This window comes from Ochotona curzoniae, unplaced genomic scaffold (assembly GCF_017591425.1).
Source record: "Ochotona curzoniae isolate NIBS_2020 unplaced genomic scaffold, NIBS_Ocur_1.0 contig_4501, whole genome shotgun sequence".
NCBI classification, from domain to species: Eukaryota; Metazoa; Chordata; class Mammalia; order Lagomorpha; family Ochotonidae; genus Ochotona; species Ochotona curzoniae.
In genome coordinates this window covers 14,121,298-14,265,476 of record NW_024466307.1, presented here as the reverse complement: position 1 = coordinate 14,265,476, position 144,179 = coordinate 14,121,298, and the positions used below count along the sequence as shown (strand labels likewise).

At 41.5% G+C, this 144,179-nt stretch overlaps 2 protein-coding genes across 4 annotated transcripts; both read left to right on the top strand.

The window, feature by feature from the left end:
- The first annotated feature begins 26,162 nt into the window (after positions 1–26,162).
- NUDT12 (nudix hydrolase 12) lies at positions 26,163–40,308 on the top strand. 3 transcript variants are annotated; one of them, XM_040986128.1, is made up of 6 exons: positions 26,163–26,384; positions 27,337–27,926; positions 29,861–30,028; positions 35,290–35,403; positions 37,511–37,710; positions 38,365–40,308. In XM_040986128.1, the coding sequence occupies exons 1-6, from the start codon at positions 26,233–26,235 to the stop codon at positions 38,473–38,475; spliced, it is 1,335 nt and encodes a 444-aa protein (XP_040842062.1). In that variant the 5' UTR covers positions 26,163–26,232; the 3' UTR covers positions 38,476–40,308. The 3 variants fall into 3 exon arrangements, with proteins under 3 accessions (XP_040842062.1, XP_040842063.1, XP_040842061.1); XM_040986129.1 differs by having other exon boundaries at positions 26,163–26,438; positions 27,337–27,437; XM_040986127.1 differs by having other exon boundaries at positions 26,163–26,438.
- A 15,490-nt stretch (positions 40,309–55,798) lies between these two features.
- On the top strand, positions 55,799–141,327 carry LOC121160217. The gene is made up of 12 exons (XM_040985865.1): positions 55,799–55,853; positions 58,993–61,245; positions 64,422–64,607; positions 70,980–71,147; positions 75,971–76,072; positions 84,760–84,870; positions 94,100–94,278; positions 129,718–129,875; positions 131,244–131,286; positions 133,471–133,657; positions 139,065–139,200; positions 140,921–141,327. The coding sequence occupies exons 1-12, from the start codon at positions 55,799–55,801 to the stop codon at positions 141,018–141,020; spliced, it is 3,678 nt and encodes a 1,225-aa protein (XP_040841799.1). The 3' UTR covers positions 141,021–141,327.
- Positions 141,328–144,179: the final 2,852 nt, after the last annotated feature.

The window sequence follows — 144,179 nt, the reverse complement described above, 5'->3', positions numbered from 1 at the left end:
CAATTTCACAGATGGGCAATGGTCCAAGTCCCAGCCCCTTCGCTTCCAATCCAGCTTCCTGCCAATGAAGCTGGGGAAACAGTGGAAGTCTTAGCAGGCTTGGATGAAACTCCTGGCTTCTGCAATCATTTGCAGAGTGAGCCAACAGATGGAAGACAGCTCTATGTCTTTCTAAATTTGCCTTTCAAATAAATCTGTTTTTAAAATCAAAGGTGTAAATATAAAGCACAAAGCTATAAAACAAGATTGCATATATGTCTAGGTGAACTTGGGTTTGAGTTAACTCAAACAAACAAAAACACCTTTGTCATGCTCCATCTATCAAATAATTTAACCTCTAAAACAAATAAATGCACTTTCAATTAAAGTTCAAGCAGAGTAGGTACTACTTATGTCTTAAATGTTGCCTCCTGCCCCCCAAAAAATGAGAAAAAAAGACAAGAAAAATCCCTACTCAAATATGCAAGCATCTAAAACAAAGTTTCATTCTCCAATTTTCCTCAATGTAATTTTAAAACTAGCAGCCAAACTGTCCCAGTTATCTAAATGTATAACATGTCACATTAGAAAAGAATAAAGCAGCCAAAACTCAAATAATTGTGGGCTTAATAATCAACATTTTTAATTTCTTCAGGAATCAGATCACAGAATGAATTTTTTATGTAAAATTGGAATTGTCTTCATTCTTTTTTTGTTTAAAAGGACAAGGGGTGTTCCACACTTAATTGGGTCACCAAGATGATTTGGTGATTTCCAGGCTTTCTTTCCCTCGACACTTTCAAGATCAATTGAATATGACTTTGAAGGTTGCCATGGAGTCCTTAGGACAGGCTAAGGACTGAATAAAATGACCTTGGGATGTCCCTACCACTCTATGAACTGGGGAAAACAAGGTCTCCTCACAATCTAACTCTTTTTTAAATAATAACTCTTCATTTTCAAGGAGGCAATTTTTCTCCTTTAAATGCCACCCTGGCATCAGTTATGCAAACAGCACAAGGTCTGGGAAGTTGAGGGACAGAAGTTAATTGACTACTTGGGAGAATTCCAGTGTAAATGACGAGGTACAGAAGGCCCATCTTAGCTGTGAGTTACAAAGTACAACTGCTTTTCATACCTCATTGTGACCTGACTCCATAGTGCCCAGAACTGTTGGCAGTGACTGCACTGTTTATGGCCAAAGTTATGATGGCTGGTATCTTCTTAGTAGACACAGAATTTAAGGAAAAAATAGTCATCTGCTTCAGACTCCAAATACTGACCAGTGTTTGATCTTCAAACAGGATCAGGTTGACCATCAATTAGCATGTAGTGCCAGTGTTGAATAACAGGAAAAGAGTGAAGATCATTTTTTTCTGGTTGTTTTCAGATTACTAGTTCTGTCTTAACTTGCCTAATATAACCAGAGTTCTCTTTCTTCATTACAGAATTAGATTAATACACTTTTGCTTTGTTTTTGTGATTAAAAAAAATCTATAAAAGAATTTATTTTTTGGAAAGGCAGACAGTGAGATCTCCAGATCTTGCATCTACTAGCTCACTCCCCAAATGCCCCCAACAGCGGGGGCTGACTGGACCAACTGTTGCCAGGCAACTGGAATCTAATCTATCTAGTTTATCAGTAGGATTTACCAAGTCTATCCCATGTAAGGGGCAGAGATCCAACTATACTTTGTTTATTAATTTCAAAATAGAATTATCTATGTCTAGAATCCCAATGACTCATTTTGTGCAACCAAGGTTAACATCTCTTTTCAAAAAATCATGCATTTATTTGTATCACAAAGCAGACAGAGAGAAGTAGAGACAGAGAGATCTTCCACCTGCTAGTTCCTTCTCTCAGACAGCTGCAATAAGTAAAACGGAGCCAGAAGAAAACCAGGAACCAAGAGCTTTTCTCAGGTCTCCTAGAGCGGTACAGGGTCCCAAGAACTTGGGCCAGCCTCCACTGCTTTTCCAGGCCACTAGCAGGGAGCTGGATCAGAAGTGGAGCCCCTAGAAGTTGAACCAGAGCCCGAATGGGATGCCGGCACATCAGGCTGCTACACTGCCACACCAGCCCCACATTATCTTTTGCTTTTAAATATAGAGACGGATATCCATTTAAGTAACTCTTTCCAATCACGGTCAATACAGTCTTTTAAGAGTTGAGGAGGGCCATTAATTTTCTTTAGTAATTTGGCCTACTTTCTCCATCTCAGGTGGAAACGAGGAAGCCAGAATATGAGCGTGGTGAGGCCCAGAATACACTGAGGATGTCTGATTTTCCTGTATTAGCCAATAGCCTATTTGTCATCCCCCTAATTCCTTATAGAAAATTGCCTGTAAAAAAAGTTTTCAGTAATAAACAGAGATGCTGAGCTATTATCTGCTTCCTTTGGGGAGGAGCACTTTTTTCTTTTTCTTTTTCTTTTTTTACACCAAGGTTAAAAACAAACTACCAGATATGCCCTTAATTAGGCTGTCAAGGAGAATGGCCACCAAAAGGGAAGGCAAATGCTGAGTTTTTAGGAGCTGCCTGTGATTCTAAGATCCTAATACTAAAACAAAATGTAGACCATTGTGAGTTGGGGGCACACCACTATTTCTTAGTAGTCAATAGCCAACAACAAAAATTCTACTGATTTATCTCCTGTGAGATAACTCCAAATATTCATTTTATTTTAAAAAGTCAACAAGATCACCAGAGATGTCTAAAAAAAATTTTCCAGCTATGCTCTGAAAACTCCATGCACAACACTTGTACCTCCCCTAACTTACAATGACGAAGGGTTAACAGTCCCTCTCTGTGACACAAAGCCAACTTTTTGAAACAGTGATACGTGATTTAAAGCAATCCTAGATCCCATTGTTTCCGCAGTAACATCTGCAATGGCTTCATTATGACTTGACCCTGTTTTCATTTATCAAAAACCAACAGAGTGACAACTTGGGCCTTAGGAGAAATCAAGTAAGAAACGTCAGATTATACTCAGATGCGAATACACTCAGCTCCTGCTCACCAAAATGCTCTGAAAGCCTTAACTGTTCTGAAATGTTCAGCGTTTGATACAGAACGGTTTCCGTTGTGTCTCACGCTAGGTCGCTTTCTTCCTTTCTGCAATGCTGCTGCACCCCCTAATGGTCATTGTAGGATTTGTTTCGTTGGAAGCAATTGATTCAAGGCTATTCAAAGGTTTCATCTTGCAAACTTGAATTTTTCATTATAGTAATGACATTTACACACTTTAACACCTTTAAATCTGTGACTCCATAATCCCAAATATTAATTGAAGCTCACACCTCCACACACTGTTGAGAAAGCAGAAGTGCACGGAGTTGAAATTACAAGGAAAATAATTAGGAAACACTTCATATTTTCCAATTATGTCTGACATATTAACAGGGTAATAAGAATTTAAGATTCTGCCTCCTAGGCACAAAACAAACCCACAGTATGGTCATCGCTCAGCATCACACTTCTTCTTTTCTGATGCTGAAACAATAACATCAGGTCAGAACGATTTGAGCCTTTTTCAATGAAGCATAGACGACTTCCAGCCTAACACAATCTCCTTTTTAAAAACGTTAGAAACTAGGCTCCCGTGCATTAATAGCTTAGATACAGCAAGATCAAAGACTAGCATATGAATGCATCCACACACATACACGCAAACTCTCACTGCATCTTTTCAAGACCCCTGGGTTAAAGCAGTGTACATGTAATGGTTGATGTTAACACTCTACTCTGTCCTCTTTTCACACCCATAATAAAAATGCGTATTCCCTTCCTGACGCAAAATCTTCAGGTGAAGCGCCATGTTGAGAAAACAGGTGAGATGTGTAAAATGTTAATGCAAGCCTTGTTTGAGACCATGTTCCTGAAAGTGGCGATGACACCTGCGTGGCAGTGAATAGAAACCTCGGATGACACTGTACAGATGTCAGAGGAACTACCGTTAAAAGCGTTCATGAGGAGAAATGCTGCAATGTTCAATGTTTTTTTTTCCGTCTATGGTGATATGACACATTTCAAAGTATTTTAAATTGAACTCTGTAGAATTTTGAATTTCTGACTTACATCACATCAGTATTCTTGTTGACACAATACTTCAGACCTATACGTATCTATAATTCAGGTAAGTTCAGTGTCAAAATATAACTATCATGAAGGGTACAAAGAGTGCTGACCATCAGCTCACGAAATCCCACAGAGCTTAACAGCACCTTAAGAGAGAAAATACAGCATCTCTAAGTTGGAAAATATTGAGATTAACATTCAAAGTATTTAAAGTTTGTGTCAATTGTCAAGTTACAAATAAGTTTTAAAAATGAAATTCTGGAGCCCAATGCGGTACCTAGCAGCTAAAGTCCTTACCTTACACACACCGGTATCATTTCGGCTGCTGGTTTTAATCCCGGAGGCCCACTGCCCATCCAGCAAGCTGCTTGTGGCCTGGGAAAGCAGTAGAGGTCGGCCCAGAGTCTGAGACCCTGCATCCACACGGAAGATGCGGAGGAGGCTTCTGGCTTCCGGATTTGGATCAACACAGCTCCAGCGTTTCCGGCCGCTTGGAGAGTGAACCAGAAGATAGAATTCTTCCTCTCTGTCTCTCCTTCTCTCTGTATATCTAAATTTCCAATAAGAAACAAATAAATCTTTTTTTAAAAAATGAAATAGAATTATGTCTCCCACTTCCCCCAAAAGGTAGTTAACTCTAGCAGCAGATAATAAAAAAGCTACAAAGCTGCAAAGATGATCGGTTCATGCAAGGTGGCCCACGTAAAATACATCAGTATATCAGATGTGATGAAAACAAAGACATAGTTAAGATTAAGTCTGTTGTCAGCTGCAAAAAATATTTTTTAAACTGTAATCAAGACTTCAAGAAATCTAAAATCCTAAGTCATCTACCTTATAATGCAATCATGTATACATCTGTTTGGATCCCAGGTTCAATAACCTAACTCTTTAGTTTCCTTCTATCTGTATTAGGAATAAAACATCCTACCATGTTACTGTGAAATAAAAATATATTTATATGAGCCCAGCGTGATCGCTCATTGGCTAAGTCATCATCCTACAAGAGCTGGGATGCCATGTGGGCACCGTTTCATAGCTCGGCGGTTCCACTTTCCATCCAGCTCCCTGCTTGCTTCCTGAGAAAGCACTAGAGAATGGCCCAAAGCCTTAGGACCTTGCACCCACATGAGAGAGCTGAAAGATGCTCCTGGCCCCTGGCTTTGGATCAGCTCAGCTCTAGTTGTTGCAGTCACATGGGGAATGAACCAACAAACTGATTTTTCTCTTCATCTCTCCTTCTCCCTGTAAATCTGCCTTTCCAAGAAAAATAATTTTTTTTAAAAAAAGAGATACTTATAAAGTAACCAATTCATTACCTAGCATATAAAATATACTTTTACACGCAGGTTAGTTTAACTAGTTTTCAGTATTGTTCCTTATATTCACCTCTTAGTTCAAAATATTTTGATAATTCTAAAAATTCCAACTATTATTTTGTTTTTAGTTCTCTCTTATATATCATAACAAACATGACCAACACAAAAGAACAATGTTATGTATATCCTACCAATTTAAGTATTTAAAGGTGGTAAGCTCAACTTTTTTCTAGAACCTAATATACATATATATTTTTTTCAAAAAGAGGCACAAAAATTCAGAGTATTCAGTTATATTTTCCCTATTTCTCAGCAAAATGAAGAAAATACTTTCATGTTCGTAACACTAAGAACAATAGACACGCATGATTTGCCTTCACATACATTATAACCTTTTAAACCTGGTTTACATTTACACCAGTGAAAGGCCAAGAACATGGATTTCATTTTGGAAAAAAAAAAAAAGCCATGTTTTAACTGCAGTGCACATTCAATAGACAAAATCCAAAGAAAGCAGTCCTGCCTGAAACATTTACAAATCAATTCATCATATTGATTTGGAAGGAGTTGTGGTATAATTTTAAACATAGATTAGCCACAGGCTAAACTTGATCAAGTTCTCTTTCGAAGGCACTTTCACTTGGCTATACACTTGAGCTGAGAATTCGCAAAAAAAAAAACAAAAACAGTGGTTTACCCAACTTTACTAAAAGATACTGTATGTAAACAAAGATATTGTATGTAATGAAGTAACAATTTAAAATGTAATCACAACTAAATTTCAGAAGTACTTGAAAAATTACATTTGCAATAGCAACTTTAATGAATTGTCAGTATCTTATTGAGAACAGGCAATACATGTGTATTTCAAAATGATTTATCACGTAGGCAATACACGGAGTGTTTTACTTTCCTCACTCTAATGTAACATTTAAAGAAAATAAATTCAGGTTTGATTTGTATTTTTTTTATTGTTGTTTGTTTTTCAAGGAAAAAGCTGCTTCCGGGGGAAATGTGTAGCGTGCTTAAGAGTCCCTTTGTGCCACTGAAATCCCCTGAGGTCCCGCTCTTTTACCTTTAACACAACTTAAATGCTTCATCATTTTTTTTTCATTTACGGTTCTAGAATGTAGTTTTAATGATCACTAACCCTCACACAGGACATTCCTCAAAAAACACTACAGCTGAGACTCATACAGACGTGCCATATTTTAATAACATGAACCAAAATGGGAGCGTGAGGTCAGCCAGTTAATTAGAGAGATAGCTCAAATAGATGGTTTTTGGAGAAGAGGGGATATTTGTCCATCATGTTCTTCTTAACAAAATGCAAGACCTAATAAGATGCACAAGTCCTGACAGGTTAGTAAATCAAAGAGTGATTCAAATGAGGCTGCCAGAGTCAACGTGAGAAGCCAGGGGAGAGGATCAGTCTCCCAGTCTTCCAACGTGTCCTGCATCTCAGTTTCTTCATCTGAGCAATGGTCCCATCACACTTCGTGACCTCACAGTTCTGTGGGGATTTTAATTGTCCTGAGTTCTTAAAAAGTTCCAAAAATCTATTAACAATAGAAATCAACTCACTTGCTTCTGTCTAGAGGACCCCACATAAACACTTGTATATTCAACTAATCCATAGATGAGTTATACAAACATGCACTGAGCCATGGAAATCCAAAAAAACACGAAACAGCTCTAGTGTCGTCATCCTCGCAAGTGCTCACTGTAGTTAGTAAGATGACATTAAAAATGTGAAAAATCAAATAGAATACCTCTATGGAAACTGGAAGTTCCTCCTCTGTCCAGGTTTCCTTCCTTAACAGGAAAGCTGTGAACTGTAACAAAATTACAGTCTATAAAACAAATTATAACCAGAGAGCGTTTTTTCAAATCGTTCCCTTAAAATGTCAAGAGCAATTCAAACTTTCTAAAATGTGTTACCCTGTTCAATCAGAGTAGCTTAGCTTTATAAGGATTTCTTAAAGTTCAGTGCAAAATTTCAAAAATAACCGCCTTTGTACCAACAGAAATAAATGATGTTGCTGTGACAAGTTCCAGGCAAATTTTAACAGCCTTCAAGCTACCTTTCTAATAGTAAATATTTGCATATATTTTGTTGGCCAGTTTACAGAAGAAGCAAGAAACAAAAACAAAATCCTGGTTTTTCTCAGATATTTGATCTCATAATTAAAACGAAATTCAACCCAAAAGTATTTGAAATACATGTATAACTTTCAAATGATATCTAAAATAATTTTTAAATATAATTGTTGGAAGAAAGTGTAGATTTTATTTGAAAATTCTACCAATTATATTACTCAGGAAGCTTTGAAAGACTTTCTTCCAAGTTGATTAGGTCTCAGAAGCACAACCTTTGCTAGCACTGCCACCTGCTGTTGACTCTGAATTAATTTCTTGTAAGTAAAAACAAAAATAAACAAATAGAATCAGGATACATTGTATTCATGTGTTACAACAGCACACTTTAGCCATAAATATGTAATCAAAAATGTAATGGCATATCAAGGACAAATTGGTGTGGGAAGTAAGATCTAACCCAGATGTTAAAGGCAACCCGTGGTTAAGCAATTGTAGCTCGTTTCGTCACTGCAATAAGTTTCTACCACAAGTTAGGGGCACAACATATAACTGAAAAGGCCTCTGTGATTTGGGGGGGGGGAGATGCTTCCTGTTTGATTGACGTGTATTCTTTGCAAGAATGTTTCATCTAATGCTATAGAGAGATGCAACCAAAAAAACAAAAAGGAAGAAAGCACTAAAGTGTTCCCAAGGAGAATTAGGTGAGTTCCGTTTAAATGAGTAAACCATATTTAATGTGCTTGCACGTAGAAGTTATAATCATACATGTGGGCAGACACGAGCAAAAACGGAGGAAACCAGTGAGTCAGTTGAAGATGTGGAGAACCAGGTTCTGACATGTCTGTCTTCCATAGGTTGACATGCCAGCTAAATAAGAAGTTGAAGCAAAGGATATAAACACACATGGGTATTTTTAAGCTGCTTTGCCAGCACAAGTAAATGACACAGAATTTAAGGAAATATAAAAATTATATTAGACACATTGAACTTTCAAGTGTATTTCAAAGTCTAACCAAGACTGAATCTCTTTGCAGGAATATTGCAGAGCACCCTGCACCCTGCCGAGAACGGAGACTTGCAGCAGCCTCGAGTCTTAGGGAAGACAGCGCGGTGTGCAGCTGGGGTTCTGACCTGACACGGTCCCTGGGGGCAGGCAGGAACAAGGTGTACGAAACGACACGTGTAGCCCCAGGACGGTGTCCCTTAGCAATTTTACAACTTTAAAGCTTCAATTTTCCCTATCACACAGGAACAAACACCGCTGAATGTTAAATATATTCAGTCAGATGTTATTATTAAAACTAGAACTCCCTTTCAAGAGCTTCATTTTTAATAAGAAATCTAACCTTTGCATCACGGAGAGCTTTGGAATCCACTGTGCAGGGCTCTTCCAGCGACTTTGCCTACCACCTCCTCTATTCACAGAGATTTAAATGTCATGACCCTCGCGAAGTCCAAGTCTGTGCCAGCTGGTGTGCCTCTCGTCTGAGAATTCAGACTCAGAGTTCAGAAAGGATGGTTCTGTGTCGGGTGTTTGTTGCTGTGGACTCCGGTAAACTCAGGAGCAACGGAGGCAAACACATGGAGAAGTGGGCAGATGGGCGCATACGCCAAGGAGAAACGAAGGAACATGGGGATAGGGAAGAAGAAAACCCAAAGAACCTACCTGTGCCTTAAGAGCACAGAGGACTCTGCCCGGAGGTTTCACAGCCGTTTCCCAAAATACACTGAACCCCATTGAAGCAACGCTATTCACTGGGGCATTGTCTCCTGAAATTCTCTCTCGTGACCCTCCAAATGAATGAAATGCAATTCCCATCCCAGGACCCTGTGCTTGGTCGTGTGTAAAGGGAGATTCAGTTGATTCGTGGCATCATCCAGCTGGTATTTAGGCAGGCTTGTAGGTCCACCATAACCATCCCTTCTCTTTGCCCACACAGATAAGAGCACCGTGACGGAGTGTTAACAGGTCAACCCACAATAGCCATTTACCACTGGCAGGAAATAGCCATGTGGTCACTGAAATTCAGGGATTGACTGGTACCACGGCGGGATAACCTGATCAAAATTGACTGATGCCTGTCTGGCTTATTCAGATGCTAATAGAAGAAAAAGCAAATATTTCATTAGAAAGTTCATTTACTTACTTACTGGTAATAAGCTTATGTTTTAAATAAGCCCTTTTAGTTTTCAGCTATCATGCTGTTAATGATTTTAAGGATCTTTACACACAATAATTACAGAAGTATAGATTTACCGCTTCTTGCATGTCATTAAGAATTGCCAACACATTTGTCAAAAAGATATACTCTCTCTTAGATTATTTCAAAGGCATTCTCATTTTAGTAACTGTATTTACGCATTATCCTAATTTTCAAAACAATAAATCTAGAAAAAAATTAGAGTTTTTATTCTGCTTGCACATGAAGAACATCACCTGATCTCGACTGTAAGTCTTTCAAACAGTGCAAACTCAAAGCAATAGCTAACATCCACCCTACTTTGTCATTTAATAACACCTGTAGCATTATACTCTTCTACAATCTAGATCTTAATTTTGCTTTTTTTAAAAAGATTTACTTATTTGCGTTGCAAAATCAGATATATGGAGAGAAGGAAAGACAGGGATTCATTCCCCAAACGCCGCAACGGCCAGAGCTGTGCTGATCTGAAGCCAGGAGCCCGGAGGCTCCTCCTCAACTAACAGGGGGACAAATCGAACACAATAGGAGCAGCAGTATGGGTACTGGCTAGTTTATCTTCCATTAATTTCCCACAAAGTTTGAACTAGCAGAAAAGTAAGTTATCTGAGAATTAGCTCTCTCTTTCTCCACTAGCCCCATCGTTACAACTTCTGCGATCATTCAATTCAGTTTAAATGTGAAGTGGTCACTGGATAAATATCCTTCATTCCCAATACAACACCTCTTGAATGTCCCTAGCAAAAGGTTAAGAACTAGTCTCAATGTCGTTTACATTACATTACAGCTCATATGTAGCAGTCAGGAAATATTGAATCTTCACTTAAACCAAATACTATCATATTCTACCTGTTTGAAACAAAAAGAATTGGAGAAAGAAAAATCCAATGCAATTGTGCCAGTAAGAAACTATTATTTCATAGCACATTTCAAGTATACAGTTTAAACAATCCCATTCATTTGAATTCCTAAAGTTTGATATTGTCAGAAATCATGCATCGGTTAATCCACTACTTCCAGTGATGCAATTTATTTTTTTCATTGCTATTCCAGTTTTGAAGAATTCATCCTTATTTCGCTAATGGGATTGAAGATTTTAATCTATAAGGCAAATTTGGTCTTTGGTAAATAAAAGTTTACTCAAAAAAGCTAAACTGAAGGACAAGCAAAAATATAAGAACTGTAACATAAACAGCTGAAATTTCTGGAAGAGATATTTGATCCAGTACAATGCCCAACAAAAAAAGTATATATGGCATGTTTTTATTACATTGTTTTCAAGGATGAATATGTAAATGACAAGTCAAAAGGAATCCAATGGCATGAGTTTTGTAGGTATACAACTGCATAAGTTCTTATAAAGTAAACATATCCTATAACAAGATTTGGACATCCTTAACACTTTCTTGCTGAGTACCAGGCTTATAATAAAGATAAGCCTTTTTAACAGGAAGATTTCAATTATTTGAGACATTATTTTATAGCTGGCAAAAAAAAAATGCTTTCCCAGATCTGAATAATTTTTGAGACCTTCAGGAAAGGATCACAAGATTCAGTTAATTTAAATAGGTTAAATATGGCATATTCTTTTTAGAACTTTTAAATTTAAGAAAAAAAATTTTTTTACAAAGTCCTGGTCCCAATATCAAAGAAAGGTGACAAAAATCCATTATTTTTGGGAGAAAAGAATCAACCATTTTCAAGGAGACTCTTCAGGAGAATTAGTTTGCCAAAAATGAACCAGAATTGTATGATTGGTCTCATCAAAAAATCCTACGCATTTTGTTCTTGTTTGTCATATCAGAGAATTCAGACAGGTTAAAATGGAAGTCAGTAAAATTTTTACAGCTAAGTTTGTTCAAAAAGGAGTCATCAATAAAATGAAAACTTGGTTATTTCAATACATAACAAAGATTACTGCGAATCATGAGTCAAATAGATAGCAATTTCCACTAATTCTCAACACAACTTTTGGTATTGTAAAATACTAAAACAACAATTGGAAACTGTCTACATTTTAGCTTTTAAGATGTTTGCTAAGGATCATATTTTGTTCCTAGAATATATCTGTCATTTTTCTAGCAATATCAATAATCCCAAAGGGACCTATACACATTCCCAATAATAGCCCAAGTATTAAATAACTAATCCAGTATAATGCAATATTCTAAAGTAGAGTATTTGGCCAATATACCACTTCAGAAAGATACTGTAATTACTTCCCTCTACTTACAATGAACAATCTATAATGAAAGTTGCTTTTTAGGCTTAACGTAGAGCTGAGCCCTGTGGGAAAAGATTGAGTCTTTGTAAAATGGGTTACAGTTTACGAATAAGAATGCAGAAGCAGCACAACTGATGAACCAGCAAATCTGCTCTGACTTATTTGGTCTTTGCTGAATGAATTTGAATATCATCAAAATACATTATCCTTATCCATAACCCGCTTCCTCTGATTCACTCTGGCCTCACATTCATTGCCAAGGGAAATTTCAGCACTTAAATATGTTATGTACTTGTGTTAGTTCATGGCATTACCAAAAAAAAAAAAAAAAAAGAAAATATTATTTTCTAAAAGAAAAAAGTTAAATTTTTCTATAGGAAAAATTAACAGTTTCCTATTTAAAATCTGTAAGGGTAAAATGAAAGCATACATTTGATACAGACACAGAATAAATAGAATTTCTTACCTAAAAAATAACACAAAATTACTTAGTAAAATTATTTAGCAAAATTATACTACAAACTCACAAAAGAGTGAATTCAAACTTGTACCGACTAGATGGCTTATCTTGAACATGCTTATTAACAACTCCCTTTCTCGCTTCTGCATAACTTATCAACAAATAAACAAACATATTGAGTTTATGTCCTCTAAAGCATTTCGTGAATGGCATTGCAATTAAAGAAAACGTAAGGACCTTGATTCATGTCAGCCAATGGACCTTGGGAGGATTTCCTCAACCTTGGAGAACAAAATCAACATCTCAGACCTATTGAAACCACTTACGCAGTATCCTCAGCACATTTTCCACATCCGGGACCCTTGGATGACACTGAGTGACCGTCCCCTGTCCTTGGTACTGAGATGGGAGCAGCCCTATCCCATTCTCTCCTCCCTTCTCCCAGATACAGGAAGAAAAAGAAAATTGGAGGAAATTGTCTCATCCAGTTTTTCCCATTCCTTGACACTTCCCATGCAAATTGGTGGTCTACCTGGGCATGTATCCTTTTCAGCTTTGTAAACATCATCAAATGTAAAATTAAGAATAGATAAATATTTTTAAAATTAAATAACTTGCAAACAAAATAACACCTGGAAAAAAAAAAATAAGGACTTCATAGTCCACATGATCCTGACGTTAACACAAAGGAACAAAGGGTTTTAAACAAATGAAGGATGACAATCCTAACAGATCATTTGTGTTCTGGGACAAGTACAGCATTTGACACCACTGCATTCCTCCTTCTGGGAAGCTCTGGAATGTTGATGGTGATACAGTAGGAGTGCCAAGCAGGAAGCAGAGGCCACCCACAAAGAAAGAGATCCTTAACTCTAAGTCAGGTTGACTTACATTCATGCCACTTGGTTCTACACAATTCAACAAAGCTAATCTACACAGCCTCCCCAAAACAGACCTACACGTTAACTTAGAGTGTGCTGTTCCACTTTGCTATTTCGTATCATTACACCTTAATGATTATGTTTTATTCTTATTTTTCTTGTGAGTGAAATAAACATCGCAGAAGCTGAAAAAGGAGAAAGGAGTGAAACAGAAGTCAAAAATGAGAAAAAAGGCCACTGGCTCACATCCTCGGTGATCCCCCATTGCCATATATTGGGGATGCAGATATTATTTCTATTTTACCAGATTTCTAGGCAGGGTCTTTTAAATAAATTCATAACTGCATATATTGCAAACCCTCCTTGCTCAGAAAACCAGAAACCAAATGAGAAAGAACAGTGAGCTATACTCTAGGTACTTAATCTACTGGAGTTTAAGCAGATTTAACAAAATCTAACTAAAATTGGATACATTTTTAAATACTGACCTTTTAGCTTAGATTCTGGAAAAGGATAAGATGTGATCATAAATTCAATTGTTTTATCTTCAAGTACCATTCACTGGCAACATTTTAAGAATTCCTTCTAGTTCTCTGAGCAAATGAAACCGTGCTCAAATTTATTTTAAATCCAAATGTCTAGTCCTACACAAGAGGTATCATTTGATGGTCCTCTTGCCAAAAAACCTATGTGTGATTAAATTGGAAAGGTCTTCACCCAAGGCTGAGCATTTTTAATGGGACAAAATGGAATATTATGTGAGATATTCCTGATGGCATTTTCTGACAGGTAACAGCTTCTTATCCTGGTTTCACAAGTATTTCACATGGCCTTCACTGACATAACCTTTCACTTAAGTTATTCTAGCTTTTCCACAATTCTGTCACTTTAATTTATACTGGAAAAAGCTAGGCAGCACAGTGGCAATGACTGGATTCTCAAAGATTTTTCACAAGGCCTTAAAGTACATGATTCATTTTAAACATCAACATTAACATGTGCATGATGTCGAAAATCAGGTTTTTATCTTTAGAAATGTGCAAATGCTGTTTGGAATGACAACATTGCTTAAAAAAAAAGAGAGAGAGATGGAATAATATTACTATTTTTTCAAAACCCTGGGCATTTACTGAATTCAGATTGACAGTGCCATCCAGAGAAGAAAAATAAAATGCCATCACACAGATTCAAAAAGTATTTATTAATCACCCCAAATTTCATTTCTTTTTAAAAAGTATTCAGAAACTGTTGCAGCAATCAGCATTATATTATGGCTGTAATGATAGCTTAAGAGACACAGAAATCTCGGGATGTTGAAATCAGGCAGATTCAGGACAGCTGTGAGAGCACTGGCAGGCCCTTTGTTTAGAAATCACGGGGAAGGTCTCCTCTAACCTCATCCTAATTTTTTTTTTCAAATCTCCATATTGATTTCTAAACTAATCCTGTATCAGGCTCAAAGACAGAGTATATGCTCCTCCAGCAGCAAATTAACCCACACATGAGCCCATAACACGAGGCCTTCAATATAACATTAAATGGCCCATTCTCCATGGGAAAAGAATGAATGGGCTCTGATTGAGAGAGCAGGTAACAAACCCAGGACTCCCGTCACGGCTGAAGGAATTGACGTGCACTGCAGACGCTCACTCTTTCCAGAAGGTCATCACTTCACAGCCTGGGAAATAGTCTCTACCAGCCGACTGGCACAGTGCCTGAGGCATCACTCCTGAGAGGTATCACTCCCCTTCTTTCAAGGCTAGAGGTCACAGCCATGATCACAGTTCTGTCGAACTTAAAGGGAAAAGTATCTGGGGTCAAAAATATCCTAAGGAAAAAGAAAAAAAAAAAACCAAAAGACTAAACCTCAAAAAAAAAAAAAAATAGATCGCTCTCCTCTGGGCTTTGACAAGGTGATGGAAAAACCTGTTGCAGAATATTAAATTTAGATTTTTTTTTTCATCTGAAAGCTTCAAAATAACTAAACTGAAACTGAATACAGAGGCTGATGGATGTCAGACTGCAATCACTTTTGAGGACATTTAAATGCTAGAAAGCCATTTAAATACTCATCAACGTAGACATTCTAAAGAAGAAAAAATCAAGTTTAAGTGACTTAAACATGAAATGTGAACAGCGGCTTGGTGATTAAATTACTGCATCAATTAACTGGAGCACACGGAGAGAATGCTGCTCTTTCAAGCGGTGTTAATTCTGCCTCTGATCAGACAGGCTCCTCCTGGCAGCAAGGCTGTTTCATAAAACACCACTCATACAGCAAAACTGGGCGAGATGATTTGTAAATAAGAATAAACTGCTGTTTGGGAAATCTTTATAAAATGCATAAACTAAATTGATGTTTGTGTGAAAAATACAGTCATTACCATATACTTCCAAGAGTGAAAAACTCTGAAAATTGTCTTTGAAAATCATCAGACAGATGGAATTACATTAAATGCAACAAAAGTGGCTGGGTACCCATAAAAATCATAAATGAGGGCATTTCAAGATTAAAGGCATGCCTAAATGTACGCATTGCAGAGGGTAAAGTGTTTTATTTTGGTCATCTCTGCCAACTGCTATTACATGCTGTCATTTTCAGTTCAGGGAAATCTATTTGCAAAAGCAGAGTGAGCACCACAGGCCTTAAATCAGACAAGCTGAGGACTTATGATGGAACACTGTCATTCCTTGGCCTACCGGGCCCTTGAACATCAGGATTTTATGGTATGTTTTTCTGACAGGACTGACACTGAGTAGATGCTGTTACCTCCTTAGCATCTGGGATTTTAGCCTACTTTCAGGACTAATCTTGTGCCTGATCTTTTAAAAGACAAAAAGAAAAATAAAGACCCCTTACAGATTCTGTCCTATGGTTGACTCTTCAAAACTCAGTCCAGAGGCCATCTTACCCTTTTCTCCGTGACTCAAAATAGACCAAGTCACGATGAGGCAGCAACATGTCCATGAAAACCCACTGGCTTCGGCTGCAAGGGTTTATTTCTCGCTCCTGCAAACCCTGCTGCGGTCCCGGAAGCTCTCCACAGCAATTCTCTCCCAAGGGTGAATGATAGCTCTTTGACACTATGGCAGGTGCTTCTAGACTGCCAAAGCAGAGTAATGGAAGATGTGCAAAGCGATGGCACTCCCTTGGCTACTGGACCCAGAAGACTACCACTGCTGCACCAGTGCATTGGCAAGGACTAGTCGCAAGACCACACCCAATTGTCAGAAGCCTGGACCGTTTCCTCTTCCCAGACAATCTACAAGAAGTGAAGAATAAGACAGGGCTGGACACCCCAAGTCTCCTCTATTCCTTGTCTGGTCCAGCCCTGCAAGTCTAGATTGGATGCCCATCATTTGCTCTGCACTCTATCTTCATTCTGTTATAGTGCATGAAATTGTATTAGAAATCTCATTGAGGAGAACAACTGAATAATATTTTTCCTGCTTAAATTCCATAAGTAAGCATAACCACAGTGTTCCTCTATAGTGTTATTTGATTCCAGTATCAAAAAACCTACTTGACTGAATATGAGAACAATCATTTGTTTAACAGCAACAAAAAATGCACCAAATGTTTCTTACAGGGCAGATTCTGCAGAAACAGTAGTGAATGAGGTAAATGTGGACCTTCCTGTGTTGGAGTTTATACAAGCAAATATAATGCATAAGCATCAGAAGTAAGACATGTCAAAGATAAGAATGCCAGCAAAAAAAAAAAAAAAGTAATATATACCAGTAAGAGAACTACTGAAAACTGAGTGAACAGGAAAGACCTACAAGGTAACATTACCACTGACACCTGGTGGCAAGACAGCGCCTACAATGCAACAGTCCTGGAGAGGAGGATTTCAAAAAGGAGGGAAGAGCTGAGCATAAGATCCTAAATCTAGAGCAAATTGGTGTATTCCAGAATGCAGAATACAATGGAATGCACTAGAAACTCCACCACTGTAGTTACAAGTGAAACTATTTCAGGTATAACACACACACACACACACACACACACACACACACACACACACACACACGTTAAGATAATCTCACTTTTACTGAATGCATCACTAAATTCTATACTTTGTATCCTGGCCTCTCTAGTTCTGATCTAACTCCCTGCTTGTGACCTGGGAAAGCAGCAGAAGATGGCCCAAGTCTGTGGGACCCTGCACCCATAGGGAAGACCTGGAAGAAGAAGGTTCTGGGCTACTGGCTTCAGATTGGCTCATCTCTGGGTATTGGGGTCATTTGGGGGAGTGAATCAGTGAATGCAAAGTCTGTCTCTCTCGATCTCTTTCTTTCTGTGCAACTCTGGCTTTCCAATAAAGATAAAATAAATCTTTAAAAACATTTGGTTTCACCAAGAGAAAAAATGACTAGCCACACACTAGAATTTCAAGATTTTGTGAAAAACACATATTATGGAAAATTTTAGCACCAAAATAAAATTATGTTTTTATTCCATTTCCCCACACACTTTGGAAGTACTCACATATTTCCCCTAATTTTACAAGATATAGCTGGCATACCTCTTTCTTAGGAAACAGTCTATGTGCCATGCACAGTATTAATTTGCAGAGTGCCCAGAAAGGATACTTAATAACTTTTCCAAACAGCTAAAACTAAAATAGAACAAAAAGTTTAGGGCTTTTAAAGGACTGACAACATGAGGACTGTTTTATAAAATGATGCTAAAAGCGGGGGCGGGAAATAAGCAATGGCTTAAACTTTCAATTCAGGTGATTCATCTGAAAGGCAGCCAGCCAAATACTGTGCACCCATTTGCAGTAATGCCGATCACACAAAGACAACAAAACACAACGTGCCTCAGAGTGACTGGTAATGAGAATTTATTTATTTAATGATGGTTAATGATTCTTCCAAGCTACACAGAGGAGGCTCCCTATTACATAACGTGTCTTATGAATTAAAAGGAGGAAAAGTACCTTTGTCTTCATTTAGGTTTTCCCAGAAGCAGACCCTGAGATAAGAATTTATTGTTCGACGGGAGAGTTAAAAAGAATTAGTGGTGGGGACATGAGGAAAGGAAAGAATGGCAGGGAACTGCGAAAGGGAATTCAGCCAATGAAGAAATGGTTACTAAATAAATGTGCCCTGCAGACAGAAAGCCTAAGCTCTAACCAAGGAAATTTGAAAGCCCTTTAGAAAGAGTCTGAGTGAAAGGATGAGAAGGGCAGAGGTATTTACATAACAATCCAGATCACGTGTGGCACCTGCTGAGACCTGCTCCCAGGCATTAGGACCTCGCTTTGCTGATCTGCTGAGCATTAGGGCAAAGTGTGCTGCTTTCCTGATAAGAAAAAGTCCTCAGGGGAAGAAAGACCAGCGCTGGAAGAAGGGCTAACCAGCACTTAAAGCAGTCAGAAAAAAACCGTGGGAAACTGGTAATGCCATAAACAGATATGATCCAGAAGATTCAGTAGAAAAGGTACTTGATCTGAGTTGTGAAAAGTGCATAGAGCTTGGCTAAAGCAAAGAATTCAAGTTAGGCAAAAATATGTAAGTAAAATCACCAATGCAGGAAATTAGAAGAGGTGTATCCTGGATGAATAAGTGGGCCAGCTTTTGACTGAATCAGATAGATTGTTTTATGGTAAATTGTTGAGAACAAATATTGCTAAAAATATAGATCTACATTAGTGAATTTTTTTTTCTTTTTTTTTTTTCATGTAAGCACTAAAGGCGCTTTGAATTTGGCTGGAAAGTAGTAAAATAAAACCGTATTGTATTCCATTACTCTATCTGTATGTTCATTTTCTGTTGGTATAAAAAATAGCAAAAGCTGGGAATTCTGTATTTCCACAGTGGGATGCCCACAAATCCCCAACAGAATCTGCCTCCAGATCCAGTTCTCTCACATTCAGCCTGCGGCTCTGCAGGTGCAAAAGGCTGCATTCTCTTGAGAGCTCCTGGCCCCAACACAACTCTCAGGCTGAGAAACAGAAAGTGGCTGCCCAAATACAGGTGGGTATGGTAACATGGGATGGCATCATCGATAACAGCCATTCTTCACAGAAACTGACCCACTGTAAAAGGCCAGCATCTCCAGCTGTAGGCAAATGCCTAAGTTGCCTTGTACCTAGAGAATAGGAATGGGTGTAGACTGGTCTTACAAGGCTGCAGTATGCACCAGAGAAGGTTGGGATTGCAAGTGAGCCAAATCAGGCTGATCCAAACACCCACTGGGTCTGTATGAGATCTGCGATTAGGGGCTAAGATACAGCCTCTACTGGTGAGCTCAGAAATAAAGCTGAGAGCAGTCCAGTCCAGGCATGGCTAGAGTATCCGTTGGAAAACATGAGGGTCAAATGGGGTACAAGCCAGGCTAATTGGGACACAACACCTGCAAGTTCATCTTAAAGCTGGGACTGGGGGCTGGCCAGGTTGAGCTTGGCAAAAGCTCTCTGCAGCATGAGCTGGGACTGCCAGGACAGCCAGAGTCAGGCTGTAGGACCTGCTGACGCATGCCAAGGCAAGATGGACCATGCCAGACTAGGTCACAGCACTTACCAGCACACTCAAGACCCCAGGCCAGGAACAGGTGGGAGGGCTGCGGGGCTCCCCTGCTGGGCCCAGTTTGTTCACCAGCATGGTGAGCATCAGAGCAGACTGGGGCTTGAGCAGGCTGCAACAGACACTGGGCAGGGCTGCAGCAACCATTGGCTTGAACGTGAGCTCGGTTTGGAGGAGGACCAGGCTAAGCCAGACCATTACATCCTCTGATGCATGTAAGGGCTGGGATAAGTGCCGAATGACCAGGCCTAGCTGCATCATCCACTAGCAAGTGCTGGGACAGGGTGCAAGTCATGTCAGACTAGATCACAGTACTCCCTGGAAACTGTAAGATCTGGGAGTGAACCTAGTAGGGGAACTGTGAGCACTCCTTGCCTGGCCTGCAGCTCCTCCTGGTATGCATGAGAGCCAGGGCTAGGAGCAGACCAGGTCGGGCAAGGTAGCAGCACCCATCAGTGTAGCTGCGGATTAGTTCATGGGGTGGGGTGAGCTGAACTAACCTACCACTCCCATGGGTGTGTATGAGAGTTCAACTTGGACGCAGTACTGACCAGACTAGTCTGCTGCACGTACTGGCATGTGCGTGAACCAGGGCTGAGAGTGAGCCTCGTGACAGTTTTATACGGTCACCCCAACTAAGCTACAATTCTTGCTGGTCTGTGCAAGGGTCAAATCTGTGGCATGCTGGACTGGGCTGGGCTGGGCTACAGCACCATTGGTTTGTATGGGATGTGGGACTGAGAACAACACTGACCAGGCAACTGCAATCACAGAGTGTGTGTAGGCTGATGTAGGTGGACTGGACCCTGTACTGGGTGGCACATGCAGCAGACAGGTCTGGGGTCATCCAGGTGAGGTTTCTTAGGGAATCCACAACTGGCTCACTAGACTCAAAACTCCAGCCATAGGGAGAATTATGGAATTTGTGATCTGGCCTTGGAATGTATGTTTTGAAACTGGGCCTCCTCTGCTGCTGATGCCTATGCAGTGGATGGCATGCCCAGGTGCATGTGTAGAGCATGAGGGTGGACTGTCAGCCAATAGAACTTGGAAGGAATTTCTCAAACCTTGAAGCAACAAAATTAACAGCATCTGGGGACTCTCCAAACTACTCAAACCCTCGGGACATTTTTCTCCACGTTGGGGTTTCTAAGATGACTACAAGTGGACATCCCTGGGTACTGATACAGTTTGGCAGCCGGGAGCAATCCCCTACCTCTTATCCTCCCAACTCCATATAGGAAAAAAAGGGAAGAAAAGGAAAATTGGAAGCATTTACCCCACTTACTTTCCCCCATACGGCACCCCCTCCATCTTATTCAATGATCCTCGTGGGCCTGCATTCTTGTCAACTAGGTAAACAACATCAAAAATAAAATATTTCTTTAAAAAGAGAGACCAGCATGAATCCCATTCAAGGGCAATGGCCTGCGACCTAATCATCTTGCCCTAAGCTCCACTTCTCAAAATCCAGTTACCCCCCATACCAGCACACTCGGGACCATGCCATGAGCACATGTCCCTTCAAACAACGCATTCGAATCTTACCCAAACCATAACAGTAACAATAACTCCATTGAACCCATTGCTGTCACTGACATGGAGGCCCCTACCAGAGTGATGTGGATCCATTCAATGTTTCTAGGCTAGGGTGATCTACAGAAAGGTATTCAGTAATCCACTATCAGTGGGTACCACGGGTATCTAAATACCACTCCTCATGTAAACAAACCAATGTCCCTAAAAGAAGATACTGACTCCAGCTCCAGGGCAGAGAATCTACAAGAGAAGTCTAAACCATTTTATCCTCTGAAAACAAAATAAGTCATGAAACACTATAGAAGTCTGGTCAAGGAACTCAGGAGCCCACAGAAAGGGGTTTCCACTGTTAAATGAAGCACTGTGGCATAGTGGGTCAAGCCATCATCTGAGAGGCCAGCATCCCATATGGATACCAGTTTGTATCTCAGCTGCCCCAATTCCAATTCAGCTACCTGACAATGGCCTGCAAAAACAGCTGAAGATGGCCAAGAGTTTGGAGCCCTGTACCCATGTGGGAGGTCTAGATGAAACACCTGTCTCCTAACTTCATCCCGGTCCAGCCTTGGTTATTGTGGTCATCTGGGAAGTGAACCAGTGGATGGAGGATATCTCTGCCTCTCTCTCTCTCTCTCTCTCTCTCTGTAACTCTTTCAAATAAAATGAATCATTAAAAATGTTTAATTTTTTTTGCCTGTAAAGTGAATGACTGAAATAGAATATTATCATTTCACATACCTAGAAAATGCTCATCGATACTGATAAAAATATTAAACTCGAAAGTTGATGAAGAAATTTCTAATATTTGTCATAACCTTTATCAAATTGAAAACATGTGAACCCAATTATCAATTATATTGTAAGAGGCAGTATACGCCTGTTAATGTAATAAAATGGAAAGTAAATTGTAACACTTCTGCAGCCTTGTAACAAACAAAAATCAAACTCTAAATAATCCTGTGGATTTAATTTCTGTTTTGCAAGAAATACAGGTGCAATGCACAGTGCAAGATTGCAACCTGGGCATTCAGAACGTAGGAAATTGTAGAGCAGGGGGCATCATTACTCCTCAACAAAGGAACTGCCAGAAAATGAGAAAAATCCATAGATTTAGAAAACACCAAATGTAATGTGGAGACATTGTTCAGGTCTTGAACTGAGAAAATCAGCTGGAAGCATCTAAAGTAAAACTTACGAGGCAAGCAATTTGACATTGAATATTCCTTTGAAAATAAAATTACAGAATTATTGATTTCCAATTAAGTATACTAACAATGATGTTACCACTGATATGATAGTTATGATCTTTAGAAAAGCCTCTTAAATATGCTTAAATATTTTTTTCAATGGAATAATGTATCTAGAATTTACTTCCAAAGAACTCTAAGAGTTTGGAGGAGATGTACCTATGGTCATGTGCCCATAATACAATTCAGTAAACGACCTAGCTTGTGTATGATTGTACGCCTCAATTAGCTCAAGCCAGTAGCGGGTTTGCAAGTTAACACACACTGTGGTGGTCAGTCACACGTTAAGGAGATTACCCAGCAGTGCATCTCAAAGTATGTATCTCCTATGCTTACAGATGCATAACTGAATTAACCATCATTTAAAACCCGATCATGAATACATAAGGGCTACACTAGTCTTATTACCTTAGTACCTGTGTGAATACAAATATCAGCTATGCCAATTGTGTAACTAAATATTTTTGTTTGTTTGTTTTTGTTTATTACCACTTGTATCATCACTTGTAAGGCCATCATCGAGGACTGGAACCAGCTACTCACAGAAGGGAGTGAGGGTCTGAGCAGGGAAGGGCGGTTGTCCCAGAGCACCAACAGCTATCTACAACCTCATGGTGAGAAGGCAGAACATCCAAGAACCCAGCTAAAATTCAGGTTGGATGGTCTTCAACTCCTGTCACTGTTCCCCAAGAGGCAGGAGAGTAAAAGGAAAATCATTGGTCTGGGAGTTGGAAAACCACCGTGCACCCTCAACTGTAACGAGCTGCACGGTGGGAGCTGTGTTGCAGGCACCATCCTCAGAAGCTGGTATTGCTTATCCTACTCAAACCGTACCACCCGAGCAGCTGTCGTGGGCACTTCATACATATTTAAAAAAAAAAAAAAAAGACTATTCATGGGATAAGTATCGATCCAAGGTATTATCGGATGCACGAGGTGAATGCATTTTTCCACAGGTCAATAACTTGTTTAGACTTAGTCCAGTCAATATCTCAGGATTGCTTAACACTGATAATATTGGTTGAAAGGTTAAGGGAGGCGTCTGCAAAACTGGAAAATGAAAATCGTTTGCACAAACCTTAGTTTTCACATCGCCCGCACATCTAGTTCTCAGAGAAAGGACAGTCACGCCTCCTTCAGCTAAGCCACAATGCTAAGCCATCTGGCCAACATCTCTAAACCCAGACTCCCCTACATCTCCACCCCAAGTCCCGCCCTTCCTAGGGTTTAGCAAAGACTGTGACCCTCAAACTACAACTCCCATCAATCCGTGCGAGGACACCGATCCACCGCCGGAAGTGGGGAAGGCTGGCTCGCGATCCAGGAAAAGTGAGTCGGATTTTCCCAGGCTTTGGGAGGATTTGCTGATTTCCTCTTCACCTGTGATCACTTTGGGGTTAGTAGCAGCGGAACGGCGACCCTGGTGACCCTTGTGCAGGGAGGCCTACTCACTATCCCTCCTAGCTTTTGGGGGTTCCGGACTGCCCGGCCCGGGTAGGCGGGCGTAGGTGCTCGCGGCCAGGGCAGCTGGGGTGTCCCCAGGAAGGACAGGGGCGCAGGGGCTCCTGCTGCGGCTGGGGAGTCTGCTGCCCTGAATGTGAGGTGTCTGGGATTGGCAGCTAGCTCACCCTCAAAGCAGGAGTGTCACCGTGATGGCAGAAAAACTGCCCCTACCCCGGGCGCTGGACCCTGTCCATGGCCGTGCCTCCCCGGGGTATGGAAGTAGACAGCGTGAGGTGGGCGACTTCGTTGACCATGTCACTGCCGTTTGGTCATTCAGGGCAGTGAACGAGGCTATTGGTACAATCAACATGGAAGCCCCTAAGCATCCTTTAAATGACCTCTCGGGACTTGAGGATTCACCTGTCTTGTGCCACCAGAGTGAGAAAAGGGAAGCTCCCAGGCAGTCCCGGAGGGCTCACTGGACTGTTCTGGAACTGTGGCGGGTAGTGGACATTGGCCTCCCCCCACATGCCCTCTGCTGTGAAGGGAGGGTGACACGCTGTTTCTGACAGTTCTATGGTCACCTGAACTAGCCTATAGGGCAAGTGACACTGTCACACCACAGGAACCAGAGTCACTGAGGTATTCCAAATCACTGCCTAAGAAACTGTACTTCAAGTGAATGGAAACAAGACACAGCGACTTAGAGACCATATGCTGTACGATGGCGCGTCAAAAACAAACCTAAAAAAATGGCAGTTCTTGTAACTCATAATCGTTTCTGAAATATTTTACAGTTTTGTGTGAGAACAATAAGAAAATTAGAGTGAATCAAAAGATGATTTTAAAAAATTGTGTTTTTTTTTTCACCCAGGTTCTTGCTTCCTAATTTAATTTCTGAAGCTTGTCAGGTGTATTTTATCCAAGGATATCCATTCCTGTGACCGTATTGACCGCTTTGTAAATAGAAAGATGTGATTAAGAAACAGTAACAGATTCAAAATAAAGTTAATCTTCTTTCTGTCCATTTTTTCCATAAATTTTGTTCGTGTTGCGCTTATGAAATTGACTAGCCAGACTGCTTTTTCCAAATCTTAAAAAAAAAAAGTGTCAAAATTCATTTTAAGCTAGATATTTTACTGTTTAGAATGTTTGTTAATGTTTAATAGCTTTACATAGCTTTAAAAAAAATGCTTGGAATTACTTCTTGGCCTTTGACTAAGATCAAGTTTTTAAAAAGTGCTTGGAAGGGTTAGTAGAAATTTATAACGTGAACCATTTTCTTCCAAACAAAAAAAGTTTGCTCAGTTTGTGCCCTACCATGTGAGTGTGTGATTTGCCAATGTTTATTAGGAGTTTGGGTGCCGTTAACGTTATCTTCACTGAAACATCAGAGTTAGAAACCGCAGTAAGTTGATGATTTCAAAACTTTCTGTGATTCAAAGGGCAACAAAGTGAGCAAAAGAGCTATGTGCGCTGAAAGATCCAAAGATATGTGGACGTTTGATTGGTGAGGAAGATAATACTGCCAGCTCCACAGTGGGACAAAGGTGGTGATTCAGGCATAGTGCTGAGTCATTGGGATTACTCATTAAGGTTAAAAAAAAAAATCTTGACCCTTCTCTTACACCATGACCAGGCAGAATGAGCAGCTCAAAGTAAAGCAATAGAGTGTGAAACCCTGAAAGCCTTTGAATAATTTCCCCAAAGGTAGGGGAATTCTGCAGCACCTAGGGTTGGTACCACAGAGAGAATTCTGCCTGTAATCGGCCAGAAGCCTCCGCCTTTACTTCCATCTTTAGCTCCTTGCCATCATGTCCCAACCCCATAAGGCACAAGTACCCTGCCCCCTGAGTATGCTCCCTAGCTCTTCTTCCCAACATATGACCTTTGTATCTTATTCCAGAGCTTTTTTTTTTTACATTATCTATTGTACCCCCATGTGTATATACATTTAATTACCAAAGCCCTTTATATATTACTTTATATACCCTTATGGGTATATTTGTAAGTCTTTAAACTGAGTTATATTTATAATTGTCAACTGATGACAATTTTATAATGCATTTTGTGATGATCACTGACTATTCAAATATGTAGTGTTTCATAAACTTATTATTCTAACCACATTAACATTCAGATATTGTGCATAGATTGATAAGAGAAAGCAGTTTCAAATGAGAATTATTTTTCCTGTGTTTCTTTTTTTTTTTTAAGGGAGAAAATGTCTTTTGTAAAAGGAACCACAAAGAAAGAGATGATTTCCCAGTTTCACTGCTCAGCTGCCGAAGGAAACATGGCCAAATTGGCAGGGATGCTCAGCCATTCTCCGTCTCTTCTCAACGAAACGTCGGAAAATGGCTGGACCGCTCTGATGTACGCTGCCAGGAATGGGCACCCTGACGTTGTCCAGTTCCTGCTTGACCAAGGGTAAACGTTTTGCTTGCAAAGGTTTAATTCTCTGGAAAACACGTCCTTTTAAATCTTTGTTGTAGCTGTCTTTGTATCAGTAGGCTAGTGAATAATTCACAGATGAGCTTATTATTAAAAATGCACCACAATTTCTAACTAAAACTTTCTTCTTAAGTCAAGGAATTAGCCCTTTATAAATAGTAAGTAAGGGAAATTTATGGGGGGTTTAATCTTTTCCTCTCAAATGTAAGATGTGAGTCAGTGTGATTCAGTGTGACTACCATGGACTTCTGTGCTTTAGAATCTTCTCATGACACAGAAAGCCCTAGTATTTCGGGACTAGTGTTGTGATATACTGGGTAAAGCTGCCACCTGTGCTGTGGCATCCCCTGAGGGTGCTAGTTCAAGTCCTAGCTGCTCTACTTCCAGTCCAGCTCTCCATTGATGGCCTGGGAAAAGCAACCAAGAAGAGTCCGAGTGCCAGAGCATCTGTACCTACGTGCAAGACCCAGATAAAGGTTGTCTTTAGCCTGGCTGCGCGCTGGAAAGTCATACAGAGGGTAGAAGATACCTTTCTCTCTGTGTCTCTCCTCTCTCTCTAATCTTGACTTTGAAATAAGTAAGTAAATCTTAAAAAGGAAAAAAAAAACCACTACCTTTGATTTTCTAGGTAACCATCCAAAAAAAAAATTCAAATGCACTGTTTTTAATGTTTAAGCATTTATAATTATTAAGTAGTTCTTTTAAACTTATAGTAGTAAAAGTATCAACCAAAAGGTAAAAATAAAATCTTAAGTGATCGATGAGTCATTAAGCCATAATCTTTTTCTGGGACTATTTTATTGAAATAGTTATAAGTAAAAATCTTTACTTTCTATTTTATTTTTTCCTCCCAATCTTCTCCTGCTGTCTGTAGGTGTGACAGATCAGCTGTGAATAAATCGAGACAGACCGCCCTGGATATTGCTGTGTTTTGGGGTTATAAGCATATAGCTAACTTACTAGCTATAGCTAAAGGTGGGAAGAAGCCTTGGTTCCTAACCAACGAAGTGAAAGATTGTGAAAATTATTTTAGCAGGACACTGCTGGACCGGAAAAGTGAGAAAAGAACTAATGCTGACTGGCTACTAGCTAAAGAAAGCCATCCAGCCACCGTGTATATCCTTTTCTCTGATTTAAATCCCTTGGTCACTCTCGGTGGCAATAAGGAAAGTTCTGAACAACCGGAAGTCAGGCTTTGTCAGCTGAGCTACACAGATGTAAAGGAGTACTTAGCTCAGCCCGAGAAGATCACCTTGATTTTTCTTGGAGTAGAACTTGAGATGAAAACAAAGCTCCCGAATCACTCCGAAGGAGTCCCAGGAGAGGAAGAAGATGGGTTGGTTGCCTGGTTTGCCCTGGGTATAGAGCCTACTGCTGCTGAGGAATTTAAGCAAAGACATGAGAATTGTTACTTTCTTCACCCTCCAATGCCAGCTCTGCTGCAACTGAAAGAAAAAGAAGCTGGTAAGAAATGAGCATGGTTTATTTGTATGGGTGATCATCGGCATCTTAGAAGTGAATTCTAGTTGTCGGTGTCTGCACTTCCAGGAGATGTGTACTTTCCAGTTAACAGTGACATTGCTGTGTCTTCAGTTAGTAACTTCCTAAGGTTCCTGGCCTAGAGATCTGCTATGGTTTTAATCGTTTGAGATTGGTTCCTCCATATGAACCCTTACACATGCAGCTTTGTGCAATCCCATGCACTACACATAGAAGCAAAGACTTTGTTTTGTTTTCTATTGCTGCAGCATTTTTTGCATAGTTAAGATTTAGGATGTATTCTAAACCCAGTTTAAATGTTGATGAATTTGACAAGAGAAGTGTCAGTGGAGTGGAAGGAACCAAGTCCTGTTAGGATATAGGTGGGTAGATTGGGAAGGAATCATTTGTCTGTGTCCACCTGCCGTTAGCTGACATGTTGGGCCCTTCCAGAGACTGCCTTGCACCCTTCCTCCTCAAAATCAGCTGGGGTACATTTTATTCTGCACACGCATGGAGAAATCATCAAGCTTTTTTTATTTTCCTTTTGGAGGTGTATGTAAAAATTTTAAGATCAAAATTACCAGATAAGTGAGGTAGTTAATTTTTTTCTCTAGTAAGGAAACTAAGTCCCTTTAACTCCTTCAGTCTGTAACCGTATGGAGTCACTTCACTTCTTTGACTTTTGATTTCATCTTCTAGAAAATAAGAGTAATAGCAGTAGCCATCTTCCTCCTAAATTGCTCTAATCATTAAATAAGTCTCTCTGTGTGGTACTTGGCATGTGCTGCTTATTAATATACATTTGGTACTCGGTGAGTGTCAGCTTTTCTTCTGGTGACCCTGAGATGATGGAGTACCCAGGAGTAAGCTACCTGCTACAAGGTAATGCAGCAGACTGATGCCTGATGTCACCGGGACTCCAGTGCTAGTCTTGATGTTACTTATTCATATTCCTGCATAATGGTAGTTGTTATTGTATTTCAGAGACTCATAGCCAAATTATGTTAGGGTGAGCAGTTGTGTCAAGCATTAGAAATAAAGAATTTTCTAGTCTTAGGTCTTCAGTTGTAAGGTTTCCGCTAAGCCCATAATAACTCTTTGAACTGCTAGGATATATACTGTATACAGAATTATATATCCTAAGAGTTAATCTGGGCACTTTTTTCATAAACACACTTAAACTGAGACATTATAAATGTGGAATGCTGCATACCACATAGAGTACCCAGCCTAAAACAGGATGCGGACCACACTGGCAGGGGCCAGTGACGGCTGACACACCCCCACGAGGAGTGGAGAAGTTTCCTGCAGTTTTCCAGTAGTAAATGTATTAGGATCCAAGTGCAAGTTGGAAACTGCCTTTGTGACATATTTTTACTTAAATCATTATTTTGAAGCCACTGTACGCTAGAATCATGTATAAACGTGCCTCAAAAATGTTTGAGAAAACTTTTAAATGATAAGTTTATTTTGATGAAAAATTGAAATCCAGGCATAAAAGAATATTCAAAAGATTTATGGAAATACATACTATGGGAAAACTGCATAGATTTCAGTTGTATGCACCAAAGTAAGCTTATCTTTTTTTATTCATTTCATAAACACTTTCAAGTATCCCTCAAACCCAAAATTAAAAATCACAGAAGAGCCAGATGTGATCATGTATGTATAAGAAGGATTTTACTGTAACTGTCTTAACAGTTGTATTTTTTAAGATGAAAGTTGGATCGAATTTTCATTTGTCATCCAAACATTTAGACCCCCCGTGTAAGAAAAATGTCATTAAAATATAAATTAAAACCCTTGAGCATAGCTATTCAGAAGGCAATGTGAATCCATTTTATAGTTTAAGAACATGTTACCCCCACGTTTGTCATATGTGTCACAGAATTCAAATTTGCCATGTTCCCTTGAAGGGGTTGTAGCTCAAGCAAGATCTGTCCTGGCCTGGCACAGTCGTTACAAGTTCTGCCCAACCTGTGGAAATGCAACGAAAATTGAAGGAGGTGGCTATAAAAGAGTGTGCTTAAAGGAAGGCTGTCCCAGTTTCCGTGGCGTTCATAACACTTCCTATCCAAGAGTTGGTAAGCCCCTTTTCCTGAAATCTTGGCGAATTGGACATTCTGGAAAGACGAATTTGTCATGTGCCAACAGCGTTGCCTTTTTATTAAAAGTGTGTCTTATGTAACCGTGTAGACTGCACGCATTAAAGTATTATATACTTTCATAATTTTTAACTAGAAGGCATTACGCATGAGTAAACATTTATGGACTTTCTGTTAATTAGTATGAATTTGGTATCTTGAGATTCCAGAAGCCCTCCAGTCTGGCTCCGCTTTGTAGGGAGATAGAAGAGCCCCCCAAATCCAGTGCTGGTTGCAGTGCCACCAAAGCAGGCTGGCCTGCAGTTAGTTCTCCATGACCACTGCTCACAGCTGGGCCTCCTCACCCTCTGCTATCACTGCTTCCAGTTTGTGCCTTGTTGGAAATCCAGTATGCCATCCTGTGGCAACTGTGTGCGGGGAGCACCAGTGGATGCAGCAGCTTCGCAGGAGGTGTCTGGGGAGTGGAGTGCGGGTCGGTTTTCCCAGCACTAACTTTTGAAGATACTGTCCTTTCTTCCTGGATTAATTCAGTTTACTTGTCAAAAATTAGTTGGATATCAATCTGTGGGTTCATTTCTGTTTTGTTCCACTGATCTTCAGGTCGTTTTTCATGCCAGCACCAGGCTGTGTGGGTGACAACTGTCCCACAAGTACAGCTTGAAGCCTAGTGCTGTGATACTGGCAGCTTTGTTTCTGATATTTAAGACCGCCGTAGCTATTTGGGGTCTCATGGTTCCATATGAATCTTAGTGTTGTTTTTTCAGTATCTGAGAAGAATGCTGCAGTTATTTTGATTGGGATTGCATGGAATCTGTAAATTACTTGTAGTGGTATGGACATTTTGATGATGTTAATTCTGCCAATCCATGAACATGGGAGGTTTTTCTACTGTTTTGGTGTCATCTATGTATTTTTTTAATTGTTTTTTTAAGTTTGTCTTAGAGATTCCTCACATCCTTAGCTACATTTATTCCAAGTTTATTCCAAGGTCGTTATTTCTTTTTTTTAGCTACTCTGATCTTCCAAGTTCTTTCTTAGTTGTGGAATTGTTTGTTTTCTGTGTTCTTTTATATCCTACAACTTCATGAAACTTTCTTAGAAGTTCCAGTAATCTCTTAATGTAGGCACTTCCGGATCCTCAAGGAAATCATGTCACCTACAATCAGGCATGGCTTGAGTTCTTACCTTCTGATTTGTATCCCTTAATTTCTTCTTTCCTTTTCTTTCTTTTTTTCCCTACCTATTAGCTCTGGCTGGAGCCTTCGGGGCTGAATAGCAATGATGAGAGTGGACATACTTGTCTGGTGCTGGGTCTTATTGGAAATAACTCCAAAACTTTTCCCCAACTTTTTTTTTTAACACGGGACTGGCTTGCTGGCTATGGGAATTTCATATATTGCCTTTGTTGGGCTGAATAATGAACCTTTTGTATCCAATTTGCTTAAGCTTTTTATCATGAAAGAATGTTGTATTTTTGGGGGACAGGTGAAGTCAGATATACAGAGAGGAGGAGAGACAGAAAGGAGGATCTTTCATCCATTGATCTGCTCCCCAAGTGGCTGCAGCAGCTGGAGCTGCACTGATCTGAAGCCAGGAGCCCAGAGCTTCTTCCAGGTCTCCCATGCAGGTGCAGGATCCCAAAACCTTCGGCCGTCCTCGACTGCTTTTCCATACCACATGCAGGGAGCTGGATGAGAAGCAGGGCTGCCAGGATAGGAACTGGTGCCCGTATGGGATCTTACCCCATGCAAGACAAGCACTTTAGCCACTAGGACACCGCACTGGGCCCAGATGTTGTACTTTATCAAATGCTTTCTCTACATTTATTGAGATAATCATGTGCTTTTTATTCCACAGTATGCTAATGTAATATATCATATTCCATTCATTGATTTGCATATGTTGAGCCGTCTCCTGTGTACCAGGGACAAATCCTACTTGGTCTGGTTGAATGATCTTTCTGACGTGTATTGTTGGATTTGAATAGCTGGGGGTTTTTTGGGATGATTTTAACACCTATATTCATCATGGATACTGGTCTACAGTTGTCTTTCTCTGTTTTATTATTTTCTGATTTGATGCTGATGAAAGACTTTGGGAAAATTCCCTCCCTTTCACTTGTTTTGAATAGTTTGAGAAGAACTGAAATTAGCTCTTGAGAAGTTTTTGATGGGTTTAAGGAGTGACTCCATCCGGTCCTGGGCCTCTTGGATTTAACAGTGTTTACTTCTGAATCAGCCTTCTTCTTAGCTATTGGTTTGCTCAGGTTCTCTGTGTTGTCCCGGCCCGATTTAAGCAGGTTTTATGTGTCCAGAAATGTATCCATTTCTTCCAGATTTTACAGTTTGTTGACAGGTAGCCCTTACAGTAATTTCTGATGAATCTTTCTTTGTATCTGTGGAATGCACTGCTGTATTTCCTTTTTCATCTCTGATTTTAATGATTTGTGTCTTCTCCCTCCTTTTTTTTCATGTTAGTTGGGCCAGTGGTATATCAGTTTTCTCAATTTTTCCAAAAAATCAGCTCTTCAATTTATTCATATTAGATGTCATTTTTGTGTCCATTTCATTTCTTCCCTTATTTTAATTTTAATCTTGTGGTTATATTCTTTCTCACTTTCCAGCATTTTATCAGTCTTTCATCTTCACATTCTAATACTGAAGTGTGGTCATATTCCTTTGTTCGTGTCTCTCACGTGGCACTGTTTATTTGTAGTCATGCCTACCAGTGCCAGCTTTACTGCTCTGATCGTTTTTATCTTTGAACTCTGCCTTTATGCCTTGGTGGAGCGAACACTCCTTCAAACTTCAGTGAATACCTGGAGGCGTGTCCTCGGTGTAGTTGGCCTGTACTGGTTTGTGCTCAAGTCTGGAGTGTGTCTCCACAGTGACACCCAGATTGGACATGGCAGATCTTGTCTTTTGTCAACACGGGGGAGGAAGTGATCACATCTGATAGTGATGTCCCTGCATGACCTCTCTTTCCAGTGGTCGACACCCATGCTTAGCCCAAAGCGACCAGAACGCCCACCCACACAAGCACATGAACTCTACCAAACACCTCTCTGGTTCTCTCTGTGCCCAGCTCCACATCACTGCACAGTCACTGGATTCTTGCAGTCTTTGTGCAGGAGACTCCCACAGCCACTGGGTGCTGAAGCAATCCTCAGCCACAAAAGTCTGCTCCAACTACAGAGGGTACCAGTGTTTCCTGCTCCGGCTATTTCTGGGTGCCCAGCCTTAGGACCTCCCTCTGCTGTGCCTCACAGGGTTTCTGGAGTGATGGATGAGTGATCATGCCACCCCGTCAGGCTAGTAACCCCAACTTGAAGTCAGGAAGGGATTCGGAGTGCTCCTTGTGACAGAAGCCTCATTGTGTGCTTCTGCACAAAATCCCATGTATTCCCCAGCTGCGGCAGCCACAGCGCTGCGCCGCACTCAGAACGGCAACCTCCGTCCACCAGTGTGGGCACCGTGTAGGGGAATGGCAGAAAGGAGTGTGTGCTTGCCGCACAGCAGTGCGCACGGATCTTCTCCTCACTCTGGCACCCGGACACTGAGGCTGTGTGATCCGTGAAATTGATTCTGTGTCGGCCAGTGCCCCTGGCGGCTCTTGCCATGTTGAGCACGCCAGCCTCCTCCACAGTCAGTAATGCTGCGACTCCTTCAAGTGGTGAACTGTGGCCCCGGCTGGCCACTCTCACAGAGCCAAACTCAGGCACACTTCCAAGAGCTGTCCTCCTACCCATGGAGCTCCTATTGGTTTCCTTCCTCACCAGAAATTTCTGTGTACTCAGCCCTTCCTTCATTCTCTGCAGATAAGCATGTTTATGCTGCTGGGTACCACCAAACTCACACACACACGCACGCACACACACACACACACACACACAAAATAATAATTTTGTATTTTCTTATAAACCTAGCCATAGCGTCATACCAGCCTTTCAAAAAAGTTTTAAGGGATGAGGTGGAAAGGAGAGGAACATGCATTGTGTTTACCAAAGTAAAATCTTAATTTTGCTCTGTCCTTGTAATATCTGTTTTTAAATTAACACATGAAAGGTGGTGAGCATTGAGCCTAATGGTTAAGTTGCCCATGCCTATATCCCAGCATGGGTTTGGTTCTCACTCCAGCTCGTGATGGCAGCATAGACCCTGAAGGGCAGCTGTGATGGCCCAGCTGAGAAAGTTCCTATCCATGAAAGTCTGGAATGCGACCCAGGCTCTGGTTTTATTTAGCGTTGCAGGCATTGGGGAAGTGAATCAAGCACACATGTGTGCATTCTCTTTCTTCCTGTCTCTCTCATAAATACAAATATGTTTTATAGAAACAAACTGTAACTACAGAATAAATGTTACCACTAAAATTGAGCAAAGTGTTGTGGGGACTGTGATCTTAAGTTGATCTTCCACGTGGGATGCTTGAATGCCGTATCTGCGTGCCAGTTTAAATCCCAGCACTTCTGCTTGCTACTGAACATTCCTGCTGATTCGCCCTGGGAGTCAGCCAATGATGGCCAAGTTGGCTTTGATCTCTGTCACCCACGTTGGAAACGCTGCTGAAGTTCTGTGTTCTTGATTCTGTCTGGCACAGGGCTAGCTATTGCCAGCATTTGGACAGTTCTCTCTCTTTGACTGAAGAGTTCTCTCTCTCTCCCTCTGTGTGTGTGTGTGTGTGTGTGTGTGTGTGTGTGTGTGTGTGTGTGTGTCTCCACCAAGTAGATGTACCTAAGTTTTTGAGTACTGTAACGTATTGAGCAAACGTGGCAGACATTTGGCCCCGCAGTTTGGCCACTGGTTCAGATGCCTGCATCCCATTTCAGGATACCTGGGGGTTCAATTCCCACTTCCAAGTCCCAGTTCCTTCTGCCTGGTTTTGCACCCCTGTTCAGGCAGTGATGATGGCCCAAGTGGTTAAATTCCTGCCAGCCCCAAGGGAGAGGGGGCTTGAGTTCCTGGACGAGGCCTCCTGCCATTCCACACACATCTGGGAAGCTAACCAGCAGAGGAGACTGTGAGTAATCAAAAGAGAACAGCAGGGGCCATCCGTTAGCTTGCCGACAGCATCCTTGCCATCTTCCCGAGCTGCAGTGCCATCAGCTCTAACAGGGCAGAAAGAGAACTCCCCACTAGCCTGAGAAGAGTCTGACTCCTGCAGCAGCTCCAGGCAGTGCGGCTGTACCATGAGCCTGACTTAGTATTCCTGTCACTCCAGTTCACATGTTTTCTTCTCTACAGATCCAGTCGTAATCATGCAAGTGATTCATCCAGATGGGACCAGATGCCTTCTAGGCCGGCAGAAAAGATTTCCCCCAGGCATGTTCTCTTGCCTGGCTGGATTTATTGAACCTGGTAAGTCTTTCACTCAGAATTTTTATAATACTGTTCATCTGACTTATAGTTTCCAGTTAATCACTTTAGGTAGTGTTTGAGAAATCTCAGATAAATTGCCATTTAATGAAGCTGGATTGGGGCAGGTGTTTTGCCTAGTGGTTCGGTTACCTGTGATGATAGCCATCCCATATCAGAGTCTCTAGCTTCAAGTCTCTGCTCAGCAGCTTGTTTCAGCTGCCTACAAATAGCACATCCTGAGAGGCAGCAGGTGCTCTTTGGGAGATGGGTGGTTGGGTCCCTGGTTGATTTGCTAACCGCTGCATCAGCCTGGCCCAGCCCCAGCTACAGCAGGAAATGGAGAAGCGACCCAGTGGACTGTTTGCCTCTGCTTTTAAATAAAGAAAACATTCTAAACATGACATTATTGCACTGTCTTAAGATATTTGAAACACGATATAATTTTAGTGGTATAGTTTGAACATAACTGATTTTCACCGGTATTAATTTTTTTCCCTTCTATTAAGCATTCAGTATTTGCACTTTTCTGTATTTCTCTTGGTTGAGGTATCTGAATGACTTATAACTTGCTTCCTTCTATAATAGACTCCACTATTGCCTCTTCAAAGAGGTCTGATGTCATTGCCCTAAATATGTGGGTTATATATATGCTATATTCACGACCCCTTTTGTCTTGCCTGATGTTTCCCTGTAGCACACATCACCAGCTTCTATGGCATGAATGTACGTGTTTATTAATATCTTCACTGCCTTCCCTTAGAAGACTGGAAGCCCCATAGAGCAGGGACATTGTCATTGTCAAGTCAGCAGTTTAGAACAGATGTCTGTCATTGGTAGTAGTTTGATAAGCATCAAGAGAATATGTGATTGAGAATATCTGATTACGAAAGATTTAATCTCCCCTTGTAATAGTTATCACTGAATATAAAGGGTTTTCAGGAAGCTTGGGTGAAGTGCCTGGTGCCCACCCCCCATGTGGCAGATGCTCATGTCATCGCAGGCTGGGAGGTGGGTGCCCGCCTCTACCAGCTGCTGTCATTTGCAGAGTGAACCCAAGATGGAAGATCTTTCTCTGCTTCATTGCCTTTCAAATAAAATTTAAAAATTAGCATTTCATGGAAAATGCATATTACAAGAATATTTCAAAAACTTTTGTACCAGAGTATTTTTAATTCCATTTCCCCTGAACTTTGCGAGGTACTCAGTTATTTTCTTTGGATGAATATTAGTTTATGATCTTTGTGTAGAAAGTTTATCAATCAGAAATGGACAGTTATGTTTGCAGCATGTTTCATTGTATTGTATTTGCCAGATTACTTGTAAACTTTCATATCTGTTTTACTGAAAAATTATTTCCTCTAGTCTTTCCTAAATTTCAGCCATCAGGCATATAAGGAAAACTTACTTAAGGGCATGAATCTGTGCCTAGCTTGATTTGAATTTTACGCATTAAAACATCTCATTAAGAGCACATTCGTATATACCACTGTATGATAGCTGAGAAATGGCCCTCTAGAGGAAGCAATTACTTTGAAGGAAAAAGTATTCAGTATCATCTTCTATCATGGTTAAACCATAGTTAAAAATTATGTACCATAATTGTTTGAAAAGAATGTACCATAGTTATTTGACACAATAATAAAAAATGGTTTCAATATTTTAATGTGAAAAAGGCTAAACATTTGTAAAAGCCATGTGCTGACAATTTATAGTATTAGTGATAAGAATTTATACTATTTGAATAAAATAATATAGTAATTGGATCAAAAACATCCAAAATATGTACAAACTATTTAGCTGCTAGTGATAGTTGGAAAAGTAGTAGAAAGTTGGAAAGCAGTAGATATTTGAATTGTTTTAAAGCTCAACAAATTTGGACCTCAATGGAATGAAGAATTTCTTGTTAGAATTTTGATATTCTGTATACGGTTATGTACTGAAAAAATACATGTTTTTCTCAATTCCAGTCTAGTTTTAGACTTCTGGTTTCTGATGAAAAAGAATTGGGTTTCTATCCAAAGTGATTTCCAAATGTTTGAACCCTTTGGAGCATAAAATGTCCAGGGCATGTTCATCCACAGCTTGTTCTTTTGCCCCATTTGATTAGGGGAGACAATAGAGGATGCTGTTCGGAGAGAAGTAGAAGAGGAGAGTGGGATCAAAGTTGGCCATGTTCAGTATGTCTCTTGTCAGCCATGGCCGATGCCCTCCTCCTTAATGATTGGTTGCTTAGCTGTGGCAGTGTCTACAGAAATTAAAGTTGACAAGAATGAAATAGAGGATGCCCGCTGGTTCACTAGAGAACAGGTAAAGTTCAATTTAATTTCCTTCTACTATTGATTGTTCCCTGACTGTATTGGTTTCTGCATGCAGCAAGGATTTTCAGGAGTTGACTGAATGGCTACAGCCCTCTCATTATGCGTGGATTCCAGTATAATCGGCAATTGATATAGGAAGAGTAGGTATTCAGTAGTGGGTTCTGTATTAACTCAGTCTGTGAAATTCATCCAGCACTAATGATTCCGTGTCATTTCAAATTACAGAGACCCTTCCTTCAAAGCGATGATGTCTTTTGGTGGACTGAAAAAAGGATAAACAGTAGTTCAGAAATGAGAATTTTATCTTACCTTCAACTCCACCAAGCAGAAATTAAGTTATTGTTTTGGAATTTTTAAAAGGGAAATCTGCTCTAAAAATTGACTTTGAAGTTAAATATAAAACATATCTTTTGCTTCTTTTGACCCCATTTTCATAAGGAAGTAGGCTCTCTGAGACATGATATTCAAACACTCAGTGAAGTAAAGCATCGTACTAAATTTTGCATGTTGACTGTATATGTTATAACTTTTTACTATTATTCACTACGGATGTCATTGTGCTTTGGGTTGTATAAACATGACAGTAAAATTTACACATGGCTAACTCTGCAGTTCTAATGCATTTCATTATGGTATATTTTAGGTGGTGGACGTCCTGACCAAAGGGAAGCAGCAGGCATTCTTTGTGCCACCAAGTCGAGCCATTGCACACCAGTTAATCAAGCACTGGGTTGGAATGAGCCCCAGTCTGTAAACAGATAATCAGACTTTGCGTGCTCTCTGACACCTAAAACCATGTATTCAATAAGCAGGATTAGAAGTAGTGCTCTAAGAGCATCATAACATGGAAGATCATGCTGGGGTTATCCAAATATTTGTAAAGATCTTATCCTCAGAAGTCTTTATCATTTTTTAAAATCATGGTCACAGTTTGTTAAATCTGATGTGAGCCTTAGTTGTGCCTCACACTTTCATCTCATTAACCATGTTTCCAGTAATAGATACTGTTGCAGTGAAGAAGTATATGGTAAAAATATGAATCAGTCTCAATTTATAATTCCTCTTATTGGATCAATTGATCATCAAAGTTCCTCATTTGAGAAGCAAGACAAAGTAACTTTAATGAATTGCAAATGTTAATTGATTTCTAGTCTTCTCACAACCACGCGGTTCCCTTAAGTTATCAGTTTTTTTTTTAAGTTATCAGATTTTTACTCATCTTCCCATTGCCATCCTTAACTCGCTGTGATACTGCTCATGCGTGGCCGCTATTGTCATTGGATTGGTGTTTTAACAATGAATGCGACTGGTGCTCTCTCAACACCATTCCCTCATGGAAGGAGAGCTGGGCGTGCGAAATTAGTGACTGTTGTGTGTTTACTCAGACCTCTAGTTCGTATGACAAATCAGGATTGTTTGCTTCTCACTGTAGCTGTACGTATTTAAGAACAAGTCTCCACTAAGGTCAGATGTTAAACGAAACCCAATTGTATTGATACATTCAGTGCAGTCCACTGACGTTTCGTTTTGTGGTGATACCTGCAGCTGTGTTAGCAAAAAAAAAAAAATCACATCATCTTTACCATCAATATTTATTATACATCTCACATTAGCCTTATTTCAATACGTTCTAAGATGCCTTGATAAAATAATTATATCTTGCAGCTAAATCAGAAAGATTTGCATGAAAGGAAATGACAGATGTTCAATAGTTTTACACCAAAGAATCTTATATTTTATAAAGCTATTTTGAAATTGTTTTAAAAGGTAGTTTATAAATGGACTAACATATAAAATGTGGCACTTTACTTTTATATACAGGGACTGGAAAAGACCTGTGAGACAATATGTCTAATTTGTTATCATTATTTTATAGACAAGGAAAAGGAAATCTATAGGGCAAATTCAATTATTTGATGGAAGTGATACAATTAATCAATTACAACAATCTCTATTGGATAACCCATTGTAGGGGTCCACCTGTGTTAGCAAATAGAAGCTATTGCAAAAAATTTTTTAAAAATTTAAAAAGGGATGACAATAATAAAATTTGCTGACCAAGCATTATTAATTAATATACTATATTTAAACATATTAAACTTTCTCTTATATATTTTTATTTGACTAATAAACAATGACCTTTTTAGTAATTGATGAGGAATAATGAAATCAGCAATTCAAGTTAAGACTTAACACTGGAATTTAGATATGAAATCAAATTTGAACTACGGAAGTGCATGGAAAATGATTAACTGTAATGATTTTAGGTTCAGCTTTATTCTAAATGTACTTTCAATATTTGCAGTCTCTAAGATTGTTAAGTTTTACGTTTCCATGTTGTTTGAAAAGCAAAGTAAACTAAAGTATCAGCAGAGGTATAAATTTAGTTTGCATATTTAATCCCATACTCAGGGAAAATCTATGTAAATAAATTACTGCGTGAATAATTATTCTTAAATTTCTAACCTCTAAGAGGTGAATAGCTACATGTACATAGAAGAATAGTCAAATGAAAGAAGGTAGAGGTATTCTACTATGAGTATAATCTAATGGAAATGAATATAACATTGCATTAAAATATTTATCAGTTTTGTTTGTGCATTGTGTGTTTTTTAAGGTTTTGAAAATTGCCTTTGACAAATAGATGAAATCAGATTTCAATCATTATTCCCTAATGCTGGGTTTGTGAGCCCTGGGAGTAGGGGTTCCAGTGGGGTCTGGGTACCTGGCCTGAGTCCTTGGGCCTGCTTGCATGGTAGATGCTGAGTTCATGAGCCCCAGGGATGGGGGGGGGGTGTCCAGTGTGGCTTAGGTCTCCTGGCCAGTGTCCTTGGGCCCACCTGCGAGAATATGTCCTCAGTGGAAAAGGAGGAGTAGTGGATGGCAGACACTGGTGCACATGAGGAATATGGCAGCCCACTGGGTACCATAGCAGAGGAAGGGAAACAAAACAAATGGGACAACTACCTCAGCCAAATGATGACAACAAACCTCTGGGTGAATGGAGACTAAAGGTCGACTATGTCAAATAGTGGGCAGTGGGGGGGACTTCCTCCTCCCTGGGTGGGTGAAACCAACAGCATTTCAGAACTACCAAACCACTTGAGCAGAACCCTCAAAGCATGCACCCATTGGGGCTCTGGGTTGGTATCGGGTGGCAGTTCCCCATCCCAGGGTACTGGGCCATTTGGGAAGCTGGGTATGGCTTCTCCCCTTATCTCTCTCCTTCCCCCAGAAACAGGAAGAAACAGAAAATTTAAAAACAATGATCACACCCATTTTCCCCTTAACCCTCGATCCTTTCCACCGTGATCAACTATAAACATCATCAAAAATGAAGATATTTTTTAAGAAAGTAATTATGTTAGAAAAGCTATGTTTCAAATTTTACATAATTGGGAAACCTCAAGCTTTGATTAGAATCTTAAATTTTATAGTTGTAGTCAAAAACACATGCGCAAATATTTGTAATTACACACATATATTCAATAATTGTTGATCTTCAGATTTAAATTTATGTATATACAGTACAATGTGTATTCTAAACACTTGTTTAATATTGCCAGTCATTGACTTTATTGAAATATTCATCGTTTTTTTGTTCATGAAGAATTAGAGGCCTACATATTTCACTTAGCTAGAAAAATTAGTTTTTATTCAATTAGGGATCTGAGTGAAGATAGAAGAATGGAGGGACAGGAGAGTTTAACATTAAAGGGGAAAATTAAGGTTTTTTTAAGAAGCCAAATTACTTCATTAAATCTCACCTAATGTAACAGTAAACTGACAGCTAACTATTCCTAGAACTGTCTTGTATACACAGCAAAATATCAGGTGCAAACATTATGCAAAACCAATGCATTAATTATTAAAATAGAATTTCCATAGTGCACTGAGAATTAGCTCCTCGTTTCTAAAAATAGGAGAGTGTGTGTACATGTGCATGGCAATGGGGTGTTCAGCAAAATTGGTGTATTTACTGAGCTTTAAAGAGGAAATTTTCTCTAGCAGAAAAATGTGTGGAACAAATTCCAATTGGCAAATTGAATGGCTTCTGTCTTCAGATTCAAAAGCCACATGTTTTGAAGCAAACCAGAAGAGCCAGTAAATGGGTTGGGGAATGTGAGGTGCAGGAGGGTTTGATGTTCTTTGCAGATACGGGAGGATGCTAACTACATGTTCAAAAACTTGAGTTCTTGGATGCCAAAAGGGCAAAGGAGGGACCGCAATGGTTGTGCTGGAGGTACCGGGAGAATAGTGGTCCCCAAAGACAGGGCAAGAAAGGTGGATGGAGGTCAGGTGATGGGTACCAAAATACTCTTAGGAAAGAGGAGCAGCTTCCAGAGCACAGAAGGGTGAATATTATTATCAACAACTTGTGATATCTTGTATAATGAAACAACATGAAGAAATGATTGTTTAAGGAGCTAGAAATGGTAATTAACCTGATTTAATCTGTTCACATTGCATACACATGTAGGGTTACCACACTGTACCCATAAAAATGTCCCAGTATTATGTTTCAATTTTTTAAGTAGTCTAATACTATATTAAAGCAATGGCTCATTGGCCAGAAGCTAAATGGAGGAGAACAATTTCTTACCCTATCCCGTGTCCTCTTTAATGCCAGAACACAAAGTGGAATTCAAAACAACTAATTAATAAAAATGATATGGAAGAAATGAGTACTTGTTTTTGTTAAGATTTATGCTTTTTATTATTATTATTATTGTTATTGTTATTATTACTCCAAATGGATACTATGGCTGGAGCTGAACTGATCTGAAGCCAGGAACCTCTTCTGCGCTCCAGTGTAGGTGGAGGGTCCCAAGGACTTGAACCATCTTCCATTGTTTTCTCAGGCCATCACAAGGAAGCTGGATAGGAAGTAGAGCAGCCAGGACACAAACCGATGCCCATATGAGATCCTGGAGCCACTGGGTGGAGGATTAACTATTGAGCCATGGTGCTGGGCCCACCTCAATTCTTTTGTTTGTGAAAAAACACATTTCCTCTAGAATGAGCACTTGGGCATATTAACTGTGCTAGAAGGCTAACTCTGCCATGTTTACTGGAGATTGGCATTTTTCTGTGACACGGCTAAAGGAACCCTATCAAAGAAGTTCTCCAATCACTAAGCAGCTGAAGCCACAGCACCAGACAATGAACATACCCTCCAAAGTTGTGGAAGCCTCTGCGAAATTTTAAAACAGATTTTGATTTTTTTTTAAAGCTCTCTGCTAAGTAGAAATACTTTTCTTTCTAATTACAAGACTATGACAAACTGCAGCATGAATGAAAAATTGTACTGGTTGGCCATCCCTGGGTTCCTTGAACTATGCCTGATTAACTTGTTGCCTTGCCCTGCTGGGTTAAGAACACTTTGCTAACTACTGAATTTGTGATAGGCCTTCAGTTTTAATGATGAGGAGATTCCACCCAGGAGTAGAAATTGGAAATCGTTCTCCAATGTGTTTAAGAGTAAATGAACAAGTGATTTAGTGTGAGGCTTATTTTGTTGTTGTTTGATTTTTATCCTGTCCATTTTACTCTCACTTGAAATTGTAGTCTAGCAGAGTAGCCTGATGGTCGGAACACCTCATTTGAGTACCGTATAAATATTTATTGCTACTCTCAGAAGTGGGATGAAGCAATCTCTATCACTGGGAGTAAAAACAATTTAAAACGCCATTCATTCAATAGTTATACTTTAACAAGTCCTTTGACATTTTTCTCTCTTTCTGGGCTTACTTTCATTTGTGAAACAGGTGTGAATACCTGTTCATTCTTGAAAAAAAAAAAGATACCCCGCTATCCCACAGATGTGGATCCTGGTACCTGTAAGGCAAGGACTTGCTGCTAGGCTATGATGCCAGGTCCCAAGAACTGGTATCTACTCAGTGATGGTTTTAGAAATTCAAGATGGAGTCATGTGCCCACTTTTGTGCTCTATAACCTTGTGGTTTGTCCATGTTGGAGTAGGGTTAGTGCCAGCTCAGAATGACAGCTGGATGTTACCTGAGTCCTACAGTCACTTGCAGGACTGTCTTGGGTATGTGTGCCAGTTGCTTATGTAGATGAGGGTGATGCAGGCTGAAAACTCTTGTCCTACTGGGGCATGGGTCTCTGCCTGTTGCTAGGGCAGGTAGAGAGGTTCTGAGTGGGATCACTTCGCAGAGATAGGGACCTCTGGTCTCTATCTATTGCTAGGTTTCACAACAGGACTGGCACTGAGCTTTAAGTCAAAGTCTTGAACTTACTTTCCTGCTCTATTTCTCATTGACTGAAGTCTTAGCCTTTGATTTCATCCCGGAGAAGGATGGAGACAGGGTCCCTTGGCAACCCAGATGGACACTCGGTCTGCTCACTCCAATAGTCATCAGAATCTCAGGGTGCCCATCAGGCTTGTGTGACACCAGAGATAATACACCTCCAAATACTCCATTCCACAAGACGGTCGGTCACCTCCTGATGCTGGAGCAGACCCAGATGCTATACCTGTGAGCAGAAGTAAGGCTGAACCCCTATAATATCAAAGCAGCACTCGAGCTCTCATCTGTTTCCCTTAGACCAAGGTGCTCTTGATTGATCTTTATCAAAGGAATTCACTGAATTGAACAAGTTGAACAACTGACCCATTCAGTTCATAATCACCAGATTCAAGGGCCCTTTGTTTCTCTAACAGAGAAAGCCTCATTGGTCACTATTGTCCAGTGATATTGGTTTAGGGAATTCTGGTCCAAGCAAGGAAATACCAGGTGCGAAGCATAAGGTAACTACCATTTACATGTAACCACCCAAACCAAGTAGAGCTTACTTTGCTCTCACAGACTCCCTGAAGAACACAGGACTACTGACCATATCAAAGGAAGACTCCAAGCAGGAACTGATCAACCAGGAACTTAAACAGGAACTGATCACATACCCTTCAGCTAGCAATCTTCAGCCCTAACTCCTCAAGGATTCTAAGAATTAAGAGTGGTTGCCCATTGTGCTTTGCAATACAAACTTACTTTTTTTCCACCACCCTGTTGTCAGTGATTGACTTTTTGTACACTGGGCGGTCAGATGCAGGTTTGGGGATTTGAAATGCCTTTAACTAATTGGGCATGTTGTTTGGCAGCACTCCCTAGGGATAGAGGCTTTTGTCTTGGGTAGTTCCAGTGCTGAGCTGCAAAGTAAAGTTCTAAGTTCACTTTCCTATATTACTCCCCATATTACTCCCCTATATTACTGGGAGTCTTAGGAGAAGTTGCAGATGCGTCTCGTGGCTGTCCGGGTGTCCGCAGGTTCATCCTGCAGGCACCATAGAGTCCTGTTCAACGCTAGGTGTCACTGTGGCAGACCTGTACTGTCTTTTACTTCTGAGGCCCAGATAATATTCCTTCTTCTTCCCATAGCGCTAGGGCAAAGGTTAGGGTTGGGGTGAGGGTTAGTCACAAAATCTTTTGTTACTTCCTTTTTTCAATGCTTTTTTCTTATTATACTAAAACCAGGCAGTGTGGTCACTCCATTGGTTTCCTTGGCTTTTTGTGAATGAGTGGTTGTGTGACTGGTTGTCTGTGTGAATGACCTTGGCAAGAGTATTTTGCACAGCTGCAATCTCAGAACTTGTTAAAGGTTTTCTTCAATCTATTTCTGAAAGTTACTTCTGTATCCCTATTTACAACAAGCTCTGAGAGAAAGCACAATTTTCTGATTAGCTTATTCACAATTCTAATAATACAGGCATTTACACAGAATGTTATATATAGAAAATATTGATTAGCATTTCCATAATCTTAACATTAATTTGATAAAATTTATTAACAAATATTTGAATGCTTACATCCAAAATCAGTAGAAATAGAAATAATGTGTTTCATCTCTTTAAAGATTAAAGTAAACCTGTGCACTATATTATCATCTGCATATTCTATATGATTTCTACAAGTCTGAGTTTGTATCTGCAATGCTTATTTTAACTTCAAAAATATAGACATTAGATCTAAGAGAGATCAGGTGGTGTCCCCAAGGTTAACAGAGAACATGGAAATGGGACTGGAATTTAACACCATTGTTCACTTACAAGGTGTTTGAAAATAGATTGTTAGGAATGATTAACATGGACAATAATAGCCTGATTAAAGGGTAGTGGATCCTTCCTGACAGCAGATAGGATTAAGTATGCTAATCAGATTTTGGATTTAGAGAACTCAGACATTTCCAAAGTGGAACAGGACAAGGAACTCAAATTATTTTCCTTGTCTTTCAAGACGTATGTTTGTATTTTATTCATGCCTCTTCAGAACTGAGCAATTTATGAAGGCTTTGCCCAGGTAAGCTGATTATATACTTCTTCCCACCACCCCGCCTTTCTTTTTTCAATGTAGCACTCTTTAGTTTGATGTTTAGTTTCCAGAATTAGTTGTTTGGCAAAGGATAACAGCAAGGGAAAAGTAATTTAAAAGTTTTATATAAAGGCAACCTAACAATGGATTTCTTTCCAATCACAAAATATCAAACAGCGGTTTGTAAGTTTGTAACTTACTCTGTTACCGAATAAAGAGGGAAAACGCATCCCCTCCAAAAAATCTTAAATGATCAACATGCTTCGGTCTCTTTTATTTATGCTAAGAAAGACATCATATGCACATTTAAATGAGCACCATCCATATCCTAATTTGGTTATTTCAAATAATTTGTGCATTTGGAATGCAAGGAAAATGCAATTGACAAGCTAGGCTTCTGAACATAATTGAAATTCATTCAAATGCAGGGCAGGTCAATTTCATTTCAAACAGTAGACCTTGTTTTGAATTCCTGTATTCAGCTTTGTTCCTGCAGCAACAGCAAATTGCCTAATCACCAAAATTATTTTCTGATCATGTTAAGTTACCTGAATTTTGCTTCATGAATTCTAACAGTGAATATTACTTAAACAAGTATTTACATTTAATTTTTTGAGATATACTCATTTCTCAAAATGTTGTGATATGATTTCAAGAATGAAGACACAAATTAATTTTTTTTCTGCAACAATAACTTCAAAAACTCTATGATTTGGACCACTCCTCCAAGAAAAATATTCTGGCCAGTATCTTTTGTGCAAATAATTGCAAATCATACTGCAAACAGCTTGCTTACAATCTTGCAGCCAGTTGATCTTGAAATGATGTGCCCCACCATTTCTGTGGCAGGACTGACTAACTGTGCATGGTTCCTCTTGTTCTTAGATTTTTGTTCTGCAGCTTTTCTTACCTTCCTCATGCACATGCAGAATTTGAAGGTTAGATAGATTTTTCACTTTGTTTTCTCCTCCCAGAATTTAAACTGTGTTTGTTCTTACTGACAATAACGTTGAGTAAGTATCCAAATTTTCTTTATTTGGGAAGTAAACTGAAAAATAAATCTCTCATTATCTATTTTTGCTTGAAGGTAATCTGTCAGTTGTTAGCAATTGACCTACTTGAAAACCTTATGTGAAACCATTTAGGTTCCCAAAAGAAGTTACAGTAATCATATGATGAAATTACAATGAAGAGACTCATAAAGTAGTCTTCAATCTTCTCTCTAGGGGAAAAATGATCCAATGACTGAGTTTTCAAATAGCTTAAAATAACATTTCAGAAAGTTAGCTGCAATGGATCAGATTCTCAACTCTTTCATCAGGTGTCAGGCCAGTTTGATTGTCTACTGATTGTGTTTATACAAAGCAAAGCCCAAGTTCTGAGTATGGTCTGACTTGCAAAGTTATACGCGTACTCCACAAAATGCACTGATTTGTCCGTATTGTCCTTACCTCCTGAGACTGCTCAGTCAATTTGAGATGGAATGGAATTTAAAAGTGATTATCTCCCCAGTGCAAGCTCAATCATACAATGATTCGATTAACCTGGCAGATTAATTTTGATTATATTTTCCTTATCATAATTGGCTAGGGGATGGTTTCTGCACTTCTCTATGACACTGGGTAAAAGCATAGCACAGCGAGATACTGCAACCATGTAAAAGGAAAGGTAGCAGGAGCTATCCAGCACAGAATATTTCAAAGTATTTTAAAATATTTTTATTGATTTTAAAAGCGTGCATTCTTTTGGATTAAAATACAGAAATTTGTCTTCTGCACTGAATAATTAAAGTGGACATAGGAAATATTCAAAAATGCTGTTTCTAAATATACAGGAAATTGCTCCCCTTTTTTAAAATTAAAACCTCCATAAAGTTCTGATATGCACTTACATCAACATTCTTATCAAATTATTTTTTCAAAGGCAACACAAACAATTCCAGGTAATTCAAGTCACCCGGCATTATGAATTATAAGCAAGCAACGAGGTTTCCCTTTGCTTAGAGCATCTCAATATTACTGAAGAAATAATTTGCTGTAAATTAAAGCTGAGGATGCTGACATTGGCACTGATGTGCTTATTATCAGAGTGACTGGAAGAAATGGAATGACCCTGCAACCATTCCCTGGGTTGCCAGGAGCAATGTACAGCATGGCCTTGGTGATGAACATTTTGAGTGTTCTTCTCATATATTTCATTGAGCATTTTCTCCATCGTTAGAATTTCACAGTGTGCTTATACAACGGTGACCATACAATGATTCCCAGCTGGAAAGGAATGACAAGGCCCCAGGGATGCTGCTTGGGGGCATCTAAAGCTCACTGGCCTCTCCAGAGTCCATCAGATGCTTCCCTGGGAATGACATTATTTCTTCATTGAACAAGTCACAGGAATTTCATGCTATAGAGGGACTACACACTGAGGTTTCTGTGTGAAAAGAAGTCATGGCATATTCAGATGCCACTTAGAACTGAGGCTCGGGGTTCAATATTTCAAAATTAAAAGGATGTCATTTAAACACAGCATGGGTTGGCAATTCAGCAACGATTAAGTCTTCAGAGGAGCACAGCTCCTCTGAAACGTGGTGACTGGGGTAGTGTGGCTTCCCTTCAGTAACTGAGCAGAGAGACAGTCTTTCAAAGACATTCTTCAGTTAATTTGTAGGTAGGAGACGTCATGAGTAGTCCCTGAGAAGTACTCAATGAGCGTTTTGTGCCTATTCTTTGCTGGTTTCACAAGGTTTTCCATATTATATCCAAGTGTATCCAAGAGCTCTGTTCTTCTTTTTAAATTAATCTTAACAGGAATGTATCTTCCTGATAAACTTCTTGCTTGACATGTCTAAATGTTGAAATGAAGCCACCTTTTATCTTATTGCAGACAATGCAACATCAAAGAGGAGACATGTGAGATGTCTTACAGGACTAGATAAATTTTGAAAATGCTTTTTGCAGTTTAGATTCTAAAAGTCCCTATGCTGATCAAAGCCATAGGAGAAGAAATCCATGAAGGAAGATTTCTCTGACCTGGCAATTTAGAAACATGAAGTAACTAGCATTCCAGCTGTAATTGAATGTGGGGATTCCACTTCATACAGTGATATTTAATTCATGCATCATTCCACACATGGGATTAATAAGCTTGCAGTCCAAAAGTCATTTTAAAGCCAGAAAGGAAATGAGGCAAAGCAAAAATGCAATTGGTCTGTGATTTCTGATCTAATAATATCATGATACTGGCACAGTGTGACCACACCACATCTTTGAAATTCGGGGATACATATCATAGCTGGTATGCAAATGGTTTCAAAAGGTGAACAATTATGACATTTTCTTTTTATTGTCTATTTTTATTTCTATAAGTACTATATGTAGCCCACATGTTCAACTATATTATTTCCTGATGTGAAGCTAAGTAAAAAATAATTTATTCCAACCAAGTAAGCAAATAATACAGAAATCTCATGAATATTATAAAAATTATGAAGCCTGAACACAAATAAAGTCTAATGAAAAACAATAGAGTTAGTGATATTTTCTCATTAATCTAACAAACTTTTATTTACTGTTACCTTCCTATTACACATACAAAACACACAAGATAACACAATAAAGATAAGATATTAGCCTTTATGCATTCCACCTTTTGGCCCACAATTCTAATTTCTCACAATATTGCAACGATCTAGAGAGGTGTACACTGCAATATTTTTTCTCTGCTGAACCCCGTAGTCAGATTCTTCTGAAGTTCAAGGTCACTGGCTAGGCATCATGCTCAAGCCCAGGACAAATTTCCGCCAAGAAGCTGTGTCAAGAGCATACCCTATAAATCCTGCAACCCAGCGAGGTGAACGCTGCTGTCACCAACAAGATCAAACACTAGGTCACTGTGCCAAGGATCCTCCTCTCAAACACTTCCACTCAACTGCAGTACTCCAGGTACAGCCCAGCCGTTCCAGCTCAAACAAACCAAACCCCAAACCTTTGTGACTCTGAAAAGCTGAATGTGAACACAGGCGAGACTAGCAATGGAGCAGATGGTGTGGTTTGCTCCCTTCTTGCAGCATCCTGCACTGCTGATTTGATCCGCTGGAGATTGGTTGCAAGCCAGGGTTAGCACGGTTGAAAGCAGGATATTGCAGAGCTTTTACCTCAGACTGATTCAGAACACAATTAGGAGAGACTTTTCACACTGGCTGAGAACAAATAAGAAAGCAATTTCTCATTGAGTTTTCTTTCTGGAAGCTTGTTGAGTTAGAATCTATTCTTAAAGCATTAAATGGCAAGCCCAAGCTTTAATGTGAATCAATCAGTACAGAATGAAAGTGAGGTGGAATGAAGTCAGTCTGAATTTACAAGTTTTCTCAATGATGGCTTAGCCAAAGATATTAAGACTTCCAAACCAGGGATCAGTGAGGTATCCTGGTGGCTAAAGTCCTGCCCCTGCCTGCGCCAGGATCCCATGGTCACTGGTTCATATCCTGGCTGTTCCACCTCCAGTTCCCTGCTTGTGGACCTGGGAAAGCAGTAGAGGGTGAACAAATTCCCTGTGTTTTATGTACACAGATTTAGGAACACAATGAAACTTCACCGTATCCTCCTTCTCACCCATGTTCCCAACCTTCTTTCTCCATCCTTGCTTACTTTTCTCTTTTAACATTTTACAGTGATATATTTTCACTTTGTCTTATAATCACGACCTTAACCCTCCATTAAGTGAACAATCTGACAAGTAGTAACTAGAGGGACAAAAGCCACTGTTTCACAAGAGTCAAGGGTATATACATTACAATTTTTAATTCAGTGCATAAATTACACAGATCAGGGAAAACCAATAATGTCTGTCCTTTCTGGAATGGTTTATTTTACTAAACATAATGTTTCCAGTTGCAAACATTTTGTCACAAAGACAGGATTCTTTTCTTTTTTTATGGCTGAGTAGTATTCCATGGTGTATAAATGCTACGTTTCTTTTATCCAATCATCTGTTTATATGCAACCTGGTTGATTCCATAGTTTAGTTATTATAAATTGAGCTGCTTTAAGCATGATGATAGAGACAGTTCTTTCATATGCTCATTTTATTTTGTTTGGGTAAGTTCTCAGAAGTGGAATGGCTGGGCCATAGGATAGATCTATTTTAAACTTCTGAGGAATCTCTACACTGTCTTCCTTAATAATTGCACTAGTCTACATTTCCACTAACAGTGGGTTAGGATACCTTATATATATATATATATACATATGTATATATACATATATATATAGCCAGTAGCACGCTCATGTCCACTGGCAGATGCCATGACTGGTCAAAGCAAGCAAAAATCCCTTCAAGGCTGCACCCCAGACCCAGCTACTATGGTGTGCTGAGACTTTGGGCAGCCAACCGCTAAAACATGTTTCCTGTGGCATATACAGATGCAACAGCAGCTGTGTGAATCCCAATTAAATGTCTTTTAGTTCCTTTCTCGTGAAAATCTTTAAGTAGCCTTCTGCTTTCTAAGTAAACAGAAACTATAGGATTCCATTTCTTTCAAATATTTTTAATTGAATTTTGAGAATTTGTTTCACACAGATGAACTTCTTTGAAAATGTGAGTGCAGAGAGCATAGGTTTTGTATTAAAGAAAAGTGGAGCTGTTAACAACAATACCTAGATTTCTTTTTGAGTCCATAGAAAATGAAGCTGATGAACGTGACAGAGTACTAGGTGCGATGGTGAACTCCCCTGGAAGACAGCTTTTAGTCTTCTGAAATTATCTCTCACTTAGACCTCTTCCAGAATTTTAATAGTGATTATTTTCTACCCTTTGTGAATCCTTCTTTTCATTGGTAACAGAACATTTCTTGGCATGGTTCAAGGAAGCCCTTTCAGGCTAGCATTACAGTAGAGAATTTTTAAGTAATTTGTCAGAAAATGACACCAGTAACAATACGTTTCAAAAAAAAGTCTGTGTTATCCAACAACATTCTCAGAAAAGCAGGATCGCTATATAATCCTTCAGTAGAAAGATAGAGCTAGCATTTCCTGTTTATATTTTCTCCTCACTCTTAGTGAATCACAGTGATGACTCAAAGCCCAGTTGGGAAAAGACATATAAAAATCCAATATAAACGCATCTGATTCAGTTGATATATAATAGCAATTACAGTAACTTTACTGAACTTTATTGCCTTATTGCTGATTTTGCGCAGAACAAATAAACATTTATGAAAAGCATAAATCTAGGAAATCTGTAGTAGAATAAATTTCTTAACGTATATCCAAAGGTGTAGTTAGTGATGATATATTTTACTTCTGGATTAAATTACATTTTATGCATACATGTAAACAAACAAAATACTTAGGATTTTTTAAAGTGAAATGGGATGCCATTAGAGGGTTTTAAACGGGAGGTGACATGATTTAATTTATGTTTTAAAAAAAAATCAGCCTAGCCGCTATGTAAATAAATAACGGATGACACTGTAAAAGCAAGAAAAGCAAAGCTATTTGAGCAGTCCAGATTAAAAAAAAAAACACATATGACTTGGAATGAATAAGTAATAATGGGGAATAAAATACATAGACATAATTTAGGATAAAAATGCTTGGAAAAAAAGTAGGGCAGATTGCATTGATCAATTGGAGGGAAAAAGATGAAAAGAGAAAACCCAAGGACAGCATGTAAGGTTTTTCATGTGAGCTGGATAGATGCTAAAGCTCTCAACTGAGACAAGGATGATCCAGGCGAGAACGAAAGTGGAAAGGACAGAGGACTTCAGGAGCTCTGAGGACAAGGTGTGTTAAAATTCCAATTACACATGCACGTAGATACATCAGTTGGCAAATGGAGCCTTGTGCCCAGACTTCTGACCTCACACTACTGTGAATTAACAAGTGTTACATTGGGGATTATAAAATCATCTCTATAGATGACATACGGCCATGCCTATGTTTATTAGGACTTTTGAAAAGAAGAGAAAGAGGTGGATATTATGGTCAAAGGGCTAAGGCTTGTCTTGGGACATCACATCTTTTATATAGGGATGAATGGTTCCAGTCCAAGCTATTCCACATCTTGTTGCCAATGTGCTTGGGAGGCAGTGAACAGTGGCTCAGGAAGTGCTTACTTCTTGTAACCTACATGGGAGACCCCGATAGAGTTCCAGGGTCCTGACTTTGGCCTTATTCTATTTTAGACTGTGGAGAGTAAATTACTGGATAAAGGACTCTCCCTATCTCTTTCTCTCATCTGCTCACTTACTTTCTCTTTTTTGTCTTTCCCCCACTCTCACGGTCATTCTGCCTTTCAAAAGAAACAAATATATTTTGAAAGTAAATAAAGAAGTTATAGAATGGAAAGAGGCTACAGAGAGCAAGAAGTGACCGTGTTCGAGGAAGAGGGAACAGGAATGAGACAACAGAAAACAAGAGTCTAGAATCCCAAGGAACACTTTCTCCCACCTCTCCTTTCGTTGAGGCCCACTTTAGACAATGAGACTGCAGCCGTGCCAGGCCATGCAGGAAATGTTGGCAGATGTTCAATTAGAGCAGAACTGATGGAATCCTACAACCTGCTTAGGACTTGGCATAATTACTCCAGGAGCAGCCATAAGCTTCTTTAGGAACGTTCTTATGGAAGCACATAGCAAGAAAGATAGCTAGCACAGATATATGAGAACCACTGTTCTGTTAAGGAAAACAATCAATCAATAAATCAATCAATAAAACGACTTTTGAGGCAGGCATGACTCCCAGGTCAGTTCCCTTTTCAGCTTCCTGTTAATATGCACTCAGGGAGGCAACAAGTGTTAGCTCAGTACCTGGCTCCCCACCATCCACCAGGGAGACTCAGATCGACTTTCGGGCTCCTGGCTTAAACCTGGTGCAGCCATGGCTGTTGTGGCATTGGGAATGAGAGCAGCAGATGGAGGATGTTTCTCTCACTCTATCTCTCACTGTGTCTCTTAACCTTTCAAAGAATATGAAAATAAATTACAAGGTTTTTTGCATACAAAAAGATATTTAAGGAAAAGCAATTAAGAAATAAGTCTGATTTTTCTAGATTTATTTTTTTAACTGACTTATCCGAAAATCAAAGTTGCAGAGAGAGTGGAAAAGACAGAGAGATCTTGCATCTGTTGTACCACATCCATTGCATCCCAAGCACATGAGCAATATGCTGAGCTAGAATTAAGGAGATGCCTGCACACTAGTAAGTTATGTGGGCCTGATAAGTTAGGCACAGACTTAACTCACTGTGCTGTAACATCTGCCTTAATAAGTTTGTTTTGATGCGAAAAAATAAATGCATGCATAATTTTTCATAATATGCATGTTCTGTGAACTTCTCAAAGATACTCTATAGGCAAGGATTTCAATTTGTGGGAAAATAAACTTAAAAGCTCATTCCATTTTACATGAACATTTTGAAGTAATCTCTTGCATATACCCTAACAGGAGGTACAGAAAACAGGTGCCATTTTGATTGAAACCCTGTTTGTGGTTGTGTTTCTGTAAGATTTCCCTGGAAAGTAGAGTATGCCCCAGAAATAAAGGGAAGTCAGCCTTGCAATGACAGCAGGTCCTGCTGCAGAAGCAGCACAGTGAGTCAGCAACTCAACTCTTTGGAGCCCAAGCCCAGAGCACTAGCTGCTAGATGCAATGCCACAAGTTACATTCTGCCTTGCACATGATGGAAACCATAGAGGAATCGACCAACAACCCGCTCCAGTGCTTTAAAAGCATTTTTCCCTATAATTAGAAAACCTAACTTGGATAATACAGAAATACAAGAGGAAAGGCACCAAGTCGTGTGTTTATAATCATCAGCTCAACCCAGCCCCCACATTGGACATCTGAGAAAAGTGATTGCTCACCTGGCAGCAACTGGGTGTCCAGCAATGAAGCCTGAAGGATAACAGGCAATTGGTAGAAGAGTATTAAGTACCTGTATAAGAATAACCTACAGCAAAAAATTATGAAAATCATGAGACTTTGAGAGTCTGTACAATCAGAAGGAATGGAAATGAATGATGCTGTGACATAGAGAATTTTACCCAGCGATGAGAACTGTTCATTTTTGCTGAAACTGAGCACAAAGCAGCCCTATTTTGTTTGAGTTTACACATAAATCAATGAAAAGTCAAGCTTCTTGTCTGAGGTTTCTAAAAAACACAGTCTGCCCAAGTTCACTCAAAGGAAACTGCTACTTGAAAAGCGCTTTGTCTTGCAGCTTTCCATTCTGATTAATCCTTTTACAGGAGAGAATTTAGAGTCAAGCAGAGCCCTGAGCTCAGGCACCTGCCTACGTGAGGTAGGGCATGGAAGTCAGGAAGCCGCCTTCTCCCCTTCACCTCCGTTTACAAAGAATTGCCAGCCCTATCAATGTCTATATTCAATAACTATATAATATGATATTATAAATCACAACAATAATATTAAACATGATAATGATTTAATAAAGGCAAAACATCTACTCACCCCCACTTAACATGGCAGGGTCACAGATTTCATGATATTGAATTTAGGTCACATTCACTAAAAGCTAGATATTTCCATTAGGAAGGAAAAAATGGAACACAAAAATAATGAAACATTGCTGGCATCCCTTGTATCCTAAATGTCTACAAATGCATGTATATGTCATGTTTGAATGTTTACACAGTATGTGAATATAAACTAAAGAGTAGGGACAGAACTGAAGATGAAAGAAAAAAAGTACATGTTGAGAATAAAATAAATTCAAACAAAAGTATGATAAAGTATGATAAAGTATGATAAAGAAGCCTCAGAAATCTATCATGCCATCCAGTCAGCAGGTAATTTAGTCAGAACTAATTTCCAAGTGAAAATCAATTTCAAATTTCATATTTTCAAAGGACAGGGAAACTGGAAGGCCCACAACTCCCCATAATGAAAAGGAAAAGAAAAAGGACCTACAAAAAATGGAAGATCTTGGATACCACAGTGTGTAAGTTTGATTCTATGATTGTATAAACATTAAATGAACTACTTAGCTTAAGTGCTTTGTTCCTTATCACAGGAATGTGAACAAAATTAAGACAGTCAATGCATGTAACTGTTCTACCACCAGAACCAATATTTGGCACAGTGGCTAAGATGTTGTGTAAGACACCTGTACCCCTATCACAAAACCTGGAGCTAGATATGGGCGCCCATGCCAATCCCAATGTTGTGCTGGTGTACGCTCAGGACTACAGGTGATAGCTCAAGTAGCTGAGTTCTTACCACTTGAGTGAGATGCCCAGATTCAGTTCCTGGCTTTTGGCTTGAATAAATAAATAATTTTATGCACTTATTTTAATGTATTTGAAAGGCAGAATTACAAAGGGAGGGAGGCACAGAGAGAGAGAGGTTAGGGGAGAGATCTTCATCTACTGGTTCACTCCCCAAATAGCCTCAATGGTTAGAACTGGTCCAGGGCAAAGCCAGCAGCCTAGAAATCCATCCAAGTCCTTCATTTGGGTGGCAGGAGTCCAAGAACTTGGACATCTTCTGATGCTTCCCCAGGAGTGTCAGTAGAGAGCAACCACAACTCAAACCAGAAGCAGTGCTCCTTATGGAATGCTGGCAACTCAGGCTTATCTTGTTGCACTATAATGGCAGAACCAGTAACTAATTAACACTTAAAAAATCAGTCAGGGCTGCATTGTGGCATAGCAGGTAAAACCACCACCCTCAATGCCAGTATCCCCTGTGAGTGCCAGTTAAGAGTCCTGCTTACTCCACTTCAGATCCAGCTCCCTGCTAATGAGCTTAGGAGAGCAACAGAAGATAACTCAAGTGCTTGGATCCCTTTACACCCACATGGGAGACACAGAGGGACCTCCAGGCTCCTTGTATAGGCCTGCCTCAGCCACAACCATTGTTGCCACTGAAAGAGTGAACTTGTGAATGGAAGATTTCTCTCTTTCTTTGTCTCTTCCTCTTTCTCTGACACTTTGCCTTTCAAAGAATATTTTAAATAAGTAATATTATAAAATGATTTTTAAGTTTGGCCTGTTGCTATATATGTAATGATTAATGATGCCTATTGTGAACAATAAGATTTTAAATTAAAAATTCATTTATTCAGATTAGGCTACTAAAACTCACTGTTCTCATAAGCTTGGAGGCTTAAACAGTCAGTTCTGTTTTCCTTCTTGCAGAAATTGAAGTGTAGTCGATGGAAAGCGGTTATAACATACAGAATTATGAAATATAAAGGAGCTGTAAACTGAACTGCTTTTGGCATAAAGTTGTTATTTTAAGAACAAATTAATATCTCCAGTTCTGGAAGGCCTTCCATCAATGAATAAATGGTCATGTCCCTGCTCGACTGTAAATCCATGCCTCTTCTCCCACAACTCCACATCACAGCTCTCAGCCTGTAGCTGGGGCTGTGGGAAACCATTTAAGCTCCCTGAAAGGAGAGGAGCCTTTCCATTGGCAAGACAATAGCCAATGGGAATGTTCATTATGTCACTTAAGAATACTGCCTTTTCTATTAAACAGGTTTCATTTGCCATATACAGAAGTGCTTCTACAGATATTTTCAATAAAGCTACAATAGGAAGTTATCAACAAGTTCATACACAGATATGAATTATGAAAAGAACTGTGCATGGATTTCAAAATCTTGGCTCCCTAGATGAGCATTTGGTGCAGTGGTTGAGTGGCCACTTGGGGCACCTGTGTTGCATATTTAAATGTCTAGCACATCTCTGTTTCCAATGCAGTTGCCAGCTGAGGAGTGCCCCTGAGGAGGCAACAAGTGCCAGCTCAGGTGCTTTTGTTCCTACCACTCATGTGGGAGACCTGGATGAAGTTCAGGGCTTCTGGCTTCAGATCACCCCAGCCTTGGCGATGTTAAGCATTTGGGAATGAGGTAGTGCATGGAAATTCTGTCTGCTTTCAAACCAAAATATAAATAATTTTCAAAAAATGTATTCACTGAAAACATTTAATCTCATTTTCTGTGTACTTTCTGAAGCCCCTACACACGGACTTCATGTCTGAATTAATAGCATTTATAATAAACGTATAAATTTTCCCTCTTTAGATTTTTACTTAACTTAAAAATACGCTGCTGCTCATATTTCTTACAGCACAGCAATTTAACAAGACAAAACAGACAAGGATAGGCTTGCAATCTGACAGCTCTTGTCAAAATCTGGTACCCAAAAACATTAGCCTCCAATTACAGAAGATTTTCAAACATTTGATCCAATCCTGACAAAGTGGGAGATTTCACAATGGCATTCCATCCAACAAGCAATCGATCCAGGCTAGTTCTCTTCAAAAAATCAAAGGACTTACCCACACTAGGATGCCTTCTTACTTGGCATCTATTGGTAAAAGGTGGAGAATGTGTGCCCAGTCTACTTCACCTGTGTGTGCTACCGATAGGGTGCCGAGGGCATTTGAGTTAGTAGGCTCTATAAAAGCTTGGGGCCAAGGCATACCAGACCATAACTTCTGGAAGGTAAACTTAAGACTCTCATATCTTCCTTACCCACACCTTTATTTGTAAAACCAGCCCAAATTGTATGGAGCTTGATTCAACCTGTAAGGCAGTAGGCCAAGGTCACAACTGACCAAGACAGCTTGTTCTTTATCAAGAAGTTGTATCTAAAATTTACTTGGATATATTTTTACTGAAATATAACACTTATATTTCACTTCGGTGTCTTTTTGAAACCTGCTATTTTAGAATGAAGTTTAAATTCTTAACTTCCTAACAAGTGATATTCTGCACTCTAAAAGAATTGGTATATAATAAGATACTTATTTGGGAATGAACATTTGTACAGTATACTATTTCATACTATAAGTGCAAGAGAACTTACCCAAAATTTTGACAAAACAGATACAGTGTGCTTCATCCTAGAATTTGGAACATCTACTCTCTAAATCAGCATAGAAACCTTTCCCCTCCTCCCCTTTTTTTCTTTCAAGGTGCAACTCAACTTGCTGATCAACCAAGCCACAAAAACAGAAAAGATCTTGAAAACAAAGTCAAAGGAGGAACTTTGGAGGCTGTGCTTCCTCAGACTGGAACATCAGGAAATTCTCCGGAAAACAAAGATGAGCACACACCTGCTTTTAGGATGAGCAGGAAGCAGCACCTCTCCCTCATCCCTAAAGAGAAGAAGCAGAGTCCATCTGACAACAAAGGTCTCCCTCCTGCCATTCCCCATCAACGAGAGAAAGGTTTGCCAGCGGTCCCAGTTAATGGTTGTGAACAATTGTTACTAGGGAAAATGACAGTGCAGGATCTCCCCAGCAGAGCAGAAGTTTTTAAAGCAGCAAAGGGCAAATGTATCACGGATGTGAAATGTGGAGAGGTCCATGTTCAGGTAGAAGTTAAGAAAAGCGTGTCTCGTAAAACAGGTGCCCAGATCCCTACAAGGAAGAGATGTCCAAGATGTCACCGGAGTTTCCCCCTCAGACACAGTCGGAAATACTACAGGTCTGGGGGCTGCTTTCCTAGACAGAACAATGTGCTGGCCCGAGAACCTGAAGTTTCGTCTGCATACAAGGAAGCTGCGGCGGCAGCTGAGAGCCCCTCACTGCAAGTCAACATTGAAGGAAAAGAAATCAGAGTTCAATACATCAGTGATACACAGAATGTTTTCATTAACATTCGTCATCCTAACAAGTGGGGGAAAGTCACTAAATGCAGCAAGGTTTCCTTCAATGGCAGCACCGAAGAGTGTCCCAGGCCTCCTTCAAAGTCCAGCAATCGGTGCCCTGAGAAGTGCAGGCTCGGAATGCAACATCAACGGTTGGAGTGTTGCACTGCCTCATCTCCCCCTCTGCCTTCTATCCAGCAGGAGGATACTAATACAGATGTGGTTTCTGTAACCTTGGCTCCCAAGAGGGAGAAGAATCAGTCAGACATGCTCTTGCCTTCATTAGAGGATGGGCATCCAAAACCTACCATCTGTCATCACCACAGTTTTGAAGTGACTCAGAATACGCCCCTAAAGAAACACTCCTCTCAGGCTGACACTCTCCTCCCAAGCATTCCTCCCACTTTGTGCGACACACTGAAGGGCTCACATGTCAGTACTTCAGACCTCAGCAAAATGCCTTTTGAAGATGAGGATCAAGAAAGTAGAAATGAATTTGATATCCTGGAAAACATCCCCCCAGTCTCCTGTGCACAGCAAAACACAGATGGATTAAAACACTGGCCAAGTACCATTGCTGATGTCTCCCCAGATGAAGATGACTTTTCTCTGAGTGTGCAGCTCACAGCAGAAAATCCAGCCAGCTTCTGCTGCAGATGCAGCAGAAATCCACCTGCAGGATGCTGGGAGAGTGCAAATTGTGCATCTTGCAATCCCAGTCGAAATACTCCAAAGCCTTCTACCACATTCAGTCTATCTCACTGGGCCATGAGACACCCAGGACCTGAAGATGCACCTGCCGATAGCTTCTCCTTGAATTGCTGTCCTGAATTTGTGTTGGATCATGAAAAAGAGCACTTTGACATGACTGACAGAGACTATAATCAAGCGATGTTACATAGCAGCTCACAGCCGTTGCCAGAGATGAAGACTGTTCAGAATCCACCTGTTGAGCTGACATTCTGTGGCAGCCCCACTGCAGGGAGCCTACCCCACAGAATTAGCCAGAGCACCATGACATGGGACCAAAAAGAGTCCCACGCAACTCACTCACAGACAGAAACCCCCAACAAAGTAAAAATGCCAGTCTTCACGTTTCTGAAGTCACAGAAAAGATCAGTTACTCAAAGTGACAATGAAGGCAAAATTGATGCTAACTGTCCCATGGGACTAGAACAGCCCAAAGGGTCACCCAGCTCTCTGGGAAATGTTGAACAAGGCAGATGTCAGATGGCACCAGTAGTAAAGGATGCTTGCCACCAAGATTTATCAAATGGGAATCATGAGGAAATCTTTTCTCAAATGAACTTTCCAACAAACACTACCGAGTCCAGCTGTGCAGTGCACGCTATAGGCAATCCATGTCTTATTCAGAAAACGGTCACTAGTAGGACCGACCAAAATGGTAACAATGATGAAGGAAGTCTTGGAATTACCACTTTTAAGCAGGAGGCAGCAGAGTGCCAAAGGGTTCCATCAACAGAATCAAACTCTGAAGGAGATGATAACAAAAATGAAACTTACTATCATCAGATGGACATATTGTTTTCACCTCACAAGCAGGAGGCTTTCAAAGGTACAGTGGGTGATGCAGAACCTTTAACTGTTATTGTTTCTACATGTTTGGGCTTTGAAAAGTCTTAGGTTGAAGGCCTTTTTTATTACTTAGGATTTTTTTTCTTCATTGCTAGAGATATATTGAGTAATTTTAGAGTTAGACGGATTTGGGCAAATATATATCAGCTTACTTCTCTACATTATCACCCACTTCACCCATAAATAGTGCATAGCAAAATCACTAAGGCTGCAACTTAATATAAAGTTAAAAAAAATCAATTTCTCTTTAAAAGGTTGATGTATGGCCAAATCAATTTTGTAGGAAATGTTAGCCTTTTGCCACTCTTAAATAATCCACCATTCCCTTCCCTCTTGCAAGCTAAGCACTTTTGGAAGAATAGGAAGAATATGGTTGTAATAAAACGTGTTTTAAATCTGACTGTGATGTTGCAGAAGCAGGGTGTGCATGTCCCAGGAGATTGTGTGGAATAGTCATTAAAGGAAATAACAATAACCAGAAAAGGCCTTGGTTAAGCCTGAGTGAACCGTCCCTGGGACCTCTGACCTCTAACAGACTTCTACCCTCCCTTGGGTACTGGCTGGCCTTACTTAAGCCACTGATGGATCCCAGAAGCTCTGCAGACTAAGGAAGGGCTAAGATGGAAATCCGTTCCTCAGCACCTAATACTGCCTGTCTGCTTCATGGAAGGCCCTTGCGATGAAGTTCGAATTATTTTATGAGTAATTTTAGCATTATTCTGTGCTACAAATTAATCTTGGAAAAAGCATCAGGTGCTTTCCAAATTAGTAATAACATTCCTAACATGCCAAGAAGTGAGATTTGAGATGATGATGTATCTTAGTAGGAAAGCTACCTCTTCTTCGCTGTGGCTGTAGATGTAAATTTTGTAATGGAATTAAAGAAATTTAATAGGAGAATAAAATATACATGGGTAATCAGTGACATAACAGCTGGCATAATATTTGAAATTTGTTGTACAGAGAACAAATCTGCTTAAACCAGTGTCAAAACCTGCTTTCTATGAACATCCTGAAGCAAGTCGGCCCTGCAGAGCCACTGCTCAGCTCCACCAGTGCTCCTGCTGGTGCCAAGATCAATAGCATTCATTGCAGCACTTGCTTCTGACCAGTGTTTCCCTTCTCCCATCTCATGATCCCATCGTGGGCATCCCTGCTCACCTGGATGGGTTTCCCCTAGGCTGAGTACCTTCCTAAAGGGAGTACTTCTCTGCTTATCGCCTTTTCCGGTAGAGCTGACTTCACTAATAAAATCAATAATGCCACTCAGAGTCCTCTCATAGGTGAACTTGCACTTCAGTAGACTTGGAAACTGTCCTGTTTGGTAAGCAACTACAGCTGCTGATTTCCTGTGTTACTGTGGTTCATCCAACATCTATCCCTGGAGTGGATGCTTGGCCTTCTGATCTACTGCCCAGGTTCTATTTCAGAGTGCCTAGGTTTGAGTCCCGGCCCAAGTTCCTGATTCCAGCTTACTGTTAATACACACTTTCAGAGGCAACAGGTGAAATCACAAGTAGTTGGGTTTATGGCAGAAATGTGGGAGATCCAGATCGTGTTGCTGCCTCCTGCCCAACCCCAGCACCAGGCATCGCAGTCTTTTGAGAAGTGAAATCAGCCGAGAGGCGCACGCATGGTATGTGGCCCCTTCCCCTGCCTCTCAAACAATAAAAACATACAGAAGACTGTTCCTGAAGCTTCCCTACATCCTTTATTCCTTCTCTTGTGCTCTGTATTTCCTGTCTGCATTGATTTATTGAGTTTCTAGAACCTTCCAGCCAGAATCCTACCTCAAATCCCTTGAATGAGTTAGTCCCAGTTCCTCGACATCTAGCCTTACATTTCAGATTAAGAGTAATGACTGCAATATTTATGTGGTTACTTCACTCTCGGGAACAAACTAGATTGGACCTCACAGCAGGTCTTCTACAGGGACCAGGTAAGCAATGTAAATGAGTCAAGCAGGCTCATTTACAGTTCAGTATCAGTAAATCAGAGAGAACCCGTCCAAAGGACATGAGAATACAAGGCCAATGCCTTCTGACTTTTCAAGACAGCTGTAATTTGGCGATGTCTTAGGCCTAAGGGGCAGAGGTAGCTGTTCCCATTCTTTTTACAAGAGATCAAAACCTGTAGGACCTATCCTGACCTATCCTGGCACAAATGGGTATTGGGTTCTAATCTATCAATTTTTGGAGACTTAAGAGATGTCTCAAAAAATCTTGGAAAAAAATCAAAGTAAAAAGATACGTTCATTTTTTCCACTAGCACTTTGAGATCGCCATGTACAACCCAAACGTAGCAATGGATAAAATATGTATGGTTTCTAGTCTGTTGCTCCTACAGACTGCATGGTTGTTGTTGTTGTTGTTGTTTTTAATCTTTCAAGGAACGTGAGCATGTTATTTCATCCCAGGAATATCTCTAGCATATCCCTGGCTCCTGATTGCATCTTAACTCAGTAGGTTAAAGCCACTACCTGAAAAACCAGCACCTCATATCAGAGCCCAGGGTTGAGTCCTGGCTGCTCCACTTCCCATCCAATTTCCATAGCCTAAAGAGCTGTATTCCCTACAACTTACATGGGACACCCCGAGTTGTTCCAGACTCCTGGCGCTGATCTGGCCCAGCCCTGATCATAGGCCATTGTAACCATTTGGGGAACCCACCAGTGGATAGCATCTCTCTCCTCTTCTTCCTCTTTCTCTTCCCATTGCTACTTATTCAAATTTAAAGCAAGCAAAGTCTCCATGCATTTTGGTATTTCTTTTTTTCCATTTTGAACCAACATGTTTAGCAAAAAAAAAGAAATGTATTATGAAATTTGTACATTCATAATGAATAGAGGTCAAATCATAAATATGTGAGTGCAATGCTAAACTCATTATTATGGATTGTAATTGGCCCAGTTCAGGTGATAATAACTTCTTAGTGAGAACTTATTACTTGCCCTCAACAGTTCGTGTTCTCCTCAGTAAATACAGAGGCTGGCACACTACTAGTACTCAAGGAATACCTGTTAAATGGACTCCAATGTGAAAAGCGAAAGAAAAAAATGAAATTGTCCTATTAATCTGCATGATTCCTCTGTAAAGACTGGAATGTATATTTTTTCCTGAAATGTCTCACTTTCATACTGAATGTGGTTGTATCTAGATTTGGAAATAAACAGCCTCCGGAAGTCATCCCAGGGCCTGGCTGCGGGAGGCGGAAGAGCCAGCGATGACTCCCAAGAAGAAGCAGTAGAGCTGTGGGCCAGAAGGAGGCAGCAGTTCAAGGACGGCAAAAGGTGCAGTTCAGCAGGGGGAGGTTCATTTACCAGCAACATCACGGAAGGATCCAGTGAGTAGATCAAGGGCTACTTTTTCAAAACAATGCTAAAGTCAGTAGCGTACCGAATATCAACCAAGACCCCTCTCTTAAATTTCCATAGCCTAAACTTTGCTGTTTAAACACAGTACTGCCCCAATGATAAATTTTTGAAATGGTCAACTCTTTACTATCCACTGCAGAATTTCTAGTTGGTAACACACCTTCTTCAAAACTAACCACCCCCTACTAAGGAGGCTTTCCTTTTTTGATAGGGAGACAGCTAACCTGCAGGTCTCGTTATGAAAGTAAATCTCTATACTCCTTCAAAGAATAGAAGCTGGCTTATAAAAATGGCATGATGTGAAAGGAAACATGTTCGATTTTTAAGTAGCAGTTTTTGTTCTCATTTAGACATTGCTGAAAATGAGAATGTTTAAATGCACTTGCACTTTAGGGAGAGAGTGTTCTCAGGCAAAAAGAGGTCTGTTATTTAAACAGCATTTTATTTCAGTTCCCCGGTTATGGGAAATAAGTCATCGTGAAGAAGATACAACTGACAGAAAAACATGTGGGTTAAAAAAAGGAGAGAATTATTCAGAAGTTTTGTACTTCCCAGCTTCCCATCCCTAAAATGGGTCTAAATTCTGAAAGCAAACTTGTTGAGAATAAACACCCAACTAATGTCCATTTTCTGTCTGTGTATTATTTTTTTTAAAATGTTCAGGAGAGACCCCGACACTGAAATTTGAACTAACTTTGTTTCAAAACCAGGAAAGATAAGCACATGATTGTGTTGGAGCGAGTGAGTGACACCTTCATAAAGCCAATGCTGAGTCCTGCAGCTGGACTAGTGGAATGCCACTAATGAAATGTGTGCAGGGAGTGGAATATTCTACACAGAGTAAGCTGAAAATCCAGCACACATTAGGGACTTGATGTATTTGTAAACGTGCAAGTACACATTATGAGTTAATTTAAATGTTTAAATACTTAGCTCCATCGTTGCCGACGTAACATTCTTATCATCTTGTGCCAATCGTACTGTAAAAGACTTAATCCTGATCGTCACAACCCCGAATGTTAAAATGCTTAACAGTCAAAATTCCTAAATTCTAGAATCTATATTCTGAAGTCCTGAAAGTCACAATCCAGAAGGATTCAACTACTGAATGTTGAAACCTCCAAAGCTGAAATCCTGAATTTTTAAATTCCCATTTGATAAAAGGGCTATATAAGAGTGGTAGAGACTACATTCCATAGAAGGGATTGGCCTTCCAATACAGCAGTGACAAAAGCCTCCAATTAATAATGCATCATTTGTCTGCACTGACATTTCTGTGTTTGGTGAAATTATAAGATCTTTTAATGAACTGAAGCAGCAATTGCATGAAGAAATGAGGGAAATCACTGACTAGTTCAAAAAATATTTATGTGCAACATAGAATGATAAGATACTTAGGCAATGATGTTTCAGTTCAATCAAAAGTGTTTCTATCAAGCTGGGGTCTGTAGAGGAGTGGACCAGCATGGATTTTTCACCTACTCAAAATAACAGGAGTATAGTACAGAAGATGAAAAACTTTAATAGGTCATGCCTTTTTATTATATATTGAATCATAAAATAATTTTAAAGAAGAGCAACACAGCGTAAAAAATGAGTACAAATCCATTCTCCAAAGATAGTCATGCCCTAAAAAACAGGAACAAACAGCTATTCATGGACATGCAAAGCATATGACTTGAAAATATAATGAATGAGTGTGAAAGTCAGCAGACATAATGGACTGCCTGCTTCCATGTAATTGCCTTCACCATCGTTTTTCACATACCACGCTTTATTGTTCTTATTTTTTTCTTTGTTCCAGTTTTTCTTCAGTTCTCTTTTTAAAGTTGTCCCTCCCCCGCCCACCCACCCAAAGCTTAAATTGTCAGCATTTATTTCTTACAATTCATTATGCTTTTTTCTTCTTCACATGGTTTCCTGTGCTGGAGACATGAACAGAATACGTATTTTGTGAGAATTCTATTCACTTCATGCATCTTTTTCCAACTTGAGGCTGCAAGTGCGTTATCACGGTGTTGACAGTGCATCAGCTTTGTGTATGCAAATAAAAACACTGCAACATTCTCCGTAAATGGAGACATTCCTTTTGTACGCTATGTTTGTGAATGGTGAAGTTTCCCAATCTACCAGTTCTTTACACAATCATGTAAATGACTGTGACTTATAGAAGTTTTTCATGAATTTCCTCAAAACACTTAGGTTGTCCCTTAGACTATTTCAGATGGTTGCTGTTATATAAAGCTCACAGTTACTAACCCAAGTAATGTGCTTACACATTTCATTTTCCGACCCACTTATTTATGAATACAGCTATTTTACTCATACCTATTATCCTTTGTAGTGCATGTTGATAAATCTAAGTGCTTTTGTCTGCAAAACTATGCATGCTATCACTGCCTGCTTCACTGTGGGATGCAACGGAGTATTCTGGCATTTTTTATGTTTCTCAAATAAGTTCTATTTTCATAATATATATATCTTATAAAGGATTTTCAAATTTGTTCCAGAATCATCATCTTGGGGTCTTAACCTCAAAGATGTTTACTTTTTCAGGATTTCAGCTTTTGGAATAATAGCCTACACCTTGTTGTTTCCAAGGTCCCCCTGATGCCTCGAAGTCACCTCCAGAGGCCCTCCTACCTATTGCTTCCCTAGTCCACGTGAAATTGCTGAATCCCTTGGTTTCTCTTTTCTCCTTTCTGATTTTTTTCCCTCAAAACTCCCCTCTTCCGTAGTACAGAGAAATTCAGTGACAGTTCACACCTCTGAAATGATCAAGGCATTCCCCAAACTACCATTTTTCTGAAATCAGCATCTATCTGGCTTGGAAACTAAGAATAGGAGTCTGAGTAATGAGCACTTTCTGCCTCATAGTAAAAATTTATATATATATATAATATATATAAACATGTGTATATATATACATATATATATACTATATATATATAAACATGTTTAAAATTGCATAGCTCGCCTGTTATCCATATCAATTTGTGAGTAATCTAAGTAAAGGAATTTAAGTACTGGAAACATTGTTTAGTTTGATCAACTATAGACTTTCTTCATTCAATCATAAAGTATGGACCAGTGCATCAAGCTTTCAGCTTCTTCAGCTGCACTGTGCCCTTTGGCTACTCAGCTTGTCAAACCAAGTGCATCTCATTCGCTGCTTGATTGATTAATCCTTCACTATCAATGATCTTAGGCATGCCTATCTGCTCTGCTTTCCTTGAGAAAGAAGAAACGCATCACTGTGCTGAAGCCAGCTCACACCAGCTCGTAAAAGTGGATTGCACACATATTTCTAACACTGAGTTTAGCAACAGCAGATTGGTAGCCTGGAATTGGCCGTGGTAGAGGTATTTATACAATGGAAATTGGCAAACGTTGCAAATCCGGGATTTTCGTTTCCTTTTGGAGCATCAACACATTTACCTCACTTGCGATAACACAGGAATCAGCGGTATGACATACAAATTCAAATGTCACAGCAAAAGAAGACAGCTGCTTTAATTAAGTCAATGGTTGTTTTTTTTTGGTTGACTCCTGTTTTGGATGAAAATCTAGACTAACAATTTATTTCACATTGGACACAAGAGAGTAGAACTGTCTGCCATTTCTCATTCAGTTTATCCAAGCCACCGATTCCCTGAAGGCACGTTGTATTTCTTCAAGAACTTTTCAGTGGTGACTGCAAATTACTAACAGTTGCCAGGACTAACGCTGTTTAATATGTGGTTTGAATTTTATCTCGTTTCTAGAGTCAGGATATGCTACTAATCCATGACTTAAAACCTGGCAGCTTTATCGAGCATCATTACAGCTAGTGTTTCTCTGTTAATCTCACTCGTCTCTGACTTCCTCTGTAATAACTGGGAAAGGCATTAGCGATGACATATTTATGTGTGTGGACACCACAGATCGGTCCATCTAGGCTGTGGGGAATGCTGAGTAAGGCACATCAGGTAAGTGACTTAAAGGCCCTAAACTGACATTGCAGGAAGGGCCTGCACACTAGAGCTCTGATTTTTGTCATCTGAACAGATTCTGTATCACAAACAGATGTGGCAAGAGTTTGGGTCTAATCACGTGAGGACACTTGATAGCATTTCCCCTTTTGCACTCAGGTATGAAAATTGCTGTGGAAATGTGTTTTACAAACTCTGTTTTGCTTGAGGAAAGAAGGGAAGCAGGGAGAGGACAGAAAAATGAACTCCAGCTCCTAATAGTGGTAATGAGCAATTGCAATATGCTTGGTAAGGTTCAGGCACTCTCCTAGGAGCTTGACAGGAGATGATCTTACTCATTCTCCCAGCAACACTATCAATCAAGTGCTGTGTCTTCGTGCTCACTTCATGGAGGAAAGCAGGCATGGGTCCAAGATCACAGAGCTATAATTAACTAGCCAAATCTAATCTTGGTCTTGTATCTGACTCCAAATTGGCTCTCCTTTCATTAAATAAGAGGATTTTTTTTTTCTAAAATTATACCCAGATAATACAGAAGAATGAGAGAGCAAAGAGGACGCCAGGAACTTGGGATGGTGTCTACAATAAGAACAAAACAGAAGGATTTTGATTTTTTGAGGACAAGCTCAAATTCTGTATCAGTATGATCAAGAATTTTTCAGTTCCTTTATGAAAAAGCTCATCTGGCACACTGAATTGTAGTGATAAGGGTTTTTTTTTGTGAAAAGACACATGGATTTGTTTTCTATTTAGCTCAAGGTCCCACAGAAACATTTGAAAAGTCAAATTGTATCTATATGTTGATACAATGAATAACACAACACTCTGCAGTCTAGAGCTAGGAAAGCAGAAGCAGAAATGTAATAGTGGGACCAAATCCCTTAGGAATGATGGTCCAGAGGTCTGTGACAGCAGAGGCCTGTCCTGACCAAGGTTTTTTGTAACTGATCTATGGCTGAAACGCAGCTGGCCACTGCTGGAGAGTAGGGCTAGCAAGGAGAAGGCTTCCTAGGCAGTTTTTGATACGAAGACATGGAAGCAACTGGAGGTAGTGAGGAGGGATACAAGAGGTTATTTAGGTTGTTATTTTTTTATTTAAGATTTTTTTATTGGAAAGTCAGATGTACAGAGAGGAAGAGAGACAGAGAGGAAGTTCTTCTGTCTCCTGATTCGCTCCCTAAGTGACCATAATAGCCGGAACTGAGCTGATCTGAAGCCAGGAGCCAGGAGCCTCTTCCAGGTCGCCGCCTGGGTGCAGGGTCCCAAGGCTTTGGGCCATCCTCAACTGCTTTCCCAGGCCACAAGCAGGGAGCTGGGTGGGAAGCAGGACTGCTGGGATTAGAACCAGCATGCTTATAGGATCCTGGTGGGAAATAAAGATACATGATGTGTGGTTCTCATGAGCTCTTGAAGTGTTGAAACACTTGGCTCATGACTTTATTCAGGTTCCATCTTCCTACCCAGAGCCACAAACGAACTTCCGGAAGGTAATAGTGAAACCCACTGGCTCAACTAGCACAGCCTCCCACACTATGGAAGAGACTCCCCGGTCCCCGAATACCCTCAGGTGAGATGAGACTTAACCTGCTTTCTCTCACCTTCTTCCTGTAGGCCTGAGGACCTTCCTGGGAAACCTCCCAATGCCTTCTGTGAAGCACCAGGAACATCTCGGGGACTTGGGTTTTTCTTTTCAAACTTGACAATGCTTTCTTCTACTTGAGATTTTGAAATGGATTCCAAAACTAATTCCTAGCTTTACATGTTTTCGTCTTAGTCTATCAATACTAATTAGATAGGTCTTACAAAACAAGCACTTTCATGCTCACTATATTGGCTCTAGGATCCCAGATGGGGGTGCTGGTTCGTGTCCCGGCTGTTCCACTTCCCATCCAGCTCCCTGCTTGTGGCCCAGGAAAGCAGTAGGGGACGGCCCAAAGCCTTGGGACACTGCACCCATGTGGGAGACCCAGAAGAAGCTCCTGGCCATTTTGGGAGTGAATCATCAATTAGAAGATCTTTGTCTTTCCTTCTCTCCATAATTCTGATATGCTTTTCCAATAAAAATAAATAAATCTTAAAAAAATAAAAAACTTTGCATAGTTTCCCTTTCAGTAGGATTGGTAGTGCTGCAGCCTCTGCGTAGACTGTCACCTCTGACCCTGAAGCAACACGGTCTTGAATACATGTGTTCTGGCGTTCCTTCTGCCCCAGAGACCCGTGCAGCGACCTGGGCTCCACGCTTTTGATGGGACATTCTGTGTTCTAACCTCATTTTGCCAACATCTGGCAGCTTTCTCATCTTGACTTTCAACATCTTAGGGCTTCTTTCCTGCCAGGATGCAGTTCATGTGTTGCCTCCTCTCCTCCTAGTTACCTCAGAAGATGGCCGTTCCGTGGACCTTGGTTTCTGCACTGACGTCGAGGAAAAGGGATTCTACACGGAGAATTTTCATTCAGCAGCCTGGGTTTTCCGAGGGGATGATGGGAATCCTGAAGACAGTCCCAGGTGCCTTAGTAAGAAACCCCGGCCAGTAGCTGGTAAGGATTCCATAATGACGGTGAGACAAACTGTGCTGAAAGATCCAGCAGCTAGACTCCAGTTAAGTTTCTGAAGTCAGTACTTGAACGCTGGGTTGGGCAGCATGCAAGAGTAACGTGGACAGCTAACTCGTGAGAGTAGACATGCATTCACAGTGCTTGAGCACTTCCTAATAGTATGGAAGACTCTGAGGCTATTAAAAATAAAAACTATCTTAATATCCTACTCAAACCTAGAATAGCATTTCCAGAATTGGAATAAAGATTAATGTATTCAGAATCAAGAGTTTGCCTTTGTACTACCAGTAAAAATACGCATTAATTTTGAAGCACACATTTGTAATAATATAAAAATTTAACATTTATTCCAACTCCCTGGTACAATTATTTTATCATTTTTATATATTTTTTCTAAGCAAATATGGCATAAGCGCTTGATATTATCGTATATTCATTAGATATATACATATATATACATATATATGTAATTTTGTAGTCTTCCTTTGCATTTAATAGTGTGTTTTATAGTTATACCTTTACTTCATGAGGCAAGTATTTTTGTGGAGCTTTTTTTTTTTTGTAGATTCCATTAACACTCTTAAAGCTACATGAATTTTGTGAGGTGAATTCTAATAAGCTGAAAACTGATATTTCTGTAATGGACAATAGCTATGATTTGTTTCAATGCCTTACAAATGAATTGTAAGCCTTACTATGTGAAGTTCTCATTTCTATGCAAATTTTAAGTATAAAGATTTTGTCAACTTCTGATTTATTGATATGAATAACTTGATGAATAATAAATAATTTAACTGAAGTTAGCAAAAATTCAGATTGAAACCATGTTTCTAACTAATTACATAATCAACAAGTTGTGTGGCCCTTATGGTTCAAGCACTAGCGGGCCTTTGTTAAGATACAGAAATAAGTAACAGATTTGATGCTATAACAATGTGGTATGATCTTAGCACCCAGAGAACCAAATGCACAGTGTTGGTTTCATCTTAACCTCACTTACACAGAGAAGAGACAGTCATTGGTGTACCTAAGACCATGCATGGTATCTGAAGAGTAAACTAGAGCTTCTCTGAGTTTCTTCTTGATGTCTACTCATTTGAAAGAGCGTGTTTCAATCCTGTTTCAATCCTGTGAGTTTCATGGCGATGTATTGGACTGGAACTCATTTCAAGATGTGCTAGTTGTTCTTACTAAGACTTCAAATGTTGCATATTCCAGTTACATGTCCTATTAACTGGATGATACTAAGAGAATAAAGAAGGTAGATAGGTGATAGGCAGGTGAGTTGAGTGAGAGGCAAACAAACAATTTGTACACTAGAAAATGTCTTTATTAGCCTAATAGCATCATAAATATGGTACAATGCTAATTTATACCAACCAACACATACTTTCTTGAGGTTATAGGTTTATATTAATATATATATACATATATACATAGATATATGCATTTTTCCTTGTTATCCCCAAAGAGTTCTGAGTTGCAGAAAATGATAAATAAAGGTTTGTATCTCAATAGAAGCATACTGCTGAAAACTGCACTGAAAATGTTAAGATGTTTTGAGTATATGTTTTATGTCATATTTATGTAAATATTTGTCCTTCATTGCAAATTTTTACACTTAACAAGATGATTTCTAGGCAGTGTTATCTCGGGTGATAAATTACTTGAAGAGGTGCCAACACAGCCCCTGAAAATTCAATGACAGTCATTTGGGGATTTTTAGCAGCTGTGTGGCATCCATAGATTATCCTCCAGACAGTAACAAGGGGGAACCAGGACTATCAATCTTAAAATATGAGAAAATTGTCTCCAGAGTGGAAGGGGAACATGTTGCGAAATGTTTTGATTGTCTCTTTTCCCACAGGAGATGGCTACGGTAGAGCACACCATTGAAAGACTTTATTGAGTGGCATACTGTTGACATTCAATTTCCCCGATTGAAAAACAAAAAGCAACCACTATCAGAACAAATGCAGCTCTGAAAGCAATCGCTATCGTAACAATTCAATGCAAATACTAAGCCACAAATATGATTTGATTTGTAGCCACCCAATACAAATGCTCCATTAAACAAATATATCTATTAGGTAGTCAACTTGTCAAAAGCAAATGGTATCAAGAGAAAACTAGAGAGAAAAGGAAGTTTTGGCAAGTAGGGATGGTAGAAATTATTTTTATAGGACTCAGAAATAGGATTTAGATGTTCCTTGCCCTGATTAGCTCTACCAGTCTATTGCAGCACATCAAGGTATCCCTTCCTGCATCCTTGAACTTCCTAGCACCAAGCATTAACCACTCTTACATTGAAAGAGCCATGTAAATGACTTCTACAGGGAACTCGTACTAACAAGTCAGAGATGGGCTGGAACGGAATGGGACAGAATCCAAAGTGTTGCCTCTGGACACCTGAAAAGCTCTTCAACAATTCAGGTGTGCTTTTCCGATACTGCTTTCAACAGCAGAAAAACCATGTGTTTTCTTCAGTTTGAAAAGACAAAGGATTTCTGCTGGGATCCACACAAAAGATCTCATCCTTTCTCTATCTGAATGTTTACGCGTCCTTGGCAGCCAGCGTCTAGCAGATGAACTTTGGGAGAGCGAGTCCCTTAGTCTGTCCTCTAGTCCACTGCATTTCTAGCACACAGGAGGACATGAGGTGGAGTCATAGTAAATGTCTATGAATGATTGGCTGCTGCTATTAGACTAACTGATGAGGAGTCTGCCATCCTTGTGTAAGTCCTGGAAGAAGCTCCTGGCTCCTAGCTTGCAAACATCTCCCCTGCCCACCTGCTGTGGCCATCTGAAGAATGAACCTGCTGAAGGAAGATCTCTGTCCCTCTCTACTTCTTCTGCAACTTTGCATTTCAAATAAATAAATGAAACTTTAAAAATATAGGTTTAAATTCCCAAGGTGTTAATTTTTCATGCTTTTATTAATCAGATGGAAATTCTAGTTTCTAATTAATTACTTAGCTTTTTTCCAAAAGGTTTTGGAGTGGACCTATTATTCATAAGCATGTCTGGGGATTAGAAAGCTCATTTTATACTTTATCATGATTTATTCTTTAGTATTTTCAGGTATTCATTAGCAGCTAGAAGAAAAATTCAGCCAAAAAAGAATGCCAACCTAGTCCTTAGGAGGAAAGCCATTCAGTGTTATGTGGCCGTTTCACCTCCTTCTGCAATAATTAAACAAGTAAATCTACATTACTTCAAAGCCTTTTTAATTAGATCAAAAATGATTTCTCTATGATCATCTAAGTTATTCTGACATTTTATTTCAATGTCATACTCTAGCTAGATCCAGAAATGTCTTTTTTTCTGAATCAAAAATAAAATGTGGTTATCTTGTAAGTATAGAATGCCTGCCACGGCCACACGTCCCCTTGTGGAAATCATGTTTCAGTCAAAGAAACACTGACAGAAACGTGTTTTCTGCCTGAAAACCATGCCCTCTTCTCACCTCTCAGGTGCGATGGCCCTGAGGAGTTCTGCAGAGAGATTGCCTTTGCCCTGTCACCTTCTCACCTGTAGAAATTCAAGCTGAGAAAATGCACTCCCTAGTGGATGCACAAGTTCAAATGTCTTGAGGTAGAGAAAAGCCCAGAAGGTCTGGAAGTGTATCAAATATAGGAATAAGCCAAATCTGACAATGAGCAAGTGTGAGCAAGAAATGTATATGCATACACACACAGACACACATGCACATTTACTTGAGGGGAGTTCAAAAAATTTGTGAGTAAAAGCAGAATGAAGAAAAAGTTTATTTTGGTGCAACACAATTGAATACCATGCGTATTTTTTCATAATGCACATTTTGCATGGACTATTTGAAGATGCTTTGTGCATGCAGGCAATAAAATGTTCAGGGAGGAAATAGTAAGAAAAGCTTGCAAAGCAGAGGAATTGCTTATCACACTCATCAAAGAGCATGCGATTGGTACAACAATCCACAATTCCCACTGCCGGGTTCCTGCAAATCTGCATCGTCAACCCAGCACAGCTCCCAGAGTTCCTTTCTGCATGACCCAGATCTGCCCGTTTCTTTTGAAACTCAGTTGCTTAGATTTTTTTGAAGTTCCTGTGAGACCTCAATGGATGGATGAGAGTCTGTGTAGGATTTGTTTTGTTTTTAAAGAGGCATTTATTTTTATTTGAAAGGAAGATTTACAGAAAAAAGGAGAGAGACACACACAGAGAAAGGAAGATCTTCCATCCTTTGCTTCACTCCCCAAATGAGTTGATCTAAGGCCAGGAGCCAGGAGCTTCCTCAGTGTTCCCATGTCGTTGCAGGGACCCAAGGACTTTAGCCATCCTCTGCTGCCTTTGCAGGTCACAAGCAGGGAGCTGGCTAGGAAGTGGAGCAGCCGGTAATAGAATTGGTGCCCACATGGGATGTGGATGCTGCAGCCAGAAGATTAACCTGAAATGCCAGCTCAGAGGGTTCTGTCTTCATCCCCTTATGCCAGCCTGTTTAAAACGTTTCATGGTTACCAGTTCTGAAAGGTTTAGGTCTTTGTTGCTCAGATTTCCTCCAGAGCAGCTCTGACACAGGTCACAAGCAAGAGCTCAGGAGTCTGAGAGAAGCACCACCTGCTACTCACCTTGTGACTCAGGCAAGTTGTTTCAACCCTGAAGCCTCAGCTACCTGCGTTCCAGAAGAGAAAACTTGTATGATGTTTGCAATATTCGCACTATACCTGGTGAATAATACACAAATGACAAACACTAGGTACCTAAAAACACACTTATAAATTAACTCAAAAACAAAAAAAAAACCACCCTCTTTGTTTTCTCTCTAGTTCGTGAGCGAACCGTGAAACTCTTCAAAGGTACCGGGGATTATCCTTGGGGCTTCCGAATTCAGTTCTCCAAGCCAATCATGGTCACTGAAGTGGATGCCAGTAAGTAGTCCGATGTCAGTAGCTGTATTTTAGAACAGAGTAACGATCTCATCCCTAGCAAAATACACTCAGTAGCCTTCAAGGTTATTATCCAGTAAAACATGCATAGGCACAAGCAGCAACTTCCCAATCTCTGTTTACCAAAGGTGCTTTATGAGAAGTGCTCCTAGCATGACCACGTATTTTAACCGACCCTGCTTTCCTGATGGAGCATGTTCTGATCTGCACAGAGCTCTGCTCCCCCTCCCCCAAAGTACCCTGCCTGGCCACTGTGGCCCACTGCCAGTGTTTCAGAGTTTCCATTCTCCCTAAATTATTTCTTTAAAGTGTTCTCATGCTTCCCTATTTCCTCATTAAAACAGTAATAAGTAGATACCTGAGAAGATTTAGATCCCTTGCTCTCCTATTCCTAGGATTAAAGTAATCTGAGCTCCATGCTTCACAAAACACAGTCTTGCTGCATCTTCCTTTGTCAGCACTTAGGGCTCTTCTGTCTTGTGCCCTGTGACTCCGTTGGCACTCTACTCTCATGTCTGTAAATGGAAGATGGCCAAGCTCTGATAAAGGTCCTGAGGGCACAGGTACAACAGGTGCAATTTCTATCATTATACAGACAGAGGTGAGTCCAGGGGCAGGAGACAGGGCTCAGGCAGTCACATATGCTTCGTTTTTAATGGCATTTTCTGATCAACTGTCACGGCATGGCATTAGAGAAAAGAAATACTGGATACCCACAAAGAAGGTGGACTCTTGCTAGTGCAGCAAAGACATAAAGATTTACAGTTTCAGAATCTATGGGAAGGAAGTTTCCTGTAGGTCATCACTTGCCGTGCGATCAATGACACTGATTTTGTGAAATGCAGAGACTCAATCCACTTTCACTGGAGAGGAAAGTCTAAGAACAAAGTGGCAGCCTACATGCCTGTGTCACACTCCAGGGTCTTAAAGAAAGACACCTTCTTATTTGTAACATCAAATCAGAAGTGGGCAAGTTTCCCCATAAATCTAAAGACCATGTAACATCACAGAAATCCACATTCATTGGATACTATATATGTATATATATTTATCTATATGCACACACAGAGACGTTGAACATGATATTGTCATGTCTACTTAATAGATAGTATTGCACAACAAAATAATTAAATAACTAGACTAAGGTCGCACTATAATCAGAATCATAGCAGATTTCAGGTTTCAAAACTTCTGCCTCCAGACTGGAGTTCTTTGCTGTGACTTAAATCTGTTAGGGCACTCAGGTGCAAGTAATAGAAAAGCCGGACTGAAGTGGTTTACCCGCCGAGGGGGATTGATTGACTGCCTGTTGAAGCCTGTGAAATAGCACAGGTGTTTGATTTGTGTCCGTGGCTCAATCACTCCATCAAAGGCATGATTTCTTTCAACCCCATCATTGGTGTTTCAAGCTTTCCATGTGGATCCACAGCCACCTTGGATATTCTAGCTTACCCATCATGAATTGCGCAGAGAGCTAAGGCAAGCTTCCAACACAAATGTCCTCATGCCCTTAGGGTCAGGATAGACCTGCTTCACTTCCTCCCTCCCCGTGTGCACTAGATATTTCTTGAGATACTAGAAAATCAGGACCTGCCATGAAGCTGAGAGTGAAGTTTGTCCCCTTACCTTTAAATACATATGTATTTCAAAGTCAGAGTTAGAAAAACTTCTCCTCCATGATCAATCCCCACCCTATCCCGCCCCCTGCCACCAAATGGCTGTATTGGATCAGGCTAAAGCCACAAGCCAAAAGCCAAGAAAAGCCAAAAGCCACTCTTCCACATGGGTGCAGATACCCACTTGGAATACCTTCTACTGCTTTGCCAAATGCATATTAGCAGGGAGATGGATCAAAACTAGAAAAGAAGGTGGAGCAGGCACAACTCCAATTGTCCCTGTTGGATGCTAGCACTGCAGATGGTAACTTTGCTTGCATTGCCACCATGGTGGACCGTAGGTGGCCCTTTGCCTTGCATAAGCAAGTACAAAATATAGATGATGTTGAAGGGGGTTGTAACAAGACCACAACCTCTTGGTCTCAAGCCTTGTGGACATTGTGATTCAGCACCCAGAGGATTGTAAGCAACTGGCTCACAATCAAGCAAAATATTCCCTAGGCACATAAGTGAGGAGTTGGACCACTTCTTGATGGAATTGTGCTTGACTTTAAAATTCCTATCAATCTTTGCAAAGGACAGCCTTTGAATTTTTCATGACTTGATTCGGATCGAATCTATTCTCTTTGGTCAAAAAGAATATTAAATCAAGATCATGCCAACTCAAATACATAGTTGAACTCATTTAACTTCAAAAATCTAACTTCTGATGGAACTAGTAGTGTTCAATCAGGGTATTGTAGAAAACATCATTTGTCTATATTCTCCACTCACCTTACCTGTGGACCTTCTTCCCTATCTGCAGTGAGTTCCGGGTAGGTCCTAATTATTACAGTCTTCCTCCCATGATAAAGATGTTGTCCTTTTATATTGAACATTGAGTGTAATTAACCATAGAACTACAGGTCATCTAGTGTAACAACAAAAATTTCTGAATTGTTTAGCCAATCTAAAGTGTTTCTGCTCCCTAGACATTGCACCTGCCTCACATGTGCAAGCAAACTTTATCTTTTCAACTTTTTTCCTATCCCTATTTCCTATTTGCTAGAAATCTTTCCCCTATGCCATCCAATGTACTGGAATTTGCACGTGGTGGTCTGTTTCTTCTTCCCGTTGAAGTCAGTCCTCCCTCTTGTGTTGCTGATACTGCTACTCTTCCCTTCTCATGAACTTTCAAAACTGCTGGCAAATTGGGAATGAACAGAACATCTTTAAAGTAAGGACAGGAGTTGCTCTTGTCCAGTTACTGTCATCCGAGAAAAGATACCAATGGGAAAAGCAGGTGCACGAAAGGTTGAAGGGAACCACTGTACCCAGCAGACAAGAGCATGGTGCAGTATCTGCAAGGGAGGGAGGAAAGAAGGTGAGAAGAGGGAGGAAGAATCTTGAATGGCAGTGTAGCTCTGAGACATTGTGAAACAGATTAACTGGGAGCCCCAGAGCAGTGTCCATCAGAGATGCCTGTGTTGGCCGGTGACCTCTCAACGCAAGAATCCCCTCCACGTTCACTGCCTAGTTAGACGCATCATGGAGACACACTGTCAGGTGTAAGGTGAGAAGAATCAAGAGTGTGGCAACTGAAGCTTCTGTTGATTCCAACACTCACAACAGATAAATTCTGGCAGCGTATCTCGAAGACTGCCAGAAAGGGTATGAGATGGAAAGTATCATGATGAAAAACATATCATAGGAACGATGCTGATAAATATGTGAAGAATATGAAGTGGTTGCAAAAAGCTCATGGAAAATTTCCATTATGGAAAAACTGCATGGATTGAAAGAACATATTTGCAACAAAATAAGTTTACTTTTAAATATATTTTTTTTTACTTGAAAGAGTGACAGAGAAAAGGATGAAAGAGAGAGAGAAAGAGATCTTCCATCCTTTGGTTCATGCCTCTAATGACCATGAGAGTCATTGGGACTGGGCTGGGCCAAAGCCAGGAGTCTGAACTGCAGTCAGATCTCTCACATGGGTGACAGGGGTCCATGAACTTGAGCTATCTCCCACTGCCATCCCATGCACATAAGCAAGAAGCTGGACTTGGCATGCAGAAGTCAGGACTCAAACCAGAGTGCATTTGGGATGCTGGTGTCTCAAGCAGCACCAGCTTCAAGCTTATGTTTTAATTCCATTTTCGGTGAACTCTTTGAAATATCTTCATATCACTGAAATAAGATGATATAGAAAGAAAATGATGAACACCTAAATGAGCAGCAGGAAAAACATGCTTATCACTGTTTTTTCAAAGGTAAATTGATAGAAGAAACAGAGGTAGAGTATTCTTCCATCCTCTGGTTCATTTTCCAAATAACCACAACAGCCAGAGCTAAGCTGACCCAAAACCAAGAACCAGGAGCATCCTCTGCTACTTTCCCAGGCCATAAGCAGAGAGCTGGATTGGAACTGAAGCAGCTAGGACTCCAACTGGAACCCATATGGGATGCTGATCCTTCCAAAAGAAGCTTAAGCTACCAGCCCTTCAAGCTGGCCCTTCCTTACCACCTTGAAATCTTAATGTTTAAAGGCATCACTTCTTCCCTTAAAAAAGTTTACAGATGTCATTTCCATCCATATTCTAGTACAGTAATTGTTTTTGTATTCAACTTGAGTGCTTTTGGTGAAAAAAATAAAGTCAGACATTAAAGCATTTGTAGGAAGGCAAAGTGACTAAGCATAAAATTCTTTTATCCAAGGGAAAAAATGTTTCATTCAGTAATTAGATATTAAAATGCAAATGCATAAATATATAATTTTTCTTGATGTGAATGGACTTCAACTAAAAGTTAATCAGTTAAGCAAATACATAAGTGACGATTAACAAACAATCACCTTAATGAGTAGGGAAGGGAGGGATTCATCCTCTCATATTGGTGGAATTTAGGAGGGAAAAGATGGAGCAGCAAATGGGGGAGAAGGATGTGAAGGCAAACTCAGGGGTGGAGAGGCAAGGATGGCTAACTTGGCAGGATGTCGCTGTCTACACAAACGCCCTTCAAGGGAGCAGGAGCAGCGATGTTACATCACTTCACTTCTGTCTCATCGTCACCATGCTAGACAACGTTTGATCACACGGTGACTCTTCAACTTTTGCTCTGTTTTTGAGAGAATCTGGCTTGAACAAAATCTACTCATTCATGGATTTTTCTAAAGGCACATTTCACACCATTCTACTTGCTTTGGCTTTCTCCCTGTCTTTCCCCTTTTCAGTTACTCCTTCCCTGCTTCCCTTACTCTACTTCTGGCTTCAGAGGATTAGTCTCCAATCAACAAAGGAATTTTCCAGAAATATGAAAATGAATACACTTTAAAAGTCAACGATTACAAGTTTTCTAAGTTGAGCAGGTTTTTGCAAAATATCCAAAACCTTGACACAAATTGTATGCCTTTCTTCAAACACAACGACAAGAAAGGATTTATTTATTTGAAAGTTACAGAGATAGATCCTCTAACCTTTGGTTCATTGCCAACAGTGATCAGGTCTGAGCTGGCCCAAAGCCGGAGGCTAATAGTTTCCTCCAGATGCAGAGCTCAGGTCTTTGGGTCATCTTCCACTGCTTTGCCAGGAACGTTAGCAGGGAGCTGGATAGGAAGAGGAGAAGCCAAGATTAGAACCAATACCTCCTGGGATGCTGAGTCTGCAGGTGGCAGCTTTACCTGCTATGCCCCAGCACCTTTCCCATGTGCTTGTCTTTCTAGATGAAATAACTAAAAGCAGTTCAATAAAATACTCTCACTTATTTTGCTTCTGATGCCTTTGGCAACTGCTTGGCTGAGAGAGTTAACTCTAGCCCATTCATTCAGATGAGGAATAAATGAAATGTTTTCCTTGTAAAGCAGGGTATTTAGGAGACCCTGGAGTTCTGTCACCGGAAAAGCAGAGGCATTTCTCCTGCAGCAGAAATGATACAATACAGAGTTAACCCAGGGTTTTCCTCAACATAAGAAAATGCTACTTGGGTAAGCTTCACGTGCCTGCAGAGTCTGTCTGTTTTGTTCCTGGTGCTGAAGGGCACCCCTTGAAAGGCATTGTCACATCCCATCTCCTAAATGAGGGGCTGAGGGACTTGAAAATTACACAGATTTCCAGCACTTCTGAGAATCTTATTCATACCACAAAACATTGTTCTGGGTGCACTAGCGAGACTTAATTACACACTGCCGATGAATAGATAAAGTGAGGTGACATGGGGGGGGGATGAAGATGATTACCCATAAGTGTACAGTGTGCTTGCTTATAACTTACGTAACTAATTGCCCACACCCGGCGAGCATTTCCATGCACATTTTCTATGGAAGCCTAAATGCTGGTGAGATCTGTTGGCATAAACAAAAGAAACAGATGTTTCAACTTTGATATCAATCATGTTTGAAGAAAAAAACTACACATTCAAGGGAAGGACAAACTACAGGGGAAATTATGGACAGGCCCAATTTTCTACAAGCTCTAGCATTTTAAAAGCTCCTACTATTGTTAGTTCAATTTATTTAAAACGAAACACACAAACTGCCATTTTGATTATAAGTTTTTCAGATTCCGCCTTTTGTGTGAATATGCATAAAACAATGGAGTAACTTAGCATTTAGCTGCTTATAATAAAGGCAGGGATGTGCAGTTTAAGTGTCTATGGAAGGGAAATGTAAATTGAGGAAATTAGCTCTTATTTCCTACCACCTCAAGCCTTCCTGTGCACTGTTGGCCAAAATTTCCATCTGTTCTCACGATACATTTCAAAGTAGGCCAACCGTCTGGTGTATGAAAGAGTCTCCTTGAAATGTCTCCCTCATCTGTTTCCTTAAGGCTAATCTTGAGGAGTGGAGAGAAAGAGAAAGGAAAGAAAAGAAGGGAAAGTGGGGAGGGAGGAGAGAAAACCTCAGGACATGAGTGGTGTGAGAGGTCCCTTCATGCCTCAAGCTCCCACCACAGTTGATGGATAAAGGCATAATTTCTTATTTGCAAGGCAAAAAAATACAGGAACACGACACACTCTATCATTACAGCGAAAAGCATCCAAACGAACTATATAATCCAGAAATAATTGTTCTACAAAGAGGAATAGCTTTCAATACTCCATAGCATAAATATACATAACACAACTTTTAAAGACAAAAAGAATTGAATACACATTTCTCTAGAGAAAATGTAAACGTAATCAATAAATGCCCCTATGCACTCATCAGGAGCAATCACCAGAAAAATGCAAATCAAAACATACAGAGCACTTCATGGCCTCTAGAACAACTCTGTCTAAATCAGAACAGTCAATTTCAGCAAGAATGTTGAGCATACACACATACACACCTATATATTTTTTCATTTGCATGCAATGGTAAATATTGTATGCCTAATACTGTGTTCTTTCTGTTACTTCCTTTAAAAAAAAAAAGATTTATTTCTTTTTATTTGAAAGAAAGATTTACAGAAAGAAGGAGATAGATTTTCCTTCTGCTCATTCATTCCCCAAATAGCTTGCAAAGGCCAGAGCTGAGCCATTCCGAAGCCAGGAGCCAGGAACCACTTCCTGATCTCCCACAGGGGACACTCAAGGACTTGAGCCATCCTCTGCTACTTTCCCAGTCCATAAGCAGGGAGAAGGATGAGAAGTAGAGCCACTGAGACACAAACTGGTATCCATGTCGGATGTTGGTGCCACAATTTAGAGGATTAGCCTGTTGAGCCATCGTGCCTGCCGTTTGCCCAGCAGTTACAGCGCTAGACATGCACCCAAGGAAAATGAAAGCCTGTCTCCATAAGAAAAGTTGTACCCAAATTGTCATAGTAGCCTTGTTTGTAAAAATTTTTTAGAAGTTTAACATTTCAATTGTCTATCAACTTGATGGGTAAATGAAATGCTCTAGATTCTTTCATGGGAATAATGTACATCAGTTAGAAGGAATACAGTACATAACATAGAAGCATCTTGGAAGCCTTAAGGTAAGTAGGTGGTGCTAAGCACTGAAAGACCACCTGTTATGTGATTCCATTTATATCAAAACAGTGATAAAGCTTAGAGACAGAGAGCAGGATAGTGGGTTGCTGAAGCTGAGGGTTAAAGAAACAGAAAGTAATCAACAGTGATAAGAATGCTGCCCATTAGAACATAGTGTTGGTTGCCCAACATCATGGACAAACTTAAAAGCATTCAATATCATATCCTAAATGATTATGACACAATAACATGTGAGTTATACTTCATTAAAGGTAATTTTTCAATAATGTTTCTCATGTAGGTAGTTCCGTTCAGTTTATAAAATGTTGTCTAAAAGCAAATTTGACTTGCAAGAGAACTTATTATTTAAACTGCAACAGGTCAAATATATGGGAGATCTCATTAAAAATGAATCAAAGTGGAAATGGGTCATTATGTGCTTTTTTCTTTAACCCTTGGAGAATACTAGGTTTGTTACCGTAATTGCAGATATTAGAAGGCCAGGAGATAAAAATAAATAACCTGTGCAAAGTTCCTCCTCATCTTCCTGAGTGCTTAGACTTAGGCTATTTTGGGTTTCTTTTCAGAGGTAGCTCAGAAAGGAGCCTGTTCAATAAAAGAAAAAAGGCAGCTCTTTATTTTCCTTTTCTCTGACGACTGCAAGATCTGGTTTTGCCACAACTTCATAAGTATTTCAATTACTTTCTCTCTCAACAATCCCCGCAGAAGAGCTCTGGTCCCTCCCCGCTTTCTGGAGATGAAGATATTGAGGTTAAGTGATTTTCTCAGGGTTACAAAGAGACCTCGCAGCAAAGAGGGAATGAGAAGTAGCGGTTCAACCTTCTGGAAGCTGAATAGATTGGGTTTCTGAGCAGCTTCGCTATTATATTGCAAAGAGGCCACGCAGCTGCCTCGCTGAATGTGCAAGGCAACGCATCCTCAAAATGAAAGGGAGGCTGCTGGGAGGAGAGCGTTTCACTTCTTATTCAGACAGCAGCAATTGTCTTCAGTGGGAAAGAAAAGCCCTTTAGGAGAAAGAGCTTTTTAGAAAGAGCACACACAGCGGGGCACTCAATTTAGGAGCCTCCTTCAAAGAGTCTGTTGTTGTGTCCCTGCCTACAGACAGCGCTGCGGAGGAAGCTGGACTCCAGATTGGGGACACGGTGCTGGCTGTCAACGGCACCCAAGTCACCAGCGTGGAGCACGCGGAGGCTGTGCACCTGGCGAGGAAAGGTAGGTGCGTGGCCGTCATGGACTCCAGTGGAAGTGAAGGAGCCGAGAAGCGCAGTGCAGGAAGATGAAGGGTGAAGAGTGGCTGCGGAGTAGACAGAAGTGCACTTTGCTCCCAGAACTGCTAGGAGATCCCTTGTGTTAATAATCAAACTATGGGCTTGAACCCCTTGCAGAAAAAGATTCTCGTTAAAAGAATTAGTGCGTTAATTCAGTTCCCTCCAACCTTTTCTCTTTTCTTCCTTTATTTCCTTCCTTCCTTCTTTTTTTTTTTGTTTCCTTTCTTTCTGTCAGTTTTTGCAGTTAAGATCCTCAACATTTTATTAATCGAAAGAAAGGAGAAAATGAAATAAAGAAATCACAGATTAAAAATGACCATGTATTCTCCCACACCCACTCGAGGCCTTAAGACAATCCTGACAGATGGAATCCACAAGAATAACCGTAAAATCTGGCCTGCACACACCTGTATCCATCCCCCCACATTAAACCGTGCAAAGGTTACTATCTCCTTGTCTCTGTGAAACAACTTATTTCTCTGGCATCATATTGCTAATCTTATCTTCCCACAGACCTAAAAATATGCAGAAGGTAAATGCTGTGTTTCATCATCAATTATGTAGAGTGGTTATCTGTCTGTACCTTCCTGAAGGAGCATGCCCACTTCAGGGCAAAACATATTTAAAAAGGGTGGGTTTGAAATAAGCCATATGTGCCAAGCAATAAGGTTAACCTGCCAAGCAGTGTAACTTCATTACATTTAACAGCCAGACACTGCTTTAGTACAGTACAGACCAGCACACACGCACATGGAGTCACTAACAAAGATTGTGTTGTGCTGAATTAAAGACAGACATTAGTTTGCATTTTGCATCTCTGTAAGATTTGGACTGGATGCACCAACGATCTAATGACACTGTTGTTGAGAATGTATAACAATTGCTTGCAAGTTTTACGCAGGTGTAAGTATATGAGAAACTGGAAGAATATGGCAATGATAGCACAGTGGCAACAGTGGTACAAGATAAGGGCATGCTACCTCTTGTTTCTGGGTTTAGCTATCCTTAGGTTTGTTCTCACCAACACTTGCTTATTTTTCCAGCTGAGTCAAAGAAAACCTACTTGATATTTCCACAACCAGTACTTTCGTTATTTTTCTCCAAGATTAATTCTTCCACATGCAAGCCTATTTGCTCTCTGTTTTAAGACGTCACTCTCAAGGCTTTCCATGTTTCATTTCCTTAGCCTTGTTGCTGGTAAGCCAGAGTTTTATACTGCTTCTCTGCTGCCTTAGCCTTGTTCCACAAAAAGACCCAGCCAGACAACTGTGCAGATCATGGCAGTGTGGGTTATGAGCAGGCAATGGGTGCTACCACTGTGGACCCTGAGTCCAGCTGAATGAGGGAGTGCATTATTCCTTACTCAGACATAATCTCCTACATAACCCTGGGACTAATGTTTTATAGCACAACTTTTAACTGAGAAACAGCACAGCCTATGACTGAAAAACACAGAGATTCTCTGAGATTCAGGGTCATTTGGAAAGATGTGAACGATGCAAACCTGGAATTAAGCCAAGATTGCAGCCCAAGGGCCTGTTCTCCCTAGAGAGGGGCTTGCTACCATCACCACCACATTTACCAGCACAGGCATCTGTGATAAGCATTTTCAGCAAAACTGTTCAGTAATCCTGGAGTGATAAGAAATAATTAGCAAAAACAAAATAGCCAAAAAAAAAAAAAATACATTTGCAATGGTCTATAACAAGCAATGTAAAATAAATAAATAAATGTAAGAGAAGCATTTGAAGTGAAATGTATAAATATGGCAAAAATGATAAAGAAAGATATATGGGACATTGTGCATGAGGCAGAAAAAAAAGCAGATATATAAAAGAATGAATTGTCAAGCATAGATTTAAGAAAGGTAATTGTTGAAACACGCAAATGCAGCGAATGAGCTGAACAACAGAAGAAATGCAGCGGAAAATTTATAAATACTCCAGAATATTTCTTGTGAAAGTCGAGGAAGAACCAGGAAAAAGGACCAGGAAATCACCAGGAGAGAGAAAGAAAGAATGATGTCGAACAATAATTAATAAATGCAGAAGGTACCATAACAAGAGCCAAGATGATACTTTTTCAAAGGTTTCTTTTTTTGTTTGAAGAGCAGATGTAGAGAAAGAGAAGAGAGACACATGGAGAGTTATTCTATCTGCTGATTTACTTCCCAGATTCCCATGAAGGCCAAAGCCGGGCCTGTTTGAAGTTTGGAGCCAAGAGCTTTTCCCCGGTCTTCCCAGAGGCCCAAAGACCTGTGCCACCCTCTACTACTCTCCCAGGTCATAAGCAGGGAGTTGGACCAGAAATCGGGGACTCAAGTCTGTGCCCATACGGGATGCCAGCACTATAGCTGAGGCCCAGCGCACCAGGATGGCAACATTTGAATCAAGAATACCTAAAGGAAAACAATGTAAATACATGGAAGGAGAAATATTTTTAAGAAAATAACACTCCTTTCAGAATTCATGAAAGAAGAGAGTGCTCAAAAAATTCTCACAGTTTGCTGAATATGTGTTAAAAACCTCATGTTGGTACGTGATAGTGAAATTTAAGAATCTATGACACATTTTTATTACTCAAGACCAAAAAATTACATCATTGCATATATAAAGAAACTGAAATCTTTTGCAGTCAGACATTTTAATAATACCACCAGATGCTAAAATACAATGGAATAAGATTTTCAACACACTAAAGGATATGGGACTTTCAAAATAAATAAATATTTTTTGGAAAGAATATTTCAGTGTAGCTCATCCCCTGAATGATCTCAATAGATAGCACGAAAATATGTAATGAAGTTCAATGTGCAAATATAAATTTTGAATCCATTTTAAAAAGAGAGAGAGCATTTTCCTTTCACAACCTGAAAAAAACTATCTACCAAAAACCTCTTCACGAAAAGAGAAATGTAATTACACAGGAATAAAAACATCTAGTAAGGCAATCTTGGATGCAGGTTTTGGAATTGAGAAGAAAAATGCTGATCATATCAACTGCTCTTCAGCACAACACCAAAGGTCTGATAGCACACATAAGAGAAATACATGCTATATGGATTGGAAGGGGGAGAGAAAGCCATTATTATTTACAGAATATATGATTACAATATAATCTGTGGACCCAAACCTAGTACTTATAAAATTCCGACCAAACCAATATATCCTTCCAGTAATAAGTATTATTCACCTAATGAATGACGAACCAAAATAAAAGGAAAATAGTATATAATACATTAGCAATGAAGCCATGAGGGAGTTAAGAATTAATCTTACAACACAACGAAGCACCTGAAAAACAATATTTACAACTCTATCAAGGTACATAAACCCAGCTCTTAATAACTGATAATATGTAGCATCTCTATGAGTGCAGAATGTCGTAAAGATCTTAATTCTCCTCAAATTAATCTGAACATCCAATAAAATCGCAAGTAAAATCTTACAGAATGTTTTTAGTAGCTTGTCTCACTTAACTTAAAAATTCTATGGAAGAATAAATGTCAACCAAAGCTGTATTGTTTGTGAATAGGGAAAGAAATGTCAAAACCTTTCAAGGCAGATTATAAAGTAGATTACAAAACCATGATGCTAAAAGTATAGTGCTGTCACAAGAACACAAAACAGCCCAGAGGAACGGAAAGAACTAGGAAAGTTTACAAACTGACATTTCAAATATTTATCAACATTTATTTGTGATAGAGGTAGCACCAAAAAAAAATTCCCAAGCTATTAAACTTTTAGGATATTACTTATAAAGAGAAATGGACTGGATTCATACTTTCATACTTATGCTTCAGACTTTATGTGATAAACAATTTTGATTGCATAAAGACCTCAATATTTCAAAAGAGAATCTGTAGGAAAACAACTCAGTAACCAGGGACATGCAAACAGACAAGATGATTGTTGTGAGCTGCAAGATCAGAAAACTAAGAACTCAGATAATAACCAGCTGTGCTGAGGATAAAAGGGTATAAGGTAATGAAAGCCTTAATATAGCACTCCCTGTACACAGACATTCCAGCCAGTAACCTGGCAGCATCCAGTAACATACCTATGAATCTTACGTATGCACTAGCAAACCACCAGATACCGCTGCAGAGACGCACGACACACAGTGTGCTGTGTTCTGTGCAGCAGAAGGGAACTGCAGCAATCTGGTGGCCCTCACCAGGAAAACGGATGAGTAACCCACAGCAGATGCCTAAGCTGAACCTCCACACTGCACGGCAAAGCCATAGCCAAGCTGTTTACGCACGTCAGCAGCACCATGCATAGATTGGAAGAATATGGAAGAAGGGAATGCAGAAGGAGGTAGCACAAAAGATTAACCTAATGCTGAATGTGTAAAACAAAAAGACAAAGAGTTGACACACACTTTCCTAGATCAAGCAAAATTTGAGAGTGTCAGTTGTGGGAAGCAGAGTGTGTGTAGAGCAAGCAGACGAAGAAAACCAACACAAAACAGTGCTGGCCTTGCACTCCAACAGTTCTGTGCTGAGAGCTGAGCGGGCAATGATCTTGCTCTCTGCTTCCAAGTCCCTCCTGAATGGAGTCCCCACTGTACACGTTTAGTTTCACCCGCGTCCTCAAATGTGTAGGCAGTTATGGTAAAAGCAAAACAACTCGGATTGTGGAGGCACAGTGCCTCAGTGAGAAGACCATAGGTGACCACAAAAGCTGAAGAAGGCAAAGGAAAGGGAAGAAGTAATTGGAATAGTTTTATTCTTCTGTGCTGCTTTCCTTATACATTTGATTTTGCAAGAGGTCCTAGAAATTGTTCAGGGTATTTTCTGGAACATCTGGAATTTGAAACAAGCTTTGGGGGATTCTCTTTGGAAAAGAAGTCACCAACGCAACAAAATAAGTCATTAAATTCACATGATATATAGCAGTCTTAGCATGAAGATTTCCTAAGAATTATATCAGGAGCTTGCTTTAAACTCTAAAGTTCCCACTTAAACTCATATATCCATCTGCACAAACTTTCTAAAAATCTGAGATCTTTTTGGTCATTGTATTTCTTCCCACAACCCACAGCCCTGTATTTTAAGTCTTGGTGACATCTTGGTGTATTGTTGGTCACTTCTTTCCTTAGATTGATCATCAAATCACTTTGCACAGAATGCTGGATTCTAAATCCAGTTGACCGTCAGTCTCATTCAGCAATCTTTTTAAATGCAGAATTGCATTTTCATCTGTCCTTCCTCACAGCCAACCCCTGAGCAGGGCACAACCCAGCATCAGAGCATGGCCACAGGGGTCACAGACATGATTGGACATCTCTTGGTGGGGTTAAGCTCCCGGGAAAAATGCCTTCGTTTAGTGCATCAGGAATGCAGCTCATGAATATTATAAAGTCTGATTTCACAATGAGTGAAATCTTCAGTGACATTCAACTTACTGACATGGACAAGTCACTTTTATTTGGCTGATGGGAAAACCATAGCAGGACATTTTAGAAAATAGCCAATGGCACACTGGAAACCACATCCCCACATGAATCTTCAGTGCAGGCAGATTTCCCTTACTCTCTAGTTTGGGGTTTTTTAGGCTGATCATCTGCAGACTTGGTAAACTTAAGATGAATCAGTAGCCGGCAGTAATCGGGTAAAAGTGAAGGGCCATCCAACCTAAACTGCCTGTGAGTCCCTTAGCACTCATTTGCTGCACTAAGTGTAGGTTTCAAGAAAATCATGCACATTGTGGGGCCGCGCGCTCGCTGCTGCCCATGGTGAAGCCCTTGGGGACACCATGCGTCTGACACATCGCTGGTCCACACCTGTGAGGGTGGTGGAGTTGTCTGGTGGCAGAGGTGCGATGGTGACACAGTTTTAAGATTGGTGGCTTAATAAAGACTATGATCCAAGGGGGAAAGTGTGAATTAGAAAAAGAAATTATTTTTCTCCTTCTTGTAACTGTAAATAACTCACCCACAACTGCCTTACTTTTGAAACTCTAAATCAACTTGCTAGGGAAAGTGTTTCTTAGATGGTGTCGCTTTTATTCTTAAGGATATCCTGAGCAGAGAACTGCATTTGTTAAAGGGATGGGCTTCAAACTCATTTGTCTCATGAAATTCAGTTCTCTTGATTTTCATCTCCAGGGACATGGACTATCCTCTCTCCCCATGCTTCCCACTCACCCCCACAAAGGAAATATGACCCCAGGGAGGACGACAATGATAATGTCTTTGTTGTCCTTGGGCAAGCAGGTACTAGAGAAATCAGGAGGTTGGGAGGAAAGCTAATAGCTTTACTGCTGAGAAATATTGGAGCTGAAAGTGGAAGGAGACGGGGAAACTCAATCATAGCTAGGGGAAAGAAGAAATACAGGACCGGGTGTCAATGTCTGCTCAGAAGAGTCTCAGAAACCGAGAGATGGCTGGGGAGTTGGGACGCACCCTGGGTCTCACGTCACCCGAGAGCTTATTGCAAATACAGCATGTGGGGCCTCTCGCCAGAGCTCCAGAATGAGGGAACACATCCAATCAAGCCACCAGATGATTTACATTCCTCCTTAGTCAGGGAAGCATTGAACTAAGACACAGGGTCCCAGGAAGTTAATATATAAATGCCACGTAAGCTAAGTGGTTTTAAATGCTTGTATATGACAGTTCAATACCTTTAACTAACACACACACAGGGAACAGTGACTATAGAAATAACCTTGAAGATAGTATTACAAGTCTAACAGCTGTGCAGTGAAAGCATTCAAAAGTCTTTCTTCCATCCTTTCGTTTCTCTTTTTAGAAAAATATACAGTACATGATTGTTATCTGTAGAACTATTCTGTAGCAAAACACCACAACTTGCAACTACTCTTTGTCACTTATTATTTGAGGAGACAGATATCCCTATTGTTATTGGACATTGCATAGTATAGATTTGCTTTTTAAAAATTTATTTTAATATTGATTATGTTGGTGGTGGGGGGGTTGTGGCCTCTAGAGATAGAGAGAGGACAGGGAGGAAGATGGGTGAGACAAATGTCTTAGTCTTTCCTCCTGGGTCCAACCCATTATGCATTTGTATTGAAACATCGCAAAGAATCCTGTAAATGTATGCTTTTGCATGGATCAGCTAAAATTTTTTTAATTACCAAAAAAGGACTTGCAATTTCATTGTGATCACATATACATTTTGAAGGCTGAAAGCAAGCCGCTCTTGGCAGGTGTGTCAGGTCCCTGTCCTGAGCAGACTCAGTCAAGTCTGAAACCACCACGGCCCACCAGCTGTTTGGCACTCAGGCAGTCCCCACATCTCAGAAACCTGTCCTGACCCTGAACGGGAGAACCTTTCTCCTATTACGATGACATCAGGCTGCAGCAAGACCATCTGTAAGCCTGCTCCAGGGAGAAATTTTTTGGTGCACTAAGTTATGCTTACGGCTGGGCTGAGACACCAGCTCAGCCTGATCGGTATCAGAGATACCCATATGCAGTTTGTGTAAGCAAGAGGCTCCTGACCCCAGGGGCAGGCCAGTGCAGCACTACACAAATACATTGGCAGATGTGTCAACTATGCATATTAGTCCAGCGGCGCAGTTCTTCAGGGACTAAAGTGCAAAGTCAAAGACATTTGTGGTTTGCCGGTCAATCTGGAGGATTTCTTCTCATTTTTCTGGATGCGTTTTTGACAGGAGCTTAAGGGCAGTTCAATAAATTAAAATGTATTTACATGACAATGAAGAATGATCTTGACACACAGAGAGTTATTTAATTACCAAGGTGCTTTGCGGGCTGCACCCGTGAAGACAATGTCAGCCTTTCCGGGACCAATCTTGATTTTCAGGGCCATGTGGCTCAGCCAGGAGTGATCCCGTGGGTTAGACCTTGTCATCCACAGACACGGAGTCTCCTCACTGACTCCCATTTCCATAGACAGCTCTAAACAGATCAGTAATGTCAATGTCAGACATGACGATGTAGTCAGCTCTGCCAAGGCCAAATGTCCCTCTTCAGGGAGGTGGCCTCCTTCTCGGAGGGATTGTAAATGAAGTCATAGCCCATTTGCAGTCTTCAAAGCGTGTCAGGGTTGCTGTCTGTCTGGATGACAGTTGGAGGCTTTTCTGGAGGCATCAAGAGTTAGCCTAAGACAAAAGTCTGTGTCCATACTGGTTGCATCAAAACACAGTAGGCAAACGGGGACCTCCTGGCAGCAGGGGTAGGGACTGTTCCACCCTGCCCCCCAGGCCCTGCACCATGCCAAGCCTGTAGGAAAGGAGATAGCACTAAGGTGCAGACGCAAGGAAGGCATTCCAAGAGCACGAGGACTGACTCTTACTCGCAGGGTTAAAACAACAACAACAGATTGCATAGAAGAGAAAAAAAGGAAACTGAAATGTTTGTGGCTCAGTCTTCCATAACTTAGGTCAGCTTCTGAGCCTATGAGCTTGTAATTGATTTGTAATGTAGTGAATGATTGATTTTATCTGTTCGAAAGGTGGAGAGGCAGAGTGGGAGGGTAGCACCCCCATCCACTGGTTTACAGTAGCCAAGGGGTTGGGGCAGACAAGGAGTCAGGAGCCTGGAACTTGGTTTGGGGCTCCCATATGGACTTCAAATAGCAAAGTGTTACAGCTGTCATCTGCCCTGCCCCAGGATGCAGATTAGCAGAAAGCTGGACTCGAATCCAGAGACTGTAACGTGGGTTGCTGGCAACCCCAACCACACGTTCATCACTGCACCAACTGCCTGCCCCCTGAAACTCATTTTTTGTCAAGACAATAGTCATGCCTTAAATTCTCCCTTTGGCTATCTCTAGTGAGGGAGGTGGACTGTCTCAAATAGAAGTGAGATAGCAAAGCCAAGCATCACCCACACTTCATCTGAGAGAGTAGAGATGTGGTCTACCAGTAGTAGAAGCCATGAACGTGGAAACGTCCAGAATTCAAGAGCACAACTGAAATACCTCTTAGGGTAGTTTTGCCCCCAGGAATCAGGAAATCTGCTGTCACTTGTAATTCGGCTCCTTCTGTGAGATGAGTCACTTTTCCTCACTGTTAGCATTTTCCTTGTAGAGTTGGACTTATCGAGGAGCCCTGGTTGCTCCATTCGACTCCATTTCTGAAACCTGTACCGTCTCCCCATCTACCCCTCTGACCCATCTCTGCCCTTCCCGTTGATTCCTGGGGATTCCCTCACCTCTCCCCTGTATATGCCTCCAGGTCCAGATGTCCTGACCCTGGTGGTGGGCTCTGACATCAGCCGCTGTCCCAACACCCCCTGGCCCACCTGCCGCGGCTACCTCCACAAGAGGACTCACTCGGGCTTCGTGAAGGGCTGGAGGAAGAGGTGGTTTGTGCTGAAGCATGACGGCTGCCTCCGCTACTACAAACACAGAAAGGTAGACTGAGGGCAAGGGTTGTCCTGCAGGGGGCGCCACAGTAGGATTCTGAGTTTGATGTTCTGACTTCTCAGCAGCATTTCCTCCTTCAGAAGTTCAGCGAGTTTGTGATTCATTTTTCTCTCCAGATGCGTAGTCCGGGCTGGCATGAGTTTCATTCTCCATTATCCCTGTTGTACATCTTCTGTGAAACTGGCCTTACCAAGGCCAAGAAAATAAGAACCACACTGCCTACCTGATGCCCTAGAGAAATCAAGCAGGATTGAAGACAAGACTCTGCTCACTGGGTCACAGAGTGCAGTCGCTGCTGCCCAAGGGACAGACAAGGCTTGGTGTCATGCAGGTTCAGTAGCAGAGCACCACAGCAGTGACCTAAAACACCTAGTTTGTTTCTCAGACTACATCAGAGTAGGGTGTTTTGGAAGAGATGAACTTTTTTTTTTTAATCTGAAAGTTACAGATACACACACACACACATCTTCCATTGACTCATTCAGATTTCCCCATGGGTGCAGGGGCCCAAACACTTAGTCCATCTTCCAGTGTCTTTCCCAGACCATCAGCAGGGAGCTCAATGGGAAACAGAGCAGCTGGGACTTGAACTTGGCACCCATATGGGATGCTGACTTCACAGGCAGCAGCTTATACCCACTATGCCACAACAGCTGCCCCACAGCAGGGCTTTGAACTGCAAGTGAGGAGTGGAGGCAGCTGCAGGAGATTCAGCCGGCCAAGTCCTTCCCAGGTGTTTCTAACTCAGCCATCTGGGCCGCGGCCTCCGGTCATCAGTCTGGGGACAGTGCTTTCTGCCCCCTTACCCTACCCTGAATCTAATGTGCAATTCAAGCTAACTCATTATCAACACTGGCATTTCCTTGACCCACCGTGATGCATTATCTTTTAATCAGGAGCAAATGTTGCAAAAGCAGACATTTCACATGAACTCCTTTTGAAAATTTCCTAGCAACAGTTGGTAGGAGCTGCTGGACGCCCCTCCTCCAAGCAGTGGATTCACCCTCCACGGGGAACAAAGGTTTGCTGTGTCTCGCCTCCCTACGCATGCTGGCTTCTCTCCGACCATCCGTGACCCACCCTGAGTACATTTTCAAAGCATGAGTTTGGGTGGTTTATTTAATTCATAAACCCAATCTATTTTTTTCTGCCTTTATTTTACATGGTCCTCGTCTCAGCTTTATTTTAAGCTGTGTGCAATCATATGTATGTATTCATACATACACACACAAGGGAAATTCAGAAAGGTCACAGTAAAATGGCAGGCAAAGGTAATGAAGGTTTTCCATGATCCCAGTGAAATGCTTCCTTTTACTGGCTTCCCCAGCCCCAAACACAAGGGTACTGCAAAAAGAACATGGAAAATGGAATTAAAACTTACTGATTTTTGCACAAAGAAAACCAAAGTACAAGCAGACAAAGCACCCCCCCGAACTTCACTAAAAATGTTAAGAAAAACTGCAATGATTTTTTTAAAAAAATTACCTCAAAATATGAATTTACCTATTAATTTCTATTTTCTGTGAACTCTTGGGAGAACCTTTACAAACATAATGTTGATATGCAGATATGTGCACACCAACAACCTTGACTTGTCTCTGAAATAGGGGAAAGTCTACATCAACAGAGAAATGGATACCTTAAAATCAAGCGAGGCATAATTTTGCATGGTGAACTACTGGGAAGACTGTATACTTAGGTTATGAATCATTCATTTGTGACCTAGACCCTGAATCACTCTGTCTTTTCCGGCAAGTTTAAGCCAAGCAGCTAGACTGAAAAACTCTGTCTCCCTCCAGTGCAAGAAAGTAGGATTCTCCTTAATCAGAAAAGAGAAGTTCTGGTCAGCCCTCGTTTTCAGTATTCTGAGTGTTAAAGTGGAACAGACAAGAAGTTTCCATCTGGTCTATACTTCCCACCTCCCCAAGGAGTCTCCGTCCCTGGCCTCCCCCTGACCTCCTGCATCCCCACGAGTGGGGTCTTGGGAGTTGCACGGGCTTTTGAAGCTTTCAAGGTGCCTCTGATTTATAACCTGGGTTAGTTTCTAGCGAAGTAGAATAAACACAGCCAAGTCTGTTCCCATTGGTAGTCCAAAGCCAGAAACAAAACAGCTAACTCAAGCTTGCCAGCTTTCTTCCTCGGAACAGGAATTATATTTTATCTAAGATGATGTCCTACCTCCTGTTTGGTCATACTTTTTTTTTGGTAATATAGTAATAATAGCAGATGCTTGCTTTTCATACTCCACTGCAGCGAAATTCATTTTAAAAAGCTGCTTGATGTCAAGTGCCTCGTAGTTTAAGTTCCCTGGCCCTTCATGTCTGTGATGGTTCCTGGAACTCCTGTTGGAGGTCTGGCTTTGTCAGGTAGTGGTAGTAAGGCTGGTGCTGCCTACAGATGTTATGTTTGGCTACCATCATGTTTTTATAATTTTTTTTTAATTAAATGCACTCAGGTGAAGCGTCTGCTGTCCAAATTGCCATAATCCTCAGAACTCCTCATTTCCTTGCATTGAGCTCAGTCATTTGAGCTACATATCGGGCCCTGTAGAGATTTGAGTGTATGAATCCTAGGGAGGAATTTATGTAAGAAATTAGAACTGTTGTGGTAATAGTCATTGGAATTCAACTAGATTTTTTTTAACTGCCACTAATCCTCAGAAAAGAAATGTGGAACTTGTGCTTTGGATGTAGCCAAGTGGTTTTGACCATGATTGTTACAGTGGACTTTAAGGTGGAGATGGTAGAATATGAAAAAATGCAACTTTAATTTGTTTATAAAGAGCCAAAATCAGATCCTTTGTGTTGGTTCAGATTCCAGAATACATCATGTCTGATCTTCAGAATGGATAGCAAGGACTGGGAAGAATTAATGGGGCATAAGAAGAATATAGCAGAATTAGCAGATCATGAAGACAGCCACGCAACTTTCATTCATGCAACAAACACTGAGTGTTTTTTATGAATCAAGCACGATGTTAAACACTGGGAAGGTAATCAAACACACATGTTGCCTGCCCTGGAAGAGAGTGATATTAAGAAACAGATTCAACAAACAGACAATTATGATTGGGACTATGAGAAGAATTACAGGGAGGCAGAACTATGGCAACTGGGGTCTAATCGAATAGAATCGTGTTGTGCTTTAAATGGGAAAAGTTTAAAGAGTCATCAAGCTATCATATAAGGTAACTGTAGGATCTGCAATAACTGAGTGCCAGAGACTACAGAGGAGCTGGCCATAGCCTTGAGAATAAAAAGCCAAGCAGACAGAGCTCCAGGCAAGTGTCATACACCAGGTCTGTTGAAGAATTGGAACCAACAGGATTGGGTGATGGGTTGAATGTGACAGGATGTCTTAGTACATTAACATCTGCTGTAACAAAATACCATCCACTGGGTGACTTAAAGACAACAGAAACTTATTCCTCAAAGTTGTGGTGGCTGCAAGTGTACCACGAAGCCATCAGTAGGTTCGGTGTCTGGTACAGGGCCATAGATAGCCATGTTTTCATGGTGTACTTACGTGCAAGACAGTCTCTGAAGTTTGTTTTTTCCCATTCACAAGAATCTTGTCCCTAGCGATGTCTTCACCAAGGACCTGATCGTCACAGATTGGGTTTCAACATATGGGTTTCATGAGCACATGAGTATGCGATCAACAGCATGAGGGAAGCATACCAAATGTGGCCCCCAGCAGAATAACTGGCCGGTTAAAATAGCATTAACCAAGCAGGGCAGGGTTACAAGGACTCATAGGGAGCAGTTAACAGTAGTTAGGTTTGAACTGTGACAATGTAATTGGCATTCTATTTAGGCATCTAGATTGGTAAGGTCGGACGCTAAGAAAAAAATGAGAGATCTCTGTAGATACCTGTTGGGATTTCAACAACCTGGGGAATCGAATTTAAAACAGTTTAGTGCAGAAAAAATTTGAAATCCATGTTTGGTCTTTCATAGTACGCATTTTTATAATCTCTTGAAAACCTATAGTACATTCAATTTTTGTGTCTTCCAGGTACAATTATTTCACACAAGATGTATGTGACATTAGAGTATGTGGAGAGCATATTTAAAGTTACAGAAATTGCTAACATTATTGAAAGAAGAGAACATAGAAGATGAAAAGAAGGCTTTTAAGTGAGGGGTCTCAGAGCAAGCGGGCTGGGAAGGAGAAGACAGGAAAAGTGGTTGAAAGGAGGGGCCAGAGAGATACAGACAACATCCAGAAAAATTCTGTGGTCACACTTGCACAGGTGCTAGGGAGCATCTGAGCCTTTGGTTTGGTGGATGTGTTCAGGAGTTGGAGTGTGCGCAGTCTGCGTTGGGTGCAATAGCAGAAGCAGCTGATTCACTCAGGGAAAGGGAAAGTTGCAAACAGCATTAGAGACCATCCTTCAAAAACCTGGGCTGTGAATAGGGTCGGAGAAACAGGATAACTGAAGAATAGTTAGCCCATTCACTGTCAATCTCACTACTGATGCGTTTGAACTACAGTATGCCATCATTAATTTTGCTTTCAACTAATGGCTTCTATTCTGCTTATTGATTTTATTTTATTCCTGTTTTTAGTGTAATTTACATAGTTAAGAGGGATGTATACCCATGCGGATCTCTGATTAGGGTGTGGAGGGTCAAGATATAGATGAAGGTAGGTGGGACATGTTTCAATTTGTTTTCCTCTGTGCCTGGAGTCAGGGAAGGGAAGAGGAGCACTCCTTGCTGTCAAGTTACATCAGCACCTGGGGACAGGAGACAGTCATTTGATGATGTCTTAGTCCCCAGTGTGGAGAGGTGGTCCAAGAGTGTTCCTTGGATGGTTTTGACAATTCTGATATGCCATAGGCTTTGTTGCACCAGGACTGAGAAAAATCTTTATAAGATGTATTGGTTGACCAAGTTCACTTTAGTGCATCCACAGACCCAGGAACATGCTGCTAGCATGGCCAGAATTGTCCAATCTTTGCATCCTCTGACGAGGCACTCCATAACATCTGCTGGCCTAGATGAGCTGGCTGTCATGTCCCCCATGTGCATCTGGACATACTGTCCACCACACAGACATCAGCAGCTGAGGAGGCCTAGACCTAACACATGCACTCAGGTTTGAGTCCCAGGATTCAGTTGGGAGTCCCCCCCCCAAAAAAAAAAAATCTTGCCTGGGGTGACCTCAGACTTGACTCTTGTGTGCACCAGCCAGTGCAGGGTCAGGTTGCCACCTGCACCAGCCAATGCGCATACCTGTGGATGTAGCTGCCTGGTCAGCTCCAGCCCCCGCCCAATCTCTCAGGTAAACTAATGGGTGCTATGGTCTTTCCCAGACCAGCTCACCACAAGCCCAGTCTTCATGCACAGTAGTGGGTACTACAGCCTACTCAGGGTGACTGCTAATACCCCCCACCAGACCCACCCTCAGCCCTGGTTTTTGTGTGTGCTGCCACGTGCTGTGGCCTAGCCCAGTTCATCTGCATCCCATCTGGCTCTTCTGCACCTCCACGGGGGCTGCAATTTAGCTCATCCCAACCCATCTCCAAACTTGTCTCACACGTATGCCAACAGGTACTGCTGCCTTGACCAACCTGACCCGTCCCCAGCTGGGGCTCTCATGCTCACCAATGGGAGCTGCGGTCCAACAGGGGAGTGCCCACCATCACCCTACTAAGTCTACTTTCAACCCCAGAAGTTGCACCTGCCAGGGAGCACTGCAATCCAGCCTGACATGACTCATACCATGAGTCTGGGCACTTTCCAGCAGGTGCTGTGGACTAGCCTGGCTGGCCTGCACCCATTCTGGCTTTTATACACACCAGCATATTAGCCCAGCATGGTCTGCCCCCAGTTCCAACTCCCATTCCAAGTCCCAGTCAAAGCGCTGGGCCCCAAGGAAATCCCCAATTTTTCCTATCAAGTCCAGTCCCCGTCCCAGATCTCTCACATGCCAGCATGTGCTGCAGCCCTGCTTGGCATGATCCGTTCTCAGTCCTGGCATTTGCCTATACCAGCAGGTGCTGTAGCCTGGCTGAGCCCACCCTTTTCTCACCCCCAGCCCCAGGTCCCGTGTCAGGTGAGTTCTGCAGTTCAGCCTAGCTCAGCTGTCACCAGCCCCAGCGTTTGTGTGTGTCAGCTGGTAGCAGGTGATGCCTTTTAACCCAGTTCAAATTTCCCACATCAAGCAGGTGCCTTGGCCTGACCCAGATATGCCCTCTGGTCCACCCTCCACCCCCCCCGCCTAAACCATTTCATCTCAGCTCCCTTGCTTACCTGTGGGTGCAGTGGCCCAATCCGTGGAAGCCCCCAGAATTCATTGCTCCCCAGTCCAACATGCCTACAGACACTCCCACTCCAATACATGCCCAGACTCCCATCCCTGGGCAATCTGCAGCCCCTTCCTCACCTGGGGACTGAAGTGACAAGTCCAGGCTTAGCATTTCCTGCCTTCCCCATGTATCCTAAGAACAAAACAAAAGAATAGGCAACTATGATGACACAGTGGAATAGTTAACACAAGTTTGGCCTTGTGATGAACATACTCCAAGGCCTCCTGCCAGCCTTGGCTGCTTTTCTTCCAGCAGTGTAACACTTGCTTATGTCCAAGGCAACCTAAGCAGTTGCCTACAGCTGGGGCTATTCTGCTTCTTTCCCTGGCCTTTCTCTCCTTCAGTTGAATGTTTTCACGATCCCATTTATTATCGTAGTTAGTAATTCTTTCATTTCCATGGTTACATTAGACTTACTGGAGTCTAGCATCAATTAGTACTGAGACTATTTTATGGGCATGAGAGCATTTAGTTTAGCCAGGACCTGAGTCATGCTTGTTTGTCTGCCATGTATATTCATTTCACATAATGAGCCAGTGGCATGAGCTGTAATTTACATTCCTTTCATGCCATCAACCTTCTTTCCTATTTCGCATGTTTGCCCCTCCGTTGATGGTCATCTGTTCCTGCCTCTTCAAGCCTCTCACTTGGGATCAGTTTCCTGTTTCCAACAGCACACTGTTGAATCAGAGGTTGGCAGTGTAGAATTTTTGGTTAGCACTGACACACACTTTCCTCAGAATCACGTCCACGACTCTAGGCTTGATTGTTGCTTTCTCTCCGATCTAGGAATGTGCCTTTCCACCTGATTCTATCTTTCCTTATGTCAAGGGCACCTCAGCTAATGTCTCAGCAGAGACAATGAGTGCTCCTCCTGTCTTGCAGTGCTTTCTGCTCCCCACCGTGTGGCCTGGTACTAAATCAACACCACCAAGATTGCAGTCTCAGCAATGATATCTTCACTTCTACTCTCCTCTCTGTTCTCTTCCGTAAATCATTTCCTGTTGATGCTGCCATTCTTAATTTTGTCTTTTCTTTCATTGAGTATGTTCATGACAATCATGCTAACATCCAACTCTGTTACGATTTATCCTGGCACCCTGCAGACCTATGATCCACAATCATCAGTTCTCTTCTGGTTAGAAAGGCAAGGCTGCCTGACTCTCACCAGCTCCGACTTAACGGGCGTCCAGCTATGTGGGGTTGGTGCTTTCTCATTAACCTTGATTCCTAAGGTTATTTCTCAGGGCTTTAACTAGAGCTAGATTCATCAAGATCACCTCACCAGTTGAGTCTCAACGCCACGAGTTTAAGTGTTCGATTTCACTGCCTCTTCATTTGATGAGTTTTACCCCGTTACTATCCTCTGTCTTCTGATGTATTCAAGGAGGCACCAATATCCTTTGATTTTTTTTTCTCAGCAGAACTGGGACTCATTAATTATTCTAGCATTCCCTAAAACAACTCCAATGACAGCCAAAAAGGAAAGTGGTACGAGGGAAGAGTCAGTTTTGCGATGCAGTCTTTTAAAGACATAAGGTATAAGTTTTGAGCATGAATACTGATAGGAGTAGAATCAAATATAAAGACAAAACTGAAGACACCAAAAATAGAAATAAGTGAAGGATGCACTTGGTCTTAAGCCATCTATCCTAAACTCTGGGCATGTCTAGCTGATAAGTTCCCATCGTGGAAATGAATTTTATAGAGACGAAACGGAATGTTGAACCCGGTTAAACACCAAGGAAGGCATTTCCCTGTACGCTGCAGCAGAACAAGCCAGGTTTTGTGCTGTTCTGTGAGTCTGTGTTTGCAAGATCCCAAATGTGGGCGTGTGGAGGAACTCGGGAGGCACTTACACACAGGGCTTCGCAGCTGCTTAGAAAGAGCCGCAGTGTTATGCTTGAAGCACTTGCCTCCGCAGGCACCCTGTGGGCGATGGCGTATTTACGCTGCCATGTTGGTGGAGAGATCACAGGGCACACGGCAGTGAGGACAATTCATCCCAAACGAAGAGCAGAATTGGGAGTGTGAAATAGGATTGGTTATTTTTGTACTGCACCTGACTCGCTTTTGCAACTGAGGCTCGTTAACCTTTATTTCCCATTGTCACAGGAAAGTGAGTGATCCGCCCTTGCAGAATTGCCAAGAGGCTGGCACTTCACTAGGAAAACCGCAACGCCCCCAAAGTAAATGGGGGCAGGTTGGAGAAGGGAGGCAGGCTGTGTGGGCTCTGAAGGTCAGGCTGCTTCCCTCCAGCCCCCAATCCCAGAATCAGGATTTTTTTATGCTACAACTTTCAATTAACAATGAAGACGTTTGAGAAAATGAGTAGCTTTGGGGGCTCACATTGCATTTGGTAGGAGAAGCAGAGAGGAAAACTCAAAAAATGGGTTTGAAGGGGCTGTGGAAGGCAAAAACAGGATGGATATCTGGCAGTACGCTATGACCCTGCTTGCTCTTCAAGTGGTTCTGTGCCTCTGAGATCCCCGGACGGCTGCAGGATGAAGCCAGCACGCCGGGGCTCGGGTTCGTTATCCAGAAAGAGACTCCACCGTGTTAATTACTCACAGTGACACACAGCATGAGGGCACGTGGGAAGAAGGCAGTTTGCAAGACAACCCGGGACAGTGTCTGGTGTACGGGAGACGATCTAACAGTAGAGGCTGAGCAGGACCAACCGATGGAGCGAGAGGAAACCCAGGGAAGATCCAAAAAGCCCAGCATGGCGTGTGCTCACAGACGATGGCAGTGGGCAGCAGGGGCCAGTTACTGTCAGCAGACGCCTCTCGGTGGAAGACTGGGCATGCCTTGTAGGCCAGGCCTGTCTGCGCTGGACTGGCCTCTTTCTTTAATTTCACGTTTGCCTCATCTACAAGACGTCTGTGCCATCCTTAAAAGGAAAAGGGGGCATTCCCTTGCGTGGTCTTATAACCAACCTTCCATGCTCGGCTTCCCCCTTTCTAATGCAAAACCCGTTTAAAGAACCATCTGTTGCTGTCTTTCCCCACTGCTTTTGCTAACCCACTGCCATCATGTGTTCGCTTGAGCTGCTAGTATGGCTGTGGAAATGATGAGCAAACCCTGTCCTACTGTGTGTGGGATGAGAAAACAGTGGACTGCCAGCACTGAGTAGGAAATGTTGCCTGCCCAATAGGGGTTTCCTGTACAGTAAGCATAAATAAACCAGTTACTGGGGTGTAATGTCACATACAGACTTCCATTCACCTTTTCTGTTTTGCTCCATTCTCAGGAAACTCCCCATAGTCACGTAGCTGATATCTGATGCTCTGCTCTGATTGGCCGGTAGCACCATGCTCTTCCTCCGTGCTAGGCAGAACTCTCCAGGCGGCTTAATGCCAGCTCTGTGCCACTTGAACACTGCTATCACCCTGGAAACCACAGCCCCTAACAGCTCCCAGCTCCACATCTTAGCACTTGACCCCACCCTGCTAAGCTGTTTCTAGTTCACGTCTAGCATTTTAGCCTCCTCGTTGTGCCCACCCTACCTGTTCCCAGGTGCTCTTAACTGCATCAGCTCCAAGATCTGAGGTTCCAGAAGTAAACCTCACAATGATCAAGACTGGGAGCATCATTTGCTGAGTTCAAAGGAACAATGAGCTAAACAGAGAGTCCACAGAGGACTGCTTACGGGATTCAGAATGAAGGAAATAAGTTACACGTGTGTGGTCAACCTTAAAGTAATTTTGAGGCTAGACGCTTGTTGTAACTTGAGATGGCCACTAGATGGCGCAGCTTCCTCACAAATAGTGTTTCAGAGCCTGCTGAATCAAAAATCTTGTCTGTGCAAGAAGATAGATGAGGAATAATTAGGAAGGTGAGAACTAATATTACAAAATTTGCAATAGAGTGTATCCAGTCCTGAAGCTGGGACGATGACCAACTTGATGGTCGCCTGCCTGTAACAAGGTAACTTCCTCTACAAACACCATGAATAGCAGGAAGCAGCCAGTTCTGGATCACGGGGTATGAGGATGCTTGGGAAGATTTTCCAGGATCATCACACTTTTTTTTAAATATTTATTTGAAAGGCAGAAATGAGAAAAGGAAAGAAAAGGAAAAGTCTTCTATCCACTGACTCACTCCCAACATGGCTGCAACCAGGCTGTTGTGACAGGAGCCAGGAACTCTGGGTCTCCAACATGGATGGCAAGGGACCAAGCACTTGGCCAGGTTCTGCTGCTTTTCCAAGTGCATTAGCAGGGAGATGTGTTGCAAACGTAGCAGCCGAGCTTTCCACCAATTCTCCAATATGGGATACTGGCATCCCGGGCAGTGGCTTCACACACAGTGCCACAACACTGGTTTCCGGATTCTAGTTCCTAAGATGGTTCCCTGTGGCAGCTGTTTGTCCGCTGCTGAGAAGACCACTCCTCCATCCACCCACCAAAAAGGGAAAGCAGGTCTGAGTGAGAAGCGATGTTCTCACTTGCCTTTCTTTCTTGTCACCCACTGCTTTTCTCCTTTCAGTAAAAGCCCACTTGCCAAGCGCCGGTTAGGGGTGATATTAGCAGAAGGGCTGCTTTCCGAAATAACTTCCCGAGCTTCCCACCACTTGGAGCCCTGAGGACAGAAAGCAAAGCTGCCTCCATTTCTAAAAGGCAGTCCCTGCGGAGTAGGCACTGAGCCTGGCGATGGAGGTGCCTGCAGCCCACGTGACATCACTCAGCTCTCCATGGCAGCTGCTGACCGGCCACCCGCTCGTGCCAACCCGGGAGACAGTGGTGATGATTCAATTCATTCATCTAGGAATTCATCCCTCACACATGTTCTCAGTTTCAATCAACCCAGGCCTGTTCATTACAGGCATTTGTACCGTGGACCACCAGACAGGATCTCTCTCTCCCTCTCTCTCTCTCTCTCTCTCTCTCTCTTTCTGTCTCCTCTTTCTCTCTGTGTATGTGTCCCTCCCTGTCTCAAATCCCTCTATCTCCATAAGAACATTAAAATATTTAAAGTAAATAAATAAATGGTCCTCTGGACGAGGGGAAATTCATGACCATCCAGCTGTTCCCTGATTTCGGGCGGAGTGGGGGGCTGGAGGAGTGGAACATACTGCGTACCAGGGATCTGATGGTGAGAATGGCAGATCAGGCCCACAGCCCCACATACGTCATTGCAGAAATAGAAAGGACACACAGGGTGATTGTAGATGGTGGTAAGATGTCGGGCTGAAGGGAACATGTGGTTGGGAGGTTGCGCTCAAGGGATGGTGGAGAACATGTGTGTGGAAGATGCAAGGTGTGGGGCAACAGGGCAAGTAAGAGAGGCGGGAAGAACAGGTGGAACAGAGATGCTTACAGGGAGCGTGAGCTGTCTTCAACCATTATTTTCTTAACAAATGCTAGTATTAGCCGCTTCTTTTTAAAAACCGTTTGGCAGGAATTGTGACACTCACATGCATGGGGCGTGGAGGGCTGAGAGAAAGGTCTTCCATCCAATCGTTCATTTTCCAGATGGCCACAGCAGTCAGGAGCTCAAAACTCCACAGAGATTTCCCACGTAGGCGCCCAGCTCTTGGATCAAGGTCTCAGATCATCCTCTTCTACATTTGCAAGAGCAGAGGGTTGGATGAGAATTAGAGCAGCTGGAATTCGAACCTCTTGTCCCATGCAGCACCCTAACCTGCTTGGACCGTGACAGCACCTGAGTTGTTCCTTGAATGCTGCTATCTGGTATAAAGAAAGATGCTGACATTTAAATGAGAGAAGGAAAAGGGAGTCTTTCTGGAATCTAGCAGATATGTCTCCTTTCCCTGGAGGTTGGGTGGGGCGGGAAGTGGGTACCAGCCTGAAGTGGGGCATAGGAAAAGGGGACAGAGGAAGGCAGGGAGATTCACCAACAGGGCACAGTTGGAAGGAACTCCCAGTGCCAACTCTGGGTGCTTAGAAGTCACTGTCAGAAGAGCTTTGAGAAGCACCTGCCTATTCCTCCCTCTCTATTACTGGGTTTCTCGGCATGTGATCCTAGAACACACATTCATCGCCACCTCCCCCCTCCCCAGCCAGGTGCTGGTCAGATGCCACAGGCATCACATCCGAGCAATCAAACCAGATTGTATCGAATGGGGTTTATAATAAACACACTGCATGAAAGTCATGGCACTGATGAGGCGAGCTGACGCTAGGTGGAAGTGCCTACCGCCACACCTTCAGCTCTTCAGGCAGGCTTGGACTGGTCCTGCTTCTCACACAGGTGCAGTTCTTCAAAGCAGGGAGGGGCTAGAATAGCTCTGAAGGAGAAAGGATTCGTACAACGGCACTTGAAAAAGCTCCTGGAAAACATGTGTTACGAATAAACCCCAGGTGGATCTCAGAACCTTTTGGCACCAGAAGAAATAGATCTCTCCCACTCCATTTACCATGAACTTCTTAAAAAGTCATCCCATGTGTGCAAAATAAAAAACAAAAAGCCTGGGAAACAAAATTCTCAAGAGGTCTCTAATGTCTCTAATATTCCCTGTGCCCACCCACTTTTTTTTTTTTTAAGAAACATAAGGCATTTGGGGATTTGAGATGCTTTTATCTGTAATATGTAATGGAACCCCCTTTTTTCTGTATTTGACTAGACTCGCCTGGATTTGTCAAGGATGTAGTATTGTCTTTTCTGCAGAGGTGGAGGTTTTGTGGGTGGCCATCTGCATCCTCCGTCCCCCATGCTCCGAAGCTCAGGGACTTGGTACCTTAATCTCTTCCTGGTGGAGTCAGTCATTCATGGCCTAGGACCAGACGATGCTGTCCCAGCTCCTTGGGCAGCCCACAATGAGATGACAAATGCCTTCAGGGAGGTGAATAGTATCAGGATGTTCCTTATTGCATTCTTATCCTTGCATTCCATTTAGAAAACTCTGCTGCAAAAAGACGCTCCTTCCCTACCTCCAAGTCTTGGTTGGCCTTGGGCTTTTCCACTAACCTTCCCACCAACTCTTCCTTCTTCCCCCAAGAAGATCATAACTTTCCAGTTGCTTCTTATATTATAGCCAGAATGACTTTATGCTTAATCTCTTTCTGTTTAGTCTCAGAAATTTGAAGACAAGGCACATGTAACATCTCCCTCTCACTGACCGGTGAGCCTTAGTGTCTCATAGCAACAACAGTAGCAGGTGCAAAAGTAGGACCGTGGACAAAAAAGAAATGTCCAGAAACTGGACCACTTAGGCTTTTGGCTAAGGCACTGTCCTCACTTCTCTTGTACCTGCTCTTGCCAAAACGAAACCAGAGGCTCCATTACTGTGAAATTTTTTTTCTGGCCATCATAGCAGAGTGTAATTTTCTTTTCAGACGAGATAAGAACAGCCTTATCATCTACGCCATCGCAATCAGGAAAGTTTGTGTCTTTGTTCTTCACACAGAAAGCTTGAGGTACAAGTTCAAGGATGAACCGTTGAGATGAATTATTCATAAGGCAAATGTCATTTGCATCTTTCCCTTTGGGACGGGCTTGCCGTCACTGCTTACATGAAGAGAATGTGTTTGCAGACCTGCCCTTGTACCTCAGAACTAAGATGATGTTTCCATTTGAACTGAGTCATCCTTGTCCTAAATATTACATAAGGGCACGGCTGCCATCTCGTGCTGCTTGGGCCAAGTGCAGAGACAAGGCAAACTTGGCTGTGATTTCTGTATCTCTCTTCCTCTACCCAGTGGGCATTTGGTGCCATGGCCCCACGCATTTGTTACATCGCTGGTAATCATGGTATTGAACGAGCAGCACCAAAGTCCACCTGGTAAATCCTAAAATCAGAAGGTTGCAAATGAAGTGCCCCAGCCATGACAAATGTGTTCTGAAAGCACACAAGGAACATTTGCTACTTGAAACTTTTTGTCAGAAATCAAGCAAGCTCAAGGTCAGTGCAATATTAATCCCTCTCCTTACCTTCCTCCAGTTCTTTCGTCTAACAGATATCAAGTTGCATTTGAGTCTCACCAAGAGTTAGGAATTTGGGTCACTGTAGCCATCAAAGGACAAATTGCTTGAAACATAGTCTGTTTCCATCTGTTTCATCTTGAGTAGCACTGGGTTATTTTAAGGCAAAAAATGGCCCAAACTTGCCTTTTGCATAGAAAAGGAAATTCATTTTTGGTAGGTTGAAATAGCCTTTGAATAATGTATAGGGAGCAGAGAATTCGTCAGTCTGATATCAACCACAGCCATGATGAGGTTGCACAGTGCTGTGGCGAGTGCTGTGGGAACTTGGGAGCTGGAGCTGGTGAGCAGGAAAACGCCAATGCAGAATCTCAGGCACGTTCAAGGAACGCAATGATTAAGAAAGAGAAACACCAAGTGAAGGTTCCTGAGCTTGCGACTGTGGTAAAGAGAAGAGACCCATAACCTAAGGCAAGGCTAGATGGGGCCATGCTGAGACCCAGCCTCCGAGCCATGCTGAGCCACCACTGCTGCTTCATGACCGCCAGGAGACACTTAGAAACATCAATTGAATCCAAACAGTGAAGAAGCTCAAGTTCAGACGAGAGAGCTGGTCGTGTCCCCCACAACTCCCACCCCAAGTGGCACACAAGAATCAAAGGGTTGGAACACCAGAAGCAGAAATGAAGCTGTTCCTTAGGATTGTGGGTGGTGCTGGGAGCTGGAATTGGAGGGTGAGTGGAGACTTGAGTGAATTCATGCAAGAGATGAGAGACTGAATTTGGTAGTGGCATGAAAAATTAAGCCAGAAAACTACAAGTGATCTCAGAAATACCTGAATTATGCATTTGCTAATTCAGACTTACCCTCACTATCCTATACTCCTTTTAGCATCTTAAATTCTCATGGTTGCAGAAACTCTTCTTCACATTTCCATGGCCACCTACTCAGCCCTTATATGACAATGGTCCTTAAACTGTGGCGCAAGGATCCCTTAGGGTGTGATGTTAAAATTCTGTTAATTATATGGGAAGAAACACTGTAGCTTTATTCACTGCCATTCAGCTGAGCCTTCAGATGATCTTCAGCTACAAGATAGGCAGCAATCCACTGTACAATTAGCTACAAATCATTGGTATTTTATACTCTGCTATTTCACAGTATTTGCGGCAGTTGTTCATAAATTATCATATAGCTGGTATTCGTCACTATGTAAAAGGTGCCAGACGGCACTCACTTCAGCAACACCTATGCTAAACAAGTTCCAGATCTCATGATTTATTTTGCGATCGAAGAGGCAGAGACTTCTCACAGTTTTTGTGTGACACGTATAACCTTTTTGTACTATAAACCTATGTATTTTGATATGCACATTTCAAAATGTCATCCTAACATTGGGATGCCTTTTGGAATTGGTTGCTTTCTGCCATTGAGACCAAACCCACACGGCTCGCATTCCCCAAGTCCTAGCTCTACATCTGGGAGAGAAACTCTCTCCATTGCCCAAACCTTGGAGGGCAGCCATGCCTGTATGCACCCCCACAGGCTGCCGGATGAAAGGTATCCTTGCCTGTTTGTTTTGTGGCTGGACCCCTTCCCTTTCTTCCATTTTTACTGCCTTTTCTATTCTGTGAATTACCTCTGAGATATCTTCAGGGTATCATGGTATAAGTAACCGTCCATGATCTCAATCTTCACTTTACTCTTATTTTTGTTTCTGGGGAGTTCTTTCTACTACAAACCAAATGCTATCCCATACCCAGATCTAAATCCATTTTGTGGCTGCTACACATCAGAAGCCAATACATTTTCAAAGGTGAGGGTGATGAAGACTCCATCGATTCCCTTCCTTCTAGATGGGGAGCAGGAGGCGAGAGACCAATTTCCTGCTGAGGACTAGTGCAGTGACGTGAGGAGAGAGAGAAGAAATGAAATTGTTGGCTGTACAATGAGAGAAGGTATTTAAGGGGATAGGAAATGCATTAAATTTGGGGGATGACCTTGACTGCTGCCGCTGAAGGATATTGTGTGTGGAGAATCTTAGCCCTGGTGCATAAATTGATAACCTCTGTTACATAACATCTCAAAGGGTGCAAACTTGGACCTCACACTGAAAACAAGAAGCACCATAAATATTGTCTTTGTTGACACTGCGATGAAAACTAAAGTCATTTGAACAGATTTTGTTTTCATGAAATTTCTTTCCAATTTACCTCATTTCCCATGACTAAGAGATGGCATTGGAGATAGAAAAGTCTGTGTTTACTGTAGAAATCCATGATGTTTCAGTGTGGGGTTTTCTTTTTGTTATGTGAGGTTTTTTTGTTTGTTTGTTTGTTTAGCATGGACATCAAGTGATTCATGAGAAAATAATTAGCTAAAAACCTGTACCTGGGCATATGTTTGGCACAGTGGTTGAACTAACACCTGGGGTGTTTAACTCCATGTTGGAGTTCCCACCCTGTCTTCCACTGGCTCTGGCTGTGGCAAGGATTTAGGGACTGGAATCAAAGAGGTGTCGCTCCCGCTGTCTCTCTCATATAAATACACACATGAATACATATATATTTGTCTTTGCATTTCAGATACAGAAAAATACGTAACAATAAATAAAATTGTACACATTATTAGAATGCCGATGGAACTTTTGCTGTTATGTCTGCAAAACCATAACTTGACATTTTCAGTAATAAGCAAGAAGAGAGGAAAATGCAGTGTGATCATCCAGATCAGGGCTGTAGAGCCACGGATGTGTAGTCTCGCCAAAGGTAACCATAGGATTCAAATGGAGTTTATATAAAGAAGTTGTAGGTGGAGACAAATTTATAGCAAGAGAAGAGGAGGCAAATGGATATTTGCGTAGGACCAAAAATGTCAAGGGCTTAACGTGGGCAGTAAGCGTCAAGAAGGAGAACTAAACTGAAAACTGCAAAAACGCTCACTCTCTGGCAACTAGGAAGCCATGGGTCCAGTAACAAGGGCATCACATGGCCTTGCTCCAGTTTTGGGTCCAGAAAGGTAAACATGTATCACATATTAACATTGCAAAAAAACAAACAAACTTTAAATACCTTTAGAGAAGAAAGCATTGCTCCATGATGATGTCAAAGAATTCATGCAGAAAAATTTCTAAGGACAACGGATTAAGTTATTTATAAGTACTCTTTAATCGTGTATCTTGACTAATTTTTTAAAGGCTTATTTTGTTTATTTGAAAGGCAGAGTTCACATCTTTCATTCCCCAAATGGCTGTAATGGCCAGGGTTGGGCCAGGTCTCTCAGATGAGTGCAGGAGCCCAGGTGCTTGAACCACCGTTGCCTGAAACCAAATGGGGAGTGAAGCACCTGTGCTCAGTGCTGTGATGGGATACTGGCATTGCAGGCAGCAGTTTGACCCACCTTGCTGCCATGCTATCCCCCAGGGTTTCTTTTCTTAGGCAATTTCATTCTTCCTGATTTTCTGGTGTTAAATTCACTTTTCTTTCTCAGATACATGTAATAGATGGCTTTGCCCCGCTAAACGTTCCTCCTTGGGAATTTTGTTTTTAATTGAAAAAGTCTACCTTATCTGAACATTTTCTTTTAGTTTTCCTCTCTTAGATTATGATTTATAATCTAAATCTTTCAGAAGATGTCAAGTACATATTTAATATCTCCAATGCATGACAATTCATAAATTTCCTTTATGTGCCACTCTGACAATATATATTGATGTTGCTGAATTGACATCAAAACATAAATTTCAAAAGATGAAATAAGGAAAGGTAATAACTAAATATTTAAACTTTATCACAATAGAGCATTTAAAGTCTCTCACCTTGAAAATATTGATTTGAGACTGACTGAATCTATCTCATTATTTGTAGAGGGTTGATAAGACAGAAATTCAAAGGCCTCGTTCAGAATCGAGGTTATTTTGCCCCATACTATTCATGGCTGCCATGGTGAAGACAAGCCTTTAACATAGCTGCAAATAGAAAAGGCCCTTATTGGCCGCACACTTTGCAATCACTCACGTTGCAATCCCAGCCACCCTTTATGCAAAACTCTTGCTTTTCAATTTCCCCAATACATTTCCAATGCCCTGAATGCTACTCACCCGCTCTCCCATTCATACACTCTGCATAGGGATGTATTTTATTCTTTATCACAAACAGGTTCAGAAAATCACCATTGAAAGACTTTAAAGTTCCAAGTTCCTTAAGTGTAAAGATAATGATTTTGTATAGGTGAAATTCACTATTTATGCCAACTAAATCCTGAGTGATAGCAACAGTTCCCAAACGCTTTCTTCATAACTGTTCTTTTCTCCTCCACCATTAAAATGTGACCTTTACTCTGACAGGACAAATAATCCCCCTCACTTTTTTCACGTGTCCGCTTGGCAGCACACGCTACTGTTAGCTGCTGGTCAGTGAACTTGGCAGGTGAGTGGTGCTTGCTGCTGGCATCTTTAGTTTTAATAAAGAAAGCAGTACATGATTCAGCTTCAGATTGGAAATGTTATCTTCTTGTTGTGTAACCTGCAGGCCTCAGTGTTGAGCAAAAGATATTCATGAGCATTATCCTACATCATTAAGAAGTACTATAAGCAGTTTTAAAACTAGAAGGTCATAAGATGTTTAATTCACTTAACCGCACGTTTATTTAACATAACATTGCACTATGTTGAGAGTAGACACAGGGCCCGGGATGAGTTAATACCACTCTGTTACAGAACTCACATCCAAAGACCTCAGGAAAAACTTCCCAACTTACGACTCCAAAATGGAAGCTACATGGTGATGCCGAAGAAGCTTCGTATGAAAATTCAGGCAGCTTCATTTATTATGACAGTTTTAATCAAAGATCTAAAGTTCAGGTTCTATTATCTCCTTCTTATCTCTCAGTCTGTAAGGTATGGTTACCAAGGTCATGGAGAATTCACATTGCATGCCTTCTTGGCTAATTGCCTGGAAAAGGGCAAAAGCTTTAATGGCAATGTTTGCTCACTAACGTTGTCAAGTGTGTCTTTAGAAAAGCAGTGTACTGTCATATCAAATACGTGCCCACAGGTTGCTCAGTGTTACCAACAATAAATTAAAAGGAAGTGACACAAAGTCAAGGAAAAACACGACCATGGACTCATTAAATTGGTACCATTTTTAAGAACTTTGTTCAAGCAAAGAGAAATTCTGGGGGGAAAAAAAAAATACTCCTGCTGGGGTGTTCTAAACCAGCAAGCTGAGAGCACCCTGTCCCAGGATGGTGCTGTGGCCAGAATGTCTTGGTGATCACAGCACGCCCAGCGCCTGGGCTGGTGTTTCATTGGTGTTCCTAAGAAGATAGCACAAGTACCGCTTTTCCCGCTTCATCCAATGGTGTTCTCCCTATGGCCTAAAAAACGACATGTTGGAAAGCTATTCATGCCACCATTATCACCTTTTGTGCTCTTTACCCAAAAGCTCAATCAGTGGGACTTAGCTAGAAATATAAATTTAATTAGGGATTACTAAGACCTAGGGCCTTCCTGAGATAGACGCCCAAGTAACCTCTGACATATTTCTTAAGATTTTCCATGAGATTGATAGTGCAAAACTAGAAACTACAGAAACATCTGCAAATTAATTTAATTGTGCCACATTAAATTCTTAAGAAAGAAAAATTAAATGTTTTCATGTGTGCTTATAGTTTTGCATTCATTGATTAACCAACAAATCTTTTGTTATATTCATAAGGACAAATTTAGAATCTATAATTGACTTTCATCATTGCCAGCAGTTACATTCTATAAAAACATCACAAATGATGAATTAACGAATTGTTTTCTTACAGACAGATTTACTTATTTCCTTGATAGAATGATATATAGAGAGAGGGAGAAACAGAAAAAGAGGTCTTCCATTCACTAGTTCACTCTTCAAATGCCCAGACCATCAGGGGCTGGTCCAGGATGAACAACAGCCTGGCTGGTCATCTCAGTGCCCCGTGTGGATGACAGGGTCCGAAGCACTTCAGCCACCCTCCAGTAACTTTTCAGGGACGTTAACAGAGATCTGGCTCAGATGTAGAGCAGCTACATTTGGGATGTCGAGGTTGGAGGAGGTGGTCCAATCTAATATGCCGAAACACTCTGGTGTAGCTAAAGAATTAATAGATACAAAAAAATAGCACAGCAGCCCGGAAACCAGTGAATGCTAAATCATTTCTCTGAAGGAAAGTAGAGGTTTAGGTTCCTGTGAGTGTTCGGTCACATTTCCATCCATCAATCAATTCATAACTTTGTTTAATATGTGTTTCTATCTAAAGATACTTCATTCAAATACATTCCTGACTCATTAATATTGAACTTCTGCCCACAGCACGGTAACTCTTCTGAATCAAGCTTTGTAACACAGAGGTATTTCCAAAAGGCACAACACCATCTCATAACCCTGAATGGCACTAGGGAGCACTTCAGTACCATTTTACATGGTGAAATCACCAATCCGCAGAAACATGAAACTGCAAAAACACAGCACTGTTTCAGCTAGCAGGACACCTGTTTACAATAAGAGCAATGAAATCAGGAGGCAGGACATTGTCTTGCTCAACTTCTGCTGGGAACTGGGGCATTGAGCAATATGTGTGTGTGGTATTTTTTTAACCATCGTATGCATGTCCATAATTGAATATTGACTTTAAAGTTAACAAACAGATCTTAGCAAGTAGGCATATTCATCAATGCAAAATCTAAAAATTATGAGCATCCACTGTACCTGAAAAACTTAGATTACTAAATTACTGAAACAAAGGCATTAGAGATAAAGGAAGATTGAGCCTTCATTGTCAAGTGTTATTAAAAAGAAGATGCTTAGTAAAATTAGCAAATGTGTATTGAGTTTTCTACAGCCAAGATAAGACTATGAAACACCTAAGCCTTCCATTTCAACCACCAGTACAATAATAAACACTGCTGTCCCCACTCACAGAAGGGAAAACTAAAGAAGCTCATGCTGCTGGCTCATTTAGCTTTTCATTGCTGTGCTTCCATTCCACCTAGACTGAAACATCACTCACTTTTTCATTTTTTATTTTTAATATTGTTTACATAATTGAAAGAAATCCATGTGGACCTCTGATTATAGAGGGGAGTGCTGAACTGTGGAGGTAGGGAGGTGAACATGAATGTTTCAGATCTTCTTTTTACTCCTCTTCTGTCTGCAGGGTTGGGTTGAGGGGGAAGGGAGGCCTGCTCTTTGCTATCAGCACCTGGGGATGGAGAAAGTTGGAAGACTGTTCTGAGGGTGCTGCTTGAGTTTTCTTGATCACTCTGAGACACCATCGGCTTCATTGCATTGAGGTTGAGAAAAATCTTTCTAAGGTCTACCAGCTGACCATGTCTAGTTCAGTATAACTGCAAACCCAAATGTTTGCTGCAAGGCCTGGCCAGAAGAGCTGTCCAACCTTTTCTGCTTTCCATCTTTTGACAAGATACTCAACAGCCTCTGATGGCTTAGCTGAGCTGACTGGTCTGGCCTTCATGTACATGAAGGTATGTTCTCTATTGTCCAGGCATCAGCAACTGAGGGGGCCCAACTCTGATTCTTGTACTCCAAGGTCGGCCCATATATCGTGTGATTTTCCCAGAAACTGGGATTTGAGTCTAGTGGTCTGGCTGGGGAGTCTTCTAGGAACTCTTGCCTTGGGAGTCCTCAGGCTTGATTCCTGTGAGCCAGCTAGTGCAGGATCAACTTCAGTCCACACTGAAACCAGTCAACACGTGTACCAGTGGATGCAGTTACCTGGTCATTTCTAGACCCAGCCCCATTTCTCATATGAACTAGTGGACATTCAGCCTGGCCTAGCCCAGCCCAGCCTACCACAGGTCTGGCCTTCAGACACACCAGCGGGTGCTTTCAGCAATAGCTCAACAAGGACCACAGGTGTTGCGACCTAGCCCAGCCTGGCCCAAATTTGTCCAGCTCTCATGCGCATCTGTGGATGCTATGGCCTACCTCAATCCAATCCACCCCCACCTCAGGCCACACACTTGCCAATAGGTACTGCTGCCTTGTCCAGCATGACCCACCCTTAGCTTTGGCTACTGTGTTCACCAGTGGGAATTGCAGCCCAGCAGGGTAGTCCCCAAAGTTCCCCCAGTCAAGCCCACTACCGGGCCACATCTTGCATGTACCCATGGGTGCTTTGACCCAGTGTGGAATGGCCCACCCCTAGTCTGGGCACTTTCCAGCAGGTGCTGTAGCTTGGTCTGGCCCAGTCTGCCCCGAGTCCCAGTCTTGCTGACAGGTGCTGCAACCTAGTTCACCTTAGCCCGCCCCCAGCTTTGGCTGCTCTGCTCACCAGTGGGAACCTCAGCCTAGCAGGACAGTCCCTAAATTTTCCCTTCCAGACTTGCTCCTAGTCCCAGTTCTCACATTTGCCACAAGTGCTAAAGCCTGGCCCTGGCTGATTGACTGTCAGCTCTGACTCTTGTAAATATCAGCCCACTACCACCAACCCCAGTCCTTGTGCAGACCAGCAGGTGTTGCAGTCCCATAAGGGGCAAGTCCACAAATCCCCTCTAGAGTCTGCCCCAAGTTCTAGTTCTCTCATATGCTGGTAACACTGCAGCCCAGCCTGACATGTCCCACCCCCTGCCCTGATGCTTGCCAACAAGAACTACACCCTATTCTTTCCAGGCCTGTTCCCCCAGGCTGATCTTTCATGTGCACCAATGGATCGCAGATGATGCTACCTCAAGCCCAAGTCTACCACGTGGGTGGAAGCCTTGGTTTGACCCAGACGGTCCCTCCAGATTCCCCACTCTGACCAACCCTGAGACGAAAAAAAAAAAAAAGTACTAATGATTTAAGCAAAGGTGTGCAGCCTTTACTTTGTCATCTTCTTTAAGATTCATCCTTTATACATGGCAGCATGGAATGGTGGTCATGGAAAAAAAAATTATTATTTTAGGGTAACTTAAAGAAATGCTTTATTAGCCTTCCTGGTGGGGTAGGGAAAGCTCAGCTTTATGGGCACGTTCCCTCGGGAAGAAAACATTCCTAGGACAGCAGACATTTCCTCACCCACTTAGCAATCTTCTCAGTTTCCTTCTATAGCTTCCTATGTTTCAAATGAGCTCTTGCTCAAAAGAACAACATTTCAGCACTAATAAACTGTGACTTTCCTGCTGGCTTTCAGTGGGTTACAAAATCATCATGACTGATGGGGAAACCTGTTTTGGTAAACTTGAACTTGGCGACATTTCTGATAGGAAGAAGAAGTGATGAAAATACAGTGGACTCTTCTTGTTTCAAATTTTCTCACTCAATTTGGTTTTACAGAGAGGCAAAGAGACCACTCTTCTGGAGTAGCCAAGGATGATGTGCAGGTGGAAATAAGTGAGGGAGCTGAAAAAGGGGGGAGGCTATTCTGATTTACCCAATGGCCCGGGTTAGTTCAGGATTTTCAGAAGAGGGAGCTAGGAGAGTCAAAGCCACAGAAGATGTGACAACGGATGCAAGGACTGAGATGCGATGAGCCTAGGAATTTGGGAAACCTTTAAAGCTGGAAAGCAAAGGGCTAAGGAAGTTGGTTTTCCTACGGTTTCCAAAGCTAGTACCTCCTTAACAATGCCTTCATTTTAGCTGAGGGAAACAAATTTCTGATTTGTGACCTCCAGAACTTAAAGAGAATACACTGCTGTTGTTTTAAGTCACGGAGTTTATGGCAAATCCAATACAGCAGCAACAGGGAATTGAGAAAACGGCTGCCAGTAGCTCAGGCTGCCGAGTGGGGAATGGCTGAAAGCGGCGTGAGGGGTAAAAGGCAGGGCCCAGCAGGGATAAAATTACAGCAGTGCGGAACTGGCCCATCTGAGTCCAGCCGAAGGGGTACAGACCTGAGGCAAGGAGACCTGCTGGACTTGTGCTTTGGAAGCAGAGCTGATATGAGTTGTCAGCTTCCCTGAGTTCCCACACCAGTCTGTTTTGGCAGGAGTTGGAACCCCGGGGTGCTATTTGGCACACCAGGGCCATTAGTCTTAGAAAGCAAGTGCTGTTTGGCCAGGTGACTGGTTTAACAAATAAATAATTTACTCGCCAGCCACACATATCCAGCCAGTGGAAAAACCCAGCTCAGTACCCAGATTGAGCCAGTCTAAAAGCGAACCTTGCTCTGCACTTTCATAAAGAGTAGAAAAGTAAGACCAAATAGACAGCAGTGCACAGATAGTTGAGGGATAAAGTGTTGGGAGGTTAATTCCAGGCTATGCAGAATTTTCCATGACAAGAAGTGGGGTAATGTCTTCATGATCAAGAGAAGTAAGTGCCTTCGCAACAGCAACATTCATCAGACCTCTGAATTCCATTCTTCACTCCTGCATACTCCGTGCTGTCTGACCCCCACCTGCCTGATGGCAAGACATTGGCACATTTCTGGCTTACAGCTGTCTAATCTGCCCACTGGAGAATCGAAGAGAAGCAAGGCCAAGAGACAGGGGGATCCTGCTGGAGATGAGCAACGCCGCGCTTATCATACAAGGGCATTTCTTTCCTGGAGAGATTAAAACAGCATTACTCTCCTCTGGCCTGGCTCCAACACTGCACACCTTTCTCCATCAGCACTTGCAGCCCCCACCTTCCCCCAGGCTTCCTAAGCAAGGTGTCTGTTTTGCAGCAACCCTGCCTTCAGCACATGCTTCATTCCTGCCAGTTTTCACAGCACTGTTTTCCTGCGTGTGCTGCCTCTCCACTGGCACTCTGAATCAACTGACAACCCACAAGGATGAAACCTCAGGATCCTCCTCACTGCGGCCTCTCACCACGGAAAGGGGGGTGGTGCTTGCATTTTTGGCACCAGCAGTACAAAGCCATGAGGCTCAGGGGCTGTGGTGAGAAGCACTTCTCTGCGGGCAGCTGAAAGCAACAATGTGCAGATGCGTTTCAGCACATTTCAGCAGCTTCTGCCTGCCGAGCCTCCAGGTTCTGTCATAAGACAGAGAAAGCTGCCTCTCCACCGAGTGAGCTGGTCCTGTGTTCAGACCCACAACAACCAGAACCAATCTCTCGTCCAGGTTTTGTTTCTTTCTTTTTTAATAGACACTCTTTTGATCAAATGGGCCCCTTTCCAATCCCCAAACATGTAGCTCTCTGCATTGATGCCTCCTCACCTTATCACTGGCCCACCCCTCAGAACCCCCAACACGATTTGCAAAGCATGACCTCCACCTTGCTCCAGCATGAAAAATAAAGTGCTTGGCTGAAAGAATAGCACAGAGGCGAGGGGCTCACAAAGACAGGGCCTTCGCACTCTCCTCTGCCTCACAGCACAAAAGCTCCTCTCTGTCTCTATTTTGGGACATTTTTCATCCCACAGGCCACAAAGGCGACCAATTGCCTGAAGAGACTGGCCCGGTGAGGAACGCAGAGGTCACACTGGACGGGCTGTGCCATGCGTTGATTGCATCCTTTTCCAGGCTGTCCTTGGTGCAGACTCACTGAATGCTAAATGCCATGTGCTTCTCGCTCTGGCAATTAGCTTTGATCTCCGGCTTAATGCTGTGCCTGGTTGTTCTCTAGGAAAAAAAAAAGGAAGCACTGAACCTCCACACTGTTTCTTTTTATATATTCATTTAAGAAGACTTACTCTGAAGCTTAGGTCTGTCCGGGGCGCTGTAAAAAATGGAAATGAATCATCCCCAACTCTTAAGAAGTTAACAGTACAGAAGGAAGAGAGTCCTTAAGCAAAACAGACCATGCAATGGACTCCAAGGATGGGGAGGAGAGGACCCTTTCTTCAATAATGATGCGAATCGTGGCTCTGAGAGTAAACATGACAAAAGTGAGGAAGGTTAAGTTGGTACCAAAAAGGTGGATATATTTATTTGAAAACACAGTAAAACAGAAACAGAGAGATTCTTCTGCTGATTCACTCCCCCAGACGGCCTCAACAGCAGGGTCTAAACAAGGCAGAGGTCAGGAGTCGAAAACTCCATCCAGGTCTCTAAGAGGGGTGGCAAGAACACTGCTCGTGGACTGTTTTTCCAGGCTCATCAGCAGGGAGCTGGGTAAGAAGTGGTGCTCACAGGTGATGCTGGTGTCCTAGGCAGCAGGCTACCATGCTGGACCACTACAGCAGCTCTCACCAAGTCCAAAGGAACAATCCAGTTAACAGAATGGGGATGGGGAGAGCTGGAGCAGGTATCCAGACAGACCACTCTGAAGAGGCAGCCCTGGCTCTGAATGGTGAGGGGGTTCACTGACCAGCCACCTCCTGGGTAGACAGCAGTCGGCAGGGGACACAGCTGTGATAGCCTGGGGACTTCAGGCAGGAAGTGATAGTTCCCAGTGTCAGGGTACACGTGACATTGAAGAAAGTTATCACGGTCTGAGAAGAAGCACAGAACTTGAAGAGTGTGAACTGCAGCTGGTGAAAGCTGAAATTGAGGAGATGAGGTTTATAGAGCACACCTGTAGGCCAGGCAGAGCCTCTGCGTGGAGTGGCTTTAGAGCAGCCTGGATATGGATAAGGATGTGCTTTAGCTAGATTTCTCTGGCCTCACTGGGACCTGTTTTGATCTCTGGTAGGCAAGCATTCCTCTGCACCATTGTGGAAGCTGCCTACATCCTAATAAATATTCATCTTCAGGCCCAAGCTCACTATGAAATAGCTTCGAGTAGGGCTGGAGATTTCTAAGCATGATGGAACAGTGAGGCTTTTGGTTCAAAAAGCAGTCAGAAAGCTGCATCTTCTCTGCCACCTGCACCCCCACCTTGACTGTCTTTCGGTGTTTTGTGTTTGTTACTCGACATTGCAGCACCTTGGGTGTTTGCTGGGCAAGTGCAGACTCTCTGGGAGCACCTAGTGAAGTCTTCCTCATCCCAACCATCCTACATCCAAAGCCAGCATTCTGCCATAGGTAAAAGGCAGTGCCTATGGAGGCAGCGAGCGAACCCACACGTAAGGAGGCAAGAAGAGGCCCATACATGAAGCAAGGCTCTAGGGTGCCTATGCGTGCCCCATCTCCATGCACCTTTCTGCACATTGCACTAAAGAAAACAAACAGGAGTTCAAAGGCATCATGACTAAACACACCTAGATTGCATCCTTCCATTTGCAGGATTTTGTACAAGAGGACTGGGAATGTACCCATGCCATCTTTTAGGCCAGAGAAGAAAACAAGTGTATCTCAATAACAGGCATATTTTCTAACTAACACTTAATCCCTGTTAGTTCCTACAGGTCAGAAGCTCATATTCCCTAAAATGCCGTCTTTACCCACTTATTGAGCCAAAGCTATCGCTTCTCCCTAAAGTGTCCATCCTGTTCGGTTTCACGGCTTCCACACCTGTAGTTACAGGTTACATGCATACATATGTATAGACATACGTATATACAGTGATATAGCAGGCAAAGCCACCACTGTCTGCAAAACCAGTATCCCATATGGGCTCCACTTCAGTTCTTGGCTACTCCTCTTTCAATTTGACTCTCTGCACAAATAATAAATATTTGTGTACATAAAGATCCCACAAACCTTTCACTCAGTTCCCTGCAGTAATAATGTAATAAATGTATGTGAAAGGATTGCAGAGGGAGAGAATTTACCACTGGAAGGAGCTGAGTGGAAGGTGTGTGAGACGTTGCTGCATAATTGCTGTGAATGTGCAATTGTTTGAAAATCAAGTGTGATGTGCAAAGCAGCCATCCTACATGTGAATTTTGGGAAAGGAAGGAATCCAAGTACAAAACCTAGAAGATGAAATTGAAGCCATTGAGTGGTACTCTGCTGGCCATCGCATATTAACACGTAATCTCAGCAGGAAATGAAAATGTTGTCTAGGAGGTTGGACAAATCAACTACTAGAAGACATGTCCTGACTCTTTTCATTAGCTCCCTGGGGCTTCACAGTGGATCCTAGGATGAGTTCTCTTAGTGCAGGCAGCTCTATTAAGGAGGCTTTTTTCTATGATTTACTAGAAATACTGAACCAGGAGGCAGCTGTGATCTTCTGATGCACAAGAGATTTTGCACAGGAATTTAGCACATATTTTATATTCTCACTCCCTGTTATATGTCAGGAGTTTAACATTTGAAAAAGCTGGCACGGTATCCTGATATTATGGTAAAACAAGATAACATCGTAAAATCACTGGCAAATAATTGACACTCAAGAGACAAACTATTATCAGCATTATTCATTCTGTTTCCCAGAAAAAAAGTCATCTTACAAAAGGTGCATAGTACAGTGCCCAATAAGAATTCAAGCTCACAAAATATGGGAATAAACAGAGAGCCGCACAAAGGAGCATCTGATTCAGCGTGATTTAATATCAGCAGCCAATATGTGACCTTTCAGCTCCAGACTCACCATTTGTTGCCTCATTTGTGGAAACATATTAGGCCCTTGAAGTATTTTTCCTTTGCATGCTTTGAAGGAAGAGAAAGAGACCGACAACGGCTACCAGAGGCAAAGAAAACGTCACGAACGAAGCAGAATTCAGGCTGTGCCTTGAAGGATGGTTAAGATGTGAACAGAAGAATTCATTAGTCATCTCTTCATTTCAGCAGTGAAATACCTAAGACAAATTTCTTATGAAGGAAGGCAACTTACTTGCTTCACAGTTTTGGAGATTCATAGTGTAAGATCAAGTGGCCCCGTTGACTTGGCCATTTTGTGAGGCTGGAGGATGACAAGGGAGGAGCAAGCTTCCCTGGTGAGCCAGGAGACAGGGTGGCAGTGCCCAACTCGACTCTTGTTACCAACTGTCTCAGAACAGGCATTCAAGACCACACCTCCAGTGACCTAAAGGGCTAGTTCTGTCCTTACCTCTCAAACAACACAACTGGCAATTGGCTCAAGCCTTTGGTCTCAGAACTATCAATCCCTGACTTTGGGACTGAACCGTCTACATGTTTTCGGGAGCCACATCCCTTTCAGACCGTAGCAAAAGAAAAGAGGTGGAAGTGCCTAAGTGCTGGGAGGAAATTGGGGCCAGGCAGAGAAGAAATGGGTGGGCAATTTTCAAGGATATTGACAATCACTAAAAAGATAGGGTAGATGTGGTGGACACAGATTATATGAGGATTAAGAGACACTAAAAGAGGCTCTAGTGAATGTGTCTGATGAGTCTGTGAGTGTATTAGTCTGGGTTGCATTCTGGAGACAGGTGTCTATGCTCCAGGATTCTCTGGAGCGAAAGAACCCACAAGAGAAATTTTGAAGAACTGGATCATGAAATTGTGTGATTGGCAAGTCTGAACTCCTTGGAGTACGCTGTGGGGAGGCTGGCTGAGACAGCACTTCAAGCAGAAATTTTGGTGGCAGTATCTCTATATCTCCTGGGCGATGGAAGCAGTTTTTCTCTCAAGGCCTCCAACTGATACACCAGCCTTATGGGAGACTTAAATGTTAATCACATCTTTCAAATGCCTTTAAAACAAAACCTAGAATTTTGTTTTGTCAAACATCTAGTCTCAGCATCATAATCTGGCTGGTTACATGAAACTCAACAGCAGAAGTATAATGTAAAGAATGACTAACCAGGCCCAAGGCAGTGGCTAAACCCTTACCTAGCAAGCCCTGGGATCACACGTGGGCACCAGTTCATGTTCTGGCTTCTCCACTTCCCATGCAGCTCCCTACTTGTGGCCTGAGAAAGTAGTCGAGGATGGCCCAAAGCTTTGGGACCCTGCACCCATGTGGGAGACCCAGGAGAGGCTCCTGGCTCCTGGCTTCGGATTTGCTCTCCTCTGGCTATTATGCCCATTTGGGGAGTGAACCAGCAAATGGAACCAGCCACTGCATTGACTGTCACCCACAGTCACTTAGCAGCCATCTCAATAATTAGATCAACTATTGCAGCACCCCTAGGTTTATATTCACATAACCTTAAGTTAATGAAGGCCTCAAAGCTCAAGAATAGTGCTGCAAAAGAGAGTCAAGGACATAAAACATGGAAGATTAACTACGGTCTGTGTGGCAAGAATGCACAGCATATAGCAGGGACTGCCGCCATGCATGGCAGGATTCCACTCCGGGTTATAAATGTGGGTTACTGTACATTGAGTTCAAGCAAGTGTTTCATTAGAGAGCTTAAGATTCACAATGTCTTCATTTCTCACCCTGGCAGATTTTGTTGGCTTGTTTTTATTCTTTTACGTGTGTGTTTTATTACGTGTGTATTTTATTCTTTTACGTGTACGTGTTTTATTCTTTTACGTGTGTATACACACACACACACACACACACACACACACACACACACACACATATATTTGAAAGAAGACAGAGAGGGAGAAAGAGAAATTAAGAAAGAATTCCGACCCTCTGGCTCACAACCCAAATGCCTGCAATAGCCAGAGTCGGAGCCAAGCTGAAACGGGGAGGTGGCAACTCGGGGTGAGTCTCCCAGGGGGTCCAGGAGCCCAATTCCTTCAGTCATCTCTGTGGCTTTCCAGGGTCTGCACTAGTAGGAAGCTGGATTCAGGAGACAGAAAGAGGACACAAGCATCCTGTCCAGCATCTTAGCAAGTAGGCCAAACACTGCCCCGCTTTTTAGCATTAAACAAGCTCATAACAGTCATTCAGTTTCATTATTGTATGATATTTCTGTTGTGATGAGAGCACTGAATGATAATTGTTGCACTCCAAAGAGAGGTTTAAGACCCAATAAAAATGATGACAAATGAGCCATGTAATTAAGGTAAAAAGTCTCTGTCCAAGTCTGTGCAGCCCCTCCAGTTCAGACTCTGCTTCCATAACGTTGCTTCCCTTGGCTGCCCTTCCATCAGGAAGCCCGGTGCCTGGTCTCAATGTAACAGGTGTTCGTCTGATGCACCGGAACTCCTCCAGCCACAAGAACTGCCAGGGTTTCCTGGAGCTCAGCATCTCCCTCCTGACAAGAAAAGATTTGATGCTGCCAACATGTATTTATCACACCTCAAGGGGGAAAAATGCTTCCTTACTCCAGGCAAATGGGGAAAAAACAAAAAGCTCAAAGTTCTGAGTTTGCAACCTATCACCTCTGTTGATGTCACATAGTCAGGCATGCTTGTAAAAGCAGAGTAAAAGGCAAACCATTTTAAAGCGTGGAGTAGCTTATTTCTATCTTTTCATTAGGATTAAATAGTTGCTGCAGCTTTTGAGGGTAAGGAAATTGTCTTTAATTTCTTGATAAAAGCCCAAAGGAAAATGTCAAAGCTTTGATGGGGAACCCGGAGCCCCAGAAACAAGGGACTCACTTGCATGCTCATCCTTACTTTGTGTTCTCTGTGGGTTGTCCATCCTTTCTTGCTGAGCCTGGAGGGGGGAAAAAAAGGCAAATGTGCATACGCGAATCAGCAAATACATACAGAGCTGCATAATTGCATGGATACAGAAGTAACCAACCGTGGGTGGTGCTCTGAGGGGTTCTCAGTCCTTACACGGTCAAGACCTCCATTTACTCACAGGATAGAAACATCCAAGGTCATTACCATGAGCATGAATGTACACTGATCTCCTTCGCTCCCTTTTCCCCAGTCGGGCTTAGCTGCTCTTCTGATATGATTGGCCAGGACACAGACAGAGGCCATCACCTCCTGCTATCAATCTGTGTTGGTTCAGCCACCATTGGGGAGGCTTGCCTGCACACTGACAGAGAGATAAAGGGCTCTTGGCATCCTTAATAAGGCTCTAAGGGACAGTCATTCCTCAATTTCGCATCTGCCTTACAGCTTTAAACTTAGTTCCCTGGAAGTGTCTTTCATGTGGTGTTTTGCTTAAGGACATGCTTTCTTCCCCTCTAAATTTATCTTTCCCACTGAGAATTAGCTCTTTCTCTTGGCTAAAGAAGCCTTTTTCTCCAGCCTTAGTTAGTGGATATTCATGGCTGGAAGCCTTAAGATAAAATGGAACATATGGATAGAGTACCCCAGCCTTTTTCCCTTTTCTTAGATAAGGAGGCCTTACAATGAGAAAACATTTCCAGCACATGACAGCCACAACATTAACCAAAAGAAAGAAAAAAAACCTAAAATATATCTAGAGGTAATTGCAGTCTAGTTGAAAGTCCAAGTTAACCGACAGGAATGTCCTTGTCTGTGAGTTTCTTTACAGAAACAGTTTAATTTAGCAGTGGATTCTCCGAGTTTTTGTCATTCTTAGTGGCTACCAGCTCTCTTTTCTGAAAACACCATCCTTTGAGATTATTTCTGTAGACATGATTTCCACGAGAGATGATGGCAGTGTGATCCAAGGCCAACTGGCATCACACAGAGAAGTTCTTTTCTTCTGTTTGCAGCTTCTGGACATCACTAAACAGTTCCGCGGCAGATCCCTCCAGGGTCCCTGCTATTTTCATCAGCCCAGCCCACATGAAGCAGCTGGAGCTGCGATTTGACTCAGGAACAGAGACATGAAGCTGACATCTTTGTGTGCCTTGGGAAGGAGACCATAAACCAGAGTCCTAAGGAAATCTTCATTTCTGGCACCCATAGTAGAGAGGCTTTGCGCAAAGCTGTACAGGAATCCTGCAAAACCCGATTTAAAAAAAAAATAGCATTGACAAGGGACAAGGGGCAGGCATTGAGCAAGTGACCAAGATGCCTGTCGAGTGCCTGCACCATCTTCTGCAGCTTGAATTTGAATCCAGCTGCTTGCAAAGGTACACCGTGAGAGACAGCCACGGTGAAGTCAAGAAGTCAGCTCCCTGCACGCACCTGGGAGAACCACATTGAGTTTCCGCCTCCTGGCTTCAGCCTTGTACTCAGAGGCAGTTGCAAAGCTCCTGAGTTTGCCTGAACCCACATCAAAATACACCAGACTCTGAGCTGTCTCTTTCTGAATTCTAATTCTGTGCTTCCAAGAGAAGCACCCACTGGAATTTCAGTCTCGATGAATGAGGAGAAATCCACAGAAACAGGGTGGATTGGACTATCTCAAAGCTGTACATTGGGCAAAGATTTCAATTTAAATAAAAAAAAATAAGGAGTTGGAAGGTGATTATTTCACACAGCAATTAAGACACCACTGAATATGAATATCTTACACCGGAGTGTCTGGGTTCAAGTCCCAGATTAATTTCATCCTATGAATGTAGAAGCAGAGAGATAGCAAATGGTAGCTCAAGAATTCAGGTCCATGCCGGGCATGTAGGAGGTTCAGACTGAATTCCAACCTCCTGGTTTCAGACTGGCCTATCCCAGCTGTGTCTTAACCCAGGGGTTAAGTCAGTGGTTGAAAGATGCCTGCCTTGTCTCTTTGCCTGGCAAATAAGCAGGAGTTGAAACCTAAGCATTTCACTTCAACAACAATAGAAGCAACAAACTAAGAATCACTGCCAAGAGACTGACATGTGCTTAAGGGAGGAATTAAAGTTCTCAGGGGCCTGGCAGGAAGAGAGAAAAGTGACTCTAAGCCTTGTCTCTGGGACACAAACAGTTGATTTGGTCCAGGAAGAAGCCTATATAGAGAACCTTTTCTAACTTCTGCATTTGCAGTAGTGGAAATGAGAGCCTGAGGACACTTGAAACCAAGAGCTGGAAACAGACTGCACAGCTGAGTGTGTGCCCACACCTGCTGCTAGGTTCTGGGGCCACAGTGTCCTCACGGCTCCTCTCGGGACCCTCGAAGGGCTCATCATCAGGAGCAAGGAGTCAGAAGCTGGAGTATGACAAGAGGCAAGCCAGGCCATTACACACACGATGTTTTTGAATTGTGTATATCCAGCAGTCTTGCATTCTTCTCCCATAGCTGCAATTTGACCAAAGGGACAGTGCACTGAGAACCTTCAGGAACTCTTCTTGGTTGTGTTTCATGTGTCCTATGAGTGAATTCTCCTACAGCAAAAGATCTAGGAGAATGCAGATGGCCCCATATGACCTCACAGTACAGACACTGAGACTGACAACACTGTTTCACCTCATCTGTGTAATGGGTCCATGGAAGAACACGTCATAAGTACTCACTCTAAGCAAATGAGCACAGTTGCCATTTACCAACAAAACATCTCTGGACTTCAATTCTAGTTCCCCAGGGTTTTTTTTTTTTTTTTGGTCATTTCAGATGCTACTGGGGGAAGATGCTACTGTCAATATGCAAAGTCTTTTTCATCAAAAAAAACGGCTGTTAGGAAGCCAGTGATTACTGAGTGTTGGTGAGGATATGAAGAGTCTAAAAAGCTCATATCCCCGAGCCAGCATTGTGGCACAGTGGGTTAGGTCACCACCTGCCACACTGGCCATTCCATATGGCTGCAACTTTACTTCTGATCCAGCTCCTTGCTAATGGATCATGGAAGGAAAGGAAAGATAGTCCAAATACTTGGATTTCTGGTACCAACAGGGAAGACTTAGAGTTCCATGCTTCTAGTGTCAGCCTGGCCCAGATCTGGCCGTTGTAGCTGCTTGGGAGTGACCTAGCACATGGAAGAACTCTCTCTCTCTCTCTCTCCCTCTCTCTCTGTCACACACACACACACACACACACACACACACACACACACACACACACACACACATTCTGTCTTCCAAATAAAGAAAACTCAAACTTGGCTGATGGGAAAAAAAAGGAAAATATTTCTTTAGAATTTAAGCAATGCTCTACCATACAAGCCCGGAGTTTTAGTAATCTAACAGAAATGAAGAGTAATACTCACATAAATAATTGTACACAAATGATAATAGCACCACTATTCAAAGCAGCCCCAAAACTGCAAAGGAGCAGCTCACAGGACAGAGAACTGGAGATACAAAAACAGAGGGAGAATTTCCATGACGGGTTCACCCTCCAAATGCTTGCAAAAACTGGAGCTGGACTGACATGCAGGGATTCATTTACTGGAGCCCACACCTGCTCCCTCCCAGGGTGCGCATTAGTTGGAAGCTAAAATCAGGAATAGAACCAACACTCCAACCCAGGCACTCTGACATAAGAGGCAGACCTCTCTACCACTGGGCCAAATGCCCTTGATTTCTATTTATGATGGAAAAATAGGCATTAATACTTAATGATATTTGCCCAAGTTGGCATAGATGCAAACATGTTTTTTGAGCCTATTCAAAAGCGATGCAGAAAAACAGCATAGCTGGAAAATTTAACCTTCCATGAAATGTATCACAGAGAACATAATAAAAACATGTTTTAGGTTTTACTTTTAATGCAGAATCCCAAAGCTAGCAATTTCAAGCAATCATTTTAACTCTCTTTTCGTTTCTCATGATCTCCTCAACTGGCTTGGTTAATGGTGTGTACTCTGAACATCTTCCTTATCAATGACAGGATGAAGGAAAATGGCCACCTCTGGAAGTAATCAAATTGGAAGGTGCAGAAGTCAGCGTTGACAGCAGCCTGGGAAAACCATTTGTGTTCAACTGTATACCTCAGTCTGGAAATAGGATTTTTTGCCTCTGTGCCACTTCAAGCCAAGAAATGAAAAGGTAATTTACTAATCTTTTATCAGTTACGTGCTGAGTGGAGAAGGCGTCCTTCCAGCAGGCTTGTACATGCTTGGGATTAGAGAAGGAAAGAGAAACCAACAAACCCATAGCATGAGTCAGTAAGTTGCTCCTCTCCCTTAAGTGTGAAAACACAGAGTCTTCATTATTCTTTACAGTTATTTTTTTGGCAGAATTTCCAAAATAGCAGAAGCATCTTCCACTAACTCATTTGTTCTCGCTTCCAATGTTTCCTGCAAAACTTCAGTATGGCCCCAGCTCACATGCAGCATCCTACGGGGTTGCAAGGTTTATGTACTTTAAGCTAATTGGGTGATTGGTTTTAGGTTAAAAATAATAAGATTACAATAAGGTGATCCAAGTTAGTTATGTAATGTAGCTTCATGGGGGCATGAATGAGGGAACCGTTTATTAATACCTGACATAATTGGAGAGAGAAGGGCATGTGTATTCTAGAAGGGCAGCCTCTGAGCCCTGACCGCTCAGCCACCACCATTGCTATTCAGTTTCTGCCTGAAGGAATAAAGGCCATTGATTAGTGCCAGTGTTTGTTGATGGCTTACCTCCTTAAGAGGTGAAAAAAAAAATACCACTCTGAACCAAGAAGTCCAAGCATTTTAAACAGAAGTTAAGAAGTGCGCTAGGAAAAGACAGAGTGGTCCCTGGGCTATGACGAGGGAGAAGCTTTCCAGATGAGAGCAGCAGGTGATTATTCATGAAAAAGTATGGCATGGAATTGGATGACAAGTGAAAGAAGAAAGGAAACACAGAGGGCAGAAGAAATAAATCCACTTCCTCCTAGAAGTCATGCAGATGGTGCAGTGGGAAGCTGGGTGGCTAAAAGACCAGCAGAATAGATTGGCAAAATGATTCCAGGATAAAGGAAGCAATTAAGAGAAGGCGGAATTCCAGAAGAGGCACCAGTGGGGCACTGAAGGTGGCCATCACGTCCAAGAAACACTTGGGAAGAGGTCTCAGGATGGTGGTTAGTTACCGCTATCCCCTTTCAGTAGTAGCAAGTCTCTTACAGCAATTGTGCCGGTTGTTTTCAGTCTTGGTGCTCCCCATAAGCTCCACATCCCAGCAAAAACAAAGAGAGTAGGAATTCTCTCTCAGGCATTAATTAAATTCTAGTAAAAAGAAGGATGAGCATTAATTGTTTTATATATATTGGGTAGAGGAGAGATTTTGCCACCCAATAACCAGATGGTGTGTCCTTCAGCCATAAATTCAAAACAATGAGACACTGGGACTCAGGACAGGTCTGCCTGAGCCACAGGTTCAAGGCTAACAAGCTCCTTCAGGCAACACTTTTCCAGCTGATAGCATTTCTTCTTTTCTGCTCTGCAGGTGGCTTGATGCAATGGACAAAGCAGCCCATCCTGTCCACCAGGTCAGGCTTCCTCGATAATTCATCTCTGCTTTCAATCTACTTTTCCTCCAAGAGGAGACAAGGAGCAAGGAAACTGCCCTACAGTTCACTTAAGGACTTCTTGAATCTGTTCTAAACATGGCGAGAAGAGATTTTGAGTCAACAGGGTTTTCTGTGCTGCACCTCTGGGGGAGCGGGGAGTTTTATAAGTTCTACGGATATATCCACCCACTCCCACTATTCTTGCCTGCTCATGATTCCCGGCTTTGGAGCAACAGCCTTTAAGACAGATTTTCCTCTACAAGCTAAGGGTTAATCTCATAGCAGCAACATGTGACACATCACTTCAGTTCCATCATTCCTCTTAGTGAATATTGAGGGGAACAATGGTTAAAATACCCAGTTGTTTCCTTTCTATACTGTAAGCAAGGTTGCTAATGAAGGTGCAGATTTGCTTTCCATATACTCATTTTACCACAAAATGGCATAAAAGCAAATGGCACGAACTCTCTATTATTATATGTGTATTTTGGCTCTTGGGAAAATTTGGATTGTTCAAGCTTGAAAGCAGTGCCCCATGCCCTCCTGTCCTTTCAGAATAATGACAAGCTTCACCTGATGACAAACAGCAAGACATGTGTTTCATTTCATCCAGAGCACAATGCACAGTACATTTGTCCATCTCTCCAATGTGGCATCCTAATGAGACTCGATTATTTTTAAGCAGTATCTGTTCTGCTAATGTACTCAGAGTATCTACAGCAACGTAGAAAAAAGTGAACAAACGCCTAGCAGGCTCTCACTTCACAGCAGAGAATATAGCATGCTCTGCATTTGGATGTCTTTTGCACTGCCCTGTTGACATAGAAGAACAAAAAAATGAAACAAAGCAAGGAAACGGGCAGGGTGTTCTGACAAAGAGATCAAGCCCAATGTCCAAGCCTCAGGTCAGGGTTCCCAGAAACAGCCTGTGCAGCAAGGCTGCCCTGCGGGACTAGAGGATCTCCATTTCCCTGACCTTCCCCATCACTATGCAGGGCAAACCTAGGGCCTGAATTGGTCTGGGACATTTAACTTGCACAGGCAGGAGCTCCAGATGCAAAAGCATGAATTGGGGGTCTGCTGGTAGTCCCAGCTAGCCTACCAGGAAGAGGGCTACCCAGATGAGTAAAGCAAGCACATCAGGCCCCACGCTGACAGACAAGGCCATTAAGACTTGCCTTGCTAGGGGGCCCTTCGTCTACAGAATCACCATTTTTGTCCTAATATAAGAAGGCTTCACAAAGTTCTTGGAAAATGGAATTAAAGATACATTCATTTTCGTGTAAAACATTTTTTTTTAATTCCTGCATATGAAACATTCCTGATGTGTCATTCCATGAACTATATGAAGACCATTCACATGCATGCATTTCAAAAATTTTTGTACCAAAACAAACTTACTTTTCAATTTCTTTTTCTATGAAATTTTTGAAGTACCTTTTTATTACTTTGAAAACAACACAGAAGGAAAATAAAGAACACCTAAAGTAGCAGCAGGTGAAACATGTTCATTTTTGTTAAATCTTAGCACTTAAGAATGCTCATTTTTTCTGTAAGTTGATCAATACATGTAATCGCAATCAAGATCTCAGTGAAAGGATAGTTTTGTCACAGCAGTTGGGATGCCAGGATCCTGTACCAGCATGCTCGGTTTGACTTCCTTCTCCACTTCCAAACCAGCTTCCTGTGAATATAGCATAGGAGGGGATGAAAATCCAAGTGTTTGGGGACCTGCCCCCACCCAATCCTGATAGATTCCTTGCTCCTGGTTTTGGCCTGGCTTGAGTCTCAGCAGTCACAGGCATTCAGCAAATGAACTAGTGGATGTAAGATCTCTCTTGCACCTCTTTTTCACCCTTTCTGTTTAATTTTAGTGGAATAGCTGTTTTGGTTTTCAGTTCTATTTAGATAATATATATATATCTCAAGTAGATACCAAAGTATAAAGTATACAGTACTTTATACTGAAGTATTTATATATTTTTACTTCCTCAGAATAGAAGTCTAATAGAAGAGACATCTATGCATATGAGAAGGGAGAAGCTCCTTATGAAAGGTGGATAAATATGGGTTGTAGGGCTGGTTGTTTGAGCATTCAAATGATCTTAACCATAGAACCATTTGGATAAGCACTCACACAATTTCTTTGTGCCATATCTGCAGAGTCATGTCTGGGAAGACGTCACACTGCACAATAGCAGCCTGCCACCCCTGGCTATCAAGAATCCGGAGTGTTTGGGCCTTCTATACCAACTGGACAGAGGCACAGACACGTGGGTCCAACACTACTGCGTCCTGAAGGATGGCTGCTTGTACTTCTATGCTAGCATCCGTGCCACCCAGGCCTTGGGTAAGGACGTCAAGCCTTGCAATACTGCTAATTGTATTAATTACAATAATGGCATTGAGACTTTATTGAGCTTTAGCCAAGCCTGTGTACTCTTTCTAAACTAGTACCTCCAGAGAAGAAGTACTGTTAATTAATCCCATTTTACTAAGTAGGAAACTAGACACAAGTCGAACTAATTTGACAGGATCACATGCAGTATGTAATGATGCTGAGATCTGAATTCAGCCAGGTTAACTTCAAAGCTTGTACCCTTAATCACACAATCTCACTGCCTGGAAAAATTAAAGATGATAGCTTTCACACTTTTAACCACTGATGACATTCAGAGCCAGAGCCAATTCTTTTGTTGGAGTGTGACTTCATCCTTTTCTTTGAGTGTGGTTATTTTGAACAAGAGCATAACAAAAGGAACATTAACTGCCCATTTTCCCTGGTCAAATTACTTAGCTTTCTAAAACTCAGTTTTCTCATTTATAAGTGAAATTATGGGAATCATAGAGCTTTCTTGAAAATTCAATCACTGCTATTGAAGGGATTTAGCTCTACATTGAATGCATTCTTTGTAAAAAAAAAGTCCCTAAAAATACATTGGTTTATTATTCATTTCATTATATATTTACTATCGATGTTTATCAATTATATATATATATGTACGTATATACATATAATAGCATGAAACAGCAACTTATACCAAGTGGTTAAGTAAACAATATAATCTAAAAATAGTAATTATTCCTGATATGCACAAGACAGATTATTTCACTATCTAGCAAGTTTTTAAAAGTTACTATTTATTTTGAAAAATACTTCATCTGGCAGTGGATTTCTTACCAAGTGGTTAGTAAGACTGTATTGCACCTGGCTTCAAGTCCCAATCTGTGCCCACTTCCACCTTCCTGCTAATGTGCGCTCTGGGAGCAGCAGGTGGCAGCTCCCCCGGCTCAGTCCTTGCCACCACTCAGGAAACTCGGATTGACTTCTAGTCTCTCTGCTTTGGACTGGCCCAGCTGCAACGTGTGGGCATTTGGAGAATGGCCCAATTCATAGTGATTCTCTTTGCCTGTCTCTCCTCTCCTCTCCTCTCCTCCCCTCTTCTCTTCCCTTCTCTTCCGTTCCTTCCCTTCCCTTCTCTCCTCTTCTCTTCCTTCTTTTGTGCTCTCTTCCTGCATCCCTCTCTTTGCAATTTTTAAAATAAACAAACATTTGTAAAAAAAAGCACACAAAAAGTAAGGTAGAGTTGAGGTTTATCTACCGCCTGTGGGAAACTCTTGAAATAAATGTGTTTTCTGCTCCCACCCAGAGGAATCACTGAGCTGATGATACCTGGTTGTTCAGAGAGCTGGACTGCATAGCTTAGCATAATGGGGTGGGAAATTTGGTGTATATTGAATACTTCAGATTTGACAAGGACTAGGAAAAATGATTCAATAATACTTACTTTCTAAACCTAATCTTTACCAACCACACATGGTTGCTGCCCCGTTACAGGTGAGAAACTAATGATGAAAGAACCTAACCTAGATGCTGGTGGCTGCTTGGTGATTCTGTGATGAATGACAAAAGGAACCAAATACAATATTAACCCTGGACCCTCCCAGCAGCACTAAGTCAGCCACAGTGGTATCTATTCTCTGCATGCTGGGATATCAGAATTGAGATATCAGTCTCACTGCTTATCCCAAGTACTGTAGGGGCTGGGAGCACAGCAGAGGAAGTTAAGAATGGCACGCTATGCTATGAACCCGACAAATGCCGAGTCAGTTGAACATGATCATTTTTTACATGCACGGTCTATAAATCATCCCAGCATTCATAAATATTATGCAGAGTTCTGACACTCCCCCTCTGTTCCGGTAGGTGATGCTAAGGAAATGACCTCTATCATGATCCAAGCCACACTTGTATTACACAAGCTCAGCTTAGCTCTTGCATTGCCCATCTGGTTAGAGTCCTTCTTTGCCCTGTCGAAGTCATAACCTTGAAACAAACCTTGATTGTCATTTGCACCAACGTTTATCAGACTGTGGGTTTTGATCCCATTAGTGAGACATGTAGTCAGTGTAGTAGACTGTGGCTGACCTTTTAAAGACAACAGGATTTAACAGAACAGAAGGCATCATGGTGTATCACAATGGTTCACAAACTGGCCCAAATCAAAAATATGCAGAGGTCCGTATTTATCATGTCTTTGGGTCACAACAAAAAAGTTAGCAAAACACCGCTATATGAAACCACCTGCTCAAATGGCCAATTTTATGCTCTGAATATACAATCTGTTCCTTTCTTTTTTGTAATACTCCTGTCACTTGTAGATTTCCTTGAGACTCAGGCTCTGTGATCATCGCTGCACTGAGAACTGGTCCCCTGACTCTAGCTGATTGTCCACAGTTTTCTGTTGTATTCTCACTTAGCTCACTGCTCTACGTTCTTCTTTACAGAGGCAGGAGACCTCATGAGGCGTCTCCTGCTTCTGAAGGTAGCTGTTGCATGCTTGGTATGATGTATTTTTCATAACAGTAGCATGAGTTGCTGAGATAATACCAAGAACAACACAGGGAAGGCAAGGGAAGATGAAAGTAATATGAGAGGAACAAACACATATACAAAGTTTGAGTTTCCTGGGAGAACCGAATTACATGCTAATCCCTGTTTGACCTTCAGCCAGATAAATATATATCTCTATTGTGTAACATGGGCGTCAGAAAAAGACTCATCGGTTCCTGGCAGGCCTTCCTCACTGTCAAGAAAAGTGTTTGTGTCTTAAGAATATGCACTGTGGGCTTTTTTTGTGCGAGCTTCTGTAAAAACACCCTATATGAGTATTCCAGAAGCTTCCAGTCCTGTTCCATAAGCCCATAGACCCTTGTTATTCATCATACCATTGAAGATTTTTTTTTCCTTTAAACTCTTTCCACCAAAAACAGGAAGAAATCATGACTGTTGACTACTGTTCTCGAGTCAGTCACATCAAGATCTGTGTGCACCTCTCTGAAAGATGTATTTTCTAGTATGGCAACAAATTAAACAGGTAGTGTTCCTGCAAAAAAAAAAAATCTCTATCCAAATATCGCACTGGCTTGCTAATGACTGCTGCCTCCTCACAGCAGAGAGATGGGCCCAATGAAGTCTCTTCAAATAAAAGAAGTCAGTAACAGAAGACTATCTACTGTGTCAGTTCATATACACCTGATATGGCAGAGAAAAAAAAATCTACCAGGACAGAATAAAGGTTAACTAGGAATGCTGGGATAGGCATATCAGGTGAGTGCAAACACTGAAAGATATGAAACTTCATTGTGAGTTGATGAGCATGCTCCAACTTAGATTATGGAGCCATTCCACAACTCCACAAATGAATTAGAACTCTTAAACCATAGCCTTCAAGTGAGTGGATTATATGGTATATGAATTACATCTCAAAGAAGTTGCTTATTTATTAATATCTATTTCAGATTTATTTATTTTTACTGGGAAGACAGATTTATAGGCAGAAGGAGAGAAAGAGAGAAAGATCTTCCATCTTCTAATTCAATCCCTGCGTAGCCACAATAGCCACAGCTGAGTCAATTCAAAATCAGGAGCCAGGAGTTCCTTCCAGGTTATTTATGTGTGTTCAGGGCCCAAAGGCTTTGGGCCATCCTCTGCTGACTGCCCAGGCCACAAGCAGGGAGCTGGATGGAAAATGGAGCAGCCAGGACATGAACTGGCACCTATATGGGATCCTGGTATTTGCACTGGGAAGATTAGCTAATTGATTCATTGTACCTAGTACTCAACCAAGTTTTAATAAACTAAAATGGACTTAAAATGAAAGAATTTAATATTGCACCCAACTCTACTTGTAAAATAAGCAGATTTTTTTCTGCATTTTAAAGCCCAAAGTCTGCTCACTGTGTTTAAAAAGAAAAATTTATGTCCTCTTAGCAGTATGGATCACAAAAGGAAAACAAAAGCCAGCCACAGTCAAAGGGACCACATGCTCTTTCACAGTCAGCTGCTAACATGCACAGAGCATCATAATCAGGTAGACAGGCAAAATCCCATGCAGCATTTTCACATCTTGCTAGTTTAGCGTGCCACCGGGGTTGCTATCACTACCCACTGCAGACACTTCCTGGGGTCTCGGCATGGACTCTACCGCTTCGGAGCATCCAGACATTTCCATGCAAATAACAGAAGCAATATTCAGGGCAAGCAACAAACAGGGTGCCCATGGACATGGATCCAAAGGATCACAGGGGGAATATTATCTTTTTAAACCAGTCATTTATTTTCAATGCTAATTAAAACAGGCTCTTTCTTATCACCCTGGAGGTTGGAGATTTCCATGTGCTTCGCCTGTGCACCCAGAGAGTGATGCTCTGTGTTGGTTATAATACTGCTGGCCATATTTACAAGTCTCCAAGAGGGATGGTTTAATGATTCTGCCACAGAAAATACTTTCTTGCTGTCTTCTACTGTAATATTGTAATTATCACTCTTTGGTACCAACAATTTTATCTCCCAATACGTCCTTTAGGTAAAGATGCCAATTGGGGCCTGCAGTAACCCGAGGCTCGATACCTAAACATGTAATAAGGTTTTGAAACTGGAAACCAAAAAGTCTGAGTTCTAGTCCCGGAGTTGCCACTAACCTTTTTTGTGTGAGCTCCAAGCATGACCTCTGGAGTCTCAGCTTCTTCATCTGTGAATGTAACACAAACTGTTCTTGATCCCTGCTCAGATATCTTTCCATTAAAGATTTAATTTATTTGTAAAGCAAAGTTAGAGAAAGAGCGAGAGAGTGAGAGAGAGAGAAAAAACGCTTTTCCATCTGCTGGTTCATTCCCCAAATGACCACAGCAACCAGACTTGGGCCAGGGCTGGGCTAGACTAAAATCAGGAGCTTATAACTTTGTCCAGGTCCCTCCCTTGGCTGAATCCAGGAGCGTGAAACTCCATCCATACAGGTCCCCCAAGCAGTCTAGCTATTTGTTGCTTTCTCTGGTGCATTAGCAGGGAACTGGATTGGAAGCAGAAGAAACGGGACTCAAGCCAGCACTCATATAGGATGCCAACTTTGCAGGCAGCAGTCTAACTGACTGCACCACATCATCCCCGAAAATTTACTTTACTTATTTGAAAGAGTGACAGAAAGAAGAAAAGACACAGAGAGAGAAAGGTATCATCCATTTGTTGGTTCACCTCTCTAATGGCCAGGACCCAACTTCTTGGACCATCCTCCTCCTCTGCCTTCTCAAGTGCTTTGGCAGGAAGGTGGTTCAGATGCAGAGCGGCCAAAACCTGACGTGAATCTCCAGCATGGGATGTCAGCAGGTTAACTCATTGTGCCACCACACCAACCTCCTCTTTATTCCTTGTGACTCTCCTGCTAGTCTCACTTTATTTTTCCTTTCACCACCCACAGGTGGCCTCTATCTGCAAGGATATAGGGTGAGCGAACAGACCCTTGGCTTCAAGCAGTCAGTGATTGAACTCAAACCTCCATCTGAAGAGTTCCAGACTTTCTATTTCTGTGCAGAAAGTAAAACAGAAAACCAGCGGTAAGCCAAAGTCTTTCTATTTCTCCTTATCAGTCATGACGAGGCTTCCTTGGCAAACGCTTCCCCTTATTTTCCAGCTCACACTCTCCACATGAATTCTTCCCTTTTCTTAGTCTCCAGTTCATAGTCTCAGGATTTTTTATCCAAAACATCCTTATATGACTCTTGTAGAAACATTTTTTTTTATTTTAAGGCAGAAAAATAGTCCACAATCTTTCCTAAAGCAGTGACAGCTGACTCAGACATGATTTTTTTTTAAAGCCTAAGAACAACATTATCTGTAAATATTGTAACTTAAGAACTTAAAGATTTTCTATTTCCCTTCTCTTCATGTGGATATGTCCACCTGAATTTGGTCAACAGGTGTTCTCATAAGCCACCAGGGGACATAGGATTTCCCTGTCTAATTCACAATGTGTTCCATGTGCAATTGGGTGTGCACAAATGGGCATTTGGTTCATATTAATCTGAAAAGAGAGAGAGAGAGAGAGAGAGCAGCAATGTTAGCAGAGACAAAACTATGAGGTAGAGGAAATGTGCTCTGATTCCCAAAGCATCTTCCTCCATCCCTCTGCTTTCTCTAGCCCATCTTCCACCTCCCATCTCCCATCCCTTACTCCATGGCCATGTGCCTTTCAAGACCCTCCCTTTGTCCAGATGACTGGTGTGGAGGGCAAGAGTCCAGTAAAGACATTCATGGTAGTTGAAGACTAAGGATATGGTAAAATTTCCAAGCACATTGCAAGAATCAGAGTCACTTTAAAATACTTTTATTTGAAAAGTAGAGTTGGGGGGGGGGGCAGTGTTGTGGCATGGCGGTTAAAGATACCACTTGAATGCCAGTATCCCATATGGATGCCATTTCATGTCCCAGCTGCTCCACTTCTGATCCAGCTCCCTACTGATAGCCTGGGAAAAGCAGAAGACGATGGCCCAAATATTTGGATTCCTGCCAGTCACAAGGGAGAGTCCGGTGAAGTTCCTGGCTCCTGGGCTGGGCTTGGTTTGGTCCAGCCCTGGCTGCAATGGCTACTTGGGGAATGAACCAGTAGAAGGAAGATCTGTATGTGTATGTATTGATCCCTTCTATCTGTAACTTTAAATTTTAAATAAATAAAAAAATGTTTTTTTTTAAATGAAGAAGGCAGTATGACAAAGAAAAAGACTGGTCTTTCATTCATTGGTCCATGCCTCAAATGCCCACCACAGCCTAAGCTGTGGTCAGAGTCTGGAGCCCGGAACTCCATCTGAGTCTACAAGGTAATCCTGACCCCAGAGAAAGCTCAGTTACAATACAAACCACTATTCCCTTTCAGAAATTTACAAATGGGATTTAACCAAGTAATATTTGGCCCGATGGCAGTAGGTAAATAGGATGCATCTGAAGAAACTAAACATTGAAGTTAAATAGAAGCATGCAGTGCTGATAAAAATGTCTAAAACCTTCTGGTTCCATTAGTTATCATTTGCAACCATTCTCTTTTTCTGATTCTGTTGATCACATTAACATACTTCATTGCTACCATTGCCTATTTTCACCTTAAAGTGCCTAAACTTTTATTCAATCCTACATCTTAGCAGCAGGGTTTGTCCTATGATTTTTAAAGTAAAAATGACAAGAAAATAAATGGAAATATTTTTGGTAACATCATGTCTCCCAGATTCATTCATTCATCCAGCAATTCATCTAAACCTTTCCCTGTTTTCATTTTTCCTATAGCTGGATTACTGCTCTGAGAATGTCTATAAAAAAATGGCTTCCTTTACAGCAAGCTATTCAAGACTTCATGAATCGACCTCCGGAGGAGACCAAAATGTGAAAAAAAAAAATCCCTGATTCTTAGCAGGAAGGACCTACAAAATCATCACCAACTTGCAGGAGGAAGCAAACTGTTTATCATTATGTAGCCTTTCAAAGGAATAACCCTCCAATGTGTTAGCACTTTATGACAAAATTGAATATTGCTTTTGCACCAAAGCACCAATACCTAGTATGACATTCAGGCATGCTAGTTATATCAATACCAATAATCTTCCACATTGCTTCCCTTAACAGCCTATGCATGTTAGCATCAAAGTATAGTGTGTCCTACACTTCATCATTTGAAGGCATAAATACAATAAAGGTTGATTTACTCTACCCTTTTTTTATTGTTTGCTACTTGTTCCATTCTCTCTAACTGTAGATTTCCTGGAATATCTTTGGGTCATCCTGCAGAAGGCTGATATTTAGATAAATTAAGATCCTGGAAACAAAATAGCTTAAATGATAAATAAATAATTGAACTAAACAAGCTCATCTTTCTTAAGTCATTTCACAATGAATGGATCACATGCTTCTGAGAATGCCTAAGATGAAAGAAAATAAAACAATTAGAAAAAAATAATAAACAAATTGAACTGAATTTAGGAAAGAAAACTCTACCATGTGTCTTAGCCACCAGCAATATTTCTGTCACACTGTAAACCAAAAGCAAATTGAGCATGTTCTAATCTTGATCCTGAAAGTAGAATTCACAGGCTTACTTTCTCAGCGGAGTCATTCATCCTGATTTATTGGGAAGTCCCAGACCTCACTAATGGAGTACAGATCACAGATTTTAGGGAGTTCAGCTATAAGAGTCAAGTATTCTGCAGCACCAACTTACAAAAAAAAAAAAATCTTGAGTTCCTCTAAAATAATAGTATTTTAAAGCTCACAAAAACCTTACAGCTCATCCCTCTGTCCAGGGAGGCCCAGAGAGGGAGTTGTTGTTGATGGCTTTAGTTTCTAGTGGCAGAGCTGGAACTGTGGCCAGATTTTCAATTTCACATCTAGGATTCCCACAGCCCTCCTGTCCTCTTTATTGCACCCCACATGAGGAGGCCCACCTCTACCTGCAGTTGTTGAAATCTTCTCTGTGGTTGAGAAATGACACACGCCAGTGCTAGAAATAACTTGTGCCTCTATTTCTACAGTCTCATAGAAGGATTTCTTGCTAATTAAAATAATATTTATGCACAGAGAAACTAAAGTGTGAAAAATTTAAAAAAAAAAATGGGTATCATTTTTTTCCCATGCTCCTCACCTCTGCCTCCTTAGATGCTGTGGAGTTCTAAAGAGGGTTGCAACCTGCAACTGTCACTCACCATAACTCACACGTGTGTGTGAAGATGCAATCCCCAGGCTGTGAACCAAGAAAAGCTGGCTATTAGAACTAACACCAAAAAACACAGGCTGCATACTCTGATCAATGCAAGAGTGCCATCGATGAACAGGAACAGATCCTCTGTTCTAAAGGGGACCCTTTGTTCTTCCAGAACTTGCTATGATCATAATGAGGCCTTTCAGGAGTGGCATCATCAGTAATGCTCATGTTGGGAACCCAGGACTTGTACATCTGCTCCTTGTGTGGGCACCCTGCATCTCCGGAGCTCTGCCAAGGAAAGCACAGGCTGTGCCGTTACCAGGCAGCCAGCTATGACCACATACGCTGTGAAACTGGCACGGAGCTCTCCCTTGAAGGAGAAAAGCAGAAACAACTACCTTGGGAAAAATGTGAATCTCTCTGAACCAAGCATTTGCATAAATCTCTTGAAAGTCAAATGTACCAATACTCAAGGTGCAGAATCATTTCCCCCCAAAACTACTATTGTTACTTCAGAAACGTTCTAGAAATCAATACAGTCCTGGAGAGGATGCAGAAAGAGAGAGCCCTTAGCTTTTATATGACCCTTGAAGAGATGCAATCCAAAAAGAAATATTCAGCTCTAAGATTATTTCCCAAGATCTGCAAGGCTTGCAGCTCCAGAAGATAAAATAAAGAGGGAGACCTGCCAGTTTAGCTTTCTGGACATGCAACCTCTGTCCATGTGTTTTAGGGTTAACCGTTTTACAAAGCAAGGAACCCTCTCCAGGGGTCAATTAGCTAACAAAATGTTCTTTGAGCACCTACTTTGGGTCAGACTCACTGGTTGCTATCAGCCAAGTACTATTTAGGGGGAAAATGTCATTGAAATCATCTACTCCATAGTAGGGAATCTGAGTTCAAATTCCAACTGCTTGACTTTCTTACTGTGACACTGGGCTGATGAGCTCTCCATCCTTTTGTTTTCTCCTCCATAAATTGGAGAGATTACAACCCTTACGTCATAGTTTTATGAGAATCAAATGAATGGGTTATGAAAAGCTTTGGAATACTCTGCAGCCCCAGTGAACTCAACCTAATTATCAGTATCATTGCCAAGGATTTCTAACCTCTTATGCAAGACCTCACACCACAGAGACTGACTTGGGAAGGAAAACGTTTTGTTAGCCTTCACCTCATCCTACACTGCAGGTGTAATGATGGAGGAAGCTCCACCAAGGCTTCTATCTGAGGCAGATACTGCATAATATTGACTGTCTAAAATCCCAAAGATAGACCACTGTTGTCCACATTGTTCTAGCCCAACTCTATGGTCAACTTGGGTGATTTTACATCAGATTGCTTAGAAGGACTGTCCTTGCAGGGCCTCAGCAGATGCTAATTTAACTTCAAACTCTGTTCTGCATGAACTACAGAAAAACCTCAAGGTATTCTCTACTTGGGTTTTCCAAGGGAATCATGTTCAGTGATGATAAATTCATAAACGCTAAAAAAAAACCCACAATGATTTATCCCCCTGGGAAGGGATCACTAAACACAATCAATTTCTTTATTTGTCTCACTCACAGATACTGAGAAATTTTCTAACAAATCAACTCCCAGATTTCCTCCTGGGACTGGAATAATGCCTCTTCACCAACTTTGGGGGCGAGGGTGGGTGGAACGAGACTTTGGCTAATGCAGTTGTCTAGAACCAAGCAAAGTCACTTCTAGACTTTTTGGTTAAGATCACGCAAACCTCACTTGAGTAATTTGAGTAACGTGTGAAAAAAAATGTGAAAACTAAAGAACCTATAAAGTGTTTTAAAGAAGCAACTCTAACAATGAAGTTCTATGTTATAAATGCAAAAT

Coding starts and splice junctions, on each gene's coding strand:
- NUDT12 (XM_040986127.1), top strand. CDS start 26,233: ATGTCTTTTGTAAAAGGAACCACAAAGAAAGAGATGATTTCCCAGTTT. Junction 26,439..27,336: donor CAGTTCCTGCTTGACCAAGG/GTAAACGTTTTG, acceptor TGCTGTCTGTAG/GTGTGACAGATCAGCTGTGA. Junction 30,029..35,289: donor CACTTCCTATCCAAGAGTTG/GTAAGCCCCTTT, acceptor TCTTCTCTACAG/ATCCAGTCGTAATCATGCAA.
- LOC121160217 (XM_040985865.1), top strand. CDS start 55,799: ATGATAAAGTATGATAAAGAAGCCTCAGAAATCTATCATGCCATCCAG. Junction 61,246..64,421: donor CAAGCAGGAGGCTTTCAAAG/GTACAGTGGGTG, acceptor GGTTGTATCTAG/ATTTGGAAATAAACAGCCTC. Junction 76,073..84,759: donor GGTCACTGAAGTGGATGCCA/GTAAGTAGTCCG, acceptor CCCTGCCTACAG/ACAGCGCTGCGGAGGAAGCT.